We start from the raw sequence: 121,896 nt of genomic DNA, 5'->3' as shown, positions 1-121,896 counted from the left end.
CGTGCCAATCTAGACATGCTGTTGCGCAAGAAAGCTCCGATGGCCGTTTTTGGCTTTCTTGCGCAAAAAATTAAGGTGCCTGCCTATACTGGCCCTCTTGCGCAAGTATGTTTGTGCAAGAGGGCTTATCCCTGAGCGGGAATGGGAAAGTATTTGCGCAAGAAGCACTGATTTTATACATTACAAAGTCAGTGCTCTTGTGCAAATTCAAGCGGCCAGTGTAGACAGCTGGCAAGTCTAGACGCACCCATAAAGAAAGAAGAGCATCCCTATGAAAATACCTGCATGTGTTATCCGCAACCAAAGCTGCTTCCTTGCTCCCACTCTGACAAACTAGCAGCATACCCTTCTTCTATGCTGGTGATGTGCAACTTCCCCTGCTATTTGTTGTGAATGACTTTATATTACAATATTTTAATAAATAGTTTTTCTTGCACCTACACTCCTACTCTGGTTCATAAATATATTATGAAAGCCAGCTTTTAAATGACAAAATACTCAAAATTCTATATGCATGGAATGTAAAATTGTTGCAATGCAGAGAAAAAAGTTTTAGAATGAACAAATTCTTACAAGTGCTGATAGGAAATTTACTTTATGGAAGAAACATAGTACTGTGATGCAATTTCTCAACAGTATGAATCTCGGTTTTAAAAAAGAACAACCTGACACACATTTTAAAAGTACATTACTGCTTATGGGGCATAGTTTAAAAGGCAGGGTACTGCTTCATTTTTTGCATATATAAAGATCTAATTTATTTGCTAATAATTATTTAAACAAACACAAATTAAAAATGCAACAGAAAGCTTTTATCTCCCCTGAATTGTTAAAAGCAAATAGAGAAGTATTTCACACAAGCTTTCATAAACAAGCAAGATTACCATTGGCTTTTGCAAACCAGCAAACTAACGGCATAGCCTCAACATGACAAACAGTGTGGCTTACTACATGGCTCCGTCAATGGAGCCATGTAAATTAGTTTATTTGGCAGAGTCAAAGAAGCGAGGATTTAAATAATCCCTGCTTCATTAAAATAAACATGGCCGCCACGCTGTGCCAACGATCAGCTGATCCAACACAGCGCTGCAGTCTAGACGCAGATCTGTCGGCTGGGGAAGCCTTTGCCGACCGATCCTGTAAATCTTCTATATTAAATAATAAAAACAAATATTTAAAAAAGCACAACTAATTTTAGCAAGAACAAAAAATGACCACAAGGATTTAAATGTGATGTTTGGTATTTTCCCAGTAAAAGTCCAAAGCTTTTTTTTTTTTTTTAGTAAAGTTTTTAAAAAGCATTTTTATTGATTGTTGTCCTACAAGGTCACTGATGTCTAATTCCTGCAGACCTGTACCCAGTAAAAGGAGAAATGGAAACATTTATACAACATTAGAATGATGTGAAAAAATATAAAATATATTTAAAAACCTGAACAAAATTCAGTTACCCTGTTAAACATCTGGCTATTTACAGTAAAGTTTTTTAATTTGTTAAAAAATTAGCAGTATTTTTACCTATGTTAAATAAGACTTCATTCAATTTACAAAGATAACAGTATGCTCATTACTGTTTCATCAGTTGACTTATAAATTAATTCACCATGTGCCAAAAACTTCCAAGGCTGGGGATCCTCAAATTACTTTATACAAAACTGTTGCTCTTCTAATATATTTTTAAGTGTAATTGTTACATGGATACCTTATGAACATTACATTTATTTACAAACCTCTGACATATTAAAGTGTATATTACAGCATGCAGCCCCTCCAAAAATGGAGTGAAAATGTTACAAGCAGAAAGCCTTTCTATTATTAGTTTTTACCTCATTTTTTGTGCTAACATTTATTCAACCCTGCTGAATGAGCAGCTTTGTCTTAAAAGGATTAACATATTTATAATACATACAATGTGCAAACCATAATACATAGCTACAGAAAAGATGCATTGAAAATTATTGCCTGTTTTACAAGTGCATTTTGGTCAGACAACATTAAGAGGTTGTTTCTCCTGTGAAATTCCAAGGCAAAATTGGGCCAGTGATGCTTAAAGTGCAGTCATGACAGGCACTCTCTAAGACAGAGAACATGTTCAGCAGCCCTAATGGGAACTCCTATCATTCCCTTTCCCACCATCACGTGCCCTATGGAGTCTCCAATCAGGAGGTCAAATGACGATTTAGAATAACAAGACAAAGTCGACAAAACATTAGTCACTATTGGATAAATTCCGGCAATCCCTCCTCTCATTGACGAGTGTGCACTCAGAGTGGCTAGCCCATCCTGCTGCTGGGACTACGTTCTTTTTTTTTTTTTTATAACAACTATGCTAGATCAACAGGAACTAGCCTAAGTCCCCTTAAGCTGTGAATCACACCTCAGCTAGAAGAGAAGACATACTGTAACACTAATCTGTTCTGGGAATGGAGGCCGGAACTTTGAAAACCAAGCTTCCTTCCCCTCACTTTAGAAGTTCACTACATACTTTTTGCTTTGAAAAAACCCTCCCAGCTGAACACTGAAGCAACATTGGAAGGAAACAAAAATTTGAGTTGTTTGAATATCATCAACGAAAAAGACCGAAAGAAAACTGTTCTGGGTTCACCCCCTCCAATCCTTGGAGAACACATTAGCTTTGCTAGCTGAAACAGAGGTACTTTAATCATTGCTTTTATAAAAAAAAATGTGTGTGAAATGAGAAGCCATCACTGAGCGGGAGGAAGTCCAAGAAGCTAAGGTTTTAAAGGATTAACCCAATAGGAAATCTCATGTTATAAAAACCCTTCACTGAGGTTAGATACATAGAGAGATAGATACATAGATTCCAAGGAGAAAGAGAAGACCCAACTGAAGGATACTCTTATATTACAAAAGTAGAGAACTCTGCACTCTTAACTCAGTGGAGCCTCTTTTTTCTTGGTATCCATCTTCTCTGGAGTCTATTGAGGAAGGAGTACCTTATACAGTAGGTGCTCATGGGTTCCAATTTAGGATAGAGGAGGGGCTAGATAGCTCCTATTTATCCACACACATAACATCATCAGGTGTTAGGAACACAGAACTGCAACTTTCCCCTGAGGAGTGGGAAATTCCCAAATATTAGTTTGCTACTGCTGCTTGCTTGCAGGTCAACACGTTTGTGGGTGACTAGTGGTTGGCCTGTCCAGAGGAAGCTAAGGTGTCAAGGGTTTTTAAATTACCGAAAAAACAAAATGAGAGAGAGAGAGAAAGAGAGTATGTGTGTGCGTGTGTGTGAGTGAAAGTGGGGAGAGTGGGTAAAGACAAATGGAGGTGAAGCCACAGGTATGTGGAGCTGCTCTCCAGAGGCTACCGCACATTCCCAGGTAGGATTCAGTGCAGGGAAGACCTTAGCTCAGATCAGGATTCACTTAACTTTCTTACACTCTAAAACAAGAAAGAGGGGACTATCTAAAGATGTCACCTGCATTTTGTTGTGGGACCTTTAAGAGTCCATTTACCTTTCAGAGATGTTTAATTTAAAATATTCTAGATACACATAGTGAGATGCATTTCCCCCCCACAGACCCTTCCTCCCCTCATTAATTTTACAAATCTATGATTCACAGCTACCACACTACAGCTGTAGTGGGACAACAAGCATCAAATCAAGCCACTGTTGAGGGTCCTTAGTGCAAATTCTGCAGCAAATAAAACAGATCTCAGGGATTCTACACATTTGTTTCAAGTCCAAGCAAGCGTCCCATACGTTCCATGTTCTTGTCAATTGTAGTTTGACATGTGATTTCCTTGGCGCACTCCATTGGAAACCAACCTCTCATACCATCCCGCAATCGTTCACCTTCATACCAACCTGCAAGGAAGAATGGGGATGAAACAATAAATACATGTATAAGATACCGTGTGGCATGATTACGGTGACTCCTGTACATACAGCCTGTCATTGCATCTGTAAAATGGCTATATTTACAATGAGTAAATTATAAGGCACAGACAGGCTACATTATTTGGAAACATTGAGCATGCAATTAGGAATAGTAAAAATAAGATGGCACAGATACAGTATATTTGACAGGCTTATGCCTTCTTTGGATCCCAGAAAAGTAAACAAATTAGTCTGGGAGGGGTGTGAGAGACACAGACAGACAGACACTCTTTGTGGCAGTGAACAACTGGACTAAATGAAGGATTGCATTCTGCACGGCGCTGAGCATTCTCAAGTCCCACTGAAGCTCCTGGGAGTTGACTGCATTCAGTATCTTTGCAGGCTATGGCTTCAATGTTGTAATTAACATTTTTATTGTAGTAGCAACAACCAGGTTGGGCTCCTAAACATGACAAGCATTTCTGTAACAAATGACAGTCCCCACTTCATATGCTGGAACGTTATATCCCCGTAGAGAGCCACCCTCTACTGAAGCACAGCACAAGATGTAAATATCTTGCATTTGTGCAGTAGTCAGACAAACCAGCAAATATAGAGATCTTAACCCAGTTTCTTCATTATGGACTCATAGCTCATGGGAAAAAAATTACACCCACATTGTTACACCTGCAATTAATTATCTAGTCAAATCCTCTGAGTGGGATGGAATTTACTTGAATGCGGCCACAATGTCTGCATAAACAGAGGCCATCTTTCAAGAACCTGAGCCTAAATTTATGGTTCCGATGGTGTTTTTTTTAGGCTGACACCCCATTTCTTTGTGGAGTAGATAGTATATGGAAACCTGAATTCTCTATGGCTCTCTTTCCCAGCTTAACTAATCTATCTTGGTGGTAGCTAACTGCAAAAAGACTTACTCACCATCATTCACTTTTTGATAGACCAGAACCACATCAGCAATCTGAAGGGATAGTTCATCTGACTGCTTTGCAGTGTAAGTTCTGACAATCTCTACCTGTGTCAATGCTGAGAAAGAAATAGGATATACTGAATCACATGATGCGGTACAAGAAACTGAATATCCTTCTATTTAAAACATACAAAAAAGTCATTTTAACATCTCATTTTAGGATGTGCCAAAATAAAACAATCCAAGTAATCTCAGTCAGGCAGCACATTAACTTGCTGGTTTTCCACTTGGGGAGCTACTCACAAACAATTTGGGTCAGACATAAAATCAGCTAGCATTCTCAACCTAGCCACTCACAGGCTGGTACAACTGGTCAAACCTGTGTTAATGAATGCAAGTAAAATAACTCCTTGTACCACACCCTGAAAGAACTTCCTCAGGAAAAAACTGCATGCACAGAAGGTCAAGAAATAAGGGCTATGTTAAACCAAAAGGAATATCTCAAAGGAAAATCTGGATAATTTGTTTTTCAAAAGAAATATTTACTTTTACAGTCTGCATTTAATCAAGTTATCCACTGAGAGGCAGCTGATTTCTGTTTTCAAGTCAAGTCTTGGGAAAGTCTTCTTGTCTCTCACTTACTTGTTCTGTCTGCATTCTGTCTGTCATTGTTCTGTCCAAGGGCAGTAATCCAGCGAGCTCTTTCACTCCTGCAAACAAATAAATTCAGTTTTCAAGACACCTGATCACTAGTGCTAGAGATTATACCTTATTCAGGGCCTTAGATTTAAATCTTTCCTCTTTCTCACGGGAAGAAACCAGATAAAAAAAGGACTAAAAAAAAAAAAAGTTTAGTCAAAAACATGACATCTTTTCCTGTAAACACTTCATTATTCAAGTAAAATGAAACTTATTAAATGACCAATAACAGATTGTTTAGCAGAAGTGCCATTCTAATAAAGAAGCAGAATGGCACTCTATATATTTGGGAACAGTCTTAAGAAAGTTATCCAAACAGTGTGGGCTCTTGTGCAATTTTCATTATTTTAGTTATGTATCATTAAAGTAAGCTTTATCTTAGTATTTGTAACTAATGGCCTCAATGTTAATTACTAGTCTAACAACACAGGTCACAGAAATGGGTAGTAAGCAGACACAAATACTTCAGTTTTCCTGTACCTAGGACATGGCTGGATGTATATTTGGAAAGGAAAAGAAGTTCCTTACAAAAATCAAACGTGCTCTGACAGGGCCAAGTTCTGTCATTGGAGGTGCTCATTTGGGAAGTCAGAATATGCCATAAGCATCCCAGAGAAGAACTGTGCTACAAATTAATCATTTGAACTTAACCTTGGATAAGAAAGAACATAATTGATTTCAGCTAGAATATCTCAATATTTCTGAAGAGATGGGCAGAGAAATAATTATCAGTAGGACACATTCTAAGCATCACACAGTTCTCCTCAAAGAACAAATTGTTAACTGAACAATTTTTGAAGGGTGACAGGAGTGAGATGGGGCTAAAAGAGAGGTAATGGATAGGAGATGAAGAAAAATGGTAAGAGTATTTAAGAGATACCCAATCAACAGCTGACTCACAATAATGTAATCGAAATGGATTCGGGTTTTGACAAACTGAGATCTGAAATTGACACATTATGGCTTGATACAGTTCAACATGTGTGTGTTTCATCCCAGTTAAACTAATCCATTTGACTTGTTAAAAGGGTTCTCACATGCAGAGAAATGGCACCCATTTGCCTCAATGGGAGAGGGGGCACTTGATAGGGTTCACAGTGAAAGGCAAGTCCCAGCAACTAGCAAGAAACCCCTTGCTGAGGGACATCAGGTTGCTCCTCCCTGCCAGAGTCTCTCTCAATCATTGGCCAGCTAACTGGAGAGGGGTACTGATTGGCCAGCACTCCCCAGCTCCCAGGATTTATCTGGGGAGAGGGCAACGTGGAGCTTCTTTTGGCTTAGACCCAGCAGCCCACTTTGGACTAGGAGAGTATGGATGATGGCAGGTAGCACTGTGTTTCCATACTAAAGTTTAATAGACATTGCAAGCTGAGCCTCCCAGTTTATTCCATTCATGTATCTGTCCTCATTTCGCTGCTGTCTGCCTCAATGAATCTCAGTAGAAGGTGAGAGTGCTTTTAAAATCTAAAATCAAAATTACTTTTGAAAACAGTTACTTGTACATGAAAAAGATCAAAAGCTTTTACATCCCATGTTTTAAATGAACCAATACGTGCATGAAACTGGCAACGTGCTCAGACTAATACAAGCGTCAACTAATACAGTATTTTCAGAGTATCAAAAACCGTTTACACTGGAGCAAGAAAGCAAGAGAACTGAAAAACAGAAGAGTAAAGGCAGTTTGAATTGGTCACCAGAAAAGAGAATGTCACCTTGAAATCTCATCTTTTTTCCTTCCAGTCTTTTTAAATGCTGCTGCTAAAAACATCTTCTAACATTCTAAAATTCAGAGTAAAGATAGTGATGATGAAACATAATTCCTGGATGCGAACTTGGAGGTGTTTGGAACCTAAGCCTTACAGTTGGTTCCCCTTTCAATTGTTCTGCAAACATCTCCAAATTCTGGGGCTTAACAATTGCTAATACGAACCAGAGCCCCAAGATTCAGTTTTGATTTGGGACCCCATTCTGTCACTGCTTGCATTCTGGTGATGATGGTTTCCAGATCCCCATCTTGCTGCCTGTACCCCTCCCAAACTTCTCAATTGAGCACTACTTTGTGCTACTACAATCATGCCATATTCTAGGCATGGCTATTCTCTCCACATGTGCAAATTCCCCCTTTAGAACAACTTGTCCCACAAGGCCTTTCCATTATACCCTCCTAACAGGATGCTAGCTCGAATCAAGTGGCAGTTACACAGTAAAAATCTAACACTATTGTACTCCCCCTTATAAAGCACTAGAAGATTTACCGGGTGTTTCTCGGATCCATAAATAGTTGGGTTTTTTTTTGAAAGAAAATTAAAATGTACATGCTTAACTTAAATTGTTGCTCTGAGGTGGGGCTAAGGATGAGGGGTTCAGTATGCACATTGCCCCAGGGAGACAGGACTAGCTAAGGGCACCATTTCGGGAGAGCAGTCATGAGTACCAGAATGCGGCTTGCTTTTCTTCCAATTCCCCTGACTATCAGGGAGTGAGGGGAAAGTACTTGTATTTCGTGAATTACTCCTCTGACCTCTCCCCTCACCAGCTAGGAATCAGAGGCACAGAATTCAAGTACTTTTCCCTTGCTCCCTGATAGTTTGGGGCCAGGTGAGAAATGCCTCTCCATGGCCACTGTAGCTGCAATGGACCTTACTGTGGGAAGGGTGCATGTTCCCTGGCAGGGGCCAGTCCAGTTTGGTATGCCCCCTGTGCTCTCCAACCAGAGTGAGGAATGCAGCAAACTGTGCACTTTCCCCTCACTACCCTAATGAAGGGGAACAGCTAGCAATAGTCCCGTAGGAATCGGGGGAAGGGGAGACGCTTGAACCCCCCCAAAGAAGGTTGGGGGGTGGGAGGCTCAGAGCTAGAGATGTAAAATCCTGTTTAATTGGTTAATCGGTTAAACCTGATGGTTAACCAGTTAACCAATTAACTTGGACGTGGGCAGGGAGACCCATTCCAGCCCAGCCAACTGGAGCACTCTGCCCTGCCTGCTATATCTAGCCTGGAGTGCCCCTCCCCACTAGCCACAGACCTGACATGCTCCAGCCTTCATGGGTTAACTTTTCACACCCTTAGCTAGGTAGTCCCAGGTAAGGATGTGAATGTATAACCAGTTAACCAGTAATTCTCACCCTTAATGGGTTAACTGCTGGGGGCTGGAGCAGCTCCTGCTACAGCCCCACGGGGGAGATGGGCGCACCACACACAGGAGCTGCTCTGGCCGGGCTGAAGCAGCCCCTGTCTGAACTGAGCCCAGGCTCCCCACAAGCAGGGGCTGTTCCAACTGAGATGCCAGTGCACCTCCTGCCTGCAGCAGGGAGGCAGAGGGATGTGCTACAGCCCAGCAGCCCCCCTGCCCACCCTACCCTTTAATCAGTTAACCGATTAAACAATATGTTTAACCAGTTAGCCAATTAAATTGGATTTTACATCCCTGGTTCTGTAAAGGAGGGACACTTTCACCTGGCTCTCTTTTCTGTATAGTTTTATGAGAAGCAGTCCCATTCCAGGCACATCCCATTTTTCTGGCACAACCAAACCCTAATCTTGCTTCAAGTTATAGTAAGAGGAAGCTGTATACCAAATTTGGTGGTCCTAGTTCTTACCATTTAGGACAGACAAACACTGAGACACACACTCTTAAGTATACAATAGATTGGTTATACTATCTTTGGGGCATAGTGTTTAGATTATTTTACTTAAAGAAAGCATTGATTAAGAACACAGAATAGGAAAACAAAGAGGATTCATGGAATATGGAGTTGTACATAAATTGTCAGGATTCTTCAGCTTTGAAAGAGGATTCTTCAAGGACAACATGATTTACTTGAAGGTTATTACATCCTGATTATTAATTAATCCTGATGATTAGTGGTTGCCAGGCACACCAGAATAGGGGACAAAGGATAAGTTAAGAGAATTTAACCAAACATTAGATATTATATTAAATAGTATATTAATACTGTATATTACATTCAGCAAGTTAATGGGATGTTAGTAGGGTTAGTTGAAAATTTTCTGATGACACTATTTTTGATGAAAAATTGGATTTTTGCCTAAAAAAAATATTTAGTGAAAAATGTCAGTGGAAAACCGAACAATTTTGATTAGGAAATGCTGCCATTGTGCCTTGTAGGATTTATAGTTTCCGTACTTCGTATCCTCATTCTGCTCTATGGGCCAAATTCAATGTGAAACTCCAACTGTCATGGTGCACCATGACAATGGAAATCTCAGGAGGCACAAGAATGTCTCATCAAGAGAGGAATGAAGATTGATGTGGAGCCTGTCCCATAAGGAAGAAGAGTCTGAGGCAGGCATCTGAATTACAACTGCCATGAGGCACTCTAGCAGCATTTCAAATCAAGTTTTTGGTTTTCAGTTAAAGGTCTGGGGGCATGATTATTTATTTATTTATTTATTGCAAATAAGTAGAAATTTTCCATGGTTTCCTGTTCCCTACCACTCCACTTTTCCCACCAGCTCTTAAATGCACTTGTTGGCGGAAAAGATAATGTCATGGAACCTTCCTCCCCCCCCCCCCAATGTAGGCTTTAGGCCATTTTGCAGGGGAATATTTTTATTGTCCTCTGGAATACAGAAATAATTTTAACATTTTAAAAAGTGAATGCATCACAAATACTCCTTCCTTCTCTATATATGAATGGCTATCAGCTTGCTTGTTATCCTCCATAAACAAGTTAGTAAGTGCTGATTAAATACCAACAACTAAAACAAAAGTGAGAGAAAGATCACTAGCTGCAAGATGAGCACCTGGTCTAGGAATACCGAATCTTTGCTTCATCATTTGAAATTCTGTACTCTAGGCCTGGTTGTCCACTAACTTCTGTAGTCATTTACAGCTATGCAAAGGAGTGAAAAACTCTACCATTCTGATTTGGTAGCATTCTACACCCACTTTGCACTGGTGTGAAAAATAATACAAAGTATAGGACAGCAGGGGGAAAAGGCCTTCTCTATATGAGGCCCTGCATACACACTAGAGGTATGATTTACAATCAGTTTAGTTGGTTTGATGCAAAAAGCTTTGTGGACACTCTTAAATCAACTTAATTCTAGTGTATGTTGATACAAGTTAATTTAATTAGAAGTAAATTTATCCTAAACTTAAATATGCCACTAAATCTAATAAAAGTGTATGCAAAAGACTTTGAATGCATTTAATTTAAATTTGGTTTTTAAAAATGAAAAAATACTGTTTACAGAGTCATATTTTCCATTTTTATAACTGGGTTGTTGGTGTTTTTAATAAGCAAACAATTATCTTCCTGAGGCAGGTCAGAGATCTAACCAATAGTAATTGAGTGTGCTCTAAAAAGAAGCTAACCTTTACATTAATCTCTCAGTTCCCAGCATTGTATGCAGAAACAACAGAGCGTGCAATGGTCGGTGCACATGCCATCTAGACAAGAAAATGTTTCTAAATTTATTCCAACTATAAATTCAAAGGGTAAATATTTTGAACAAAGAGCAAAAGCTGAAATGCTTCTTCTCTGGAACTTTCAAATAAGCTGTAGAATCTGATTATTTCTATGTGGGAAGCCAGTGCGGCAAGCAGGTGAGCTAGGAAATAAAGACAAAAAAAGTGTTTCTTTTTTCTAATTCCAAGTGATATTTAATTTAAATAACTGTAGTTGGTGGCAGGTGCATTACAAACTATCCCAAGAAGAACATGCAAGAAATGAACTTTTCATACATAAAAAACACATTGAGATTTTCTGATGAATGGCACTTGATGGATATTGTTTTCCTTTTTTTGACCCAAGTGGCTGGTCACAGTTTGAGGCCCTGTGGATATTCCAGTTTGGAAGAGAAATTGGTGATAGTTAGCTATGCCTTTTATGCAGTTTTGTTTATTTGCAAAGTCCTATGTCTCTGAACACAGACAGAATCAAACAGCAGGGAACAGCTTCTATTGCTTACAGGACTACACACACACACAGCTTGGCTTTCTGCCAGGGCTTTGCTTTCAGGCACTCTCTGGCTATGTCTACACTCGTGGCTTCTTGAGCAAGAAATCTGCAAATGAGGCTATGCTGAGCCTCATTTGCATACCTAATGAGCCTCTATTTTTGCAGAAGAGGCTCTTGCATCAGAAGGAGCTGTCTACACTGTCCCTTCTTGCGCAAGAGAACCCCCCTTGTGCAATGCCGTTATTCCTGAAAATAATCAGCGTAATGGCATTGCACAAGAGGGTTTTTCTTGCGCAAGAAGAGGCAGCTCCTTCTGGCACAAGAGCCTCTTCTGCAAAAATGGCAGCTCATTAGCTATGCAAATGAGGCTCTGATATTTCACGCTTAGCCTCATTTGCATATTTCTCACACAAGAAGCCACAAGTGTAGACATAGCCTCTGTTTTCAGTAGTTCTGTCTCTTTGGCTTTACTACACAAAACAATACTCAGCAAAAGTACCTGGGCAGTTCACCCCCCTCACCTGGTGGTTTCTCCCAACTCCAATACTAGAGGTAGCCAAACTGTCGTTTGTGAGCCAAATGCAGCTTTTTTACAGTTAATGTGTAGTTTGAGGAGTCCCCTACAGCTGCCCTTTTCTCCACCTACCAGACTGTGGGGGGAGAGGGGAGGAGAGCTCAGGGCCACTGCTTTGCAGTGAGATGATGGGGTAGGGGCTTCTGCCCAGTGAGGGGAGGCTTAGGGTTCAATGGGTGTGGGGTTGAAGCCCTGAGACTCGGTGGGTGCCTCCCACAGGACCAAAGCCTCAAACCCCAGCAACTGTGCCTCAGCTCTCAAACTCCTCAGGACTGTCATATGTGGCTCAGAGGATCAGTACATTTGACCACCTATGTCTTATACAATATTTCATCTCTAAATTCCAAGGTTTTCCTATTGTGACCCAAAAGTTGTGGTGTCAGGAGGAGGATAATAGAGTGGCTGTGTTTGCCAGTTGATTTTCTAATCACATAGATTGCTAATGTGATATCAAGAGCCTCTCTTTAGGAAGTTTCTTGTGGCTCTCAGATCCATTCCTGCAATCTCATCATCTTTGTTCTAGTCAGGGCCGTGCCCAAGGGGATGTGGGACTTGTGGCCACCTCACCATGTCCCAGGCGTGGGGTTCAAGGCAACCTCCCGCACAGGCCCAAACTCTGCTCCACCCCCACCGCACCCCACCCCGGCCTCAAATCCTACCCCTGCTTCCCATGCCATGCCCCTTCCTGCCCCCTGCTCTGCCCCTTTCCTCTTCCCCGAGCCAGGGGATTACCAAGGGTCAGGTGCAGGGTAACATCAGGAGGTTGCCCCCCTTCCCCCCATTCACCACAGTGGTAGGAACAAAGTGGCCAGTCAGCCTGCTCTGCTCCACCATGCCACATTCCCAGCCCACTGTGCCTCGCTATTCCATGGGGACAGGAAGCAGAGCATCCTGGAGCTGTGGCGCTCTGCTTCCTGCTATCGCTGAGAAGCCATGTGCAGTGGGCTGGGAGGGCAGCGCAGCAGAGTGGTAATCTATGTAGGATATTAAGACTAAATAAACACTTTGCAGTAAGGTTTTCAGTAAGGCAGGTACATGGAACATGGCTATGGAGGCAGAATAGCTGATCGTTATGAATGTCTAGAGATGGTAATTCTCACAGGTAAGGCAAAAATTCCTTGAAGACCTTAATGCAAAAGGAGGGTGGGCGGGGGGACTGGATAATTTTGATCTCAAACTACTCAGAGCTAGCACATGAGATTGCAGTTCAGTAGCAAGGATTTTTAATAACATGACTAGATTTTTAATAACTAATGTCTAGAACACAGCTAATGTCCTACTTATAGTTAAGAAAGGGGGGAAGTGACCTGGACAATTACAGACTTGTGAGTCCGACCTCAATAGTATACAAGGGTTTAGAACAGTGATGGGCAACCTAGTGGGCCTCCAAGCTGGCCACAAGATTGTCCTAACCAAGATAGTCTCCTGGGACAAGATAACTGTGCTTAGGTGCCTAGAATTTGAGGGGTGTGCTGCCTGAACTATAGCAGTGCTATGATTGGATACAGAGGGAGCGCACAGCTCTCACAGTCAATGTTGTGTGAAATCAGCAGGCAAATCACTTCACGTGCCCTTGCTTAACGTGCTTTTCACTTTAGTAATACCAGTAGTAAAATAAAACTATGAGCATGGAAACCAGCAGAATCTGGCAACCCTGCGTTGTGAGCAATGATAAAGTGTCTTGTGGTCCACACATAGAACCCCGATAGGTTGTATGCACAAATTGTGAAGGAAAGAATAATTGAGTTCTTGGAGGTAAACAGTAAAGGGAATGTAATACAACATGACAAGGTACTGGAAAAATCCTGAAGCAAGTTGTTAAACAGTCAATTTGTAAGCACCTGGAGGACAATAGGCTTGTAAGGAAGAGTCAGCATGAATTTGTCAAGAACAAGTCATAACAAACCAACTTAATTTCCTTCTTTGGTAGGATTACTGACTTAGTGGATGGGGGAAGCAATAGATACCATATTTTTTGATTTTTAGTAAGGCTAGATGAAATTACTATAAGGTGGGTGCACAACTGATTGAAAGAACATACCCAAAGAGTAGTTATCAATGGTTTGCTGTCAGTTTGGGAGGGCATACCTGAAGGGCCTGGCTAAACCCAGTCCTGGGTTTTGTACTATTCAATACTTTCATTAATGGCTTGGATAATGGAGTGTGGAATATGCATATAAAATGTACAGATTACACCAAACTGGGAGGGATTACTACCACTTTGTAGAACAGGATTAGATTTCAAAGCGACCAACAAAAAGGAGAATTATTCTGAATTCTACAAGATTAAATTCAATAGAGAGAGAAGCACAAAGTATTTCACTAGGAAGGAAAAAAATCATATATACAATTACAAAGAGGGAATAACTGGCTGCTGAAAGGAATCTGGGGTTATAGTAGATCAAAAATTGAAAACAAGTCAACAGTCTATTGCCACTGTGAAAAAAGCCAATACAATGTTGGGATATATTAACAAAAGCATCATAAGAAAGACACAGGCAGTAACTGTCCAACTCTACTTGCTCCTGGTGAGGACTCAGCTGGAGTTCTCTGCTCAGTTCTGGACACCACATTTTAGAATACCCAAGACAGAACATCACAAATGATTTTTAAAAAATGGAGAACCTCACCTATGAGGAAATATTAAAAAAGGGAGGGAAAATCTGATGATAATCTTCAAATATGTTAAGTGTTTATAAAGAGGAAGATGATCAATTGTTCCCCATGTCCATGGAAGGCAGACCAAGCTCTAGCAAGAGAGATTCATTGGAGAAAACGTGTCTAACTATAAAGGGTGGTTAAGCTCTGGAATAGGCTGCCAAGGATAGTGATGGGATCCACCTCACTGGAGATTTTTAAAAATAGGCTGGGCAAACACCTGTCAGGTTCGGTGTAGGCTTCTTTGGTCCTGCCTCAGCTCAGTGGGCTGGATTCTGTGACTTCTCAAGGTCCTTTACAGCTTTACATTTCTACAGTTCTATGATGATGTAGGTATAAGAGACAGGCTAAGAAGGGATAATGCCATGTAATAGCCACTCCATAAGGCTCTAAAATGTGGCTGGTGCATTACACAAGCCAAAAGCTATCACTTCAAACTGCCACAAGTCTTGTCCTGCAGTGATAGAACTTTTCCCATCTTTTAGATTCGCTTCTACTTGTCAAGAGTCACTTCTAAGATCCAGGGTGAAAACCAGAATAAACCTGGAATAGCATCCAAGATATTATCTATTCATAACAATGAATAAGAATGGGTTAAAATGACTTCATTTAACTTTTTTTTATGGTTCACACAGTGTTTACTGCCACCATCCTATTTCTTCACCAGAGGTACAGGTGAGGGCCCAAGGCTGGCTGAAGGTTCAGGTATGTTTTTCTGACACATTTTCTCTAGGATCTGCCTATAATGCCTCTTCTCTTTTTGCTGATGGTAACAGGTGAGGTGGCTGTTCAGTGGGTTGTTTTCCCCAGTATCAATCTTGTCTTGGAGCAGTGCAGTACAATCTATATCTTTGTTGGAACAGAACAACTCCTCCTTATTCCTAACCATACACTTTTTTGGACTGTGCTGCTATTCCCCAGATAAGCGTACATCACTGCATAAGATTATAAGGCTGGCCGTACTGAGTCGGACCAAAAGTCCATCTAGCCCAACAGTCTGCCTTCCAACAGTGACCCATGCCAGATACCCTAGACTGAAAGAACAGAACAGGAATAGTTGGACTTCTGTGATCCCGACTTCCATAGTCCAACCTCATCTGTAGTCTGTCATCCCTGTGGGTGCTCCCAGGCTGGAAGACTCAAGGGGAAAGTCAGCCCCCCCCCACACAGCAATTTCTCCCCCACCCTCCCAGAGCTTCTAGAGCACTGCAAATTGCACATTTGTAGTGTTCAAGCTCAGGGAAAGAGACAGAGAAGCAGGGACAAGGGGAGGATGCTTTGTGGTAGAGGTAAGGTGGCTGCAGAACACCATGACTAGGGACTAGGAGCGCAGCCCTGCGACTGGTAGCAGAGGCTGGAAGAAAAGGCAGCAAGTTCCCATGGATGTATGCACAAACAACTTTCTCTCTGAATACAGAAGGAATCAAACAGCAGGTAATAGCTTCTTTTGCTCACATCACCAAGAGCATTCTTGCCAGCCTGTACCCCTGAATCAAAAGTCTCTTCCCAGATATCTTCTATAGTCTGCCTTCAGCTGTTTCTTGAGGCAGGCTGTCTATCTCACTCAGTCTTTTGTTTCTTCTGTCCTACCCATAAGAATGCTCAACCAAAAGTCCTGGGTAGGTTCACAAATATTTTATTTTAGGTGGGAGTTTACGCATATACTTATGTTAACTGAAAGGTACATTCACACACATCAATTTCAATGGGGCTTTACCTAAATCATAACAAGTTTTCATCTAGCAAATAATAATAATAATAATAATAATAAATATTCTTATTAACAACTGGCTGTTTTTGAGCTCACAATACAAGGTGGCATTTTTTTTCTTTTCTTCCATACTGAAGTATTTCTTTCTACTTGTTCCTCATCCGTGGCTGACAAAGCAATTGATTTTTCCTCACAGACCTAATGCAATGACCCAGAAAGAACAAGCTACAATTACACCAGCTAGCAACTATCTAGCAACTACCAGACATAAGCGAACTGGTTGAGCGTATTCTCAAATTAATAATGCATTACATTTAGGCCTTATCCATGCTACCAAGTTTTGTTGCCAAAAACCGCTTTTCATTGACAAAACAGTGAGAGCGTACACTCTGAAATGTGACTTTTGTCGTGAAAAATATCCAGTTACAGCAGCAAAAAACTTCCATCCCTACAAGAAGCATTTTTCTTTTCCCCTCCCTTTATTGTCAACAAAGGGCCAGTGAGTGTAGGCAATGCTATTTGTTTCGTGGACAGAACTGGCTTCCGCCAGTATCCCACAATGCCTGCCCTGATCAAGCTGCTCAATGTTTTGAGCTTTGCTCCTCTGCAGGTATGCGCCCCCCCTTCTCCTTTCAAAGCTCCAGAACTATCTGAAAGCTGAGTGAGCTGCTCAGTCTGGGGAACAAAGAGCAAATCGCTGGAAAGCTCCTGTTCTGCCCTGCACTAGGAACACAGAGGCAGGCAATCTGCTGCTGCAGGAAGTCAAGGGGAGAGAGAGACTGCTGTGCTTCTTTGACATTCCTCAGCATGAAGAGCTCACCGAGCTACTCAACGACACTCCCACCAACTGAGGATGCTTTTTTTTCCCCCAAACTGCATATAACAAAATAATTCTGTAATGGTCAAGAACACAAATTAATAAAATAGCAATGTATTACTCAAAACCCCCCAAACAACTAAAAATGCAAACACATTTTTGCCACAGAGCAGGTCATGCCAGAACAAGTTTGAATCTTCCTCTGATTATAGTAATGAGTAAAAATTTTAAAATGGATTAATAATGTAGATCTTTTTCTAGGGTTATTCTAAACTTTGAAAGCAAATCTAAGACAGAAAAACTTTCTGGACCCGGTTAGGCCTAGAGCACTGTAAGGTTAATGTTTTAATGTGTTCCCTCCCGTCTTTACTGTCCATTGAGAAAGATAAAAATCTTTTACTTTTGCGGAGGGCAGCTTGGATGCCAATGGCATCTGAGACATGATGGCCTCTCACAGGGATTTATACCGGAGAGAACAAGACATTACTTGTTGCTGTTGTCTAAAGCAGAACTCTGCCTGAAACAGAATAAGGGCCATTCCAATCCCAACAAAACATCACTGCTTCCTCACAGCTATGCAAAATTCTTTCAACAAAGTCACTACTGTTTAACAAAATGCTGTATTCCTCTTCTATATCTTCCAAGTGTTATGATAATCCTCTACAAATCAGCCAGAAAACAAAAATTACTTCCTATCCTTTTTTATTATGCCAAATCTGTTACAGTGATTTCCACAAATATCTCCTCCTGATTGTACAACAATCTATATCTAGACAGGGGCGGATACAGGGCAAGGTGAGAGGGGCAGCCGCCCCGGGCCCCGCGCTTCAAGAAGCCCTGTGCATGCACCATGGCGCCACCACGCATGTGCTGTGACAAAGGCGGGCCCTGTGAAATTGTGCTGCCCTGGGCCCTGCAAAATGATCATCTGCCCCGGTATCTAGACCTACTTTTATAAAACGTAGCTACTAAAATATTAACTAACTATTAATACTAATATTCTATTCTATATTCGTGTTATTTACAAACTTTGGGACTCATTTTGAAAGGGGGTTTTAATAGTGATCTTTATAAAACCAGCATTTTTCTTGCTTTTCTGCCCATTTTTTGGTTACTCGATTACCCAACATGCACAGGAAAATATAAGGCTCCACAAACAGGTGTAACTGCAATATTTGGGAAAGCAGTTAGGGAGAGTATGAAAATGTGGCCCATGACATTTAATTTGCCTTAGAAAAATCCTTCCTTAGAGATTTTAAAAATTCCTTCCTTAGAGATTTTAAAGCATTCATCAGTTATCTCAGACACTGGCGCTATTAATTAATTATGTTCCAACCTATTTGGAAAATAGTAATTTATATGCCAGGCCATTGGATGACTAGACATACATGCTTTCAAATAAATGTGTATTATTTGTCATTCTAGTTTACTGCATACACTTATTTTCTGGAACTATGCTAGGAATGATAGACACCACCACATCACACTTAATGCTGTCCTTCACCAGAGAAAATATCTGACAAATATTAAGCCATACAAGGCAGGAAATATCAAACCTGGGTAATCCTAAATCAGATGTTAAATCAGCAGACCAGGAATAAAATCCAGGCCCCTGGAGTCCCAGCCTTCTGCTCTCACACTTAAACCAATGATGTCAAATGGATGGGAATGAGAGTAGCTTGAAAAACAAACAGAAAGCAATGAAATTTAGCATTTACTCATGCTATAGGCACTTTTTAAAGAGACCAGGTAGGTGAGCTAACTACCTCACCACTATGTTTCTCTAATATCCCAGGACCAATGCTGCTACAATTCCACCGAGTCACTTTTGGTAATGCAATACCACGGCTCTTCCAATCCTTTCTATTAGAATACCTAAAACAATTCACCATGTTATTGAAAAAGGGTTTTTTCTTTGTTTAAAATTCAAAAATGTGCAATTCACGTGCTATAACTTTTTTTTGGAAATGGCCAAAATGACTTTAAACTTAGAGGGAAACCTCCCTCCCCACCCAATACCAAAACAAAAGAAACCCCTCCCAAATGGAGATTTTAACTTGCAGTCAAACTGGATTTTTAAGGCCATCCTTCAAGGAACGAGAGACTTCACAAAAGAAAATCACTTCATGCACAGGAGAGTGAAGGTGAAGTGACAAACGTAGAGTTCTGATTTGGTGGGATACACAGTGAACTATTCACTTTCCTCCTCATTCTCAGACACTTTTAGACCTAATTTTTCTGACCTAAATCCCTTCCCTACAGTGATTACTTGTTTTCCTTTTCTTTCATGATTGAAAGAGCTTTGGTTATCCAAATTATTACTGCATGAACTGTGAAAAGCCATGAACTGGCCTTGTGTAGACTTCACAACTGAAATATTAGCACACAAACTTTTTTTTTAAAAAAAGCTGCACACAATCAAGTTGTTAAAAAAAAAAAAAAAAACAGTACCACTGGCCTAATTCTTCAATTTAAAGAGATGGTAAAACCAATGAAGACTTTGTATTTTTATTAGAACACTCACTCTACCTTTTTTGCACAAGCTGGGCACTGGACAATGCTTATGATGCTTGCACGCAATAAGCCATAAGTAGTAGAACTAAGGATGGGGATACAGCCCTTACCCTGCAACACAAGTCTTGTGTGCATCTATATCTATATCCTGTATTTTGGAGAATACATGGCATAGGAACATGCATAATAATTTGGGTTCTACTGCCAATGTAAACAGTCAAATGTTTAATTGCTCTCCTTCCTTTGTCTACATCAAGGGAGGGCAATAAGTGGCCCACGGGCACTTTATTTACCTGCATGTCTACAAGCCCATCCACTGGACCGTGGATCACCATTCCCAGCCAATGGGAACTGTGGGAAGTGGTGGCCCGGTCAATGCTGCTTCACGCAACTCCCATTCACCAGGAACGGCGAGCCACAGTCAAAGGGAGCGGCAAGCGGCCATACCTATGGTCATGAAGTGCCAGCAGCCCACTAAAGGCTAACCCTGGTGCACTGCTTCTGCGTTATTGTTCACCTCTGGTAGAGCCAGTCCTGCAGGATATAGGCCAAATGGCTAATGACAAAAATCCTTGTAATTCTGATACCATTACAAAATCTATATCAAATCAAAATGATAAAAAAGAACATAAATGGAGAAAGCATAAATTGGGGATAGGAAGACTCAACGGTACATGCCACTTAGAAACACAGTACAAAGAGCAAGTAATCAGCACAGCAAAAGTTAATAGCCGTCACTTGCTCAGCCTCTTCTTAAAACACGTTAGTCCTATCAAGCTAATTATTCCTTTAAACGTAACTGTCAGTAGCCGCAAATTAGAATTCATAACTACTTCTCTTGGTGACTGCAATACAGTTCCCAAATTGGACTGATTATATTGCTTTTTTCTCAACTAGTGTGAGGACAGGTCTGTATGGGTTAATGACAATTAACAGGATTGTGTCTTTCCCTGCAGCCCCCCATCCCTGCGATTTTTGTTTGAAATTTCTCATTGACATAAGGAAATATGCCAATAAAAAGACAATTTACTTTCTGAAAGTTAAAGGAAAAATGTGTTAACATCATTTCAAGGATGCTTACTTGAATGGCTAATTACTGATTGCATTCACCATGCCTCCCTTTCTTGTGAGGGGAAACGTTCTATAAGGATTTTCAATTACTGCCAGGGGGAAAAAGGTACCTTTTCTTCCTAAACAAATTACTACATTAAATCTGAATAATTTCCTGGATGTAAGTCAAATATACTGATAATTTTTGAGACACACAAAGGTAAGTAAAGTAATATTTTTCTATTGGACCAACTTCTGTTGGTGAAAGAGACAAGGTGTCAAGCTGCATAGTAAGGATGTAAGCAAGTAGTTGAGTAGTCACCTACCTGATAAGCCTAGACTTGACTACACTTCTCTCCCCCACTGCTGCTTCTGTATCAGAGGCAGCAAGGGGGGGGAGAGGAGCAGCAGCTGATGCTGGGGGGCGGAGCTGGTTTAAAAGTCAGTTTCCCTTAGCATGTGTCTGCGGTGCCACCTGCCCCTTCCCTGTGCTGCTGCCTCTATTAGAGGCAGCACCGCAGGGAAGAGGGGGACAGGAGAGGCTGTCGTAAAGCAGACTCTGCCCAGGCTCGCTCTAGGCAGAGGCTGCTCTGGCAGCAGCCTCTGTCCCTGGGGGCTGCTGGACCCAGTGCAAGCGGGGACCGAGCAAGTCTTCCTTTATTAACTAATTATGTCGTTGATAAAAATTTTATTGACGACATGAATAGTGAATTACCTGCCTGTTAACATTCTTACTCCACAGAGCTCTTCTACAGCACTGTGTGTGAAGCCTGAAGACAAGTGTCTTTCACCAACAGAAACAGGTCCAATAAAAAAAGATTCCCTTAACCATTTTGTCTTTGTCATATCCTGGGACCAACACGGCAAACAACTAATAATTCTTAGCGTTCAAGAGACTTATCCCAATTTAAAAACTGACCAAATTCACTTGTCTACTTTGAAGAATATATTGTGTTGCAATTTCTATTGTCAATGTCAGCTGCAAGCATTTGTGTTTCATCTTGATGAATATATTCAAAAGGGTTGTTCAGGTGTGGTTTTTGGCTTGCATACTCCTCTTGGAGAGAATAGACCTATACTGCCCGACTTTAATGGGCTTTGGATAAGGCCTCTAAATTAGGCCCAGTTGTGCTCTGTACTGCAATACATACAGCTAATAACTGGTAGGAATTGTATTAACTGTAACTTTCCAAAATGCATGTAAAACTATATAAGTGCTTTTAATCAATTCAGTTATGTCACAACAACCACATTAACAAGATAAAGTTTAATAGTCATTTTACATTTAAGTATCAACTTTAATCTATGAGCATCCCAAACTGGTCTGAAAACATCACTATAGACACTATAGTTCAAATCACTTTGCCAACACAGTATGACAATGACACAGGCGAAACAAACAATTTGTGAAACAGCAATCACTTAACAGCAATTGTCAATAGAAGATAACACCAGGGGCGATATGTGGAAGGAGAAGGAGGAGGGGTATTGGCCTCGCTACACTTCTAGTCAATCCCTCAGGCTACGTCTACACTGGCAGCTTCTTGCACAAGAACAGCCGTTCTTGTGCAAAAACTTGCCTGCTGTCTACACTGCATGAGCGTTCTTGCACAAGTCAATTTACAGTATAGCGTTGTAAAACACGGCTTCTTCCAGAAGTGTTATCCCTTTCCCCATGAGGAATAAACCCTCTTGCGCAAGAGCTCTTCCACAAGAGGGTAGTGTAGACAGGCAGCATGAACTTCTTGCGCAAGAAGTCCCTATGGTTGAAATGGCCATTAGAGCTTTCTTGCACAAGAGAGCATCCACACTGCCATGAATGCTCTTGAGCTAAAGCACATCTCTTGCACAAAAGGACATGGCAGCGTAGACGCTCTCTTGTGGAAGAGTTCTTGCGCAAGAAGCCGCCAGTGTAGACGTAGCCTCAGAATCTCCTGGCAGGAAAAGCACTGTACAAAGACCTACATAAGCCCCTGAGTGATTCTTCTCCATGTTGTAAGTACAGTTGCTGCCAAACTGAGTTAGAGATCATCTTGGGAAATTGTTTTAGGCGCTGAGACATGACAACTGATGTGTTCCTGGAGTTACTGTGCACCTCAGCTTCCCATTTCACTCTTAAACCACCCAAGACAAACAGGATTTGTCTACGCTGGAATTGGAGCAAGCCTCCCAGTGAGGACAGACAGACTCATGCTAGCTCCAGTCCCAAATGCAACATTCACATGGCTATTGTTAGCATGGTACCTTGAATCCTGCTAATACCAGTTTGTCTGCCCCGACAAGGTCCCTCCCTGCTGCAGCGCACACACAACCATATTGCATCCCACTCATCCCTCCACCACAAGATGTACTGCCTAGCATATTTTTTTGCTGCTTGCAGAACACAAACCACAAGGTCATATTTAACTATTTAGTGGAAGCTCCTGACATGGGTATGAAATTATCGACACCGGAATGTTCCATTTCTGACCAAGATCTATTTCAGAACATACTAGTCTGACACGCAAATGAGCTTTGATTATGTCATTTTTTTCTCTTCTTCTAAATTTATTCCTGCTCTCGTACGGAACCAGAACCTGAAGTAACTTCTGCTAGAGATAGTATTGAGTAGTGGTTTTCTTAACAAGAGCTATGCCATTGTTTCAGTGACTGGAGTGTTGATAATCTCCATGGTACAGACATTCTGATTTTTTGCACAAAGATCCAATACAAATACCATGGCACTTCACAACAGATGCTCCAGGTTTCTCAGTACCCAGGATTCTACCTTGTTCATTCAATAGCCCTTGTCCCCCAAGCGCACAAGACCAATGAAGGGGAGAGAAAACCAAGTAAACACTGCATCACTGAAGGTGGTACATCCCTGCAGTGGTGGATTAACCACTGACCCAATGGGGCGCTTGCCCGGGGTCCTGGCCAATTGGGGTGCCCCTGCACTAGGAAAAAAAAAAAAAATACTAACCGTGTAACCAATTGAAATTCAATCAGTTACATGGTTAAATGCTCTGTTGGCTCCCAGCAGCTTAATCAATAAAGTTAATCAAGAAGCCAATGCTTCTTGGTTAACCTGTTAAACTCTTACATCCCTATCCCACACCATGACCTGCTTCCCTCACCCGCTCTCCTGTCAGGGAATGGGTTGGAACATGGGGGCTCGCCCTACTTCACCTGACATTTATGCCAGGACACGCCCTGCTCCACCCCTACTGCATTGGGCAGTAGGGATGTGAATGGTTAAGAGGTGACGTTTACTGGTCCCAGAAAACTGATGGGGGCTGGAGCAGCTCCCTGACCGCCACAGGCAGGGAGCTGCTCCTGCCCTGCAGGGTCCAGGGTGGACAGGGGTACTCCAGCCTGGCCGCAGCAGCCCCCATCTGTGGAAGGCCCAGCCTGGCAACAGGCAAGGGCACACCAGCTGGCCGGAGTAGCCCCTGTCCATGGTGGGGGAGCCATTCCAGTCCAGCCATGCCCACCCGCCCTTCTGCCACCCCTTTAGTCAGTTAACTAGTTAAACAATAAACCAATTAAACAGGATTTTACATCCCTACTAAGCAGGGGAGAGATGCATCTGCAGCTCATCTGCTCCCCAGGAGGAGTGCTGGGCAAGCCCCAATGCCCTGGCCCTATTTTCTCAGCAGGAGCAGGAAGGGTTGGGGGGACTGCAGGGAGAAGGGGTGGGAATGAGTAAGGATGTTAGATACTGGTTACTTTAGTAATCATGTAGCTGCAACAATTTTTAGCATTTATGAAGTTCCTAAAATGCTCTTCACCCAGGGAGCCCCCTGCCACCCAGTCCTGCTGCCTCTCCATGGAGCTGGTCTGTGAGGGGAGCTCCGTGGCAGCAGCTACTGTCCGTGGGGGGCCCAAGCACCCTGTGAACAGATACAGAGACACCCACGCAGGGTAGGGGGAGGCAGGCGGCTCCGCAGAACTGGTGCTCGGTGGGGAGCTGGCTTTTAAGTCAGATGTCCCAAGCAGTGGCTCCTGCCTGCCCCCCACACTGCTGCCTCTGTGGGAGGCAGCAAGGGTGGTGAGGCAGATTCACAGGAACCGGTATGTGCTGGGAGCCACCTTAAAAGCCACTGGGATCCACCTCACCTCCCTACCTTCAAATGATGCCAAGTCCAGGCCTAGAAAAGATGGAGTTGGCATCACGGGCACCAACACTGTGGGCACATCTAGTTTGGATTAACTGATAAACCCGGGTTTATCAGTTAACCATATAAACTACAGGCGACCCCTGACTTACAACCCCAGGCATTTATGACGGCCTTGCTCTGGCCCAGGCTCTACAAACCCATAATCCACCTCTGCATCCCTGGCTCTTAGGGCTAAATGTATTTTCTGAGCACTATGTAAAGTTTTAGTCTGGGTTGGAAAGCAGATAAATAATAGTATCACATATTTATTCTTCTCTTCAAAAATATCCAGGGGCTTTTTAAAAAGCTCTGAGTGAATTACTTCACAGGCCATAAACTCAGAACATCTCCTTGTTGAAACTCCTCCTCATGTGGGACATCAGAACACCTTATATGAACTACATGGGCTCAGTCTTGGCTTCAAGTCAGTACACTTCTAACATATTTCAATCAACACAACAAATGCAATCATATGCATTATTAAGGATGTTAAATACTTCATTTTGGTAACCACTGAATAAATATCCAAAAAGAGGAGTTTGTTTACATACACTGAGTGGAATGTAATCTAGTGTGTGCTGTAAAATGCAGGGATCTATAATTATTGAATAATTTAATGACAGACTTGTATTAGACAAAGGCTAATTCCAATTTTTTAAGAGACTCTCTCTACATAGTCCTGTTTTTTGTTTCTCTCTACAACAGTGAGCTAATGATAGCAGATTTAAACTATAGCAAAAATGAGTGGAAGTTTTTGACAACACAAACAAGATCTCTCCCACACAGGTATGGCTTTATGGAACTTATAAAGAAATTGTTTTAACATGTGATTCAACCAGATCTCACTATAAAAATTGATTCCTTTTACCTGGGTTTAGCAGCTTTCACTGTGCCTCTGAAGAATACCTTCTCCCTCCCCCAAGTCCAACACATAACTCACTCACATTAACTGTGATAAACAAACACCACTGTCACTGCCTAGAAGCTATATGGCAGTTTTCATTGACCTCAAAGTAGACATCTCGAAAAGTGTCTTACAGTGTGAAAAGGGTTATTGGCACTTCACAGACAGGAAACTGACACGAAGGCTACATTTAAACTAATGATATTTAAATCCTGGCTTCATTTGCTCTTTTGATACATCTAATTTACATCCCTCTGCCGACAGGGGGGAATGACCCAAAATCACATTACAAAGTCAGCAGCAGAACAAAGAATGAAACTCAAGGCTCATGACCCGAAGTCCTGGACTCTATCCTGTAGACCATGGTGCCTCTGTGAATTTATGACCACACTGAGGCTACGCCTACACTGCAGGTTTTTTGCGCAGGAACTGTTTCGCACAAGAGTTCTTGCGCAAGAGCGTGTCCACATCGCCATGTGCTTTTGTGCAAGAAACGTGCTTTTGCGCAAGAGGGTTCATGGCAGCATGAACACTCTCTTGTGCTGCTCTGATGGCCACTGTTGCCCGTCCACACTGCCTTCTTGTGCAAGAGCTCTTGTGCAAGAGGGCTCATTCCTTGTGTGGCGAGGAATAACTCTTGTGCAAGAAGCCCTCTTTTTTGACGCTTTACTGTAAATTTACTTGAGCAAGAATACGCATGCAGTGTAGACGCTCTACAAGTTTCTGCACAAGAACAATCATTCTTGTGCAAAAAGCCTGCAGTGTAGACATAGCTTATGGGTTTTGGAGAAGGCCTGAAAGATGTTTTTTTGGGTGGTCTCAAACTCAAACTTAACTCATATAATTTATAATAGGAGAATAAGTCACTGACCTCCTTTGCTGCAGGATAAATGGAACCCAGCTCCATCTGTATAGCTATGAACATTTAAACATCTTTCAAGGGACAAATCTTTAAATAAAGCAGGAATTTGACGGCTGCTGGGCCCTGCCCCATTAGCCAGAATAGGCAGTAATATCCATATTAACATAACTATTCAAAATATCCATCTCATATCTTTCCCTAAAGCATGGAGATCAATTTCCGCTAGTGATATATAATTTTATTTATGCTCTTTTACTGAAGGCACTAGCTTCCACATGTGTGTGACATTTGGCACTTTCCTTCTTCCTTTCCCCTCAACTCCCTTTATCCATCTCCATATTTGTTTTCCTTTTTTAATATCCATCTGCTTTTGAACAGGCCTGAAAACCTGTGACAAAACAGCATTCAAGAACATTCAGACTGTACCTAGATTTTACCGAATGGGCTTGTGTATATTTAATTCACAGCAGGCTCTGGTGCAACTCCACCCCATACTAGCCTGCTACGCACTTTTTGTGTGGACACCAACTTTAATTTTCTCCTACTGCGAAGTGACACTGAATCAAAGCCCATTAACAAATTGTTAGTGCATATCCAGAGAGCCCACATGCAGAGTTAATGCATGACAGATTAGTGCAGCGTAGCAATGTTAAATTTAGATTAATCAACTAGTTGATGGATTTTCCTGTCAGCTCTTAATACGTTTAAAAAGCAGAGGCGCATCTGGGACTAGGTGCGAGCCAGGAATCAGCTGATTCCTGGCCTGTGCTCGGTCCCTGCAACTCCTCTGCCTCCCCTGCAGAGACGGTGCTGGGAGGAACCAGCTTTTAAGCAAGCTTACCACCCCCTTTATGCCTCTAATAGAGGCAGCGGGGGGGGGGGGGGGGGGGGAGAGGGGAGCAACTAGTTGACTAGTCCCTCAACTATCAAATAAGCTTTTGCTTATCGGATAGTTGACTAGTCGCTTACATCCCTAGTACTGAGTATGCCACAAGCTGAGGTGTGAATAAACAATGTTCATGTAGAGAAGCCCTTAGATAGACGAAATATTTAACAGCTAACATTTGTATCATCAGAAAAGCTTTACTGCTAAGATATTTAAGTCTTTTTTTTTATTTGCTAAATTCACTGACACACAGGACAACTTGCTGCACAGTGTACATCAGCAACAGTATGAAGACTTTGAGTTATGTTAGTTTAAAATTAACTTTGCTGTTTGTGGCCAGAGAGTTTTGGCAAGAGCCACATGCAATTGTTGAACAATGAGTTTGACAAAGTAATCTCCTACACTTCATTGCTGGGCCGTCATCACTATAGGTAGAAGAATGCATAGCCCAGTGGTCCCCAACGCGGTGCCCGCGGGTGCTATGCGCCCGCCAGGGCATTTCTGCACGCCCACCGACAACCTAGGCCGGCCCCACCCCTGGCGCGCGGTGCACTGGAGGCGCCGGCCCCAGGCGCGCGACACGCACCGGCGCCTGGTGCGCGGCGCTCGGGTGGCCCCAGCCCTGAGGCACATGCGGGCACGCGGCGCCGGTGCCAGCCCCAGGCTCGGGTGGCGGCGCCGGCCCCTGGCCCACAGCACAAGGCGCTCGGGCGGCCCTGACCCCAGCCCTGGGGCACATGCCGGCGCCGGGTGCAAGGGCATCCCCGCCCCTGGCGTGCCCCAGGACACGTGGCCCCACCCCCGGGCGCCCGGCGCATGAGTGGCCCCGCCCCCCGGGCGCCCGGGAGCCTCTAAAGGTTGGGGACCACTGGCATAGCCTATGGTGTAAAGCATAGTGGTATTTTCTGTTTCAATAGGTATTTAACTGTTTCATGTTTCTGAAAGAATAAAGAGTGAGGTAGCGAAGTGTTTCATTTATCTAGAGGCAGACATAGAGCTATTATCTCTCATAAAGGTTTTCTCTTGATGTTCAAACCTTAGGCCTTGTCTTCACCATGCGGAAGATCGACGCTACCACAATCAATCTTCCAGAGTTTGATTTAGTGAGTTTAATGAAGACTCCCTAAATTGAACTCAGAGGGCGCCCCCGGCAATTGCTGGTACTCCTGCTCTTGCAAGGAATAAGGTCAGCCCACAGGAGTGTTTGCTCCTGTTGGCCTCCCACTGTGGGGACGGCACCAAGGTAAGCTGATTCCAGCTACATATTCTACATGGCTGGAGTTTCATACCTTAAGCCAGGGCTACTCAAACCGTGGCCTGTGGCCCATTTATTTGTGGCCCGCTGTGCAGTTTGGATTTACGTTGCGGCTTGGGTTGATTTGTGTTTTGGAGTTAAATTCCTGGACTGTTATTGCTCATTAAAAGTGCTGTCATATGGGTGGAAATTAATATCAACAGAACTGACTTAAATGGAGCCTGTGTGTTGTGTAGTCTTGCCTTAATCTTTGTATTCACGCTTGTCAATGTGAAAAGCTATTTGCGTATATGTCTATGCAACCACACTTAAGTTGTGGCCCTCAGCATGTGCTGTGAGGATCACCGGGGCCCCCAGGGCATGCAAAGTTGAGTAACCCTGCCTTACGCTAGGTCCAGTGTCGTAAGAGCAGGAGTTTAAAAAAAAATCACTTTGCCCTCAATTGCTCCTGAACAAATCTAATCAACAAGACCAGCTGGAGAAATGATAACTATTCAAAGACTGATAAGATCAGGACACTCAGGGTGGTGATACTGAGGAAGAGGTAGTAAAAATTAGTTTCAAGAGGACAAACTTACTGCATAAAATAGCTTGCATATAAAATAGCTACTATCACTTAGCCAGAATATATACTTGTTGGCAGCACCATTTAAAAGAACTTAAGGCTGCAGCAAGTGGGAAATTATCTGAGTAATGTTGATGTTGAAAGTTCAAGGAGTAGAAGAAAGAAAAACACTTTTCTGCTTTGAACTCTCATAAACTTTCTGTGACTGGTATTTACCTGAGCCTTCAATGACCATGCTGAAAGATTCTGCTTTGGTAAAGCCACCAGATACAATGACTTACATAAACAGGACCAGGCACACTCTATAATTCCTTGTTCACTGAATTTAACACCAAATTTGATATTTTGCCAAACTACTGCAGAATGCCACGTTCCGGTGATGGAATCTGCCCTTTGGATGCAGGCAAGCACCTGAGATTTTGTTCTCTCTGCCCTGCTGCTCTCTCCATAAGGTGACGTGCATAAGCACCCATAGAAGGAGATGGAAAGCAGGACACCAGCTCTTCTGGCTTGTCAGAACTGCTCTTGCCTTCTTCTAAGAGAGCGTGCTCTGGTAGGGGTCATGGGCTGAGCCACAGAACTGCGCGTGCAGAGCAGAGCTCCAATTCCACCAGAGATACAAAACATGTGACTGCGAGATCCAAGCACGGCTGCAGGAAGAGAGTGGCAACAGTCAGGGACTAGGGGTGTAAGCGAGTAGTGGACTATCCGATAAGCCTAAGCATATTGGACAGTAAAGTCAACTACTCGCTTCCTCCCTCCCTCTTGTTGTCTCGGTCCTCCGCAGCGAGAAAAGCCACTCCGCGTCTCCCTAGTCTGCTGGGGGAGCCCCCCAGCAGACTAGGGAGACATGGAGCAAAACCGCGGAGGACGCGGGCGGTGTGACCGCGGCGCGTCTCGGCGGTCCTGCCGCCCGCGTCTCCCTGGTCTGCGGGGGGGGGCGGGGGGCGCAGCTAGTGCGCCCCCCCCCCCCAGCAGACCAGGCTTTTCTCGCCGTGGAGGATGCGGGCGCGCCGCGGTCCCACCGCCCCTGTCCTCCGCGGTGAGAAAAGCCTGGTCTGCTGGGGGGGGGGGCGCAGCTAGTGCGTCCGCCCCCCCCAGCAGACCAGGCTTTTCTCACCACTGGTCAGTTTCAGCAGCGGCTGAATCAGGACACCTGGGGTAGAGCAGCTGGGGGGCTGCCGGGTTGGTCCTACAGCGCCGAGGTGCGGCGCTACTGGACCAACCCAGCAGCACCCCAGCTGCTCTGCTCCTGGTGTCGCCAAGTCAGCCGCTGCTGAAACTGACCAGTGGCTGACTACAGGAAGCCCGGGGCAGAGCAGCTCTGCCTCGGGCTTCCTGTAGTCAGCCGCTGATCAGTTTCAGCAGTGGCTGACTTGGGGACACTTGGGGTAGAGCAGCTGGGGTGCTCCTGGGTTGGTCCAGTAGCGCCGCACCTCGGCGCTGCGGGACCAACCCAGCAGCATCCCAGCTGCTCTGCCCCAAGCATCCCCAAGAGCAACTGGGGTGCTGCCGGGTTGGTCCCGCCGCGCCAAGGGTCGGCGCTACCAGACCAACCCAGCAGCACTCCAGCTGCTCTGCCCCAGGCGTGTCCGATTCAGCCGCTGCTGGTCAGTTTCAACAGCAGCTGAATCTGGACACCTGGGACAGAGCAGCTGGGGCGCTGCTGGGTTGGTCCCCGCAGCGCCACCCCGCAGGCAGCACCCCAGGTGCTCTACCCAGGTGTCCCCAAGTCAGCTGCTGCTGAAACTGATCAGCGGCTGATTCCAGGAAGCTCGGGGCAAAGCAGCTCTGCCTTGGGCTTCCTGTAGTGTAGCCAGACATGAACCCCATCTTGTTTCCCCCCCGCCCCCAGTGAGCAAGAGAAAGGCAGTCAGCCTTTGATGCCCTGGGAACGCAGGTGTGGTGCCTGTCCCTGACTCTACCATAAACAGAAACCAGACAGTAAATGGGCTAGCTGACGACTGGGAGGCCTCCCGTCACCCTGATGGCTAGTATCAGTAATTGACACACCTGCACTGTCTCAGGTGAAGAATCTTCGCCCATCACATACCAGAGGTGCCCATTGTCTGCATCTTCCCAGGTGTGAATTATGCTTTGCACCCCTCGTGGGAAACTTGGCGTTCAAAGCCACTTTTCCTAATTGGCCACTTGAGACCAGGAAGAAGCCCATGTGACCCAAGGGGTATAAAGAGGGGTTTAGTTGCCCACCCCATTTGAGCTCCAATCACCTACACCTGCTGGCAGGTATAGATTGTCTCCCGAGGTCCGTGGGACGCCCAACCTTGCCCTACTTCTTCCCAAGGGATTGAGAGAAAGACGCTGGCCACGCCAAGTCTGGAACACAGGGGTGAGAATTGTACCTGCAATGTGTTTCTTTATGTGTACACTTTAATTGTTACTCTGTTATAAGTTTAGTTATTTCATTATAGTTTTCTTAAGGCAAACTGCTTCATTTCTATTGTAAACTGCCTTTGGTAAGGTGATTTAGCTATAAACTTTGGGAATAAGTGGCGTGCCCTCATTCACTTATAAATATATATATATTGAACCAAGTTTCTTTTATTTTATTTTCTCTTTCTTTCTCCTATAATAAGCCAGTGAGTGTCAAGCTTCTGACTTGAACCTGTGCTGCTGTATCCGAACCGAACACAAACAAAAGAACTTCAGCCGGTCAAAGGGACAGGTATAGGGAGAGCTTGGGTGTTTTGGATTGTGTCACTCCCAGGTGGCAGATCCATTGGGGCACCTCTCAGCCTCCCCAGGCTGCCCGCTGCGAAGGGATTTCTGTATCCTAGCAGCTACAATCTGAGGTGTTATAAGCTCTCCCTATAAACTTATTGGGGTGCCCATCAACCTCCTCCAGGTTGCCCACTGCAAGGGACCCCGGTCTCAGCAGTTAAAGTCTCGGGTGTATAACACACACCACTCACTGCCCTGACCGTCGGCTGACATGTAGTCAGCCGCTGGTCAGTTTCAGCACCGGCTCAATCGGGGACACCTGGGGTACAATATGTACCAGTTCTGACTTACATACAAATTCAACTTGAGAACAAACCTACAGTCCCTATCTTGTACAAAACCCGGGGACTGCTTGTATTTTTAAAATCTTTGTATGAGTCAATATATGCAGCCTACTTCTACAGTAAGATGAACAGGTTATTATATTTGATCAGTATACTGCCTAGTAGAGCGTGTCTGGAATTGACCATTTCACCCCCAAAAACTGGGTTTTAGTTTCACCAGTCAGAGAGTAATAGCTGCATTCTACAACTGTCAGTAGTTCAGTAATTAGGGAACACACCTTGGATATGTGAAATGCAGATACAAGTACCTACTCTGCCTAATTCAGGCTGTTGGATATTAAAGGCAGGTCCCTTTAAAATCTCTCGAGTTTTCTCCCCCACAAGAAAATCTAGATGTAGAATGGGAAATTTTTTGAAATTTTTCACAAGAGGGGAAACAGCTTCTGGTGCAGTCTTACTGTCCAATGTAGCAAGTGTAATAGTTTACACTGTCATGAGAGTTCTCCATGTTCTGTTTTTGTTTTCTTACTTTGACCATGAAAGTTTAGGCCTATTATAAAGAGAACACTGCTGGTTTTTGGACTTCCTGACTAAATAAGAGAGTAGAATCTAAGAACTCTATGCTCCAGCACCACTACTACAAGAAAAATTCCACAGAAGAGAAGAGGAAAGGAGCATTGGGGAAGTTTCTAGTTATCGACTTACTGTGTCTCGGTCCCCAGTAGCATCTCCATCTTCTCTCCTGCGTGGTTGCTAAGAACAGTTAATCTGAAGAGATGACTTGTAGAGCTCTGCCGAGAGTACAGAATAGTCGAACTGTTCTTCACAGGTGAGGAATTCAGCTCCTCACTATCACATTGTTCAACCAACAGCTGGTCCCTCAAGGAATAATCTGTGACATTGTAACTCTCCTCACTGCAAAACAAAGAAAAAAACCTAACACTTCTGCTCAGAGTAAACAAATCTCCACTAAATGCATCCAAGAGCAAATTCATTAGTAACACCCATTTCAAGGCACCTGATTATTCTGACACTTTCAGCCCTTTGGCAACTTTTTTCCACCAAAATATTTACAAGAGCATCTGCTTGTCAAAGACACAAAAGAAATTAATCTTTGCACCTTAAGGCATTTCAGTCAGCAGCACAGTTTACATGGCTTTGACACTCCTGGGGTATTTATAAGCTGAATTTATCCCATAGCAAACAGAGAATAATGTCTTCTGGTTTATTTTTTTTTAACTCCCCAGTAATTGACACCCAAAAGCAATGCTGTTTTAGAATACACTCTACTAAAATGTTGCACACTTTGTTGCTTGTGTAGGCTGAGCATACTAGATATTCCAGTGGCTCTTTGCATCTCCCCATTTCCCCCCATACCCAAGCTCCCCACCCTACCATGTACTTCTATTTCAGGGAGTTCATACAACTCTCACCCCCATAACAGGGGCCATGTTCCACCCTGACTATTCCCCAAAGAATCTCTAACTCATCCCCCACCCTGAGCTTGAGTGCCACAAATTAGCTACAGTATTTGCAGTTCTCTGGAAGCTCTCAGAGGACAGGGTAAGAGTTGCTGAGCATAGGGCTCAGCTTTTCCTGCATGTGCTCCAGTTGGGAGCACCCAGGGAGATAGTGGACCAGAGACTGTGGAAGTCTGGACCACACAGATCATACCTGTATTCTGAATCACATTCCAGGATTATTTGGCATATAATAGCACTTTTCTATATGTGTGACTTCCAGCATTAATTTTGTGTAGGGTTACTGAAATGGGGCGGGGGGAAGAGGGAAAATATGCCATGAAGAAATACAATTTTTAAAAAATTGTTACCCAAGCACTAAGACTTTTACAAATTTATACTCCTTCTCCCTAAACAACTCAGTCATTCAACTTCCTAAATCAAACGTCCTCAACTACTCTAGTTAAGAATTATTCTTTGTTGTTATGTAAGACAATGCCTGGTCAGGTCATCCTGTTTCCTGTTACTAGACATTTCTGTGCGCTGACAACAAACATTTACTTCAATCCCTCCCAGACCCCAATCCATTAACATGTATCTATGATAACAGGTGCCAGAAACATAGAGTCTCTAAATATCTTCAGAAACATGCCTAAGCACTTCACACTGTGAATCCACGCTGGTTTCTATTACATTTGTTGTCTTAGCCAACTTATTCATTCATGCGCAATTAAATATAAAGAAATGGTAGAAAACACCTTTCCAGGAGAAGTCAATCTTAATTACATTTCCAGTTCTTAAATTGTTTACCTGTGCTCAACTATCAAAACATTATTTAAGGAACATTTGAAAGAATTTGCACCACTTACTTTAGTAATGGAATTGCTAAGGTAGGAGAAAAGGCAAACTGAAAAGCCTTTCCCTTCAACTGCATAGTGTGGATGTATTTCCCAGAATTGTCTTACATATGATTGTAAATTCACCAGCTGTTCATCGAGATGGGAACTTTTTAAAAGCAACCTAGCTTTACCAGTTTCAATAAACCTAGTCCATCTTGTAAATTCTGACAAGGCTCCCACTTCTGAAACCAGGCAGGGTTATTTTTCAGATTTATTGCCCCTTAAAGGCTTGTTGAAAGAGAGAGAAAAATTCCAAATCTGGTAATCTTCTGTACCACAGCACAGAAAAAAAGCCATCTCAATCAATATGTTTCTCAATTGCTTCTGATTGTGTAGTAAGAAATTCTCCTTTTAGTTCAAACCAATGGTTTTTACAGCTATGCTGGTATGGATGACTAATCCATGAATTAACCAGTCACCATTATCTGAACCAATTAAATAATAACCATCTAACAATGAGATATGAAGAGAAGACAATAATTCTAGGTTTCACAGTAACTGTTCTGTTTACTTTCAGAATGTTTGTTTTATTCAGCTCCCCTTAAACTAGTAACTCAGCGGAACCCCTTCCTCTCTCGTCAAAATCCACACTAAACCTGGTCAAATAATTGCTTTCACTTACAGTCTAGAGGTACAAAAGGAATTGCACAGCTCCACTGAGATTCAGTCTGTTCTATAGATCTTTTCTTATCGTCTACAGCAGAGAGATACCATTATCCACTTGGCACCCAATCAAACCAGAACGTATGGTATATACTACTTTACATTACACAACTAAAGTTTCTTTTCCCCTATTTTATTTTTTAAGTGACTTCTGCTCGGCAGATTAAAGGTTGAAGAAAGGAAGTTTAAAATTCACTTCAACTTCTGGAAAGCCACTGGTAATATGTCATTGACTAGCAGCTCTGCTTTCTTTCTGCTTCTTGAATTCAACCTATAAGCATCCAATTTAGACACGGACAAATGTCAAATTGCACAAAATCTCATTGCAAACTCAAATGTTTAAAATACCAATTCCTTGTCCAAACAAAGTCACGGTGAATTAAGTATGTGTTTTGTTATAAGAGTATGGCAATTATTTTAATATAATTCAAGAAAATACCTAATTGTCTTCTCGATAAGGTTCCTCTAAGCTAGAGGACAGCAAACTGCCACATCCAGCCATTTTAATATGACTCCCGAGTGCCCTCAAGGGAGCGAGGTCCGAGGTTTGCCCTGTTCCACATGGTTCCTAGAAACAGTGGGTTGTCCCCGCTTCCAGCCAGCTCCTACACGTAGGGGCAGCTAGAGGACTTGGTGTGCTGACCTGCCCCATGCACCATCCTCACAGCTTCCACGGTCTGGGAACCTGTGGGTGAGGGGCTAGTGCACAAAGACACTTGGCTGTGTCTGCATGGCAGCTGGCTGAACGGTGGGGCATGGCACTGCTTCCAGGAGCTGCACGGGGAGGTAAGTGTGCCTGGAGTCTGTACCTGAGCCCATGCCCTCAACCCTCTGCCCCAGCCCAGATCCCTCGTCCACCTTTTGAACCCTTTTGTCGCAGCCCAGAGCACCCTGCTGCAGCCCAAACTCCTCATTCCCAGCCCCACCCAACAGCCACACACACAGCTAAAGCCCTCACAGCCTGTTCTGCACTCCACCCCTCAAGCCCAGGCCAGAGCCCCCTCCACCTTCAAACCCTTCATCCCCAGCCTCACCTCAGAGCCCATATTCCCCACCCCCTCGCATTCCAATCCCTGCCCAAACCCAGAGCTCCTCCCGCATCTTGAACTTCTCATTCCTGGCCCTACCCCAGAGCCTGCACTCCCAACCTGGGCCCTCACCCCCCCCCCCAACCCTAACTACATAAGCATTCATGGCCCTCCATTCAATCTCCATACCCTGATGTGACCCCAGAGGCAAAACGTTTGCACACCTCAGCTCTAAGCAGCATCAGGACACCATGCCCTAAATCACACACCCACCACTGTACAAATCAAAGTAAGCAGTACTATATAGGAGAGGTAGGCAAGCCAACAAAGGCATAAGCCTGGTTCTGGCTTATCTCTGTGTCCATGGAATACTGAAAGCCAAAGAAATGCCAACCCAGTGAGTATGTTCCTGCAAGGACTCCATGTGTTTTCTTATAAACAATTGTTTTGGACAGACTCCATCAGTGAGCATGAGCTTTGACTTCTAGAAACACGTGAGAATTTCACTTGGAGCTACAGCACCTTCATGTGCTCCAACAAGGCAGAGCAATATTCTGAAGTACTTTAATTTGAAAATACGAATCTGGTAAGCATTTATCAACTAGAAACATTTGCTATTGGTACAAGCAATTGTTATTTGGTCTGTCTGTCTACTGTACAGGTAAAAATGTCACTGAAATTAGAATGTAAAATCCCATTTAGTTGGCTACAAATAGCAGCCAGGATATCACGGAACCTTATTTAGGAAGGAACATCAATTTTATAAGCCCTCCTGCTGTACCATTAATACTTTTCACTCCACCTGAAAACACTTATGTTTTCAAATGTTGGCAGGGAGCATGCAGCCTGCAGAGCAGTCAGCATATTATGAATAACATTGCTTCAGTCCCAATAAATTTCATATGAGTAGGGATGTGTCTTGATTCTAAGAAGAAAGATACAGAGAAATCTTTGGCTTCATCCTCAAATTTCTTGACGTTTATAAAGCACTGAATCCCACAGACCAGCTGCTTTGAGAGGTGGAAACCCAATTTTATGTTTTTTCCTTGTTTTTCTTACAGTGAACAGACACAGGTAACAAAAAACAATCCCACAGCTGATAAACATTGGGATTGTTATTTTTCCCTCCAGAGGAAAATGTCAGAGGCCAAACCAAAATGGAAAAACAATCAAAGGAGTTGCAGAGGAACTTGTTCTTGCTAAAACAAAGAACCAGTGACATGCTTCATATAGCACTTTATTTTTTTAAAATGCAGGGGTACTCACCTAACGTGCCCTAGAACACGCATGGGCAAAAGGGCCTCCACGGGCTGGATCCAGCTTGTGGAGGCCCTACGGCTCCCCCATGTCCAAGCCAATTAGGGCTTGGGGATAGAGGGAAGTACACGAAGGTTCCTCTGCTCTGCCAGAAGCACGTGGCACTTAGAAGCACCACATGCTCCTGGCGGGGTGGGAGGAGGCTTTGCATGCTCCCCTACCCCCAGGTGCTGATTGGCCTGGGGGTGGGGGAGCACAGGAAGTCTCTTCCCACTGCCAGGGGCATGGGTGCTTAGTGGGAAGGGGGGGGGGGGCAAAACGGCTCCCACATCCCCACACCAATCATGGTTTGTGGATGAGGAAGCCCGAAGCACCTGGCCCTACCTCTTCCTTTTGAGGTCCCACCCCTTCCGGTTTTGAAGTGGCCCACGGCAAAAAAATATTGCTCACCTCTGCTCTAGAAGTATAGCAAAGAATTCATTATTTTGTAAATTTTGTAAAGTTATGTGCAAAATAAAAAATTAATTGTGCCCTGCTTTTCTTTATAAAGAGGATCAGAAAAAGTTCTTTAAAGAAATCTTTCTGTATTTTTTACACTGTATTAGAATTTCAGCAGCTCTATAGGCTGTCTATATTAGGGTAATAGATACAGTAATAGAATCTGTTAGCCAATACATTTTAAAACACATCTTTTATCTTAGTCCAGGCATGCTCTATAGATAAGACCCCTGTGTGAACACAAAATTTGTATCCACAAAAATGAGCCACAGATATCTACATCTGCGGATGCAAATACCACAGGTATGAAGCAGACTTCTGCAGATTTGCATGGCTCTATCTATAGAACTGTGACTTGAATAGTTATAATTTTAAATGTGCTGAACAACATCTACAGTGGATGATAAAAATGGTTTTATAAATTATGGCAGGGCATCCAATTTACTTAAAAAAAAAAAGTCCTCACACCTTTTCCCTTCAAATGTTGTACACGTCTAGGCCTTCATGAGAACTAGTGAAATGGCAACCACTGAAGAGTCAAGAAAGCAAAGAGTAAAGATTTTTAGTCAACTTAACACTCTACAATTATGGGGAAAACACATAATTTCAATGATTTATTTATATTTTAAAATAAATTAAACATTTCTTCAGTATGTGCATCAAAATATGAGCCTGGGAGCTTAAGTTCACTACTCTAGCTAGACACTAAAAACCATGGATTGAACAGACACTGGATTTAGAACAGCAATCTGTAATCTACTAAACCCCTTTTTTTGTCCTGTCACTGCAGAGGTGATACACCGCTTCGAACGTTCCCTTCCAATATATGCTAACCACTTATGTTAACTAACCTGTTCCTTACTACATTTTGCTGTGACCCAGGAGTTCTTTTCTTAGACCTGAGGAAGAGCTCAGGGTATGTCTACACTACCGAGTTGTGTCTACAAAGTTTATGTTGACACCCAAAAGATGGCAAAACAAGAACTGACAGAGGGTGTTCACACTTGCTTCCCTGTGGACAGATCATATGCACATTTGAGACACCATCATCGACAGAGTGAGCAAGGCCCTAAAGGGGTGGGCAACCCGTTACAGATGAAGAGCCAAAATTGTGGTGGATACAGTACAAAGAGCCAAGGGAAAAAAAGCTTTTGAGTAAAAAAAAAAAAAGCAAGCAGCCTCCCTTCCCCTTTCCCTCCCCCCCAGCTGCTACCCTTTTAAGAGCAGAGCAGGCATTGCCCTTTTGAGGCAGCCACAGGATGCTGCAATTCCAGCTCTGTCTCTTTTAGACAGAAACATGTTGCCCCTGTCAGAGCCACGGGTGCGGGAGCCACAATTTTTTCTTTGAAGAGCCATAGTGCAGTAGGAAGATGGAGATTATCGCATCTTCAGATCCTCTCTGAGTTCTCCCTCAGTTCCTAAACTGCTGAGGATGGCATCATAAATAGCCTTCTGTGAGTTCTCCATGCTGAGAAATATCAGAGCAGCACAGCAATCTGTCCCCCTCCCCATGCAGTAGCAGTCTGCCTGCAGCCCTGTTCCTAGTGCAGGGCAGAACAGGAGCAGTCCAATGATTTTCTCTTTGTTCCCCAAACAGAGCAACACATGAAGCTGTCAAATACTTCACAGGGCTTTGAAAGGAGAGGCGTGCATGCCTGCAGGGCAGCAGAGATCAAAACACTGAGCACAGCCATCAGGGCAGGCCTTGTGGGATATTGGCGGAAGCCAGTTCTGCCAACAAAACAAATAGCAGTGTCTATTGTTGACAATGAAGGGGGTGGGGGGAGAGAGTCTCTCCTAGGTGTACACTTTTTTTGTCACCAAAACTGGGCATTTTTCCCAACCTAGTTAACATAACTAGGTATGTTAACTATCAGTTATTTTACTAGTCAAGTAGTTGATGGAATTTCCATCGATTACTTGACTACTCAATAGGTACTTCCTCATTCCTCCTTTGAAATGTAACAAGAGCACCCGCTGGGGCTCTTGTAACATTTCAAAGGAGGAACGTGGAACTCTGCGTGCAGCCCAGGGCCAGCAGGAAGTCCTGCTGCACACAGGCGTGACAACTTTGAGGTGTACTAGAGTCTCCTGCCGAGGGAGGGAGTGGGGGTGGGAGGTGGTCTTGTGTATTTCAAAGTGGAAGTGCAGCATGGGTCAGCAGAAGACTCAGGAGTCCCCCGCTGATCCCGGGCTCTGTGCTGCGCTGCCAATTTGAAATGCTGCACAGAGCCCAGGATCAGCTGTCCCTGGACTTCACGCAGCACTGCCACCTTGAAACGCAGCCTCGGCATTTCAAAGGGGCAGTGCTGCATAGCTGAGCCCAGGATCAGCTGTGCGGCACTGCCGCTTTGAAGTACCCCCCCTTTCTGCCCTTTGCAGCCTCTATCTAACAGAGGCAGCAAGGGAGGAAAGGTCGATTAGTTGACTAACTATCCAACAGCTTATCAGACAGTTGACTAGTCTACTAGTCTTCAACATCCTTAGTATGTATGCTGTTACTGATTTGTTGACAAAAGTCAGTTTTTGACAACAAAACTCTGTAGAGCAGACAAATCCTGAATGAGGCTAAGAAACTTCTCTCTCTCTCACCAATAGAAGCTGGTGCAATACAAGACATTATCTCACTTTCTTGGCCTCTCTAATATCCTGAGCCAACACAGATACAAATATGCTACATGAGTAGAAAATGTATAGTAAAAAAAATTCAAATCCTTCACTCTTTTCAATGGGTCTTTTTAAACCAACATAATAGAGGTACAAATGAATCTCTTATTTTAGTTCATTACCATTAATGAAAAGCTCCTGCAAGCTCCATACTGAAATTTTAGTATTTCATTACAAGAGTTGCTTCCTTTCGTTTGTGCTGAGATAGACATTTGCTTGTAGTTAGGAAACTGTTGTGTTGTGTTTTTTTTGGGGAGGGGGAGGGCATCTGGATCATAAACCCAGTTTTGCAAGCAACTATGAACAGGTAACATTCCAAAGTAGTATTTGACCTTTGGATGGTTTCCAATTTATGAAGTCCAGCTGCATTCCATTGTCAAGATTATCTCAGGAGTTGACACACCATGCAGCCATTAAACAGATAGAGTTTTGTGGTATTACAGAAAGTGAGCTGAAAATATTTAATAACTCTATAGCTTCACTAAAACAGAAGTCTCTTTGCAGTTTGAGAGAAATCTTTTAACAATCTTCAGTATACAATTTGGGGATCTTTTTTGAATTGGTGAATAAAGAACGCCTGCTTCAGCTCACTACTCCTTGAGTAGAAAGGGAGCAATACAGCAAGCCAGCTCAAATGCATCTACTCCATAATGAATGCTGTAATCCCTAACTAGACTTTCTTGGCCTCAGTATTGTGTGCGTCGGAGCTATCTGATCCAGGCAGGTTCAAGGGGGAGCTCTGTTCCATCCTGGAACAGAATGCTGCTCTGCAGTACACTTTCAGGCCTTCGTGAGAAGCTGTAGGGATGCTCCTGCAGACTGTTCATTTTCTGAGCTCTCTGACAGATTGAGAAAATGTAAATGATAGAAACACTGATAAATGGCAACATATGAATAGTGATCTAAACCTAGCAATTCTATAACAATGCCTCAGGTCAGGTTCAGAAGAGGTAAAGGTTATATAAGCAGTTGTAGCAAGGGGAGATGGAATGGTGCTGGAAGTTCAACCTGGGAACAACACACACAGTTCAGATTAAATGTGACCTAGCAAAAATATATAGATTGTACTTAGGTATGGTTATTTTAAAGCAGCACTAAGATGTCACATGTAATGCCTTTTATAAACAGATTTAGCCTGCCTGAAGTATTTATATGACACCACATGTAATATTTGGTTTCTGTAGAACTGAATTTTTCATTTAAGGCTAGGTCTACATAAGGGGATACGTTCGAATTAAGATACACAACTCCAGCTACATTAATTGCATAGCTGGAGTCCACATACCTTGATTTGAATTTTGGCACCATCCGCACGGTGGCAAGTCAATAGGAGAAATGAGAGCCTTACTGGAACAGTTAAATCAAATGCCAGAAGATAGACATTCGGAGCATCGATCCATGGGAAAGTATAAACATGACCTTAGAAATCTGCTTGCTCTCACAGTTGTGAAGAAAACCTTCAAAATGTGACCCAAGCACAGTTAACACAAGGCTACTTGCCTGATACAGCTTGAAAAATTACTCCAGAGAAGGGTATGAATTCCTCTGCCCTCTAAGAAGTTTACATGTGATGGGTCATTATTGGACTTGAATGTCAATGTCATTAGTAATCACGTTAGCGGACGGAACGGGGATGAGGATGAGTGTGGATCATAAGGGGCTAGAATTTGGTGCTTCTGCAAGAAGGAAAATGCAAAGGAAGAACAGAAGAAAAATAGGAAAGAAGGAGGAGAAATGTAGAAAACACAAGAAAAATTTTGGTGGTAATTTTTTTCATTGAGTAATGATGAATACAGCACTGAACACATAAGGATAATAACAACTGACCAGTTAGCTGCTACCCCAGGGACACTGTCTACCATTAAATCTTTGACACCAACAGGACAGTCACTGTGCACAGTGATCAGCACTAAAGCTATGTCCCAGTCCATCAACCATAAAAAGGGTATTTGAACACAGTTTTCCATCACACATTCAAGGGATAGAAACCATAACGGTTGTGTTAAGAAGGCCAGAAAACCTCACATAAAATATGCAGGTGTGCTTTTTACGCTGCAAATGCAGAGGTTATCTATGGCTTGGAAGACTCCACAGAAGGTGGAGAATGAACTCATTCAGGCAATCACAAGAAGCTGAATGCTAAGCAGTGGAGAAGGGATAGATTTTTTAGCCACTATTTAAAGCTCTGGATCAGAAAGTAAAAAAGGCCCTGGATTCAGGATACAACTGTCAGTCCCCCAAGCCAGGAGGGACGCAGGAGAGAAGGTGGACCTGAGGCCTCACATACTTTTGATTGAAGGAACAGCAAAGAGTGAAACAGGAAGAGCCACTGCAAGCATCTGCAAGCAGGTTTCCTCACTGACCTAGTGGATTTATCATTAGAAAACCATTTTGTGTCAATGCTCTCTGGCCCAGTGGAACCATGCTACAGGCAAAATGGGGGCCAGCAGGCCAGCTGCCCAAAAGTAAAGGTCTCACTGGGTGTCCCTGGGATCTGCTAGCTTCCGGAGCCAAAGCCCCAGACTGATCTGCAGCAGACTGCAGTGCCATAACCTCTCGGGGAAGAAGCATGCTGGAGTTGGGGATGTTAAATTTCAATTAAACAGTTAATCGAGTAGTTGATGGAAATTCCAACAGCTACTCAATTAGTCAATAAGGAGGGAGGAGGACGCTTGCTACCCCTGCTGCGGCTCTGCCTTTGAAATATAGCAGAGCTGCCTGCGGCTCTTGCTACATTTTTAAGGCAGAGGCACAGCAGGGAACTTGAAAAAGGGGAGGCAGAGGTGCAGCAGGGAACCCAGGACTGCTGCACCTCTGCCTTTGAAACGTAGCAAGAGCCTTGGGCAGCTTTTGCTACATTTCAAAAGCACAGGTGCAGCTTCTGGGACTGTGGGTAAGCTGGGACAGCTGATTCCCAGCTCGTGCCCTGCTGCCCTCTGCCTCCCCTTGTTGCTTACAACCCTAGCTGAAGCAACTCTGAATTTCCTGCTTCTTTGTGACACATGGAGAATTTAATGGGGCTCTAAATGATCCCCGAAAGCACATGTACTTATGCTTTAAACATCATGCTGCTATGCAGCCCAATCATGCATATGCATCTAAAATATTTCAGAGTTGCATGGGATTTGGCCATATGATGCCCATTAAAGCAAGGGGAATTGGGCTGTTAAATCCCATTCAACTATTTGAGAATGTAGAGGCAGGCTGTTAAGTCTTATTACACATGTAGGATGCACTCAAACTAAGAGGCTGTGGAGGAACGTGACTAGTAAAGCACTGTTGGAATGAAAGCATAAAATCCTATGCAGAACATGCCTGTAATGTACAGTTTCATGAGGTTTCTTGACCTTTAGTATCTTACAGCTAAATCTCATTGCACAAATGCTTTTCTGGAGTGCTTGTTCCCCTGTATCACACAAACACAGTCCTTTTAATGATGCTTCTGGTATGTAAAACATTTAGAACGTGAAATCTTTGCGTTAAGATTTGGAGACTTCAGTGGCTCAGCTAAAGGTTATGGGTCTATTACAGGAGAGGCAGGGTGAGGATCTGTGGTCTGCAATGTGCAGGAGGTCTGACTAGACAGATGATCACAACAGTCACTTTCAGCCTTAAGGTTGGAGTCTAATTGTAAGTACTGCTCTACATGCTGAACACTGATGTACCAGCACTGCTTATCAGTTATCTGTGAACGACTTAGACATATACCATCAATCCTGGCCTCAACACTCCTTGTGCTGAGCTCTACAAATATGGTTAATATGGTTAACCATAGCAAGCAAAAATAAGCTTTGGGATACAGAGCAAAAATTTCAAGCAGTTGAATTATTAGAACTTATAATTCAGGAGTGCAGGAGAGGATTTGCATAGCAGCAGTGAAAAATGCAGGAGAAACCCAACTGTGCAAATATAAATACATAACATCAAACCTGTTTATCACCTTCCAAATATCCCTGGTTACATCTTAAAAACTTGAGAAACTGTACTAACAGTGCTATTACAGTCATTACATAATTTAATGTTTGAACATGTGCAAAAGTCAGTTCAAGTTTAACATTGAAAAACTTAATGAAACAGATATTTCTTTGTACAACTAAGGGTACGTCTAGACTACATGCCTCTGTCGCCAGGGGCATGTAGATTAGGCTACCAGACATAGGAAAACGAAGCGGCGATTTAAATAATCGCCGCTTCATTTAAATTTACATGGCTGCTGCGCTGAGCCGACAAACAGCTGATCAGCTGTTTGTTGGCTCAGCGCGGCAGCCATGTAAATTTAAATGAAGCAGCGATTATTTAAATCGCTGCTTCGTTTTCCTATGTCTGGTAGCCTAATCTACATGCCTCTGTCGCCAGAGGCATGTAGTCTAGACGTACCCTAAGGGACAATAGATTGCATAAAATAATATAATTAGTAAATCTGTCTGCATTTGCAGGACATTTTGCGATCAGAATTTCTGTGGTAGGTTCACAGAACTCAATAATTTTCAATTTCATGTATTTATTTAGAAAGGCCTAGGTACAATGAACATATGAACCCCAAGATTAACATCAAATTTTATTTACCATCACTCATGGAACCACTGGGATATAACAGATTCCAACAGCTAGAGGATGTTATAAATCAACATCACCAGAATTTGGACAGAAAAAATTATTACAGGCAGTCCCCGGGTTACGTACAAGATAGGGACTATAGGTTTGTTCTTAAGTTGAATTTGTATGTAAATCGGAACTGGCTCCAGATTCAGCTGCTGCCACTGAAACTGAACAGGGGCTGACTACAGGAAGCTGGAGGCAGAGTTGCTCTGCCCCCAGCTTCCTGGAATCAGCCTGATCAGTTTCAACAGCTGCTGAATCTGGATCCTGGGACAGAACAGCTGAGGCGCTGCCCAGTAGGTTCCCACAGGACCAACCTGGCAGCACCCCAGCTGCTCTACCCGAGGTGTCCCGCAACAAAAGCCTGGTCTGCTGGGGGGGGGTGCACTAGCTGCGCCCCCTCTCCCCCCAGCAGACCAGGGAGACCCGAGCAAAGCCGCACAGGCGGAGGGACCCTGCTGCCCGTGCGGCTTTGCTCCTGTCTCCCTGGGGTGCTGGGGGGAGTCCCCCCCAGCAGACCAGGGAGACCAGAGCAAAGCCGCACAGGCGGAGGGACCCCGCTGCCCGTGCGGCTTTGCTCCGGTCTCCCTGGGGTGCTGGGGGAGAGTCCCCCCCAGCAGACCAGGGAGACCCAAGCAAAGCCGCACAGGCGGAGGGACTCCACCGCCCATGTGGCTTTGCTCCTTTGCCCCCGAGCAAAGCCGCACAGGCGGTGGGATGCCGCCTGTGCGGCTTTGCTCCTGTCTCCCATGTCTGCTGGGGGGGTCCAGCAAAGCCGCTGGACCCCCCCAGAAGACCAGGGACACCCGAGCAAAGCCGCCGCCTGGGCGGCTTTGCTCGTTTGCCCGGGAGCAAAGCCGCCCAGGCAGCGGGACCCCCAGGCGGCGGCTTTGCTCGGGTGTCCCTGGTCTGCTGGGGGGGTCCAGCGGCTTTGCTGGACCCCCCCCCCCCCCCAGCAGACCAGGGAGACCGGGAGAAGCTTTTCTCGCCCCGGAGGACACACCCGCCGCCCGTGAGCTCCGGGGCGCGAAAAGCCCCGTTCGTAAGTGTGGATCCGACATAAGTCAGATCCGCGTAAGTCGGGGACTGCCTGTACAAAAAAATTATCTTAGATGCTAGATAACCAAAATTATTGCACAGGAAACCAATAAACAAGGTAACAATACAGATAGTAGACTTGCTCATTGTTTTCAAACTCAGAAGTTTACTTAGCTACCAGCACAATAAAATATTAACTTTAGTCCCCTGAGAACAGGAAGAGACATGCTGTTTAAAGATCTGTGATACAAATCTGTGATGTGCTGCCAATGTTTCAAAAAGGGGCCCTCATAAAAATGTTCTCTGTAACTTGTGATAAACCTTATGTCCCACTAGTGTATATACTACAGAGAACAGGCTGGGGGAAAATCTATTCACTTGAATGTAACCAAGAGCTAAGGCAGCAAACAAATCATGTGGCACTTTGCTGGAAGTGTGCACATTTTGTTTCTGAAAAATGCATAAACAACTACAGGATCATAGTATAATGCTCAATTGTACTATTTAAAGAACAGACTCAAGATTTTAGAAATCTTTTTAAAAATACCTGATAGTTTCAGGGGGACAGCTGTGTTAATCTGTAAAAACAATGAGTAGTCCTGTGGTACCTTAAAGTAGAACAAAAATATATACAGAACCACGAGCTTTCGTGGGCAAAACCCACTTGTGGTGTATCTGATCAACCCAAGAGCAAAACATTTGCTCTTCAAAACAATTTTTGTTAACTACAGGAGCAAATAATCTCTGTCAAACAATACAACAGCATCTGCAGAGGGCACAAATTCCATCAAAGGCAGAAGTATGATCTCAACCTTCTCTTTGATTTGGTGGTAGTGGTGATCCCAGCAGCTTCCTCCAGGATACTGGTACAGACTCTCCATAAAAGAACAGTATGGAGAGAGATTCCTACTCTATATATTTATCTATCTTGCTAAAATGTATGCCTTTGAGTCACTATTATTGAACTGGATTATCATTTCTGATTGATCCCCAATCAATGAGATTCTGGGTGTGGCCTGATGGAGAAATTAAAATGCTTCTCTAATTCATTTCTTCTTTGAAGAAGCACAACATACCAAACTGGTATGACTACAACATTTTAGATGTTTCAGCAATACTTAAGGCTTTTTCAGTCAACGTTTCCATTTACATGAGATTTTGTTTTTGTGCTGCAAGCATATTATACACACTGATTCTTCTCATATCTTCCTCATTCACTCACACATAAAAATGGTTGTTAAAGGAATAATCTAAAAATGCCTTGGGAACAGTAAATTGTACTTAAGGTAAATACTAAACAACAAATTTAGCCTGAAGCCAGGAAGTTTACATTCTCATTTCCCCAAAGTGACTCATGCAACATTCACTGTAGCCTCTGTGATTCGAGGAATTAGACACAAATGCAGTTTTAGAGTGGTGAAGCTCTTACCTCTTCTTCTTTGTAATAATAAGGACATCATTGAAGAGGAAGAAGTACACTTGCTGTTTACAGGTCCTTTTAGAGAATAATCCAGTGTCTTCCACAAATGTAGTTAATTCACCCCTTTTTACTAACCACCGGGAAGAGGAGACCAGTGGAAATGGCTACAAATAAGAAAGCAATGTTTTAATCCTAAATCACAAGCATTTTATCAGAAAAAGGAGTATCAAGATCAGTTGGAAAAATGCATGAATAAACTCAAAATGTAGAAATATGAGTAGACTGAAACTCTCTAGTCTGGCACTCTGTTCTGGCAACATTTGTGGTCTGGTATGATTTGAGTTGGCCACACCTATGATAAATGGACCTGGCTAAATTTTCTGGCATCCGATAGTTGGTTTACAGCCAACAATCCTTGTTCTTAATGTTATGTGCTGTTCTTTAGCTCTAATTTACCCCTAAATGTCTTTTAAGAGCTCAGTAAGCAGTGTAAGTGTTGGTAATGCTGCTAAACAATATTGACTTCCCCTGGTTCAAGCAAATTCTCTGGTTCAGCACCTGTCAGGTCTAGACGGCATCAGATTAGAGCGGTTCAACCTGTATAGGTGTCAAATTAGGACTTCAAGATTCAAAATAATGACAATACAGGAGAGATTTGCTAATAGTGGATGCTTTAGAGGTATTCACTACCTTCTCACTGTATCTGGCAAAACCATTTGAAGAACAAACAGAAGGTGGAATTGAGCACACTCTGAAATGGAGCAAACAGAATATTTCTACTTAATGCAGAACTAAGTGAATGTCTTAAGAAGGGTAGAAATAAAATGGTGTTTGAATAGTCCCAGACCAGTCTCTCTTAGGGATGTGAACAACTAGTCGACTATCTGATAAACAAATGCTTATCGGATAGTCAACTGTCTAGTCAACTAGTTACTCCCCCACCTCCTTACTGCCTCTATCAGAAAGAGGGGGAGAGCAGGGGATACTTCAAAGTGGCTGTGCTGCATGGAGCCTGGGGTCTGGCCCCAGACCCCAGGCTCCATGCAGCGCTGCCACTTTGAAATGCCATGTGCACCCCGGGGCCAGCTGGGGTGTTACCAGACTGCATGCAGCATTTCAAAGTGGCAGCATTGCATGGAACCCGGGATCAGCTCGCGACTCCCCCACTGACCCTGGGTTCCGTGCAGCGCTGCCACTTTGAAATGCTGTGAGGAGCCTGATGCCAGGCTCCCCATGGCATTTCAATGCAGCAGTGCCACATAGAGCCTGGGGTCAGCTGGGGAGTCCCCAGCTGATCCCAGGCTCCACATGGTGCTTTTGCCTTTGAAGTGTGGAGGAGCCCTATGGAAAGGAAATTCCTGCAAATTCTGGGATGATGACACTAAGGTCCCATGTGGGGGTCTGGTCTTGAGGATAGTATGCAGACAGGCTTGGAGGAAAATGGATACTCCAAAATGTAACATGCCACTGTTGTTACAAGGTGGACATTGAAAGTTAAACACTAGGCTCAGAATGTAGTTGAGGTCTCTCAACCTCAGGGGCGCTCCTCAGTTTAAATTATGCTAAGTTGCCCATATGGAAAATCTCTTCCATTTAAAGTAGGATTGCCTAGTAATGGTTTCCTTCTCTGTATGAGAATTTCTTGGATCTGTAGAGAGTACCACTGTCTGTCTATAGCCAACATCCAAGCCATTAAGCACAATGACAGTGATTGTGGATTGGGATGCAATACCTGACCATGATTCTGAGATATGATGACTGAATAGGCTGGAAGATATATGGGAGACCAGCTGAATATTTCTAATAGGTCTCACAGACAGAAAGAAGAGCCTTGGCCATTGAGTAAACTTTTTTAGACAAACATTGTAGTTTGGTTAAAATTAAGTCTTGGACGCTGGAAAGCACATTTTTGTTTGCTACGTCTGTTTTTTTCTCTTTTTTTCTCTTGCTTAGTGTCATTTAAATCTATATTCTTTGCTAAAAACCATCTTAGTGCTGTTATACTGAAGAGCAAGTCCTCTGCTAAACTAATAGGTTGGCGTGTAAACCGTCTCTTCGGAGGCAGCAAACTTCAACATTTCTGGGAGTGACCAGTGAGGGGGACTGGTCCCTGGAAAGCGACATCTCTGGAGAAGTCAGGAACGGGCACCCACTTACTGCTGTCTGTAAGGCAACGTTCAGACTCATACTCTCTCGAGAAATCAGGTGATAAGGAAGGGAGCTGACTCAGAGTTTGAAGCTTCAACACAACTCTCTTCCTCAGGCAGTGAGGTAACACAGCAGCTTACAGTTCTGGGTGCCCTGAAGAGAGCGTATCACACAAGATAGTCACTGGTACCTGGAACGTACCACGTCAATAGGATTTACCTCCTGCTGTTGACACCATCTCCACAGCCTGATGGCTTCTTGGGAAAGAGGTGATAAATGAATGCTTCCTTGCTTGTTTCTAACAGTGCATGGAGGAGGTGCTGTTTGTGAAGGTCTCCCCTCAGGAGTTTCGCAGAACAGGAAGAAATGCTATGCAGACCAATTTTATGGCCCTAAGCACCAGGATGTTTAACTAATTTCGAGTCTCCTGGGACCAGGTTCCCTGTATCTGCAGATAGTTCAGGTGGGCTCCCCAAGCTGTCCCCTAGGTATCTGTGAAGAGTGTTACAGCAGCATGGGAGGTTTAGGTTGGACATGAGGAACAACTTCCTAACTGTCAGGGTGGTTAAACACTGGAATAAATTGCCTAGGGAGGTTGGGGAATCTCCATCTCTGGAGATACTTAAGAATAGGTTAGATAAATGTCTAGCAGGGATGGTCTAGAGACAGTACTGGGTCCTTGCCATGAGGGCAGGGGACTGGACTCGATAACCTCTCAAAGTCCCTTCCAGTCCTAGTATTCTATGATTGCCTTCTCCCTCTGCTTTCTCACTGGTCTATTCCCAGTGTCCAATTTTTCAGCTACTGAATTTCTCTACACCTGAATTTAAACCTTCTTTGATGTTGCTGAAACGCATTACCTGTCTTGTCACATTTGACTGATGAAGACAACTAACTTCTATTGTCTCTAAAGCATCCTTTTACATGCTCACAAAATGTTTCTTTGAGCACCTGTCAGCCATCTTAATCTTTTGTTATATATCTTATTTCTCTGGAGTTAAACTATTTTAGCTGTCCTTTCCTGAATTGTCTCCAATTTGTCAGTACTTGTTCTATAATATGTCCAAAACTGAATAAAATATTTCAGCTGTGGTCTCTCTGATACAATTATTAAATACAGCCATAGTTTTTGAATTAACAACTTTCATCTTCCATATTAAATCTATTACTGCATATGCCTTTTAATGGCAGTGAAGTAAAAAAATTGTTTACCAAGTGTCCTTCTTGCCTATGCTGTACAACTTAATAAAAGCAAATATAAAATACAGTAGATGTTGGACCAGACTCTTACTCTCCTCCTAGCTGCTTTCACTAGACAAACCAAATCACCACTGAGATTCCCCTGAAACACATAAAATACACATAGTCCTAAGGGGCCATTATAAGCCAGCACAAATTAGGTTGCTCTGACTTGTGCTCCTGCTGATTTGTTCCCTAACACCACCCAGAAAGAGGGCCAAGGAGGAGTGAAAGAAAATTTGGCTTAGAGCCACACACATCCCCTTCTACTCAGATGTGCTGAGCTCTTATCTAATATAGTCGAAGATTTAGATCATTATAATTTAATACTCTCCCTTACATTCAACCTATTAAAAGCTGACCAAGAGGGTAAAAGTGTAAAAATAAGGACTGGGAAAGGCTTAGAGAAAAGTTAAAGAAATCAATATGGGGTCGGCACTACTCATGCTAAGGACACATCAGGAAACTGAAAAATTATAACTTTTTTTTAAGTGTGGGGAAAACTAAACCTGAGATGAATTTCAAGGAGCAAATTTCACACACTTCTCTGATCTATACAGAAAAAGGCACAAGCAGATGTTTCATTAAGACTAGGTAACAGGATGGATGGTGGTGTCTGAGCATAGATATCAACTAAGACAAGGTCTTGAATATAGTTTGCACTATTCAGGCTTAAAAAGTGGTTAGTGACAAATATAAATATTGTGAAATCATTCACAATTTTTTATTAGCTTTAATTCCCAAAGATGTATTTATTTCTTCCACACTAATATGCATCCAAAAATTTTCCACCTATTCTTGCTCAATTTCATACATTTCTGCCCAATTAACAACACTTGCAACTTGTTCAATGATAACTTCCCTTTTAAGTGTCCACAATTTTCTATTGCCCATTAATTTAATTAATCTGTTTTCTACTATTTTTTCAAGTCATAAATATACTAAATATTGTTATGCACTCCTTTAACCTATATGACACCACTACTTTCCAAGCAGACAGTGAACCAAGCTCCAGTTGTTGACAGTGGACCAGAGTGTGAAATCAAGCTAATTTTAGAGCACTGCAATTTCATGTATTTAAATGGAGATTATTCCAATTTACATCCATGCAACAGAACAGAATTAAATACTGTTTGGTTTTCTAACCAAAGCTGTAACCATTTTACAGTAATTCTAAACAAACCATATTTCTCAATTTTTCCTATAACAACAACATATAATTCACTTTATTAGTAACCATCCCATTGTACTGTCACCTTGCTCAAACTCACATCTGCATTTGCAAAAATGAGCCACAGCTATCTGCATTCACATTTGCAGATGAGCACAGCTGCAGATATGGAGTTGCAGGGCTTTACTTATGAAAGGTAGTAGTTCAGCACTTGGACATGAAACTCATAAGAAACTCCCTAGCGCTGCAGAAAGTGTTGAGTTTCATCATTACAAAATCAAAGAATTAAGTTTCCAGTTTCATAGCAATATTTGACTTGAAATTTTAAATCAGTTTCAACCAGAAATTCAACCTACTCAATCAAAACTCATGAATCATGCGAATCACCATTCCTGAGGCAAACACCTCTTCTCGTCTTTCTCCATGAAATGACCAAAACTCCAACTGCTGTAGGAAGTTGGCCCATTTAAAGATAAGATCTCACCTACTTTCTCTTTTTGATATTCTGGAACTGACAGAGATTCAACTAAACAAATATGCCAACATGTTTTCATCTGTTTGCAGGGAAAAAGCCTCTCAATTCCCCAATACCCTACATTAAACCGGAAACTGAACAACACTGAATAAATATACTTCAATCTCAACTAAAAATTAAATCTTCAGTCTGGCGAACAGCTGAATAAGTACATAAAAAGGGCACTAAACTATTTGGAGATGCTTTGTTTATTCAAGCTTCACAAAACAAGTTAGACCCAATGAAACACAGTAACAACTTTAATAATGTTATATGCGGGCAAAGAGATTATTTTATGAAAATACATATAGTTTAAGATAAGAATTGCAGCCCCAGAATACTGATATATTTTAGACCTTAAAAGGGCTTAAAGCTTCCATTTGCTATCAACTCAACATCTCAAAAAAATTTCTATGCCAAATATGTTCAGCACATCTTTCCCTAACTGATTATAATCCAGAGAACACTTGTTTTGACTTTTAACAATAATTTTTTGTCAAAAATATGCAGTGTTGAATGCAGAATGTCATCATCTTCCCATATACTACAAAGAGGCTCAGTATAATAAAGTGTATTGAAATTATGCCAAGAAAAATCAGCCTTTTATAATCCAACTGGCAAACTCTCAAACCACAGATAAAGTCTAAATCACCAAGGAGTCATGTTTAAGATACACATAGTGGTACTCTAGGGGGAAAAAAGCTAAAGAATTAAAGTAGCTTTTATCCCCATTCAACTGGTGAGGGGGGAAATTACAGTATACATTTTAGGAGAGAGTACACTAGGGCTATGTCTACACTGCAGGCTTTTTGCACAAGAACAACTGTTCTTGCACAAAAATTTGCCAGGTGTCTACACTGCATGCATGTTCTTGCGCAAGTAAATTTACAGTACAGTGTCGGAAAACAGGGTTTCTTCTGGAAGAGTTATTCCTCTCCACATGAGGAATAAGCTCTCTTGCACAAGAGCTCTTCCACAAAAAGGCAGTGTAGACAGGCAACATGATTTTCTTGTGCAAGAAACCCTTATGGCTAAAATGGCCATCAGAAGCTTTCTTGCACAAGAGAGCGTCCACACTACCATGGATGCTCTTGCGCAAAAGCACACGGTAGTGTGGACGTGCTCTTGCACAAAACAGTTCTTGCATAAGAAGCCTACAGTGTAGATGTAGTCTAAGAGATTGAACTTTCTGCCTAAATCAAGAACTAATTATGGACATCTCTTGTGGTGAAAATAAAACCATTTCCAAGGGAATTTTGAAAGCCTTTTGGCTATAAAAACTAGAAATTACTCCCCTACTTGAAGGCTCAAGAATGACAAATCTAAAAAGCCGGTCACCCAGATCTTTTGAGAATTTTATCCCTAGGTTATTAGGAACTTTGTGATCACCTTAAATAATTGTATTTTGTTTTTGTTATTTAAATGAATATTCACACTCAATTTCTTTCTCTATTTTTAGTGAGCATGTGTCATTAAAACTGCTTGCAGACCCTTTGAAAAGCTTGTCTCCAGAGTCAGGAACTTTCCCTAGCTAAGATAAGGTTACAGATATCCTTTATAACATATAACCTTTTAAAACCATACACAAAATGGTACGTCTTGCCATTGCATTACTAAGAAGGGCTTCTTGGGAACTGATGTCATACCATGCGCATGATATTCCACTTATACATTTAAAACAGATTTTTGTATTTTTGAAGTACAAAGAAGAAATATATATATTGTTGATGCTTTGAAAATGCCGCCATAAACCTTTTAAATCACATTTGACACTTCTTGGACAGATCTCTGAGATAAAGGAAACAACACCACCTGTAACTTCATTTGTACTCAAAATAAAATATTTTAAAAATATCAGTATCATATTGCAACCTTTTTAACAGTGCTAAACTAATTAAAATGATTAAACACAATGTGTCAGACAAAATAGCTGTGAATGTAATAAAACAGTCTTTTTTTCTGCTAAATTATATGTATTTTACCACTGTTAAAAATGATTTACAGTGATATTTATGGAAAAACTTAAAAAACAACGAACTGTCTAGCAACACCTTAAAGACTAACAAAACACATGGGCTACATCTACATTGGCCCCTTCTCCGGAAGAGGCATGTTAATTTCCAACTTCAGAATAGGGAAATCCGCAGGGGATTTAAATATCTCCCGCGGGATTTAAATATCCCCCGCGGGATTTAAATAAACATGGCTGCCGCTTTTTCTCCGGCTTGGGGAAAAGCCGGAAAAAAGCGTCTAGACTGGCGCGATCCTCCGGAATAAAGCCCTTTTCCAGAGGATCTCTTATTCCTACTTTGAAGTAGGGTTAAAGCCCTTTTCCGGAGGATCTCTTATTCCTACTTCAAAGTAGGAATAAGAGATCCTCCGGAAAAGGGCTTTATTCCGGAGGATCGCGCCAGTCTAGACGCTTTTTTCCGGCTTTTCATTTTTAAATGAAATTGGAAATTAACATGCCTCTTCCAGAGAAGGGGCCAATGTAGACGTAGCCATGTAGATGGCATTATGAGCTTTCGTGGGTACAATCCAAAGTTTGTTAGTCTTTAAGGTGCTGCTACACCATTCGCTGTTTTTTAAGTTTTTCCAGTTACAGACTACCTCAGCTACCCCTCTGAAGCTAGTGACATTTATGTCTTTTAAAAATGCACTGTACATTCTATAGAGCATCTTAATTTACCAAAAATATCCAAGAGCTGACAAATCCGGGAGAGGGAGAGAGGCACAGAGAGAAACAGACCAATGAACACTTCTAGATATCATTTTTGGTTAAACACTTCCACAGAAATTCATGAGTTAAAGAGTTGAGGCGAAATCCTTGCTCTACTGATGTCAAAAGGAATTTTATCATTAACTTTAACAAGAGGCAGGATTTCACTGAGAGGATGAGAATCCTTCTCTCTGAGCACCATGGTTTTTATATGCAACTCAGGTGCATGGTGTTAATGGTGTGATTACTTCTTTTTTTAAAGCTTGTTGTGAGTAACTGAGATATAATTAGCAATAGTATCTGTTGCTCTTTGAGCATCCACAGCGTCGGCTATTCTCAGCATACAAATGTTTGACCTTTCAGCCAAGGACTATTCAGCATCATGGCTTCCATAGTCCCCAGCTAATTTGCTTCATTTACTCTGACAGTGACTCTGTTAGTCTTAAAACTTCAGGAAAGGCAAAACTTCTGCACACACTAAATGAGTTCATGAATGGAAATATCATCATACCTTGATTCTAAATTCCAGCTGGGAGTTAATTGTGTACATCATTTCTGTCCTTTCCATTTTTTGTGCCCCTTCGTTGCATAAACGGACCAACTAGAATAAAAAAGAAAAAAAAATGTCCCTGCTTTAATGCATTTAGATATTGCATTACTAGCTTTAAAACACACACACACACACACACACACACACACAAAAAACAGGGACACTTTTCTGTGAAAATGCATACCACTGAGGCAGCAAAAAAATAATCAAGAAATTGATATTTTTATAATAATCCACCAAGACAATTATTCCACATAGAGTTAAAGTAGTGGCATAAAGTACCTAACTCAAAAGGGTTGCAGATATTCAGCCCAAAATTTTAACAGGCACTCAGAGAACATAAATTCTAACTTTGCCAAGCAAACACCTTGTGCAGCTGTGACCTAATGGTATATATTGCCTTTACAACCGCAGACATGCAAATTGCTTATTGAAGGATAATATTAAGGCAAGGTAGGTACTCTTTTGGCAACCTAACGAAGGCAATATTTTAGAAAAATATTCAATCATAGTTTATGTGCCTTAGAATGGAATTTGAAAATTTGTTACATTCTTCAAGAGACCTAAAAAAAGGAAGATTAGACACCCAGATATGTTAAAATGGAGAAAAAAAAACTCTTTAACCCCCTTCCATTGGCTTTCCAAAAGTCAGTGTGCCCCTTCCTTCTTGTTTCTCACTTCCTGGAAGGGAAGAGATATGTCTGAGCAATAGCATACTATATTGAGTCACTTAGTTCCCAGATCCTTCTTCCACTACCACAGCAATTCAATGAAAAGCATAGCTAATGTACTGAATACTAACATCATGACCCCTGCTAATTCCTGCCAGTGCTGAGTGGTGGAGAGTAGGATGAAAATAGGAACACAACCAATTAAGTCTATCTGTGTAGCCTTCTCTAAGCTAACTTGCAGCACCAAAAGTCTAAAGGACTAAGGAGCTATCTAGCTTCTCTGATAGGGGGGGAAAGCTTATCTTTAGTTTTACTTTAATTGTTTTTGTGCATAGAGGAAGAAGAAAAGTTAACAAGTTGGGCTGTTATATTTTTAGTGCATTTTACATATTCTGTTGCACTCAACTAGGCAATGAATTCAGTGCAACAGATGAGTAATTTGAAGAAGATGAGGACAAAACCTTTATACACAAGGCTCTAAAGTGTCCTTCCCAGTGGGGAAAAAAAATTGTAAAACATTTTTCTGCAGGAGGAATTTTATTATACAGTTAGATACAGTGATAAGAGTCATTTTTGGGGATAGATAGTAGCATCCAGAGAAAGGGTACAGACAATATCAGACAGGCAAATTCTCCTCCCCCATCTGCTTTTCAGACAGACCACCACATGCAGTTCCCACAATAAAATTCAAGTGTGTTGGCAGCAGTATTGTATTACCGCAGCAGTTCAGAATTTTTCATGAGAAACAGAAAGAGAATGATTTAAAATGTAAAGCTGATCTGTCAGTGACTGTTCCTGAATAAAGCAATTTAGCATTTTCATCCTTCATTATGCTTCCGCTTTAAGAGAAAAATTGGCAATTTCCATGCATAAATAATTTAAATGAGACAGGAATGCAGGGCCTAAGGCAGTGTCTAGCCCTAACATGCAGGGAACCTGATTTCTAATAGGGGGATGTCCAATCCATCAAATTTAATGATATTCAACTGTGTACCGCAGGGCTTCAAATTCTAAGATCTCAGAGGCTAGTTTCTAACATTTCCATTTCAAACTTTTTCCTTATTTCAAAAAGATTTCTAGGCCAACAGTGATTTTACAGAGTTTCCATTGTGAAGCTGGAAGTTGCCACCGATGCTAAGTTCTGAAGCCTCATTATCAGCTTTAAAGGAAATATGTTGGAGGTTACTGCAGAATTAATGATGGGCAATATCTATGATTTATGAATTAATGGTTTGCTCCTCTATTGTTGTGTTTAATGAAGAAGCACTTGTTCCATGCTGGAAAGAGATTTTCAATATGGCTCTTATAGACGGGAATGGTTTAATTTTTAAGCTCTCCAGTGTTTTAAAATTCAAATAGATGACATTTTCTAGGCTGTCTCTGTTGTACCACTTTCTTTTTGGGAGGAGGGGGAGGCAATGATGGGGAATAGAACCAAGTTGTCCAATTTCATTATGAAATTCATGATCAGAGCAACTAACGAGGGAGGCAAATATATCAAATAAGTGGTTATTTTTTAAGAAAGCTAAAGCCCATTTGGAAAAATAAAAGTGAGCATGTTTCAGATTAGCATAGAGAACTGGCCACAGTACCCCACATAACTGAAGAAAAGAGTCAAAATGGAAGTAAGTCAGCTGTATAGAATTTGCTTTTTAGTAGCATACCTTGCTCACTTCTTTTAAGGCTCGTTTGCAGACCTCATATTTTGGTGATTCTTTTGGGGTTTTCTGACAGATGGTCTGAAATAAAAGTCAACCAATTCAGAGAACTGAAAACTAGATTGTTACACCTAAATCAGATGAATGCAGAACTACAATACAATTAATAGAATAAAACACAGAGGGGCACAGCCCTGCTCTGGTGGCAACATGGAAGCATATTTTCCTACTAACCAAAGCTCCTCTGTGAAAATGGGGTGCATACCCACGGATGTACTCTCCTGGGAGTGCAGCATACCAATATCAATGTATGGTTTTATGCAAAGGCATTAGGTAAGCCATGGACCTGCTTGGTCAGAGCATTGTGTTTTCCCAAAGGTGCAAGACAGAGCAGTGCTCGTGCTTCCTTTCAATTGCCTCTGACCTTCATGAAGACCATACAGCTTTTTCTGACAGCTGGCTAACCATGTGCAATAACAGCCCACTATGCCTGCTCCTTCTGTGGAACATCTTACCAATTGCTCTTAGTGCCAGACTTATGTGAAGAGTATGCAGCAGAAGAGGTTAGCAGTGGTATTAAAACAAAAAGCCAAGACAATCATGGACTCAAACAGAGACAGCACAAAATAACAAGGGTTTAATTTGGTGTCTGAATGAAATGACAATTTCACATGTTGTTCGAGTTTATTTGCATTAGTTGGTTATGTAAATAAAGTTTGACCAAAAGATATTGATAATAATGATGGAGGGCTCAATTATGTTTTTGGTAAAGTATCACAAATACTGTAAGACCTTTAATGTAAAAGCATTCTTCAGGTGAAATTATGTTTTTACAGTTGGAATGTAAAAAAACGCATACTTCCCATATTACGGTTTAAGTGAAGCAATGAAAACTCACTACAAAATTTTTTTTAAAGTTTAGAAAATTATCTCCTAGAAAAAAAGCCGACAGTTTCATAATTTTCCATTCTGTTTAGCTTGTTAGATGCTTTTATTTCTGTAGAAAAGGGGTATCCTGAATTTAAAGAGTTAGTTTGGAATTTTTTTTAAACAAAAGCAGGGATTTATTAACAGTAGAGCATGTTCCATATGCCATGATGTACAAACTAACTACTCTAGATATATAAAGTATATTAAACAATCACTGTCAAGTACTGAACACATCCCCACAGTTATTGCAAGAGTCATGATTATAGAAGAGACTAACCTACATAGATCTTGATCTGGGTACTATTAAAGCCAGAATTTGGGTGTGGGTTTTAATCCATACCATTGGCAGCAGCACAGATCACATTCAGTCCTGGCATCCAAACCAAATGAGACAGACCTCATGAGTACATATGTTGCCATCACATTTCCACATCCACTTCCTAGCATTCCCTCTCTCTATAGGCTCTCTGCGTCAATCACTGCAGCTCTCAGTTGGAAGGGAGCACCCACATACCCCTTTAGTGGCTGCCCCGTTGAGGGAACAGGAGCAATTACTAAAACCATAAGCTAAGGATCAGATTGTGACCCCCTTAATTTTCATAGTCTTAAAAACTATTCCTGTGAGAAAACGGGGGGGAAGGAGGGAAGAGGGAGAGGAGGTTGCACAGCCTGGTCCTAAAGGAGCAGTCCTTTAGTCCGCATGGCAGAAAGCCTATGTTCTGAAGAACCAGGTTCTAGGCTCAATTCTGTATGTGTGCAACTTGTACAGTGCTTGGGTCTTGATTTTTTACAGATGTCCAACTGCTGAACTTGAACTTCCAAATAATTCCTTGGTTACTGCAAATAAACCACAATTTCTTCTTTGCACATGACAGACCCATTTATTCAGCCATGACCTCCGTCTAAACAAGGTGAGGCTGAAACAGGCCAGTAATTAAAACAAAACAAAAAAGAAAGAAAGGTTCCTTAATTTCCAAGGACACAATATACACAGAAAAAATATATTTCTTTGTTCTCACATCCATCAGCAATGGAAGGCGTGTAACCCTCTGCATTGGAAGAATGAGGAAAGAGATCATAGGTAAATTCCGGCAATCTTCATGGGACTCAATCCGTGACAGAACTTCTTTGAAGGCTGGTTTTGTAGCTCTGAAGAAAAAGAAAAGGGTTTTTAAAAGATTTGCTTTAATTTAGAAATGTGAATTTCTCTTTTCACAATTTCATAGTTATATTTGGAAACATTATACATTATAACTGATATTGAGAGACATCAGTACATGCACTAAAAAAACAACAACAAACAATGCAATGAATACAAAGGGGAAATATAAAAGCATTGCAATAAAGAAACTAATGAAAGAGTTCTTATCAATGGGGACAATTTAGCACATGGCTGCAAACAGGACTGGACTCGACAGGAAAGCATATTTTCACCCTCAATTACATCAATGGAATTAAACATGTGCTTCAAAATATAAGCATATGTTGAAGTAATTTGCTGAACTGGAGCCTTAATGTTTTGCTTCAAGTAATCCTGATTCGCTATGGTTAAGGGGATGCTTTTAAAACATGCATTTTAAGCATTATTTCTTACAATAGTTTCTGGAGCGTTCGCTGTTGGTACACTTCATTAGTACAATATTTCACGTATGGGTCAAATGTTGATGCAGTATGCTTTTCAACAATATCACTAATGTCATCTATGACGATGTTGCTCTGATGCCTTGCTTCAAGTTCTTTAAAGAACCTGCAAATGTAGAGAAGCAATTGTCAATTTCACTAAACACAATTCATGATGATTTTTTCTCTTGCAGCATTTCAAACTTCATTAGATATGACACAGGATCATTTCACAAAGCTTTTAGCCACAGAAACAAACAAGGGGAAAACACAGGGATAATTTGAGAAACTTCAGGACTCTGTAGAGGAGGAAGAAATTAACTGACCTGAAACCCTCACCCTATAGGCTCAATTGTGCAGGTATTTCTTGCGCAATACACGCAAAGGAAATGTGGTATAACCTGTCAGATTTCAGCTTAAGCAATGCTGGCCAGAAACAGTTTCTATTTTTCAGAAAAAATCAAAACAGAAAGAGTACTACTAGTAGGGTTGCAATGGCACTTTTCAGCAGTACGTCTGAAAGGGAACTGAAACAACCTGAAATACACCACCTATTGATTCTATGAGTAGTGAATCTTTTCTTCTTGAAGTAACGTATGTGCAATAGCATAGCTGCAACAATAACTGGAAAACTTCACATCAACTTAAAGACAACTATAAACCTCAAATGAAAATTCAATTAAATTGCTGGCCGATGTGCCGAATTACCCAGTGAACAAGCAAAGTTCCCATTTTACTCCAACTAGAGCACATACTAAATGCTCTACACCATTCAGCTTACCATTAAAGTCAAACCCAGAAAGGAGATACTGAATACTAAAACTAAAGGCTGGCCTAAACTACATTACTAAGGGGTATGAAAAATTCACTCCAGAGACACAGTTAAATCAACTTAACCCCGGTATAGATACTGCTGGGTTGACAGTAGAATTCTTCCAAACTAGCCAACCCCTCTCAAGAGAGTGAATTTACTAGAAGGTTGGTGAAACCCCATCTATCACTGTAGCAAGTGTCTACACTACAGTACTGTGCCTATTGACAAAGCTGTTGAATGATATGGTTATAAAAACACATTCAAGTATTGTCTCCCAAGCAGTTTCTCTCTATTGATGGGGCAGTCTTTCCTGGCTATAATGACCCATCTCCACTTCTAAGAGGCATAATCTCCTTGGAAAGCCTCAACCCCTTCCCCTTTCGTTTCAAAGGACAAGATCATGTAAATTATCAGTGATCTGTATTATATTAAGTACTGTCCAATGATTTGTAGAAGAATGTGGTTGGGTGTTACTGACTTACTCAACGTGAACTGGTGGTTTGGAAAAAGAGTCTCTGGGGTCCCACAGCAAATCTATTGCAGAGATAAGGGAAGAATGCTGTCTTCATAATTCAACCCTCTAGTCCATTCTGCCTCATGCAATCAAAGCATTTACTCTTTGTTCATAAAAAGACTTTCACTCCAAATGCAAAAAGTGTTAAATCAATAACCTATAGAACACTGAAATGCTTAGAAGTTACTGTTGCTGCTGTAAGGACACTAAAACTCCTCTTCTCTCCAGCTCAATGGTAATTTAATAAGAAGGAATGCAATCAGAAACCCAACAACAACAGTAAGTTGGCCATTAAGAGTATACAGTGAAGTTGCTTTAACTATCATAAAAGGTTTGCCAAAGTTCAGGATTAAAAAAAAACCCAAGACTTTAAAGGAAGTAACTGTTTTGCACTTTATTTACATGCTGGTTGTTTAAACCATATTTTGTTTTGTCTGTCAATACGTGGATTCAATTTTCTCTTACCCTGGAATCCTCACAGAACATTTTGATAATTTTATCCACATTAGTTAATGATCTACAGTGACCAGAAATGGTGCAGAATGTTAAACTGAAACTTGCTTAGAATACAGCAATACAATAACAAATTTTAAATGAATCTGTGTATGAAGGCTACTGAAACAGCTGTAAATTCCACTGCATGTGGAAAGGCACTGATTTCCAAAGCCAACCTCGCAATCTGAAAGGATTTACAAAACCTTGCTTCCTATTTTCAATGTGCCACTGGTCCACATAACCTAATATATGTTGAAGACCAGAGCAATTTGAATGCCTATGACCAATGCTTTTTTATAGCTCGGTTACTTTCTTTCTTTTTGAACAACTTTTGTGGACTGAAAGCCTGATCCTGGCAAGGTACTGACTAGTCCCAGCTCCCAATCAATTCAGCCAGGTGTTTGATACTACTTAGCTCTTTGGATCATCAAGTCCCAGACCACAAAATACACAGCAGCCAAAACCGTCCAACAGCTACAGGAATCCAACACACATATCATTTATATTGTGCTAGCAGCTAGTGCGATAAAAGACACTGAAGAATCCTTTACGCTTTGGAATACTTTGATGTACAGCCAGTCTCTAGCCCATTACCACCATGAAACAAAACTTTCCAGTGAAGATCTTGGCCCCACATGGCTCTCATCCCGCCACCATCTCAGCAGAAATAGTTTTGCTTCATGAAGTTACATTTGCAACGTATTTGTTTTAAAAAATCCATAACATTTCCACCCTTTACACAGTGATATTTGTTAGATAGATGATCTTTAAAACACATAAAAGATATCCCTACTATGTTCAAATGTGTTCCTGATAATTGAATGCCTGGTTTTAGAGCAATAAAAAAAAAGTGTCAAGTATGTACACCTTTGAGGCTATAAGGATTTTGCCAGCCAACTTCTGAGAGCCTTTCCAGGAATGTTAATATCCAAATTCTTACAGAACATGCTAACTTAACTGCTGCTGATGTCATAAATTTGGGCACCTTCCATACATGTACTTGAGGGCTTGATGCCCTAGTCAGGCATGATGCCCTAGTCAGGCATGAGCTGGTTCATCTAGGAGTGTACACTTTGAGATAGCACAGAATCAGGGTTAGTTTCTATGGAAGACCCAAAAAGTAGCCCTCATGGTCCCATTGTTCAAACACCTGGGGATGACTTTAGTGGGACTACTCAGGAATAAGTACTAACCTTATTATTAAATGTGTAAATAAAGTGTATGGTTATGTAATTAAACATGTCATAATGCCTATACAATCTGTTCTGCCAGCCTTAACTCTCACATTTACTAATTTCTGAATATTTGACTTTCCAACCATAACATCCTTTTACTGTATATTTTGTGGATAGATAATACTACATAGGATTAAAAGCTGTTTTAATTTTACCACTTCCAGCTATTTTAGATTTTTACTGCAGTAACAAAACCCCCAAAACTAATACATGGCACAATACAGTAGTTAGCAACTTTTAAACTGTTTTTCTTATCCAAAAATATCTGATTTTCTTAAGTATTGCTTATAATCAATGTAAGTGGCAATAAAAGGAAGAGAAGAACAGTACTTTTAATCTAGAGATACAATGGTATTGGGCAGCAGGGGAAGAAATGCTAACAACTGTTTGTATCAAAATTTAATTCTAGTAAAAAAAACCCACACAATATGAATGGTCTGAACTGCATGGATGTTAGCACAGCAATAAAAGACTTCTTGTTTACAGGCAGTCCCCAGGGTTACGTACAAGATAGGGACTGTAGGTTTGTTCTTAAGTTGAATTTGTATGTAAGTCGGAACTTGCATCCAGATTCAGCCGCTGCTGAAACTGACCAGCGGCTGACTACAGGAAGCCCAAGGCAGAGTTGCTCTGCCCTGGGCTTCCTGGAATCAGCCGCTGATCAGTTTCAACAGGCTGAATCTGGACACCAGTTCTTACATACAGATTCAATTTAAGAACCCCAGGCGTCCCCAAGTCAGCTGCTGCTGAAACTGATCAGCGGCTGATTCCAGGAAGCCCGGGGCAGAGCAACTCTGCCTCGGGCTTCCTGTAGTCAGCGCTGGTCAGTTTCAGCAGCAGCTGACTTGGGGGCGCTTTGGGGGCGCCTGGGGCAGAGCAGAGAGCTCCTCGGCGCTACTGGACCAACCTAGCAGCACCCAGGCTGCTCTGCCCCAGGCGTCCTGATTCAGCCGCTGCTGAAACTGACCAGCAATGGCTGAATCAGGACGCCTGGGGCAGAGCAGCTGGGGTGCTGCCGGGTTGGTCCAGTAGCGCCCAGAGCGGCGATTCGGGACCAACCGGCAGCGCCCCAGCTGCTGTACCACAGGCGTCCGGAGCAAAGCCACGGAGCACGGGGGGCAGCGGGACAGCCCAGACGCGCCGCGGCTGTCCTGCTGCCCACGTGCTCCGCGGCTTTGCTCCCCATCTCCCTGGTCTGCTGGTCTCCAGCAGACCAGCAGACCAGGGAGACGGGGAGCAAAGCCTCGGAGGACGCCGGCAGCAGGACAGCCGCGGCGCGTCTGGGCTGTCCGCTGCCCGCATGCTCCGCGGCTTTGCTCCCCGTCTCCCTGGTCTGCTGGTCTCCAGCAGACCAGGGAGACGCGGAGCAAATCCCGTTCGTAACTGCGGATCAGACATAAGTCGGATCCGCGTAACTCGGGGACTGCCTGTACTTAGTGTAGGTTCATACAAGTCAGTCACAGAACTCTGTTTTGTCATCCACATAGCCAGAAATGCAGCTCAACACCTTTGCTCTGAAAATGATTTAGAGCACCATTTAAGGATAATATAGCAGATCAGAAACTCATGCAATAATTCAAAACTGTAGCACCATGACATTATTTCTTCTAAGATTAAGACAGGCCAGGTATTTTATTTCTTGTCTTGCAATTTTTAAAAAATGGCTTCTTTGTTAAATACAACAATGAGTTCTTGGCACCATCCCCATTTGACCTTTTCCAAAAGTTTCTAATATCAGAAAGAAGATATTCAAAATTAGTACTTGCATTTAATGAACAGAAATACACTTTAAAGACAAGGTTGCATAAAATTAAGAACGAATTAAACAGGGACTGAGAAGATACCAAATAGAAAAGGGTTACGTGGCCCAGGAAATTTGTCATTTGAAAATTTAATCTAAATGTTGCATCACTGCTTTATCATTTTCCGTTAGTATAATTTTCAACTGCAAAATAATTCTGAATTGAAAGACTGAGTATGCAGATATGGACAATGATACTTAAAACTACAAAATCCAATCCAAACAGACTTTTTACTTTGAGATTTGGGAACTTCCCTCCAGATTTTACATCAGAGTTAAGGGGAGGGGGATGGGAACCTAATCTGCTAACTAATATTACATACTAAAAACCAGCTGTTTTGGTGCCAATCATCTCGTACAGTACAGTCCCTTTCTCAAGGACATATATTATTACTCAAACTGTAAACCTGGGAGTTTTGGAACACAATTTGCCGAATCTGACTAGAAAGTTCCCTACGTTTGTTCCACATTCCTGGTCACAAAGTTAAAAGCTTCTGAGTTCTACATCGGTCGGGGAGTTTTGGGACCCACAACAGCCATGCTCACAAGGTGTCTGGTACAAACTTATGACAATCTTTACTGCAATAGGTATTAAAAAATACACACGGTAAAATGCTTAAGGTAATAATTACATAAATTGATTCAATCCGTCCAGATCGTAACATGAATATAATCTAAGTATATAATTGCTATTTCCTAAGGGCATGTCTACACAGCAGAGTGAAAGCCAAAATAAGCTACACAACTTGAGCTATATCAATTGTGTACCTTAAGTCAAAATAGCTTATTTCGGCTTTCGGTGCTGTCTACACAGCAGGAAGTCTGAGAGAGAGCACTCTTCCTCTGACCTCTCTTACTCCTTATACAATGATGGTTACAGGAGTCAGAGTAGAAAGTCCTCCAGCTCGACATGATCTTGACATTATGTCAAAATAACTACTTGTTGTGTGGACGCAGACTATGTTATTTCAGAATAACATCAGTTATTCTGAAATAATGCTGCAGTGTAGATCTAGCCTAATAGAATACCATACTCATGCCCTCCTGACTTTCTTGAGGAGTTAGAGGACCAGCCTATTCCGTTGGCACAACAGGGGTCTCAGTGAGAGATGAGAGATTATGTTAGCATAAGAAACTGAAGACTATCTGGCTATGTCTAGACGGGCATGATTTTCCGCAAATGCTTTTAATGGAAAAGTTTTCCGTTAAAAGCATTTACGGAAAAGAGCGTCTAGATTGGCACGGACTTTTTGCGGAAAAGCGTCCGTGCCAATCTAGACGTGGTTTTGCGCAAGAAAGCCCCGATTGCCATTTTCGCGATCGGGGCTTTTTTGCGCAAAACAATACCGCGTTGTCTACACTGGCTCTCTTGCGCAAAAGCATTTGCGCAAGAGGGCTTTTGCCCGAACGGGAGCAGCATAGCATTTCCGCAAGAACACTGACAATCTTACATGAGATCATCAGTGTTCTTGTGGAAATTCAAGCGGCCAGTGTAGACAGCTGGCAAGTTTTTCCTCAAAAGCAGCTGCTTTTGCGGAAAAACTTGCCAGTCTAGATGCAGCCTCTAAGTCTTCAGATTGTAAACTATCATTACAAGTACTAAGAAAATAAAGAAAGAATGAGAATGATGATCGCAAAATGTGCTTCGCACCACCAATCATGTGCGTGCGTTTATAGGCCTGCTTGACGTCACTTTGGATTCAATCATCAAAGCCAAAAACAAATTTCCATACCCTAAGATATTTGTGGTGCTCATGTTTTGACTGGAGAATAAAATTAAGGCATCCCTTTGCATATGCATGAGTTGTCACATTGTGTCCTTGTGAACATGGGGTTTTTGACTAACATTAAGAGAAATACCACAGTAAAAAGTAAGATGTTTGCCCCTTCAAGTCAGGTTATTTTTGGGGTGTACTGCTCTTAAACTCAGACAATTATGTCATAACACTTGTTCCCCGCGAGATTGGCATCAGATACCATGTACGATAATTCTATTTTTAGAACACAGAGTATCTGCTTTGTGGTTGATCCAGCACATTCTAATATATTTTATGTATGTAATATTTAACTATACTATCATATTTCAAATCATTATATTTATATATTCATACTATATCTTACTTCTAATTAATCTACCCTACTGCCAAAGCTGACTTCTTACAGGATAAGATTCTTGTAGGTTTTTGTATTATTGCCAGTATAGAATGAAAACAGTGAAAAGTTTATAGATGAATGTATCAGTTTGCAGCTAACAGGCAAGGTTAGAGTTATAGGCTACAAGCCCCACCTTTGATGAGGTGGTTGTGGAGAAATAACGCCATCACACTAAGAAGTTAGCAACACTATAGTTTCGTGCAGGTAATCAGTTAACATCACTAATTGATTCTGGTGTCAGTCTTATTGGACCCCCAAGGAACACTAGGTTTAACAGCTCTACTTTACTTTGGTGTTGAAGCCTCAACATGACATATAGGAAGCATTTCCTGGTGCACTGGCTCTTCCTGAATAATTGTAACGTTCATCTGCACCCACAACACAGGAAGTGCAGGTGCCCTTTTACTGCTGGCCATGTATTTTTGTAAGGCATTGATTTTACAGTACAGATAGCCTAGGATAGTAAACACAAGTTCTGTTGTGAGTCCATGAACAATAACCCATCCCGTTAGATCAGGTGCCTCCCAAGGGACATTTGTTTCTGGTTCATCCCCCTCCAATAACGGAGTAACAGCTTGTCGTGCCTCATCCATATCATTAGTAATTTGGATGAGGTGAGTGTCCTTCTGGGCCAATAGTTGTTTTAATTGTAACCCCAAAGGAGGGATATAGATCAAAAACATTGAGGTAGTCTGGATGTACATGGGCATGCATCCAGACAAGTGGATTGCTCCCTTTCATGCTTCTGGAAACATTTGGAGCAGTACAAATTAAGCAATTGTTCATCCTTAATCAAGTTGGGGACTCTTCTCAGTTTAAGGGAATGTACTGTTTCTGTAATGGTATCTATGACATACTCCCCATAAGCAGAACAAAATTTCCTTTCCTAATGCCAATCCTTTTCCTAATAATTGTTTCGGGCAATGAAGTGGTTAACTTTCCTTTGAGTCTTATTAAAGAGCTTAGCTAGGTCATGGAGATTGTAAACAGTAAAACCTTCTTCTTGTGAGAACTCCCTTACACCTTGTAACATCAGGTTCAAAATTTGGTTGGCTTCTTCTTATAACACATAATTTAGATGTTTTTTAATATTCCAGAGATCTACTCTGTTCCAAACTGAAATTCCCAAACCAAACAGTCCAGAGGAGGATCCCAAAACTCCAAGGGGATCCAGGCTACACTTCCATAAGGAATTCCATGTACAAGGGGCACTGAATCAGTTATGGACGAGATGTAATTATTGCATCCTCCCCCCTTTGAGTTCTCCCTTAAGGGTTTAACCTTTTCCAACCACAAGAGGGCAGCGATGTCACCCCTGTTAGCTGATACTTAAAGGTGACTCCTTCCCCTCTTGTACCTACAATGTGTTGAATTGGTTAATGGACAAAGCCAGGGAGAGGGTTTATACTGGTAATTTCTTGATGTCTGGTCTTTGACAGGTGATCGAACCATTACCCTGAAATAATCTGACGAATCACAATTATCTAGGTGCCGGAAAGCTACCCAAACTCCTATCCAATATCTGCCGGCCATGAATGCTGGCATATTGTGCACTGTCATGAATGTTCCAATGGTGCAGTTGGAAAATTTTGCCCACAGCTTAAAGATCATTATTAGCTTTCACTGGTTTGGGGTATATTCCCAAATCATGAGATCTTCATAATCTTTTTGGATCCCAACTTTAGTCTCCTCAATTCAATTCCAAACAAAAATTAATATTACCTCAAGACTAAGGTTAAACACAATCTGGGGTATAGGATTTGAATGACTATAAGCTACAAAGCTTTTCTGACAAAATAATTGAGATTGTGCAAGAGACCTTTGAACTTGCATGAACTGATCAGCTATTTACTGACCACACAGAATCAGAGTGACCAAAATCACTATCATCATCAGTGATAATCCTCAATGCTCATCTCTTTTCCTGGCAGTTCAGGGAAATGGAATAACTTTCATTTTAAAATAACTCCAAATGCCTCTATCAGATGAGAGCTTAGAAAATAAGAGCCTTTTTGCTCCATGCAGATATTAAAAATCTAGAATGGTATCATTCAATAATATAACTTTCCTCCTTACACTGCATGACAACGTGTTCCAGAGGGCTTGTGTTACTATCTTCTTCCCCAGAGACAGAAGCATGATGATAGATTAACAGATGACTTTACGATTCATCAAAGTGAAGGTGTGTGTAAATTAGATATTGGCTGAAATGGCCCAGTTTAGTCTTTAGTTTCGCTGGGAACTGAGTTACTCGGTTTTGGCAGTAGTCCATAATTGACTGAGCTTCTGGGACAGCTCCCCCTTCTGCCCCCCACACACACTCATTAGGCTCAAGGAAAGCTTTATACAGGCCTGGCCAAAACAAAGCAGAGCGGGAGCTGGCAGTGTTTATTTTCACCTCACAGATACCGAAAGTAGCTGCAGCAAATGTAGACTGGCATGCAGTGGGGCCCCTTTACAGCTCCCTAAAGTATAAAGACAGAAGCCATCTGCTCAGCTATGGAAGATGTGTCAGGGCTTTAGAGTCAAAGAACAGTTAAATTATTCCAGGCAGATAATACGCAGTTCCGGATAAGTGACAAATTTTAAAAGGTCAGAAATTAGTTTACAAAAAACATGGAATCTCCCTTGGTAAGTTGCAAGACTACTGACCAGTATTCCCTTGAAGAATTTCCAACCATGAGTGGAGTAAGTTTTGCTTTGGGCTCCAATATTGAGATCATGTGCGCTTGTTTGGATGTGTGCCAATGTGGCACCTGAGTTATAAACCTCTCCCTTTTCCCATCTGCTCCCCTGGTGCCTGCTGCACTGCCCCCCTCACCCCTGCCTCCTCCACTGCCCTAGCTCCTGCACTTCTCACTCTCCTCAATTCTCTTGGGACTTGCCCTCTTCCTCATCCTCTCTGACCCTTGCAACCTCCTTTCCTTTCCCCCTTGTGACCACCCCTCCTCTAGTACCCCTTCCAATACCCTCTTCAACACCTTCCTCTACCCAAGGGTGTGTCTAGACTACCGAGTTTTGTCGACAAAAGTGGACTTTTGTCGACAAAACTATACCAGCGTCTACACTACTGCTGAGTTCTGTCGACATAACGTCGACAGAATTCAGCAGTTTTGTCGACGCTGGTATACCTCATTTTACGAGGCATAACACCTTCTGTCGACAGAGTTCTGTCGACAGAAGGTGTTACTGCCTGTAGGGTTGCGTCCAGACTATGGGGTTCTGTCGACAAAGCAGCTTGCTTTGTCGACAGAACTCAATGTGTCTGGACGCTCTTTGTCGACGGAAGTTTTGTCAACCGTATCTGTCGACAAAACTTCCGTCGACAAAACGCGGTAGTCTAGACGTACCCCAAGTGCCCTGCCTCTCTCTTCTGGTGCCTATCCCTCCCCTCCATGTGTCTGCCCTTCTGCTTCACCTCCACAATCCCACTGACTCCTGCACCTCCCCTCACCCTCTGCACCCTCTTGGTACCTCCCCCTTCCCTCACTGCCCCTGCTTTCCCAACACCTGCCCCCCTGTCCTCTTCCTCCCTAATGCCCAATCCCTCTGCCCCAATGCACCCTCACACAACTTGCTCCATCCTCTGCCTTCCTCATGCCCACCCCACCTTTCTACCTGTCTCCTCCCATCACCCAATGCTCTCCTCTCCTCTTCCTTCCTTTTGCCTCCCCCAGCATCACCCTGTCCCCTCCTCCACCCCCACCAACACATTCCCATTCCCCCCCACACACACACACTCCTCCTGTTCTTTCCTCTCATTGTCTCTTCTTGGCCTCTTGGCAATTGTCTCTCCTCCACCCTGCCCCTTGATGCCTTCCTCTTTCTTCTCCTGCCTTGGTACAAGCACCTTCCTCTCCTCACCCTCATCTCCCCCTTAGTTATCCCTCTGCCATCCTGATACCTGCTCCTGCTGGGCGGGGCAGCATAGTGGGTGGCTGCCCTGGGTGCTTGGACTAAAGCTGAGACCACAGTGCTAATTTTAGTACTGAGCTCCAGGCTCCAGCCCTGGCAGCTGGGCCGCATGGTGGCTTCCCACCTGATCCTGGGACAAGGCAGCAACCTGCACCATGGCCCTTCCCCCTGGAGCAGCTGGGGCTATATGGCTCTCTTGAAGGGGTGGGCAGGACTGAAATTCTTGGTGCATGCCCATGCAGATGTTCACCTTACAGGGAACCTTGCTAGTGAACTTCAAAAAAAAAAAAAAAAATTACGACATACAGATACACTTTGTTAGATAAGAGAGGTTTCTAAAATATACTTGTTAACATCATTCTCTGTTGCTGAGTTCACTCATGTTATTAAAGGAATATGGTTTACAGAGAGAGGGACATGAAATACATATTTTAAACTCCCTACTACTTTTTAAAAAAGAAAGGTATGACAATAGGGATCTAAGCGAGTAGTTGAGTGGAGTACACAACTACTCACTTCCCCCCTCCGCTTTCTGCCTGTGTATGAGAGGCAGAAAGGAAGGAGGAAACAGGAGCTGGTGCTGGAGGGAGCCAGCTTAAAAGCTAGTTCCCCCAGCTCCATCTCCATGGGGCCAACTGCCCCTCATTGCCTCTATCAGAGGTAGAGGGGGCAGAGGAGGCTGCTGCAAAGGCTCAAGGCTCATCGCAGGCAGAGGCTGCTCTAGCAGCAGTCCCTGTCCGTGACCAGCCCCAGCTGCCATGAACAGGGGCTGCTGGACTCAGTGCAAGCCAGGATTGAGCAGTCGGAGCTCACACAGGGATTGATGCGCTTCTGCATTTTAAATGTAGTAAGAGACACCAGGCTCTTATTACATTTAAAATGCAGAAGCGCAGCAGTCCAGGGGTGAGCCTCCACTTCTCGAATAATCGATACAAATTGTATCAACTACACAATTGGCAAAATACCGGATCCTGAACATCCTTAATAGACAGCATGCATGATAGAGTTTCTCAGGATCATCACTTATTTGGGATAACCCCTGGCTTTTGTCACTTATCTCAAATTCAAGCTGGATAAACACCTTTATACCACCTCATCCCATCATGCAGGAATAATGAACACAAAGATAGAGAACCACAGAGACAGAATAAGCTGCAAATGGTTGTATCAAGTACTGTACACAGCTGAACTGTACCGTTTATCCAATTTAACATGTAAGTTGCTTGTGCAAAGGATGTCTTGCCCTATGCTTTCAGCATACCTTTGGTATTCAATAACGAACACATAGTAATACATTAAATACACTAATAATATGGGGGATATTGATGACACTGTTCCTTTGAAGCATATGTGACCAGTTCCGAAAGTTGCCATATTTAATTGAGGAGCTCATTTCTCAGTGAGTTTGTATGCTCTTTGTGCATAAGATAGTCAATCATACCATAGGGTATTCACTGATAACATGTCAGATTTTTAGTAGGCAGCAACATTATGTGACTAAATTGTGCCAAAGGAAATGAAGTTTGTTTCAAATATACTGAATATACTCAAAGGGCCTGCATAGTGGGGAAGAGAAACTGTCCAGGAGTAGACTTCACCAGTGTCAGAAAACTACACATAGGGTTCTGATGCATTGGCTTCCCTGGGGTTTTTATGTATTGATTATCTGGCTTCATAGGCTATGTCTACACAGCAGCGTTATTTCGGAGTAACTGATGTTATTACGAAATAACAGAGTGCATCAACACAGCAAGCCATTATTTCGAAACAACGTCAAGCTGGAGGATTTCTTACTCTGACTCCTGTAAACCTCATTTCACAAGGAGTAAGGGAAGTTAAAGGAAGAGTGTTCTTCCTTAGGCTTCCTACTGTGTAGACAGCTTAATGTGGCTTTTGGCGCTATTTCAACTTCAGGTATGCAACTGACACAGCTGAAGATGCATAGCTTAATTTGACTTTTGCTTGCTGTGTATACGTGCTCACAGTGTCTTATATGAAATACAGTTACACGTTCTCCTTTCTACACAGGAGGATGGATATAGAGGGTGAAAATGCCCCCAATAAGCAAGTCTTATCTGCCCACTAATTAATTTCTTTCTAGGTTCTTCAGACCATTCCTAAGTGGCAGGCAATAAGGGATTTTCCTTCCCAATCAAATGTCAACAGTTTTTCCCCAGGTCTTCTTTAGATATACATGCATCTCTATAATCAAGCTAACCTACTTCTTGTGAAGCCACTTTTTAAATAAAAGTGCTCATTTTACATATTCCATGCTCTATGATGCTTCCATGAAAACACAGCTAATACCTCTGTGGAGGGAATTTAAAAAAGTCGGCATAAACCTTTACTTGAGCCTCAAGTCAAAGCTGTTGAATCATAAATTTGACATTTGGATGTAATATAAAGAAGAAGAGCTTGTAGCTTTAATTCTGACCACATTAGCCCCCTGGCACTTAGAAACATGAATTCCCAAAGTACTAAGAACTAATGAAAAATATATTGGCTGCAAAATTTTCATCACCAGTGCCAAGTTTTTCAGAGCGCACTACCAACTCATTGTGCCTTTCAAGCTGGAAAAAAGGCATAAGATTTGTTTTTAAAAGCAATACTTAACTTTGCATGTTAATGTGAGAATAACATCCACTTTGTATTTGGGATTCATAAAGGCTTGCCAGAAAAACACAAGTGGTACTTATGATGTTTAATACCTTCATGCATTTTGTCACTATAGATGACCTGTTGTTTCCTCAACACAACAAAAATATAACATCTGCCCAAAACAGCTCAATCTTATGTAACATGAAAGATAAGCAGTTTCATCCAACGCAGCTATAGATATTTATTATAAAAAACTTGAAAGAAGCCTCTACCTTAAGTGATGTTCACATTTCATGGCTCTGTAACAAAGCATGCTGTATTACTGCACTTTGAATATGATTAGAAAAAGGAGGTGGCACATCATTCTAATGCTAGACAGAAGTTCATATCATCACAGATGCTGTGATGAACAGGAGAGGTACTACCCTTTTCTGGACACCCCAGCCATTCATTTAACTAAATTGCCTGTAAGGGTTAAACCCAGAGACAGCGAGTCCTTCAGAGTCTCCCAGAAGTGATGGCAGAGAACCAGGAGAGCCAATGGAAAAAAAAAAGTGTGAATTTTTTAATTGAAGCAGGATCCTCCTGCTGCAGTCTGTGTGTGATCAGAACAAGAGCTGGGAGAGACGAATAAAGCCAGTAACAAGGCATGGAGTTTCCAGCGATGTCCATACCTAGGAAAGACTAAACCTAGAAACAACAGATATGCAAGTAGAACAGGGAATGTTTAGTCAGCTACAATTAAGCTATTTTTGGGGTTTGTTGAACTCCTCTGTGCTGAGCCCATATACCCCTTTCCCATACTCCATAACTTTTAAACTGAATCCCAAAGAAGCAATTCTCTGTTTTTCATCTGCCTTTTTCAGTTACTCTGTAACACATAGCAACCAAATAAGCTTTACCAAGTAGCAATGTTAATGTATAATTGAATTGTAACTGCAAAACATTTTAATGGTTGCATGACTATTTGATAGTCCCCAGAGGCGGGATCAACAGCCAAGCCAATGTGCTCCTGACTCCACTCCCAGAGAGAACCCTGCCACCCCACACCACTGCTTCTCTATCAGAGGCAGCAGCATAGGGAGGCAGGTGGGAGCTGGTCCGCAAGGGAAGCAAGTTTTAAAACCAGCTTCCTGCGCAGACCAGCTCCCACCTACCACTCTATGCCACAGGGTGGCATCAACCCCTGTCTTCAGAGGTTCTGAGCTCTCTGCAGACAGACGCTGCTACCTGGCAGCAGCCTCTGTCCATGGAGAGCTTGAACAACCCCCCGCAGACAGGGGCTGTTGCTGCGGAGCAGCCTCTGTTCGTGGCTGCTTCATGGCAACCTCCCAGCTTACATCTTCCCCCTACCTCTGTAGAAGGCAGCAAGGGGGGCAGGCAGGGCCATGGAGCCAGCACGCACAGGGAGCCTGCCTGAAATCCGGCTCACCACGACTATTGGTTCCTCTGCCCTACCCCTCACCCTCCACACTTGCTGCCTCTCCATTCAAACAATGATCCGATGATCCCTGAGTCCTAGAAGGTAAGAGGTTCTGTGTGCATGTGCCTGAGATTAAAATGACTGTTTTAAAGAAAATACTGTTTGTTTTCATGCTCTCTTCAGAAGGAGGGTTAAAAAACTTTGGGATACCCCACAGGAAGAAATTCCCAAGTGCATCTTCCTGAGTTCTTAAAGGGATGGTGGCACCATACCACCCAAGGTCAAGGAAACTGTGACCTTTGGGAATTTTTAAGCAGAGCCTTAGTGGCAAGGTATTTTAAAGTCTCCACCTTCTGCACTCGAAGTAACAGAGTAGGGAACAGCCTTGATAGATGCTGTGCCACTTACTACTATATTTAAGTCTCTGTGCCTTCAAGCAAACCATTCCCTATTTGACGTACAAGAAATTTCCAAAACTCACATTTTGATCCTTTTTGGTATTAAAAGGTCCACTACCTTTCAGGCATCAGATCGTAAAACACATTTTTCTGATCCAATTGCTAAGAAACCATTTTCTTCTCCATTCTCACTAAAAAATTATAGGAAACATGCAACAGGTGTCTTTTCCTAGATGAAAGAGGGGTAAAAATACATGATATGTACCAAAACCATGCACACAGTTTCTTAGGCAGTATGCAAAATATTAAGCTTTTACATTGTTTATCTGGCATAGTCTATTATAGCTTGCATTGCATACATTTAATTTTCTTTAAGTTTTATGTAATTCAGCCTATATGAGGGTTCTCAGTCACTTAAAATATTAGCCTATCATCCTGAAAGTCACACAATAACTGCTAATTGGATCCTAAATTGAAAAGTGAAGAATGCTAGTTACAACCTTAAATTATTTTAGATTAAGAATATTTTCCAAAAGTTATAATTATCCATCTGTATTCAACCAAGCAGATCATAATCTAGATTTCAAAGTATAGCAGCCCTGCTGCTGACGTATCACTATCAAAATTACCAGAAGCACCAGTGGAGTGAGAACAAGCCCAGCTCTTGGCTATCAAGTAGTATAAAATAATAATCATAACAAAATCTACAAATATCTTCAAGCCCAAATAGCACTAATGAAGACAGCACCAGAAAAATACTACAGAAACTAAAACTTATCCAAAAGTTTATATTCCCTTTAATGCCTTACCCCAATATTTCCTTTACAATGTTTAAAAATTTTATATTAATTAAACTAATGGGGAAAAATAAATAGAAATTAAGGATTTTAGAAATTGTTTAATAATCATGTAACCACACAAATTTTAGTGCTTGCACGATTATTCAATGGTCCCCGGGGAAGGCAGCCACTGTTTCTGGTCCAACTCCTGGAGAGTCCCCTACTACCCTGCACTGTATCAGAGACAAAAGTGCAGGATGGCAGGAGTGAGCTCCCCACAGGCGGAGGCTGTTCTGGCATCCCACCTTCCCCACCCCCCTCTTCCCGCACAGCATGGAGGAGGGGGTATGGGCGAGGTGGCTCCGCAAGCCAGTGCTCTGATACAGAGGCAGCAGCCTCGGGGAGGGAGAGGGGAGAAGCTAGTGGCAGGACGAGACGTGTGGGTAGCTGGACCAAAAGCTGGCTTACTTCATGTACTGGGTCCCATCTGCCCCTCCACACCCTCTATGGTGTTTGTGGGCAGTCAACTTAAAAGCTGGTTCCCCACAGACATCAGCTCTCTTCTCCCACCCCCCATAGCATGTGAGGAGAGTGCATGTAATTATTTGGATTAAAAAATAAGCCCAGGCCAACATCCCCAATAGAAATCAGGAAGATACAGGGATGTAATTTTAACTCTTACAATTCTATAAAATCATTCACCTTCGAAAAGTACTTAAAATTATTGTGTTAAGCAAGAATCACAGCTCTTAGCACGACAATGGATAGAAGAGGCTGACGTAGAAGAGAAGCACATTTATAGCCCATTATAGCTACCACCCCAATCAAAATAATGGAGAGGAATTCACATTTTATTTGTACCCTGCCAGCTCCAAGAACCACAAAGCTGATGGCCCACAAGAGCTACAACTACTTTGGCAATTCTAACTGTGCAACAACAAAGAAAAATAAATAAAAGGAAATCTACGAACAAGCCACCTTTTCATCCTGCAGTCAAACAAATTAAATTACAATTAACAAAAAGCCTGTCACCTTAATTTTTATCAGTCCTATCTTAACAGTTAAGTCAATGATCTTCAATTATTTATAGTGTGCTGGGAAGAATCCAAAACAAATCAAAACATCCATGGCAACTCTGTCAATATATACTGTTCCAATGACATTCTTGAGATAGTGATGAAGTGTTCATAGCCTCCAGTTGAATGCAATGTATTCTAGAAACACAAACCATGATTCATTTACTCAATAGCCACTGATACCCCCTCCCCCCCCAAGACCACTGTGCGCCTTTGGAAACATACATTTTGAAGGTAAGTTATACAGACATCACACAACAAACAACTTCATTTCAAAGCCTTTCCCATACTCAACAATGTGAACTTTTTTTTGGTATAGTAGTTGCATGTTTCTACAGGTCTGAAAAATCATCTAAATACAAATGTATGGCAGAAATAAAGGCTGCTTAGATGTGAGACGCACAAAGTAGTGCTGTATTTTGTGAACATGCCGACAATAGGCAGGCACAATGAGGTATGTTCACATTGCACCAGGCCAAGAGAGTTAAATGAACATATCAAAAGATAAACTTAAAGGGAACAAGAGGAAAACAAAAGCACGGGATGTTTTCCTCTGTCTCGGACACAAAATACAATATAAATTTTCTGTAACTCCTGGAGTTCCAAAAACCTCGTGAGACACATCAGTGATTTTCCACATAACCAAGCTCAGCACTGAGAAATGCAAACACCCTTGCCACGTGCATGAGAAATAACCAAATGTTGCTATTTACAAAGAGGATTATTCCATCAAGAAAATCTGATCTACTCACAAGCATAAATTAACATCAGCTCAGTCCATGAGAGCCTGACTATACCAGTCCTGATCACAACCTACCAATACTGAGGACTCACAAAGAGCCCTTATGAAGCTGGCCACAGAAAAAAAAATTGGAATCTGTCACTTAAATCTCCTCCCCATGCTGCCATACTACTTTGAAAACCTAAGGGTTCCATGTGTATATTTCACTATGATCCTAAGGAAGTGGGCCAATGCACAACACAACCTTCTGAAGTGGTCTCTTCTCTCCCATAGATAATTTGTGCTGCTACAACAGGCTGACTGACTTTCCTGGGGTCAGGAAAAGGAAGGTTCAAAGTGCAAAAGCACAAATCATGTCATTATGGTGTTTTCAGAGTCCGTGTAGGGGTTACACAGAAGGCAGAGTAGCCACAGTAGCATTGCAATCAAAAGAAAGATCGGGGCAGGATTCAAAAAATGCTGTACAAGCAAAGCCAATAATACAGCTACCCTATTTTCTCAAAAGCTTCAAAATCACACCTACTCCTAAACTTCCCTATAACCTGACAGCTCTACAAAACATGCACATAGTATGTGAGGAGAATCTTGCCTTCTATGCAAAAAATGGTCATTTGTACTTTTCCAAAATCAGATTGTGATCCCTCAGCAGAACTCAACACCGCCTGCTCAAACATTTTTTGTGATTGTTAGCCAATCAACAAATGCACCTTCTTCATTTGTACAGCAGGGCCCTAAAATTTGGAAGCCAGAAATTTAGATTTAAAAAGCTAGTCTAGTTTCCCTACTAATTATTTCACAAAAATATGCAGAGAAATAAAATCCTCATTCTACATACTGTGCAAATTTGAACTGCATCAGATTCAATACATTGCTATCAGAATGAAGCACAGAAGAGCCAGCAAAAAAGCACTCAACTGAAAGAATATATATGTGTAAATAAAATCAGTAGTCTGACCTCCTTTAAGAAATACTGCACAAACTTATTACTGGATAAAGCTTTGCCAAACATAAACTCCTAGAATATTCATATATTCGAATGCTTCTCTAGCCTATTCAACCACCCTCCACCCCAAAGAAGCCTACTGTATTCAGAGTTTTCTATAGGCCTGAAAGGAAGATGAATCACACACTCCATGAAGCCCATTGGGAACTTTGCTACTGGCATTTTGTTTTACACAGGAGACGCTAGAGGCAGGGTGAAAACATTATGACAGAAGTCTCTCATCCATTTGCAAGGAATAAAATGTAATGTGGTAACCTGCATCTCTGGTTGTTAAAATTATATTAATCAATTAAATGAACAGTCGATGGAATTTGATTGACTATTTGATTAGTCAATAAGGGCACTTCTGTTTTGAAATATAGTAAGAGCCCACCCAGCTGTTCCTACATTCCAAAGGCAGAAGTGCTGCCAGGCGTTCCACCTTTGAAATGTACAAGAGTCCCAGCTGGGGCTCTAAGATTGAAACGCCACGTAGAGCCCAGGGCCAGCAGGCCCCAGGCTCCATGCGGTGCTTCTGCTTTGAAGTGCGCAAGATCCCCAGTGGGGACTCTTGTAACATTTCTAAGGTGGAACATTGACGCTGTGCAGCCCTGGAGCTGAAAGGAGCCAGTTTTAAAGACAGATTCTCCCAGCACTCCCTTCTTCCCCATCCCCCCTGCCTCTTTCTGATAGAGCCAGCAAGGGGGCGGGCGGAGGGAAGCGACTAGTCTGTCCATTATCCAATAAGCTAGTTGATTAAGTTGTTTACATCCCTAGCTCTGGTGTTTAGTTCAGATGGAGAACATTGTGTGCACCTTTTAAGTCATTTTCCAACTTTGTGGTAGGGCGGGGGAGTGACCTATACTTGATCACCAAGTGCCACAGTGTTCAAAGTGCAAAAGTCATCAGAAATAATTCCTACCACTAACTTTTGGCTGGAATATTTTCTGTTTTATAGCTCAGATAACTCAGAAATCTGAGTTTACAGCTGGCTCTCAACTTATTTGTTGATACATTACTACAAAGAAATTGAAGACTAACGCAACTGATTTTAGAGGGTTGGCAGGTAGCTATGTGTATGTGCATGTTTTCATTGAGGGAGCTGTTGAAAACAAAAAGATGACTGGTATTTACTGACATTTACAAAGATAAAAAGTTAAGTAATAAAGAATTAGGCAAGATAAGGACAATTAATTTACTTGGGAAAAGCAGAAGAAAACATGAACTGAGAGTAAGCCTTAAGAAACACAGTTGAACCTAGAGGCATAAGAAAAATGGTCCGCTTAGAAATCTTAGGCAACAGACCTCATGGAAGAAAGTATAGAATAAATCTACAATTATAGAAAGGAACTGTCCTATAGTGAAACTCTCCACATAAATACGTGGCATAGTGACTTACATGCCATCTGTGTTGCATTTCTATAGGGAAGACAAAGTGATAGAACAGAATTCTCCAGGGTCATAAATCTTTCAGAAAGGGGCACGAATGGAGGGAATTCATTTGTCAGAATTCTCTTGATAGAAGAATAACAGCACACAAAGAATAATGACAAAGCAGGAGTGACGAAGCTTCTATAGATCTGTTGCTAGGTATTCAGATAAATTTCACTCATGCTCCGTTTTAGGTTTGTCACATAATGGAAGTCAATTTATCTGAATGAGGAAAGAACCAGAGGTAAAATACACCGAGAGATTTTAACAGCAGCTAGATTAATCTAAGAAAAACTGCATAAAAAAAAGAAAGACATTCAACAATCTTTACCTTGGCATACACGCCAGCCAGATGGCTAGGCCTCAGTAATCAGATACTTAACGACTCCATCTCACACATTTCTGAGTTTTGAAGATTACATGTGTGTTAACTTTCATATTTCTTGACCTTAGGTTGTGTAACTATTCTTTCCTCAGAACCTTTTTCTATGGCATATACATATAACGTCTTTTACACTATAAATTTGCTACTGAGTTTAAAAGAGAAAAGGCGTGTTGACTAACATTTGAAAAAGCAGAATATACAAATGATATTACGTAATAATAAGGAAAGATGTAATAAAGGCCTTTCATAGGAAACATCTATCAAAACTGTATCAACAAATGTTTTCTCTAGCCACTTGTCTATCTTCTAAATGTTTCTAAAGAGCACCAATTGCCTCAAGTTTACATTAACCCATCTATCATTGCCCTAAATGCCATTTTAAAATATCATTCTTAGAAAGTGAAAGTATATTTTGTGCTAAATGGTTGACAGATTCTTGGAGAACTGACCTTTTCTACCCAATGTGTTGAGATTCAAGTTCTTTATTTGACTAGCAAAACTGAGTAATTCTCAGGCTATACAAACTTTTACATCAGAGTAAATTAGCCTATTATGTCTCCATTAGCTTCTCTCCCAATATAATTCATCTCTCACTGTGGCTCATGTGAATAACTATATAGTCAGAGATATACACAGAACCACAAGTATTTTGGAAGCAATCTTGCAAAAATACTTTATAGCTCAAGAGGACTCTATATAATCGTACCCTGCATAAATAAGTCAAATCAACCATTCTGTTTTGCGGAGAGAAATGTCAATAAGTTTCTAAATGCAGAGAGAGACTTTGCGGTCTGTTTTCTACCCATTACAAAGAGAACTTTGTACAATTAGGAATGGCTTTGTCATTTATTAAATGCTTATCTTGACATTTCTGGGAGGCTTTTCCACTGAACATTTTCAGTGTCAAGATACTGGATATCTATGCAATCTATACCAGATACTCCAGTCAAACTTCATTAAAGGTAGCATTTTTTCATGTGTTTGTTTTTCAAGAGCTACCTTCCTGTATAAAAAGCCAACAAATATCAGATATTACCGTAATATACAATTTGAGGCTGTGTTTTTAAAAACAAAAGGAAATCTGGTTAGAATATACCAGATGAAATAAGACAGATAAAGATACAACATAACTGGGAAATGTTTTTAGACCACCTTTAAAGCTTTTGAAAAAGAGGTCAAACAGTTCTCATGTACTGAAATAAAGGTTTTGGCTGCAAAATCCTTTTCCGTGGACTTGTTTACATGGACAAAGCTACAAAAAGCCCACAATTCAAAGCACCTTGCTCATTATGTATTTACAGAATACCATAATTTGGGAAATAAAATATGCTTTAAATTCTAAGAAAGAAATCATGAATCTTTCAGACAAGTATAAATAAATTATAATTTTAGGCCAGTTTAATATTTTCCATTGTTTCCCTCCCCCTTTCCACCTCAGTTATTTTGAAGACTATTATTTAAAGGTGTTAGAAAAATTCCTTTAAAAATTTAGTTTTCCTTTTTTTATTTTAAAATTCTCATCTAAAAATGGTTTGAGTGAATTTAGAGATTAGAAAAGCTGTCATATTAAAAACATCAGAAAAATTTTAGGAGATTGGTTGTTTTTGTATCCCTGTGCACACTTGGTCTGATATGCCAGTATGCTGTGCCCTACAGGAATGATTCATAAGAGAAGGAAAGTTTCTAGGCTAACTAAATCTTTGCTATGTTTTAAGATAACAAAAAAAAGTGCCAGTTAATGGTCTATTGCAAGAGTGTTTTTGTAACATCAACCTGTCTGTTAAGAACTGGACAAAAATAACCAACTCATCATTTTACCAAAATGTCAGACAGTATTGTCTTATCAGAATTGACAACCTGAGGCCATGCAGAGCAGTAACCTAGAGACGAAAGATTCTATTGTCAGCCATAAACGATAGGGCATTTTTTCATTTGCAATTCCCTAACCAATAGAACTATTAATTCTTGGCTAACTCCTGGGCTTATCGGTTAATCTTGTTGACTACAAGTACTCCTCCCTCCACAATTGCTGCCTCTCTCTCAGAGGCAGCAAAGTGGGGGAGCTGCCTTTGATTGAGAGGCAGCAGCATGGAGGGTGAGGGGGACAGGCAGGAGCCGATATGCGCAATGTAGCCAGCTTTAAAGCAGGCTCCCTGCGTATGCTGGTGGTTTATACGGAGCTATCCCCACTGGCACCACAGACTAGGGATGTGACAAATAAGCAAATGCTTATTGGATAGTCGGCACAACAGTCGACCAGTCACTCCGGCCCCCCCCTTGCTGGCTCTATAAGATAAGTATTAGAGGGTACTTCGAAGCGGCAGCGTGCAGTTCGGGGCCAGCTGACCCTAGGGTTATTGTTACACTTCAGGGCGGAGGTGCCTTATCAGCTATTCAACTACCATGGATCCGCTTGCTCCCCCTTGATGCCTCCTACAGGAGGACCCTGATGATACAAGCTTAACAGTCCCAAGCTGCACATTAAGAATATACAGAAAATGAAATAAAAAAAACATGGGGCTGCATCACTAAAGGAGTTGCTCTCTAAGATTTTTTTTTTTTTTTTTTTTAATCTCAGACAGGTAAAATCCAATCTATAGAAGTTAGGATGATGGTCACAAAACATCATTCCTCTTTCTTGAAAGCAAAGGGCTCAATCTTCAAATGTGACACTCTGCACATATTGAGAGAGATATCACAGATAGTATTATTTCACTCTCTCATCTCCACCTGATATTGGTCCAATCAGAGGTCCTTTTCATTGGTTTCTGCCAGTTCGAAAGGGGCCATTATTTCAGGCAAAGATTGCTGGATTAGCACAAAGGAGGCTGGATCTGTTCCACTGTTTCTCTTTCAATTAAAGCAGGCAGCACCCAGAATTGATAGTTTGATTAACAAAGCTTATTTAATCCAATGTAAAAGTTGTCTGAATCCTGAAAACATGTGGAAACAGGCTTCTGGATGTTTGAAATCTGTTTATTTGGTTACCCATCTAATGCTTGTTTCCACTGATGGTTTCATTCTGGACAGCATCCCAAATATTTAATATATTGAATACAAAATAGAACTGACAAGATGTGAAAAAGGCACTCTGATAGAAATTCTGCATTTTGTTTAGAAGAGCCTATTTGATATCATAGCTATAGGTACAGAAGGAAAGAACAATTGTATTAAATTTCAAGTTGTATAATAAAATTAATACCTGTAGCATACTGGTTTTAAAGTCATACATACTCTCAAACTAAGTAAACAATGCAAAAAAGAAAAATGTATTGTTTAATGGGAAAAAAAAAGATAGATATGCGTCCTTTTCAAACTATAAGCAAAATTAACATGAAAGTCAGCACCTATTTAGTTCACACAAAAGAATCACTGAAATGCTTTTCTGCTGTTTTGGTCTGACATTTACATCCATATTATTTCTTATTTAATATTTTTAAATATTAAACATTTTATCTCCTCTTTAAAAAAAAAACAGGAATGTTTATTTAGTGCCTCAAAATACTCAAGATTAACCCTTTTTGGCATTACCCCAAAATGTTTTCTATTAAGTTTCAATGCATTATTTAGTAGCTTATTTTTTCTCTTGACACAAGTATTTTTAAAAGCTACACTGTAATAATAAGGCAACAATAAATCTGTTCCTGATAACTGGTAGAGTTAAGGTATGTCACAATACCTATTATGGAATCCATCTTTTCAAATATATTTTGTTGTTTTTAAACAATGAACAACTTCATTTACTTGTCAATCATTTTAAAAAGTAATTGAAATACCACAATGTTATGCTTTTGTAATTGTATTTTACTTATCCTGAACTGCTGAAAAATGTCACTAAAATGTCATGGGGCCATCTAACATCTGAATGTATTAGACTTTGTAAAGCAGAAAATATCAGCCTTTTGTACTTGTTATTTGAAACCATTTGTTTTGTTTCTTTCTATTATCTTAAAACCAAATAAAGATGCTTCCTAATAGTGTCATGAAATATAATGTACATAGTAATTTATTTCTGCTGGCAATCACCACTCTCAGAATTTCATGCAAATAAAAAAGCGTTTTGTCTCTTACAATGCACTTACTTTTTGCTCGCTTCACAAACATCAGCAATATTGGAGAAAAGATGATGTTTTTCTGTATTGGTCATTGTTAAACACAGTTCTTTAGAATTTTTAAACATCCGGATCAGAATCTCTAAGCTCAGTAAGTATGAATGTTCAGAAGATATTACTTCAAATATAGCCTGCATGGTAGAGGGAAAAAAAACAAAAACTTACAATCAATTTTTTTTCCTTTTGGAAGAGTTATGGATATAAATTACAACAGAAGAACTTATCCAGATTAAGTTTGCCAATACAAATTTAACAGTCGCCTCAAAATTTACTTTTATATGTAATATGGAGTGCTGCAAAAAAAGCGAAGATGCAGCCTTTTAAAATATGTCTAATAGACAAAGGCTATGTTTATACTGCAATTAAACATCAAGGGCTGGCTCATGACAGCTGACTCACGCTGCAGGGCTGTAAAATTACAGTGTTGATATGAATCAAGCCCATACACCTATACCACAATTTTACAGCCTCACGTGTGAGTGTTTAACTGCAGTGTAGACATATCCAAAGGACATTAAGCCAAGTGTTAAAATGCAAACCAGCTGTGATCTTTCCAGTTTTGCAGACATCAGCAAGTTTCAAAAGATTTGCCCACTACAATACTCTGGGAAGAGAACTTAAACATAGCCAGGCCACTGTATGTTAGTTACTATAAGAGTAATGTCTTTTCAAATTCTCTCTCTCTATAAAAAAGTTTTTCCTGTCAGGCAACAGAATGTCATCACGCTCTCAGGCCACAAAAGCAGCCAGAGAGAGGGGGGCATGAGAGCATAGTGAGCATGGGGCGCAACCTGCTAGTATTCTTCTATTATGGAGTCTTGATTATGGGAACCCTCAAAACCTTTGGATCAAAGATTCACCTACTTGACAGAACTAGCAGAGTACAGCACTTAGCTGAGGAGCAAAGGTTAGACCTCTGGCATGTTTATAAAGCCTCCCACACAAAAACTTTTGTGACTGTTCCTCTTTTTCCTTCAGACAGACAAATGTAAACAACATACCTCTGGCCTTTCCTCCCAACACTTTTGTCAGCTGACTGGCATAAATGGCAAACTTTAGGTGATACAGTGATCTTTGAATTACAGAATTTTGGTCAACTAGGGTTTTATTGTTTCAGATGTAAATACACATATCTAGTTTTTTATAATATCTTCCTCTGCCCTACTATTAGTTTTTCATCTTTAAAAAAATCTCTCAGAGATTCCTGGAGCTCACCGTGTGACTGACTGGCTAATCAACACAGAATGCTGACACTTCTAACAGCACCACATGGAATGACCAATATGTAAATTAATTTCAGTAAATTATTTGTAATTAAGTTCCCTAAGCATCTTCAAACCTGAAGGAAATATACTTCAGAAGCTGACTGAAAAGTCACACAGAGGTTGACAAACATGCTGAACACATGAAAGTACCGATCAGCATCTCACCTACAGCAGACTCTTCCACAGATCATTTTAATGAACAACCTTCAGTGCTTTTGGGTGGCCATGATTATTCCCTTCAGATCCCAGATTTTTCTTAGAAATTCTTCGGATGCTTTTAAAATCTCTTTGAAGGCATAGAACTGGGATTTTAAAAGTGGCAAAAGTAACAGGGTACTAGACAGTTTAAAAATCCCAGCCTTAAGTCAAATCCACAAAAAATGCATTCCTTCTGGGACAGGGTGGGACAGGTCTCTTTTTGAGGAAACTCCATGGTCACTGCCCAGAACAGGAGCAGCAAAGGTGGCTATAAAGGTGCCTAGAGAGGCTATACAGAAGGAGCCAATTGCTGCTTCACTCCAGTGGGTTAAGATAAAAGGAGCCCAAGGTCAGGTCTTAACTGGGAGCTCCTCTCCGGCTGCAGGAGCATGATGAAGCTGCATTTGCTTAAATTGGGAAAGAGAACTTTAACCCTGAGGTGTCGGGTGAAGATAAAAGGGCTTTGGGAAGAGGCCTAGAGAAGTAGCAACAAATAATTGAAGGGAACAGTATGTGGCTGTTCTTTATAGAATGCTGGGCTGGGACCTGGAGTTCCTAGTGGGTGGGTCTGGGTTCCACTGGCCATTGACAAAAGCAGCATAAAGCTTGAGAAAGAGACCAGGTGCATTTAGAAGCCAGAGTGAAGGGCTGGATTTAAAGGGCCCAGGGCCAGAGCTGAAGATCCTGATGATGGTGAGTGGACAATTTTTGTTGGACTCTTTGCTATCCCAGAAGGGATTTGTTTTGACTGTTACCCAGCTGGAGGGCAAAGCCACTGAATCAAGCAAGGCTGACAACCTTCAGAGAGTGTCAAGAGCAGGAAAGGCCTATAGCATTGCATGCAGCAATAGGAAGCATTCAAGGTGCAAGTGCCTCATTACATCTTTCTAAAGTCTTTGCTGTGCAAAGACAAGAAGCCAAGACCCAAGGAAAACTGTAGGGGCACCAGAGACATCAGAAAATTGCATATGCAGCATGTCCTCTCCACATGGCTAGCCGCTCTCGGTTCCCTCCAGAAGATACCTGTACAGTATCAGAAGATACCAGCAGTTTACAAACAAAAAGGGATGTGGCCAGGAAGATCTCAGGAGACATAGAAGAGCTGCGTTAGAGACCATGCTTCTTGTAAAAGTACATTTCTAAGCACAGGTTGTACCTCCTTAACCAGGTCTCTCTGGTCTGGCAACATTTGTGCTCCAGCAGGGCATGAGATTTCTCGTACCACAAAGCCCAGGGATAGGGAGGTCTGGCCAGAGAGCTGGAACATGGCGGAGGGTGGGGTAGGCGGTGACTCACCTAGGAGACCCGTGGGGGGTGTGTGCATGTGAGACCGCGGAGGGGTAGGTGGCGCAGTGGAGGGTTCCTCTCCCTCTGGCTGGGACATAGCAGGGGGCAGCAACGGATGCGGTACTCTGGCCCCAGCTGCAGCCCTGGAGCCCCAGCCCCAGCTGCGGAACTCGGGGTCTGGCAGCAGCTGTGGACTTTGGGGTCCGGCTGTGGGTGCTAGGGAGCTCTCCAGCCTGGGGAGCCTAGGCCAGGCAGGCAGCAGCAGAGCTGGGCAGGAACCCTTGCCGGGGCAGCAAGACAACACGGACCATGTTGGGAGGGATCTCCCCTGGTCCAGCAAACCCCCTCGTTTGGGACCAATCAGATCCCGAGGGTGCTGGACGAGAAAGGTCCATCCTGGACAAAGAGATGTGTAAAGTCAATGATGCTTGAAACAACATTATATCCCAGCCTGATTCAGCCCCTACTCCCAGAGTTTTACAGAACAGAGACAGACACAAACCAACCTAAGACAGCAAAGCTATCTGGTCACTATATTCATATTGTGACAGGGGAGAGGGCCCAAACAGCATTCTGGCCATTTTCTTTTGCCCACACCACATTTCTAACTTCACTCTGGTTACATTGTGTTTCCCCAGCTGCACTCACCAGGAAAGGATCTGCTTAGCGAGAGCTGCAGAATTCCATGACTAATTTGGTCTGATCTGTGCATTTCTGTACATAGACGGAAACACACGAGCCAATCCTTCACTGTATTATTAAGGCGCTTCTTTTTCTCTGATTTTTATGAGCGTTCTCATTGATTTCTTCCAGTTTAAGAACTGCCAGGCTAGGCTAGCGTGTCCCAAAGTCAGAACTAAAGCCAATTTGCAAAGTGTAAACGGGTTTGGATGAGACATCTCTCCCACTTTATACCCAAAACACTTAGCATGACAGACAGAACAATCAAGCTAATTCTGGGCTCACCTATATAGTAATAACAGTAAACATAAATGGAGAAAGAAAGAGTGAAATCATATTCACTAATTATTGCTTTGCAGTTAACTCAAGAGCATTTCTATGAAACAGTATGAAATGTAGTTAAACTTGATTTTTGTGTGTACTGTTGCAAAAGTACAGGAATTCATGATTAAAACTAGGGATGTGAATGATTAACTGGTGGGGACTGGAGCAGCCCCTGTCCAGCCACAGTTAGAGCACCCTCCTCCCCCAGACTAAAGCTGCCTCCCTCTGCCCTCCCTTCCCCGTTTAAGCTGTTAACCAGTTAAACATTATGTTTAATTGGTTAACTGAGTAAATGGGATCACTAATTAAACTTGATGATAGTTTAAGTGAAAGTATTAAATACTCTTGTTTAGACTACCCTCATGACATAATTATTTCTTTTAGCCGCAATAAGCTCAAAAATTTAGCATATTCTCTTCAAATCATAGTTTTAGATGGTGCCTCAAGGTTTGAAATCTTGTTTCTCTTAAACCCCACCAAACAGTAGTAAACAAATACATTTCCCCAAAGTTTCCATAATGGTGTTTTACCAACGTTTATCTAATAAATATGCTTTTAACAAAATATTTACACAATAAAAATGGTGTACAAATATCAACTGCAGAAATAGCCACGTCACAGATCACTTCTTTTCCCTTCCTGGAGAATATGCCTCTACTGAAACACTTGCACTAAAAAAAAACACCACAAAAACCTGAGGCTTGCGAGACATCTTTTGGCTAAGGCTTGCTCCCTCTGAGGAAGCATACGCACATCTGACTTCTGGGAAGCTGGAGTCATGGCTCTTTAGGAATTCAAGGGCCTGAAAGAAGGCACCTTTCCCAGCCCAAAAGTGATAACATGCAAGATGATGCAACACAAGTGTCCACTAAAGTGACAACAGGCAGAAGAAAAACCCCACACTTGTCAGTGATGTGTCCTGTCTCTTGGGCTTCTCTTCACCCATAAATAATGAAATACATCTGAGAACAGACAAGAAATCCAAGAGGATGGGGGAGTTGCAGAAAAGGAGACAGTTAAAAATCTTGTGTAGACAAGCTAAAGATAATGGCCTCTGTTCTCTGCTATAGGGCAGAAGGGATATTGCACAATGCACTAGCTTCAGCTCTCATTCCGGAGCTGGTTCCATGCCCCACCTAGGGCAGAGAGGCAGACTGCCCATCACCGCTAAGGAGCCATCTACCAGCTATAGTTCACTGGAGTATTACTTGCCTCACCCACACAGAGTCATCCAGCTACCCAAGCTGGAGATTCTCACATGCTAGAGCAGTGGTTTTCAAAGTACAGGTTGAGACTAGGGTTGCCAGGTGTCCAGTTTTGAACCGAACAGGCCAATATTTGAGCTTTCTGTTTGGGAAACAAATTGAGAACATATAAAATGTCCCATATTTCCTAAATAAGATGTAATGTAGATTGTGATGTAATGTCAAGTGTGTCCCATATTTTTGTTGAAACCATCTGGCAACCCTAGTTGAGACCTAGTATTGGGTCACAGAACGTCAGGTACTAGATCACCTTGCTGTAGGGTAACCAGATGGCCAGCAAGGGTGCTACGGCAGGCCTTCCACTTATCCTGGCGAATGGGAGCTGGGAGGTGGTGCCCTTAGGCAAGAGCAGCACACAACACCACTTGCGCACCTCTGCCTGGGATCCAGACCTCCTACTGGCTACTTCCAGGGTTCAGCACGGCTCACAATGCCAGGACAGGCATGGAGCCTGCCTTAGCATTCCCCGCCCCCATTGTGCTTCTGATCAGGGGCTGCCAGAAGTTACCTGTGCCTCAGTTCCCCCTCTCCCCCCCCGGTATTCCAAACCTCTCATCCCCAGTTCCACCTTGGAGCTTGCACTCTAGTCAAAAGACATAACTATGTTGGGTTGTGGGCATCAACAATTTTCTTCAAAAGAATCACAAGAAAAACATTTGAAAAACACTGTGCTAGAGAGATCCTGTAGGTTTTACTGTCCCTCAGCACTGACAAAGGACTCACAGTGAGGGAGAAAATAGGGCAGAAAATATTAGAACAGGATGTACTAAAGTTGCCCCCCTGATGGACAGGTACATATAAGATGTGCATAAAACACGAAATCAGGTATGCTAAGTATTACTAAATCATCAATTAAAATTACTTAATGAGTACCTCTTGTCTCTTTCTTTCCTCCTGACTGATTGTCTGAGACAGTCCATTCTTTTTCACCTAAAAGACAAATTTTAGTATTTAATATCCTTATGGAAAACGGTCTCTTTTACAATATACAGTATTCAGATAAATCAAGAGCCAAGGTTTGTGCCAATAATTAAGTGACCTCACTTCCATCCTAGTTGCTAGTAGAATTCTGACCACTTCACAAAGCCAGCATTTAGTTTTATACAAAGACAAGATTATAACACATCATCATCAACTTTTGGTCTTAGCTATAAATCAAAGCATTATCAGGGTTTTATCTTATAAATTCATTATACCAAATGCACAAAGCTACTGCAGCAAAGATACAGTCCAATTGCTGTCATGTTGTACAGTACAGTACCCTAACCAGTGCTTGCAGATTTTGCACACAAGTATTTGAGCATTAGCCCCTTTATTTTTGCAAGTTAAGTAATTTACTTTACACACACAACATACCTGGGTGCAATTTTTGAGGCCTACTTCAAAATTTGTCCCTAAATCTTTTTCTCTCACCCCAGACCCTTATTAGACTGTTCATTACCAGTTAACTACCAGTCCAATATAAAGTTAAATTATCATCTGCAGGTTCTTCTTTCTCTACGGCTGTGTCCAGACTCCATGCCTCCGTCGACGGAGGCATGTAGATTAGCCAGCTCGGAAGAGGGAAATGAAGCCGCGATTAAAATAATCGCGGCTTCATTTAAATTTAAATGGCTGCCCCGATCTGCCGATCAGCTGTTTGTCGGCAGATCGGGAGAGTCTGGACGCGATGCCCCGACAAAGAAGCCTTTCTTCATCGACACAGGTAAACCTGGTTTCACGAGGCTTACCTGTGTCGATGAAGAAAGGCTTCTTTGTCGGGGCATCGCGTCCAGACTCTCCCGATCTGCCGACAAACAGCTGATCGGCAGATCGGGGCAGCCATTTAAATTTAAATGAAGCCGCGATTATTTTAATCGCGGCTTCATTTCCCTCTTCCGAGCTGGCTAATCTACATGCCTCCGTCGACGGAGGCATGGAGTCTGGACACAGCCTACCACCCTCTCTAAACTGTGTCTAGAAAAGACTTAGGGGGTGAAATGAAATATAAGGTGCAGAAAGTCAGGAAGGGATGTGAAATACTATTGATAAGGTTGCCAGGTGTCCGGTTTTGAACCGGACAGTCCAGTATTTGAGCTTTCTGTTCGGGAAACAAATTGAGAAAATATAAATGTCCAGTATTTTCTAAATAAGATGTAATGTAGATTGCAATGTAATGTCAAGTGTGTCCGGTATTTTTGCTGAAGCCATCTGGCAACCCTAAGGTCCACTGAACTGGGATGATAACACATAAAAACAGTAATGTGCTTTTGTGCTACACATATGCAATTGGGGTTTGTTATTTGTAAAGAGATAATGCATATCTGTATATGCAAACTAGGACATTTCATATCTGCAGTTTGTGTGCAAATGTACAGGACTTAGCATGAAAACACCTCTGAAAAAAATCCAAGGAACATCATTTTAGAGGTCTGAATACAAACTAAGAATCCTGACCTTAGGCAGAAAAGTTTGAAAACTTTGGCCTATAGTAAGTACAGGGAACCTTTTTGGGGTCACAAAAATCAGTTGGGGGCCACACTCAAGTGAGAAGCAAAACAAACCCTCACTGACATGGTTACTGATTGAAGAGAAAGACACTCCCCACTTTCCCCTCACCAGAGTCGAGGGAGGCCCAAGCTAGTAGATTTTGTGCGCTCCAGCCCCACAGAGGGGCTAGAGCACCAGCACAGGCTCCCTGATGCTGGGGCGGGGGAACCCTAAGCCTTGGGGGCCATATCTAGGCAAACTGGGGGCCACAGAATCCCCAACTGTGGTCTACAGGAACATCTGGTTCCTCCCCTTCCCCTAAGTAAAACATTTCAATAGCCCCTTTTAACCAAAAAAAAAAATCCAATTAAAATTTAAAAAATTAACCTTCCATATTATTAAGGTAGCACAATCTCATCAATCATACAACTATGAGCTAAATGTTGAGAACCTTTGGAAGGGATTGAAAAAACAGGACATTATGTGAGAATGCAGAATGTTGTTTACTTGGGGGACTTTAATCACCCTGACATCTCTTAGGAAACTAATACAGCAGTGCAAAGGCAATCCAGGAAGTTTTTTGAGAATGTTGGGGATAACTTCTTGTCAGAAGTGCTGAAGGATCCAGCCAGTGACCGTGTGCAGCTTGACCTTCTGCTCATAAACAGGGAGGAACTAATAGGGGAAGTAGAGGTGGGTGACAACCTGGGAAGCAGTGATCATGAGATGGTAGATTTCAGGATCTTGACCAAAGGAAGAGAAGAGAGTAGTAAAATACACTTGGACTTCAAAAAAGCAGATTTTGACTCCCTGAGACCCCAGATTGGTAGAAACCCCTGGGATGCTAACATGAAGAGGAAAGGAGTCCAGGACAGCTGGCAGTATTTTAAAGAAGCCTTATTGAAGGCACAGAAAGAAACCATCCCAACGCGTAGCAAGAGAGGCAAACATGGTAGGAGACCGGATTGGCTTACAGGGGAAATCCTTGATGAACTTAAGCACAAAAAGGAAGCTTACAAAAAGTGGAAACTTGGACAAATGACCAGGGAGGGGTTTAAATATATAGCTCGAGAATGCCGGGGGGTTATCAGGAAGGCGAAAGCGCAAATGGAATTGTGACTGGCTAAGGATGTGAAGGATAACCAGAAAGGTTTCTACAGGCATGTTAACAAGAAGAAGGTGATCAGAGAGGGTGTGCGGCCCCTACTGGATGAAGGAGGTAACCTAGTGACAGATGATGTGGGGAAAGCTGAAGTACTCAATGCTTTCTTTGCCTCTGTATTCACGGACAAGGTGGGCTCCCGGACTAATGCGCTAAGTGATACAAGATGGGATGAAGATGGACAGCCATTGGTGGGTAAAGAACAGGTTAGGAACTATTTAGAAAAGCTAAACGTACACAAATCAATGGGTCCGAACTTAATGCATCCGAGGGTACTGAGGGAGTTGGCAAATGTCATTGAGGAGACTTTGGCCATTATCTTTGAAAAGTCGTGGAGATCGGGAGAAATCTCGGATGATTGGAAAAACACAAATGTAGTGCCCATCTTCAAAAAAGGGAAGAAGGACGATCCAGGGAACTATAGGCCAGTCAGTCTTACCTCGGTTCCTGGAAAAATCATGGAAGGGATCCTTAAGGAATCCATTTTGAGGCACTTGGAAGAAAGGAAAGTGATTAGGAATAGTCAGCATGGATTCACAAAGGGAAAGTCGTGCCTAACCAATCTGATTAGCTTCTATGATGAGGTAATTGGCTCTGTGGACGTGGGAAAGTCAGTGGATGTGATATACCTTGACTTTAGCAAGGCTTTTGATATGGTCTCCCACAATATTCTTGCCAGCAAGTTAAGGGAATGTGGATTGGATAAATGGACGGTAAGATGGATAGAAAGATGGCTAGAAGGCCGGGCCCAGCGGGTAGTGATCAACGGCTCAATGTCAGGATGGCGGTCGGTTTCCAGCAGAGTGCCCCAAGGTTCAGTTTTATTCAATATCTTTGTTAATGACCTGGATAAGCCTCAGCAAGTTTGCGGATGACATTAAGCTAGGGGGAGAGGTAGATACGCTTGAGGGCAGAGATAGGGTACAGAGAGACTTAGACAAACTGGAGGATTGGGCCACAAGAAATCTGATGAGATTCAACAAGGACAAAGTGCAGAGTCCTGCACTTGGGATGGAAGAATCCCAAGCATTGTTACAAGCTGGGGACCAACCACTTAAGTAGTAGTTCTGCAGAAAAGGACCTGGGGATTACAGTGGATGAGAAGCTGGATACAAGTCAACAGTGTGCCCTTGTAGCCAAGAAGGCTAATGGCATATTAGGTTGCATTAAGAGGAGCATTGCCAGCAGATCCAGAGCTGTCATTATTCCCCTTTATTCGGCTCTGATGAGGCCATCTGGAGTACTGTGTCCAGTTCTGGGCCCCCCACTACAAAAAGGATGTGGACGCATTGGAGAGGGTCCAGTGGAGGGCAACTAAAATGATTAGGGGGCTGGAGTATATGACTTATGAGGAGAGGTTGAGGGATTTGGGTCTGTTTAGTCTGCAGAAGTGAAGAGTGAGGGGGGATTTGATAGCAGCCTTTAACTTCCTGAAGGGAGCTTCAAAAGAGGATGGAGAGAGGCTGTTCTCAGTAGTGACAGATGGTAGAACAAGGAGCAATGGTCTCAAGTTATGGTGGGAGAGGTCCAGGTTGGATATTAGGAAAAACTATTTCACTAGGAGGGTGGTGAAGCACTGGAATGGGTTACCTAGGGAAGTAGTGGAGTCTCCATCCCTAGAGGTGTTTAAGTCTCGGCCTGACAAAGGATTAGTCCTCCCTAGAGCAGGGGGCTGGACTTGATGACCCTCTGAAGTCTCTTCCAGCTCTATGGTTCTATGATTATCTAAGCATTAAAATAATGTAATAAATAATTCCTTTCTATTAGTAATCTGACTTCAGTTTGGCTAAATTAATAAATCATTTTTCCCCAGTTCTCAAAACGCAAGAAATATCTAAACAGAAAGAGAAATATACACACCCACAGTGTTTGCCTACTATGAGCCTGAGTTAATATGCACCTAAATGGTTCTCCTTATTTCTTCTATTTCTTCCTGTGATAATGGATCAGAGTATTTACTGCACCATGGAGGCAGGCTATGGAATTTCACAAGCACCATGGACTTACTGCCAATAACTACGTTCAGCCAGTGAGTCAACTTTTTCTCATATGTACATACACTGGCCATAAAGTGCAGAGAGTGAACTTGGTCCTAAGAGATCCTTGATTCAAATTATCTTAAAAAAAGAAAAAAAAAAGAAGACGATGACGACGGACCAGGGGAAAAAGAGGACTAATCAAATTGATTCAAAATATTGAGAAATAACGAATACAATTTCAAAGAGGTAAAGATAATGAACTCAATTTAGAAAATAAAACAGAAAATTCATCTTTTCAGTTCTTCAATTAAAGTGCAAATTTAAAATGGGAATTAAAACCCTTAAGAGTGGATTAGGTGAGACTGGACTGAACGTCCCAGTTAGTTTCAGTCACTGTTTTGGCACATACTCCTTGCCTGTGCCTGCAAATTACTTCACCTCTCTCAGAGGCCGTGTCTACACTACACCCCTCTTTTGGCAAAGGGATGTAAATGAAACACTTCAAAAGTGCAAAGGAAGCGGGGATTTAAATATCCCACGCTTCATTTGCATAATCAAATCATGGTGCTGTTTTGAACAAGCGCCATGTTGAAAGTGAAACCGCAGTTTAGACATGGTGTTTTTGACAACGGGGAGATTTTTCGAATGATCTTGTACTACAAGATCTTTCCAAAAATCACCCCATTGTTGAAAAACCGCGTCTAAACTGTGGCTTCACTTTCGACATGGCGCTTGTTCAAAACAGCGCCATGATGTGATTATGCAAATGAAGCGCAGGATATTTAAATCCCCGCTTCATTTGCGCTTTCAAAGTGCTTCATTTACATCCCTCTGCCAACAGAGGGGTACAGTGTAAACATAGGCTGAATCTCAGTTCCTCTGTCTGTCCCATGGGCATTATAATACTCTTCCTTCCAAAGGCTGAGTGCCAGTTGATGAATTTGTAGCTAAATGCTTCTCTGGGCCAGGATCCATTTGCAGAAATGAGGCAACTCAGGCAAGAATGAAGGGTCAGATTTGGGGGATCATTTATCTATCCTGCATGCTTCTATTTCAGGGAGTGGAAGAAGTTAGTAGTGCCCCCAAACTCTGCTACATATGGACAAGACTTTACCATCATCTTCCGAATAAAGACAGAGACTACAGCAGGCTGGATTGTGGAAAAAGGGGAAAGCAACTTTTTGTAGGAGGAGTATGGTGACAATGATATGTGGCATATGGGGGACAGATGCAATTCTGAGGGGGGGGGGGAAGGGAAAACCAGGTCTGACCACATGCCCAAATTTTGTTAGGGTTCATTATAACTGCAACTGGGAGCAGGGGATCAGATATTGGGAGAGAACGACAAGGAACAGGCAAGAATTAGGTGTAGAAATAGCATGGAGTAAGGTTGAAGAGGAAAGGGTTATTTCAATGCTCTGAAATGTAAATTCCTACAAACTCTAGACTTCAGCCTGTAACCTTCTTCCATAAACTGTACTGACCCCCAATTCCAGCACGTAGATAATGGATGAGTTCAACTGGGACCACCTCTTTTCCTGCTAGGCGTGCTCCCATTCAGCCCTCTGCAACCCTGGCTGAGTCCTGGGATAGGCAAGGAAGGTCAGTTAACCAGGTGCACTGCAAACACTTCCCATAGTTTCACAAACCTCCACACAGAAACCATCTGCCTCTTAGTGTTTGTAAGTGTCTATGAAGATAGAAGTGTTCTGTAAATATTTGTTATTATAAAGGGTTGTAACTGAATGTTTCTCTCTGGAGATCAGCTGTGACCAGAAAAGAGCCCTATGTCTTTCTAGTAAAATGGAGTATGTACACTTTTTATTTTAATTAGCAACCACAAAGTTACTAAAACTAACTGCTAGGAAATGGCGTACCGTTTTTTTATGCTGTTGAATATTTGCTATAAATATGCAGAGACTAGAAGTACCTATGAACGTGTTAATGAGATCTCTATAATTGCTGTTAATACAAGTGACTAAGTTCCCAATGAGGATGCTAGAGCAACTGCTGCATTAATTTTCAAAAAAAAAAAAAAAAAGTAGTTTCATGTTATAATTATTTTGCTAACTATGGGCAAGTGCATACAAAGCTACAGGCAGTCCCCGGGTTACGTACAAGATAGGGACTGTAGGTTTGTTCTTAAGTTGAATTTGTATGTAAGTCGGAACTGGTACATATTGTAGGGGAAACTCTAGCCAAACATTTCTCCAGAGCTCAGTTTTATTCTCCCACACCTCACTTCCCTCAGTCCTTTATTCTCAAGCTGAGGTGTCTGCTGAGAAAAGCCGCTCCGCGTCTCCCTGGTCTGCTGGGGGGGGGGGGGGGGGGGCGCTAGCTTTGTGTCTCCCTGGTCTGATAGGGGGAAAAGCAGATAGTGCGGGGTTGCCTCACCCCGTTTGTAAGTAGGGATCCGATGCAAGTCGGATCCATGTAACCCGGGGACTGCCTGTACTTTTCTCACATCTCCACTCATGAGTCTACTCTCTAGAGTACACAGTCACTGTCCTTTCAATCATTTTTCCTCATGTCCCTGGTCATTCTTGTTGCCCTTCTCTGAAGCTCTGATTCTGCGATATCTCTTTCCACAAAATGTAGTGCGTATGGGTAGAAGAGGAGAGTGGCTAATAGTAAAAGGGCTGTAACCTTAGGTAAAATAGGTAAGTGATCAAATAATCAGAAAAATATTGGGAAGTAAAGAAGCGAGAAACAAGCCTTCTTATCACATTGATGAGCTGTAATTTTCTTTATTATCTGTATAACAACAGCACCTACAACAGAGACTGTCCAAAAGGATCATGGAAGACAGTCCTATCTACAAAGAACTCAAAATCTAAGATGAAAAATAACAAATGAAGATGGGTGGGGGACGGGGAGGAGGGAATAGTGGAAGAGATAAAATCCAAGCTCTTTCTTGAACTGACCTTCTACTTCATTGTTAGTTAGATAACATCTTATAGCCATCATGGAAGAAGCAGATCTTGAAAAGGAATCTGAACAAGATGACAGATTTAAATGCCATGACATTTCAAAGCTTTAAAACGTTCTTCAAAACTCAATGTAACTTCCACACGCATATGTGCAGCAGGTAGTTGGGAATACTAAATTGATTACTTACAACCAGATCTTCCTGGATGGTGTAACTCCTAAAAAGCCAACTCACTACCTTCACATTTGTTCTACTGAAAAGGCTGACCACAACCCTAGCCTGCACAGCTGGTTTAACCAAGCTCTACATGTTTAAAAAGTTGTATTTTCAAAAATGCCAGATTCATTATATTCATCTTTTTATATGTTGATAGCTCAGATAAGTATTCAACCCCACTTTTTTTTCCTGCCCTCATTTCATGTTGTGAAATTTACTAGTATGACATGATTTACTGGACAATCACTGTAACATCACAAAATCACTTTGTCACAGAAGCAAAAATGTAAGGTCTCTAAGACTCTGAGTCACATTTCACAGGAGCTCTGTTTGATTTTCAAAACCCTCTCTCTCTTGGTCAGTACTCTCCCCTCCCACTTACGAAATCAAGTAAAAAAAAGTAAGCAAAGATCCTGGTACAAAGTCTGCTGCGTTGGGGTGAACACGTTATGTAAGGTGATCATTAATAACTACAAATGTGGGGCTAAGGCAGCTTTAATTTAAATTGAACATTTTTATGCCAGGACTGGTGACAGTTTAAATTACCAATAAATGTTCAAAAGCAGAGTTATTTTGTAATTGGCCGCAATATTTTTAAGAAGTCTTGTTCATCAGAACATTGGCTAGGGGCTTGATTATCACATTAGCACCATACGTGTAATAAAGAAATAGGTGAACTCCTCCCAGTAGTCTCCTTGTTATTTACACAATGCAAAGATAAAACCCTAAAACATGCAGACATTTGTATTTTATTGCTTAACATTTGTTTGTTGCAGGAGCTACAACAGCAACTAAAATTACTTTACATTCGCAGTTAGCTAAAAAATGTGGAACAGTGTTGCTGGAGTTTTCTTTAGGGGGCAAAAAAAGAAAACTTTTATTGCACTGACTGTATTTTAAATTGGTCCATAAAAATAGATTTCATTAACTGGCAATGTATCAGTGGAATAAGCCAGCTGAACTGCTAAGTACTTAAACAATGTGCTTTTATATATGTTTAGCTGTCCATAGTACAAAACAAATGAAGACTTTAACCCATTATAAATAAGGCACATAAAGGTAAAACAACTCCTATTATAGTAACTGGGTTTGCAAAGGTGCCAACATCAGTAAGACCGCTCTTATGAAATTTACAACCTAAGTAGGATTTTATTAAATCATAACAACATAATGATTTAGGTTGTGAACAGCCAGCAGTACAAGCTGTCAAAGCACACAACCTGACCTGTGAACATGTGGCCTCTTTATTTTATAACTACGTGAATCCTTTTTTATTCCTTTTGCAGAAAAGATGTTCTACAATAGCTTCAGAATGTAGTGAACAAAAAAAAAAAAAAGTGTGCCCACTCCACTGGCATCCAAAAAACACAAAAAGCAGCATTCAAAGGATTAAATTTGCGGTAAAATTGTGGAACTTCTAACTTTTCCGTATTCTGACCAGACATACAAGCTTGGTAACTTTGGGATTTTCCACTTAGCATTATTGTTGCTCACTCTCCCCGACCCTCACTCACTTTTCACTGGGCTGGAGTAGGGGGATTGGATACAGGATGGGGTGAGTGCTCTGGCTGATGATGCAAGCTCTGAAGTAGGGCCAAACAAATGTAGAAGGGGGCTCCAGTCTGGGGCCCAAGGGATTTGGAGTGGGGCAAATGGGTCACAGTGTGGAAGAAGGTAGGGGCTCTGGGATGAGGCTGGAGATGAGTGGTTTAAAGTGCAGGAGGGGGTCTGGCATTAGGCAGGGGGTGGGACTGGGGATGAGGAATTTGGGGTGTAGGAGGACTTTAGGGCTAGGACATGGGGAAGGGGTGCAGGCTTACCTCACACAGCTCCTGGTCAACATCACAATGGGACTAAGGCAGGCTCCCTGCCTGTTCTGGCTCCATGCCTCTGAAGCAGTCTGCAGGTCTGGCTTCTAAGAGGTAGCAGCACAGATGTGGGGGCAGGCAGCACCGCAGAGCGGTGCTGGGGGGGGGGGGCAGGGAACTGGTTTTTAAGTCAGCTCCCCCCCCCAGCACTAGCTCCTGCTTCCCCCACCCTTGCTGCCTCTGATACAGAGGCAGCGTGGGAGGGAGGGAAGGAAACGCATGTAGTTGAGATTAACTGATAAGCCTCCACATAGACATCCCTACTCTTAGACGCTTTTATTTATAATGGTGTATTTCAATGTAATTTAAACCTATTATTAAATTAGGGGATATTGAATTGTGGGAAACTGACTAACTGAAGTCAATGCATTTTTCATCGACTATTCGATAGGGCATCTCCACCTCTGAAGTGCAAAAACAGCCCTATGGGAACTCTCCAGCTGATCCCGGGCTCCGTGCAATGCTGCTGCTTTGAAATGCTGCCACGAGAGCTTGACACCGAGTTCCCGTGGTGGTGTTTCAAAAAGGCAGCATGCAGGGAGCCCAGGGTCTGGCCCCAGGCTCCACGTGGCATTGCCACTTTGAAGTACCCCCTTCTCCACCCTCCCATTCGCCCTGCTGCCTGATAGAGGCAGTAAAGGGGGCAGAGAGAGCAACTAGTCGACAAGCTTGTCAACTATCTGATAAGCATGGGTATGTCTACACTACAGCACTAATTCGAACTGAATTAGTTAATTCGAATTAGCTTAGTTCGAATTAGCGCATCTAGACTTAAAAACTAGTTCGAATTAGCGTTTTGCTAATTCAAACTAGCATGTCCACACTGAGTGGACCCTGAACCGAGGTTAAGGATGGCCGGAAGCAATGCCGGCAGGGCATCAGATTAGGACTTAGAGCGTGGAGCTGCTGTCTCAGAATAGCCGAGGGCTGTGCTTAAAGGGACCCGACCCCCACCCCGGACAGACAGTTCTCAGGGGTTCCCCGCTTGCAAAGCAGTCCTGGCTTGGAGTGCCCTGAATGCCCACACTCGGCACATCACAGCACTCAGCCATCAGCCTGGCTGCACTTGCCGCAGGCTGCCATCCGGAGGGGGGGGGTCCAATCAAGGGGCTTCAGGAGAGCTTCCACCCCGAGGAGCCCACAGAGCCAGCCCAGTCCTCCCCATCGGGGGCTCGTACCCCATTCCTCCCGCACCTCCTTCCACTTACCCCTCCCTAGCCCCCTTTCCTGATGTACAAAATAAAGGACATGTGTGTTCAAAAATAGAAACTCTCTTTATTGAACAAAACTCAGGGAGACTGGGAAAAGGAGATGGGAGAGGGGAAGAGAGAGGGTGGGAGAGGGGAGGGCAACTAAATGATCAGGGGTTTGGAACAGGTCCCATATGAAGAGAGGCTAAAGAGACTGGGACTTTTCAGCTTAGAAAAGAGGAGACTGAGGGGGGATATGATAGAGGTCTATAAAAGCATGAGTGGTGTGGAGAGGGTGCATAAAGAAAAGTTCTTCATTCGTTCCCATTATAGAAGGACTAAAGGACACCAAATGAAATGAATGGGTAGCAGGCTTCAAACTAACAACAGAAAGTTCTTCTTCATAAAGCAAATAGTCAACCTGTGGAACTCCTTGCTGCAGGAGATTGTGAAGGCTAGAACTATAACAGAGTTTAAAGAGAAGTGAGATCAAGTCATGGAGGTTGGGTCCATGGAGTGGTATTAGCCAGGGGGTAGAAATGGTGTCCCTGGCCTCTGTTTGTGGAAGGCTGGAGATGGATGGCACGAGACAAATGGCTTGGTCATTGTCTTCGGTCCATCCCCTCCAGGGTACCTAGTGTTGGCCACTGTTGACAAACAGGCTACTGGGCTAGATGGACCTTTGGTCTGACCCAGTACGACCATTCTAAGCTCACTGGACCACCCTGATTTTCATGCACACCTGCTCCTGGGTGGCCAGGCTGACAGCTATCCTGCCATAGATGGCCACTTTCCTGTGCCTAGTGCGGAGGTCGTGGATGAGGTACACGATGTCTGCACTAGACCAGGCGGGCGCTTGCCTCTTGCGGACCTGGGCAGGCTCCCGGGAGCCGCCAGCCTGGTCCCGGGAAGAGGTGGAGGGCTGGGTGGCGGCGGGTGGCTGGCTCGAGCCGTGCCAAGTGCAGGGTCTGCTGGCTGGGTGCTAGCAGGCTTGCACCTGGCACGGGCACCGTAGCCAGCCCGTGCCCCTTTAAGGGCTCCGGGGCTGGGAGGGGGGCAGAAGACTTTCCCTGGTCGTGCCCAGAGTGGCCACCAGGGAAAGCTGGGGAGGGCTAGCCTCCCACTAGTTCGAATTAAGTGGCTACACAGCCCTTAATTCGAACTACTTAATTCGAACTAGGCGTTAGTCCTCGTAGAATGAGGTTTACCTAGTTCGAATTAAGCGTGCCGCTAGTTCGAATTAAGTTTGAACTAGCATTTCGCGTGTGTAGCGCCTATCAAAGTTAATTCGAACTAACATCTGTTAGTTCGAATTAACTTTGTAGTGTAGACATACCCTATTTGCTTATCGGATAGTCAACTTGTCCTTCATATCCCTATAATGAATATGCTAGCATTTCTTTCAGACCAAATTTATATCAGTTTAAAAGCGTCCACATAGCCTTTTGCACCATCTACATGTTTTGTTAATCTTTAAAGTGCTACTAGACTATTTGTAGTTTAAGTTTTTCCTGTTAGAGACTAACACATCTACTCCTCTGATTTTAAAATAACTTTAGTTATACAAGCAAAGTTGCACCAGTTTATAATCCTCTTGCTATGCCCAGAAATCAACCACGTGTGGATAGAGAGAAGATCAAGGAGACTACCCCTTTTCTGTATACATTTGGAGTTATGCCTGAGGGGAATCCAAGAAACCACCTGCCAAACAAAGTTAAAATGATACTGGCTACTTCCGCCACTTTAGAGCAGCAAAAACACAGATTCTTCTTACATAAATTACATATCTTTACCAATAATCAGCAACATCTTAAGGAATTTGTTTAACAGTGAAGAGATTTCCTGTAGCCAATTAACCTTATTTATACAAGAAAGAAAACAGACGCCTCCACCAATAAAATGAGCCTTTCCTTTTGCTAGTATAAGAAATGCCATAAAATAATGTTCCTTTTGTTTTTGATAGTCACAGCACAAGATGAAACTCTTCGATACTCCTTCATGGAATTTCTAGCTATTCTTACAAAAGCATGTTCATTAGTTTGGAAAGAAGAAGACAGAGGGGACATGATAGCATTTTTCAGGTATCTAAAAGGGTGTCACAAGGAGGAGGGAGAAAACTTGTTCTCCTTGGCCTCTGAGGATAGGACAAGAAGCAATGGGCTTAAACTGCACCAAGGGAGGTTTAGGTAGGACATTAGGAAAACATTCCTGTCAGGGTGGTTAAACACTGCAATAAGTTGCTTAGGGAGGTTGTGGAATCTCTATCTCTGGAGATATTTAAAAGCAGGTTAGACAGACATCTATCAGGGATGGTCTAGATGGTACTGGGTCCTGCCATGAGAGCAGGGGACTGGACTCGCTGACCTCTCGAGGTCTCTTGCAGTTCTAGTGTTCTATGATATGCTTATCAACATACTTAGATTACAGGCTGTTTGGGGCAGAGGTCATCTTTTTGTGCTGTGTTTATACAGTGCCTAATACAATGTCATCCTGGTCCATAACTAGGACTGATAAGTATTCTCACAATTCAAACAGCAAATAACTTTTTGCTCTCCATCTTCCATGCCTCCAAAAATCAATCATCAATATATACTTTAATAAAAGGTAAACATTTCTGAAGACAGCATACAAACAAAACAGAAGGCACAAAACTATTAGATGCAGGGCAGAGACTAGTCTGGCAATCTCACAAAACATGAGAATGTGAAACTATTCCTATGGGTGGTGGTTAAAATTCCCAAGTTTACAATCTACCTGTGTTCCTTTCATAGCTCATTATTAATCATGAACTCTTTGGTCACCATTTTAATTCCCCAAATATATACTGTATGTAGAAGCAAAGAAATGCAGCAATATAAATAATATTTAGCAGAAAATCAGCACATTACAGATGATACACACACATCCAAATACAGCCCCTTGGGGCAGAGAAGGGGGTTGTACATGTGTACATTTTGTCTGTAAATGGGTGATAGGAAAGGAATCACGTGAGGATTATCTATTCTGTTCACTCCCTTTGGGGCATCTAGCATTGACCACTGTCGGCAGACAGGATACTGGGCTGGATGGACCTTTGGTCTGACTGAGCATGGCCATTCTTATGGCCGAGGAAAGGGCAATATTGATTAAAGCAGTGATCGGCAACCTAGGCTAGTGAGTGGGCCACATGAGTGGTCATCCATCATCTCAGTGGGCTGCAAGATTGTCATAACCAAGACAGTCTCCCAAGGTGCTTATTTAGTTGGGACTGGTCCTACTTTTAGCAGGGGGGTGGACTTAGATGATCTTCTGAGATCTCTTGCAACACTAGGATTCTATGATGGGGTAGAATTGTTAAAAGTATGGCTATGGCCTCTTCAAATTTTGGAAGTCAGGAGATATATGTCCACACAAAGCACAAGAGCTCTCAGGCTAAATAAAGTGAGCTCCTCTACTCAATGATGTCACTTTCTAGGACAGTGAGCCTCAAGGGTAGTAAACCTCCAGCCCTTCAGGAGTGTTCTCATGAAAAGCAATGGTTGTGAAAAAAGAATAAAAAAATTCAGTCATGGTTTATGGTCCTGATCTAAAGATTGTCCACAGTCCTCCTTCTACACACAGAATAAAAGTGCAAACACACAAACTCAGATTAATCTAAAGAGAAAGCCATGTCCCTGCCACTAAATTGAGTATTTTGAATGCAATGCTTCGGACTAAGGTATACTGCGCCAGTGTAAATTCTGTCTATTATGGGCAGGGTGTTACAATGGCATAGCTATAGCAGTGCTAAAAACCCGGTGTGCAGAAGGCCTGAGTAGTAATCATCATGCCCTATAGGAAGTGAGCACAAGATCAGGCCCTTAAGATTTTAAGTGTTCAAATTTTATCTGGATCATGGGCATTCAGCACATTAGTGTACTTGTGTTTCTTTAATTATGTAAGTTTGACAGTCATCTGTAAGAACGTACAACTGAATTGCAATCCACTATCCTTTGTTTGACAGCAAATACATTTTTAAATAGTCTTTATTTTGATTGCAATGTTGGTGTTGCTATGTTGGTCTCAAGAATATTTAGAGAGGTGAAGCAATATCTTTTATCCAACCAACATCAGTTGGTGAAATAGACAAGCTTCTGAGACTACACTGAGCTCTTCTTCCCTTTCACCAACATAAGTTGGTCCAGTAAAAAACATTACTTCGCCCATCTTACAAATGTATTTAGACTGACAATATACAAAAAACATCCAAAGTTAATCTTGAGCAATCATTTTCATTGGTGGCTAATGACTGTCTTGGATAAGCATGGGCCAGCATTTTTAGTAGAATGAGGCTGAAATTGCTAAATCTTCATCTTATACTCACTTTCACATCTCATCCACTTTATTTAATTTTGCCTAATTTTGTTGTTTAGATACTTCTCTTACTATGTCACAGACACTGGCTTTTGTCTTTTTCGGTGAACAGTTCTTTCCAATAGACCTTACTAAATTATCTTGAAGAGCAAAGGGATTTGTGTAGGTAAGATCTAAGCAGAGTTAGTAGTTCAGATTTGGGCCCATATCTACAACACTTGAGTATAGGTTGGGCCTCCCTGGTTCAACACCCTGACAGGTCTCAAACGAGGGAATTTGCTGGACCAGGGAAGGTCAGTTCTGGTCCCCCTGCTCAGCTCTGCTGCCAGTTGCCAGGCCCCCGGACTGGCCACCGCACCTCAGCCAGGCTACCACTGACCCCGCTGTGGCTGCTGTCCCCGGCCAGACTCTCAGCCATGCTGCCACTAGCCCCACTGCAGCTGCTATCCCTGGCTGGGCTGCTACCCCCAACAGGTGTCCAGCCCTGGCCTGGCTGCTGCCAGCCCCACTAAGGCTGTTTATCCCTGCCTGGCCAGACTCCTGATCCCAGGGCCACCACCTTGGCATTCTGCTAGCCCCAGCTGGACTTCCAGCCCCAGCCAGGCTGCAGCAGGTCCTACTGGGGCTGTCACCCCTGGCCAGACTTCTAACCTGGCACCACTGCCCTGGAAGGGCAGCCAGCACCAGCCAGCTTCTGAGTCCCAACCACGCTGCCACTGACTGCACTGCGGCTGTCATCCCTGCCCAGTCGGACTCCTGGCCCCGGCACTATCATCCCCGCAGGAGTCCCAGGCGCAAGTCCTCTTTTGTCCTACTCCTGGACATCAGGGCTCTCTGGCCAAGGAATATCCATGGCCCTTCTGGACCACAGTTGTTGCCGGACCAGAGAGTCCCAGTTTTTAGTGGTTGAACCTGTAAATTGTTTGTGGGCATTTTTCACTATATTTGAGAAAGGGCTGAAAGTCAAACTTCAAACAGAAAATGCCACTGACAGATAAAATTCTTGCTCATATACACAATCTTGCATACTGTATTTTTACTGGCAATGTAGCCGTTCAATACTCACCGCTGACAGCTGGCTCCACGTTGATCTCAGGGGCTTATACTGAATAACTATCCTTTCATCCAATTTTTGTTCTTTGGACTCAGATTCTTCATCAGAATCTATGTCCAGAGCCTTTTCTTTGTAGTTCTGATACAATACCGCATTTTCTATCATGTAAAAAAAAGTACCATTAAATGCTGGAAAGCCATGCTTATTTGTGAAAGTTATTTATTTTCAAAAAGTTATAAGTAGCATTTAAACAATGAAATAAAGCAAACTGTAGATGCTACTCACAGATAGCATAAACAAAGACAAAGATAGTGTGTTATTTACAATGGGCAGTGCACAGTAACAATGGATCATTGTACCACCATTAATTCAGTCAGTAGGCATCTTTAAAAACAGATGTGTCCTTTGTTAAAGAAACGCAGAGAACAGCTTTATTCTCCCCAAATTTGTTGTGCAATGTGTCATAATTATCTCATTTAAAAAAAAATATCAGTACAGTAAGGTCACTAAAAACGATTATCACATGCACACATAGTAAAAGGTATAACAAACCTAATGCCCGAGGCAATTTTTACACTATAAAGGCTTTAAAAAAAATCATCTTCATGTTTCATTGGGGAAGGTGGAAAAATAAATCCAAATTTTTACTTCAGAATTTTAAAACCAGCACTGATCGAGACAGAACCTGTGGGGCATATCCAAGTGCCTTCTTCCAAGACTTGCTAAATATGGGGCCTGCACACTTCCATATGTACTCAAGATTATTTTCTCAGTGCTTCAATGTTACAAATGTAACAAAAGCACGTGGGGAAGAAGCTTAAACATGGAGACTAGCTTTTTCTAGTGCTCCTGCTCTTTTCCCAAATACAGGCAGTCCCCGGGTTACATGGATCCGACTTACATCGGATCCCTACTTACAAACGGTGTGAGGCAACTAGCTGCTTCCCCCCAGCAGACCAGGGAGATGTGAAGCTAGCGCCGCCCTCCCCCCCCCCCAGCAGACCAGGGAGACGCGGAGCGGTTTATCTCAGCAGACACCTCAGCGTGAGAATAAAGGACTGAGGGAAGTGAGGTGTGGGAGAATAAAACTGAGCTCTGGAGAAATGTTTAGCTAGAGTTTCCCCTACAATATGTACCAGTTCCAACTTACATACAAATTCAACTTAAGAACAAACCTACAGTCCCTATCTTGTACATAATCCGGGGACTGCCTGTACAGTAAACTTCCAATAATCCGGCACCTTTAGGACCCAGGGGGTGCCAGATTATCAGATATGCCGGAGTACCGGAAGGGGGGCTGTGAGGGGTCTGGGGTGGGGTTGGCGGAGAACTGCGCAGCGTAAGTGAGAACTGCGCAGCGTGGGTGAAACTGACCTTTCAGCTGACTTGGGGAAGCCGACGGCAGAGCAGCTGGGATGCTGCCAGGTTGGTCCCGCAGCGCTGCTCAGGTGAGGGGTGGCGCTGCGGGACCAACTCGGCAGCACCCGAGCTGCTCTGCCCCCGGCTTCCCCAAGTCAGCCACCGCTAAAACTGACCAGCAGCGGACTTGGGGAAGCTGGGGGCAGAGCAGCTCCAACTGTCCAGCTGGGCGGAGCACTTCCGGGTTCCAGGTGGTGCTGGACTATCGGGCGTGCCGGACCACAGGATGCCGGACAATTGGAGTTTTACTGTATATTAAGCATAAGCACATGGGGAAAGAGGGAACTCAAAATACAGGAACAAAGCTAAGAATAAAAAAACATTTCATAGGAGAAAGGCTGATATAATACTTGAAAGATGGGACAGGTGTTTTGGACAATACTATTTAATCTGGGGGACTTGTGCATCACTGTGCAATGCAGAATTTTGCAGAAATTAATTCACCACTGTGCACAGAATTGTTTTTCTCTCAGAGAAATGGGCTGCAGTGCTGCTGGGTGCCCCTGTGCCCAGAAAAACCAAGCTCAAATACAGAAGACACTGCCTGAGAGAGGAGGAATACAGCTACAGTTCCCAGCACACCCGGAGGGAAGGAGAGGGTAGCACGCAGGAAACTCCATGCAAGCCTAGGACAGAGCATCAGGGTCTGGGAGAGAAGAAGGGTGAGTGCCTGGGCTTGGGAAGACCACACTAGGCTTTTGAAGGGAAGAGGACAGGTTTCTGAGCAAGGAGGGGCCTGCAAGGGGGGGGGCTGCCCCCCACTATTTGACCTCTGAGGGGGCAGGGGGAAGGGAACAGAGAAACAGGAAGTGGGTTGTCATAGGGGTTTCTTTAAGTCTCTGCTCTTCTCTCTGAAAGAATTTGTGCCTGTTATTACAGACATATTTGCTGACATATTTGGAAATACATTACAAAATATATTTTAAACTGGGGTGATTATGTAGTGTTATTTTGACAAATACAATTTGCAGAATTTGGCCAAATTTTAAAATATTGTGCACAGACTGTTTTATTTTTTGACACAGAAGCTCCTGGGAGTATTTATTTGTAGGGAGGAAAGTGAAAGAGATTGAGCTCCTTAGCTAGTTCTTAAGAAGCTGTTAAATTCTTATGTCAAACTGTTTGATCAGATTTGCTTTAGTTGCTATGTCCATCAATACTGTACTTCTGCTGAAGGGCTGCACATAAAGGCTAGAGATTATAAGGCGTGTACATACAACACAGAATAATCAACACATAATATAACTGCATATGGTGTGGTGTAATAGTGGATCTCTGCCAAAAAAAACTCTAAAACCTTGCCCAAAGAGCTTACAATCCACAGGACTGCAGCAAGATCACAGAGTGGGGCAGGCTCATTATAGCCAGCAGGCCCCAACGAACGTGAGAGAGTGTTATAAACTTTTCAGTTATGGAACCTTGAAATGCAGTAACTGAACCCTGAGTGCCATTATACAGAGTAAAGAGTAAGACGTAATCAATGGAGGCAAAAGGAGCAGTCAGCAGAGAACCTTGGACATAGAATCAGGAGAGACTAAGGAAGTTTTGCAGGAGATGAGGGTAGTGTTATTTGTGGCCATGGGAAACTAAGAAAAGAAAGAGACAAAGCAGTGGTAAAGGAAGATGATCATAGCAACCAGGTTTTGAAAGGCCTGGGAAGAGAGATGAAAGATTGGCATGCAAAGAGTGCACCAATTACCATAATCAGGAAAGATAACACAAGTATGGATTGTTTCTTTTACAACCAAAGAGGAGGGGACCCAGGCAATTCATCAAAAATCAGGGTGAGAGGAGCAGAAATGGGTGGAGACAAAGATGACATTTAGACTTTACAAGCTTATGGGTCAGAATGGAAACATGAGAAAGAAAGGATTATGTTAGACTGCAGGGATAATTTTAATAAGCATTGATGAGAGCTGGTTTGTATCTAAGCTCCAGAGAATGGTACCTTTCCCCCTTGATTCGGCAATCTGATCTACATAGGTCAATCCTGACACTCACATAGACCCCAATGAAGACAAAAAGCTATGTAAGTAGTTTGACCACTGACATTAGTTTGCAGGAATTGGACTTATTTTATGAAAATCCCACAGTGTTTTTAAAGGAGCTGAATAATAGATATTTTATTTGTATATATTTGTACACCAGCCTCTCTCTATTCACAATTCAACAAACTGAATTTAACAGCAGTTGTATTTTTCTAAGTATTTCCAGCTGAAAACTGAAATCTAAAATCTCGAATTAGGTAATATACATTTCTATGTCAAAGCACTGTAGAATTTTATTTAAAAATATTCTCTTGAAGTGAGCTTCTCTTGACATTTATTTGGCCATTTGAAAGCTTGGATTCCTTTCCCTCCCCTCCCCCAAATGCATTCAAATAATAATAATTAAAAAAAACAGTCTCTACAAAAACCAGTGCTTACCTTCCCCATCAAACGTCCCTTGTCCTTTCAGTGTTTTCTTCTAGGATTTTTTTAAAGGAAAAAAAAAATAACACCACAAGTTCATTGACAACACAGATTATGCGTAAGTATTTTCTAAGGCACTGAGTGAATTATTCCTTAGTTTATAAACTTTTGACTGTTAGCAAATTATACACACAACCACTGTTTTACTAAACATGGGACATTACGGTTGCTATGGAATTTCTTCTAATTGTTTAGTCATTCATCACGCTGCATTTTTTCTACAGACTGCATAAAAGCCATGAAAATTATTTCATACTATAACTTTACAAGAATTCAATAAACCTTTTTTCAATGACTCTAGACTACCCTATACATTTACATTCTTTGCAAACTACAAAAAAATCATAAAGCACCATATCAGCTAATGTTTTAGATCATAAAAATCCTCAAACAAAATTAGTAAACTACATTTTACATGTTAATGTGCTAGTAATCTAACTGATCCAAAAAACCCCAAAACCCACCACTAGCAACAACAAAAAGTCATCTTTGTATAAAGACAGAGGGCAATATAATGCCATCCTATTTTAAGCAGAGCTCTTCAGCACTTTTGCTGGGGGAGGTCTGCAGGAAAAAACTAATGGAGTGATATGACCCACAATCTGACTTACTGAAACTGCTTGTGTATGTCATTTCTGTGAAACTACCCAACTCCTTCCCCTAAATTTTTAGTTTGCCTGGGAACTGTCATGCACTTGATAATTATTCTACTAGTTACAGCTATTATGCCTTGCCTGGAGTGCTTTACAACACAATTCCAAGTAACCCTGCAGAGCTTTTTTAAATCCATCAATTTATTAAAAGCATTCAGCGCTTGAACAGTAGAAAGCAAATGAAATACAAAAAGATGACAGCGATAAAATATTTTATGGCTTGAAAAGCGTGTTTACAATTTTTTAAAAAGGCTTTGTTGCATCATTATAATATGAATAATTTAGCCAGAGAAAATCTAACAACACTATTGTTCAATAAATATTAAACTTGAGGACTGAAATAAGACATTCTGTTTTTAAGGGAACATCCAAGGCTGTTTCAAGATACTTGAAAAGTATATTTTGAAAAGGACTGTCAGTTTAAAAAGCTCACTTGTACCTGAGATTTTTTTTTATAAACATACTGTTTCAATTATAGTAACCTTACATATTATCTGAAAGAGATGGCAGGGAGGTAGTTGGACTACTTTTTTTTTTTTTTTACTTTTATATTTACTTTGTTTTAGGCAACACTTTGTGAAGTTGGTTTCATTGTATCCCCTATTCAAACACATACGGGGTGTGATTTGCATTCATACTTAGAAATGTTTAACAAAAACTAAATTGTCAGGAGGATTCACTGACAAATGTGCAATATGAAGTTACCTTTAACATGTTATTTAAAAGTACTGTTTTCATTAAAGCAAAATTGAAGAAATTGTAAGTGATCATTAATACTTATCAAACACCACAAAGAAGTTTCTAATAGTAAATAAAGAACTCAGAAACATAAAAGCATTAATGGAAAATACTTGAACTGCAATTTACTAACCTTTAAAGTAGCCAGCACCAATAAAAAGAAAGTAAGTTTCATCTACCAATTTACTCACCTTCATTCTTCCCAAACTAGAAAATTTTTCCTTGTCCTCCATCACAGCTTTGAGTATTGGCTGGGACATTCTATTTTTTTTCTTAAAATCTGTAGAACTGTCAAAGTCAATGCCACTCACTACTGCTCTTCGATAGGAAGTAGACCGCAATCCTCTTCGCAATGCCCGTGGACTGCCTGGGTCACCTTCTGCCTCTTCATCACCATCAGTTATCAAAGGCACATTAAGCATCTCCAACATGCTACGGACCTTGAGGACCCTTTTGTTCTGCTCCACATTTTGATTGCCTGTTTTGTTTGTCAGTTTTACCTCAGAAGCCAAACTCCTAGGAATGATCTGTTGTTTCCCCACTTTAAGGGCAGCAGGACTGTTTGTACTCAGAACTATTGACTGTTTTTCTGAGAGCTGGTTCTGATTGGATGTCAGTCTGTGGAGAGTTAAATGGGGCTGTGAGGGAGCTGTCAGGGAAACCAATGAGGGACTCATCAATGCCTTCTCTGGGTTTTTAGAAAACTGGTCAGAGTGTAACGGCAAAACAGCCATTGTGTTGTTATTCGGCAAAGGCATATTTCCAGGAAAGGACTCAGGAGTTGACAGAAAAGCAATCTGTTTATGATCTGGGATAAGTGCGGACTGACTAGAAATCGGCACTGAATTAAGCAATGTGTCATCCACTGAGGTTACTGTATCACCACCTGTAAAGCACACTAAGTTATCTGAACACAACTGCAGAGCCTGAGACAACCGATTTGAAGAAAGTTGGGGGGTTAATGCTTTATACTCCGGAGACCCTATTTTTCCATTTGGCACAAATTCCATATTGGATTGACAGGAGGAGGGGCTCCTAGGGATTAATCTGTGGTCTGGAGGAGTAACTATCCTTTCAGCAGGCTGAGTCACAGTGAATGTTTCCCTCTCTTCCACAGGGAAATCTGTGATGAGGACCCCATTAGGGCTCTGGTAAGACTGGGGTCTAGGTTTGCTCTTAATATGTAGCTCGGGGGTGGACCTCCTTCTCCACCGTGGCGTTATGTTGTTATTAGACAAATCCACTTCACTCTCCCCGTCCATAGCAAGTCCCTTAGGCTCACCAGCAGCACAAACAGGGAGCAGCAAATCCAGCCAAGGCTCAGTCCCCGCACGCTCTCCTTTTGCTAGGAAGAAACCAGCAGTGAGCACAACCAGGGCATTCCGCGCGCGCCCTCCCCCTCCGCACAGCAGTCCCAATGGGCTACAGATGGAAAGTCCTTGGGCGGGCCACACACACACACGCCGCGGCGGGACAAGTTTTCAGAGCAGCTGGGAGAAGACCAAAGGTCTCGCAGCAGCAGCAGCTAAAGCTCCACCTCCCCCCCGCCCCGCAGGAGAACTTTAGAGCCGACCCCGGCTGGTGCAAACCCGCCCCACCTGCTGGGAGCCCCACGGCCGGGAGAGGGGGCTGCCCCGAACAAGCCCCCCCGGGCGAACTTTGCAATCCCCGCGCCTGCCCGGCAAGCCCAGCCCCCGGCACGGCCGCGGGTCACTCACCGCATCTCCGCCAGCGGCTGTACGAGGAACGCGCCTCTCGCCTGGGGGAGGGAGTGACCGATCAGATCCCACCTGCCGCTCGCAGCCGCCTCTGCCAGGGACTGGGGCGCACAAGCAGCGCGCAGCCCCCACCGCGCCCCGGTCAGCGGGATCCCCACCCACCCACGCAGCCTTCAACCTGGGCCGGCCCCGCCCCGCCCGCCGGGAGCCAGGCACCTCCCCTGCAGCCCGGAGCCGGCCGGAGCCAGGCCGCCTCCTTGCGGGCACCCGGAGAAGCCACCGCGCTCCCTTCCCCAACTCCCCTGGCGCTTGGGGTAGCGAGCGAACGATTCCCCCGGGCGGGTGGCTGCGGGCCCCGGGCCCCTCCGCTTGGGTCCCCCTGGCTCTACCGCCTCATCTGAACGCCTTCTGCCCGCGGGGGCTGGGTGGGACCAGGCCGCCCCGCAGCCGGGCTGTGTTCCTACCCCAGGCCTCTCGGGGAAGTTTGGAGCCAGAGGAGAGGGCCGGTCACCAGCGCTGCTGCTTGTAGTTAAAAGTGAGTTTGTAGCGAGGCAGCCCTCGGACCCAGCGGAGACAACCCGATAGTCCCAGGGCAGCGGGAGTTAGGGCCACGCTGTTCCGTAGGCACCAAGCAGAGAGAAGACAATAGGCCCCTGGACGCCCGTGGGAGCTGTACTCACAGTGCAGCTGCAATGGGCCCCGACTGCTCTGCCCTAGCCACTTAGGCTGGTAGAACAACATTGCTCAGGCGTGTGAAAAACCCACACCCCGCGCAACAATGATACTGACCTTCGGCCTGGTGTAGACACTGCTATGCCAACAGTAGGGCTCCTCCCAGCAACACAGCTACTGCCTCTCCAGACGTGGGTTCATTACACCAGCCAGAGCAGTAGCCTCTTCCTGGAAGTGCTACAGCAACCTCAGTGCAGCTTCAGTATTTACATGTAGACCAGCCCTAAGTCTAGACAGGAATAGGGGCCCCAGAACCCCACTCACCTTTCAGAAGGTTTCTGAGCTTTGATTGCACAATGTTAGGTTGAGCCCTGAAACCAAACAACATTCATTTCAGGTGGACTTTGGGGGAATTCATTTAAACCTGGAAAAATAAGAGATTGTGCACCAAGATCTTGTTCCTGCTTCGGGAGTACTCTCATTGTGCCTCCACCCCAGTACTCTTTGAATTCACTGCTGCGGTCCATAAAGTTAATGGTTTGTATACATGCTTGCTGACTTAAGCACTAAATCTGAAAGAGAAAGTCACATCATGGAAGAACCGCTTCCCACTTTAGATCATCCTCAGTAGAGCTGAAAGTTGTACATGTGAACCAAGGGATGTTTTCAGTAGCCCTTTTACAACCCCATCAGACATTTTCCCCTCATTAAATGTAATATTAATTCAACCAAAAGTTGATAAGTGAAGTGATAGTGACAAAAAGTTACTAACTAATGGTTCTTCAGCAGTCTGAATAAGATGAGTTTTGAGGCCTAAGCCAGGTTACCAATATATAAGTTCCCCCACCTTAGCTCTGTAGTGCCTGAACATTCCAAGAGGCGATGGATTGAGTGTATATTGTCAATGAAATACCATCTCACACTGAAAGGCAATTCCTCTCTTGTTCAGAGAGGAGACAAAGTAAGGGTCACTGCCATTCAGTAAACTAAATTGCTGGACAGCGGTACTGTCTCAAGTGGTGTCCTCCTGTTTATATTCCATGGGGGTGGCCACTAGGCAAAACTGAAGTTGGCCAAAGATTTGCATAAACAAACACTTTCTTCTAGCAAACCCGCTCTTTCTCCTAGAGAGGGAATCCAAGTTGGCTAGCTCAGATTCTTCTGCTACATGCCAAAGGTTAGAACAAATCTGGGAAAAGGATAGAATGTTTTAGTAAGAAAATAAATACACAGGAATTCTACTGGCAGTTAATTCTTATGAATGACACAAGCTTGAAAAATTGTGGTTATAATGATTTTGCAACTTTTATATGGCTGTGGTACATAATGTACCTTCAAGGGAAATAAAAACAGAATATGTTTTTGTTTTTAAGGGGGAATGAACGCTCCTGCTTCACACATGTTCTTCATTGATTGTAAAGCCAGGTCTACACTAGACATGGAAGTTCAGTTTAAGGGAGTGGTTCCCAACCTTTTTGATACCAGCAAACCCATTCACAATCTTTTGATGGACTGTCAACATTTTATTTGCAGATTTGTACAATCATTATGCAAATAATGAATATGCAAATAAAATGTTGCCTGTCAACCAAAAGCCCTGGCCCCCAGAGCTCCCCAGTGCTAACCCCTAGAGCCCTCCATCACTACCCCAACGCCAGCCACTGACCCCAAAGTCTCCTGCACCCAACCCCCCAGTACCAGTCTCTGACCCTCAGAGCTCCCAGTGCCAGCCCTATACCCTTTAGAGCCTGCTACCACCAGACCCTCAGGGTACGTCTAGTCTACATGGCTCCGTCGACGGAGCCATGTAAAATAGTTTACTCGGCATAGTCAATGAAGCGGGGATTTAAATAATCCCTGCTTCATTAATATAAAAATGGCCGCCGTGCTGTGCCGTCGATCATCTGATCCGGCACAGCGCAGCAGTCTAGACATGGCGTGGTTGACAAGGGAAACCTTTGTCGACCCCTCCGGTATGCCTCGTGAAATGAGGTTTAATGGAGCAGTCGAAAAAGGCTTCCCTTGTCGACTGCGCTGCGCCTAGACTGTCGCGCTGTGCCGGATCAGCTGATCGACGGCACAGCGCAGTGGCCGTTTTTATATTAATGTAGCAGGGATTATTTAAATCCCCGCTTTATTGACTATGCCGAGTAAACTATTTTACATGGCTCCGTCGACGGAGCCATGCAGTCTAGACGTACCCTCAGTGCCAGCCTCCTATTTTCAGAGCCCCACTGCATCCAACTCCTCCAGCATCCCCCCATGCCTGCCCCTAGTCCGCAATATTAGCCCCATTCCCAGAGCCCCCCAGTGCCAACCCTGTCTCTATAGTCCCCCCACTACTAGCCCCCCTCCATCTCTTAGAGCCCCCCACCCTCAGAGCCTCCCTGGCTTAAGGTACACAATTTTGTGTAGCTGGAATTGGTTTACCTTAAACTAAGCTTGGTGCTGTCCTCACTGCAAGAGGCCAACAGGAGCAAATGCTGCCATCAGCTTCCCTTACTCCTCTAGTGCGTGAGGGGTACAGGTGTTGGCCAGAACTGCTCTCAGCATTTGATCTATGGGTCTATACTAGACTCTCTAAATCTAATGCCAGAATGTTGATCTCCAACATGGCAGGGAAAGACGTGCCCTAAAAGACTCCTCTCCTTTGTGCCACAATACCATGATTCAAGTGCTCCTATAATGCAGACTTAAACACAAGAACATTGAAAGTTGCACCTGTGGTGAATCTCTCTCTCTTATTTTAGAATTGACAATTGTGCCCTTATTCTCTAGGGTCTACACCATTTGTTCAGCTCATGGGATCAGAACATCCCCATGGATGGATGCTCTCTTATGGCTGGACTGGCTTTTTTGCAATCCAGTTTGAGTAATATTCTCAAGGCAGGGAAATAAGCTCTAGCCCTTTTCCAGATGCAGTTTACTACCACTCAGGCTATGTCTAGACTACACTGATCTATTGGAAAACTGCAATTTGCGTACCCTTTTCTGATATTTTTTTCAGAAGAGGCTACACTGGGCCAAATTTTGGAAAAGCCTCCTCTTTCAGAAGAGTCCTTCTTCCTTGTGGAAGGAGGAAGACAGGGCTTCCAAAAGAGCACGCCTGCTCTTCCTCAGAAAAAAGCAGAAGAGCAAATGGGTTCCCTGGACGCGGTGGAGTTTTTCCGGGATACCTCAGGTATCCCAGAAAAACCCCATAGTGTAGACGTAGCCTCAGTGAGCTTAGCTATGCTGGGTCAGTTCAGAAGTTGCAGGGTGTTCCCTGTGCAAAGAATGATTCTGAAGCAGGTTAAGCTAGACAAGTGGAGCTTTATTAATCCCTTTGGCCTGTTTTCTCCATGCAACAGAGTGGCTTCCAGCTTAACTTTCTGGACTTTACAGTATTTCTGGAGAAGGGCTGGGACAAGTACCCTATGCCCTGGGCCCTACCACTACTCCACTCTCTCCTGGCTCTACCCCACCCAACCTCTTCCCCTGACCCCTAAGCAGTGGTGGGGCAAGCAAGGCAATGTGACCCCAGCTCACTTAGCTCTCCTGGCCACATTGCTCTGCTTCCTGTGGGTGAGTACAGGGCAGTCCCGCCCCTCTCCCAAGTGATGCGGCCGGAGATGCACAGCGAGCTGGGGCCATTGCTTCGTTTGCCCTGCCATTGCTGGTGCATGCAAGGGGTGAATCCTAGACCCCTTTTCCCCTCTAGTTTCTCTGCCAACTGGTGATCGGCTCCTTGCCCCTCCCACCATGGCGTTTGGAGAATATGACCCCCTCACCTATGGTCTCCTTAGATGTATGGAAATTTCCATCCTGAACTTCTGAGTCTGGGGAGATACCAAGTCAGATCTGAACTTCATAGCTCCACTTCTGCCTCAGTATAATAGATCTCAACTGAAATACTAGAGCAGAAATCTCTTGAATAGTGAGGAAGTATGAATCCAGACCTTCACTATTTGGTTCAGGACCCTCTCCAGACTGGAGCTTCATTTTCAAAAACAAAAACCCCAACACAACTGCAACATGTGAGCTTGATTTTGCTACATATTTTAACTTAAAAACAATAATACAAGAAAAGCTTTGATATAGAGGCTTGAGCCTACAGCCAATCTAGTCTACAACATGCAATAGTAATACAATATAGCAAATGCTTTGCAAAGTGGAGATCTGCCACCTAGCAACCATTTGGAAGTGTTTTTTTCAGCAGCCTGAGACAAACTACACAGAGATTTTAAAGAAGAAAGCATGAGGGCTGGGGGGGGCCTGCAAGTCTACTCTATGCATCAGTGACACAGAGAATTGTTGAATGAGTGATTAGGACTTCATTCTCAGGGGAAAAACATGCAGATTAGAGAGCTATTTAACTCGGACTCTGTTGGTGACAGGGATAAGGGAAGTTCATTTGGGGAAAAATGAGTTTACATTATAAAAGGAAGGATCTTGTTTGGTAGAGGCTTTGGGCCCTGCAGATGTCATTTCTGTGTAAGGATGATCATGTTTGTTCTGAGACGGAAATTTACTTGATGCAAAATTATTATTGGAGATTTGGTTACTTGGGGCATGTCTACAGTGCACACTTCTTTCGGAATAAGCTATTCCGGACGGTATCTTCTGGAACAGCGTATTTCGAAATAGTGCATCTACACACAGAAATGAAGCAAAATAGCGATTTGCTATTTTGAAATAGAGCATTCGCACTGATTGAAGGCTCTCTCTCATTTAAAGCAACCTGGAACCAGTTCAGGCACTGTATTAGGTAAGCAGTTGCTTCCTGGATCTGCTGCTTGAGGCTGAGACATGCTATGGAGCCAGAGCTGCCTCTGGGCATGTGATGGCCCCTGACTAACATGCTGCAGTTTCTGCAGGCTGCCCTCCAGGCCCTGCAGGAACATGACCTCACGCTGCTTGAGGAGACCCTCAGAATGTGTGTGGGAGTGCAGCTCTTTCAGCCGCATCTCACTGTGGAGCACCGCTTCTGGGGGCTGGACACCAGTTCTGACTGGTGGGACTGGTTTGTCATGGAGCGGTCGGATGACCAGCAGTGGCTCCAGAACTTCCACATGAAGAAGGAGACATTCCTGGAGCTGCATAACTGGCTCGCCCCTGCCCTCACACGATGGGACACAGATGCGACCCGCCATCCCCCTGAAAAAGAGGGTCACCACCAAGCTATGGAAACTCACCACGCCGGACAGTTACCGATCCATCGGGAACCAGTTCGGTGTGGGGAAGTCAACCATCGGAGCCCTCATCATGCAGATATGGCGCTCTCGGACTGAAGTCCCCCGGGGGAGGTACTGGAAAGGGGAACCCTAGGGAAAGGGGGGGTTGGGTTAGGTTAGGTGGGGTGGAGGTGGCAGGGGGAAGCCCCATCCCGAGGTGGTTCTTCAGTCCCGCCCTCACACTGACCTTCAGGGGGAGGTAGGCTTAATAGGGGGTGGCTCCTGGGTTGTTTATGGGTGGGAGGGCTCAGGGACCTCCTAAGGCTCTGCCCCCCACCCCTTTGATTCTCTGTTTTGTTTGTCTCTTCCTGCAGGTGGTGAGAACCATCAACACCATCCTGCTGCACAGGGTCATCCACCTGGGCGACATGGAGAAGAGCCAAGCACATCTACAAAGAAAGATAAAGCCTAAACACATGAAATATACTCTATAAGGAAGCCAAGAAACATACAAATAAAAATGAAACAAAAAAGTATACCTCTCAACAGTAAGACAGAACTCCACACAATCATATGAAAAAACATATGCTTCTCTCTCTCAAGAACAAGGATAGAGGGAAATGCCATAGCCATAAGTGCGGGAAAACACAATAAATTAACTTCAAAGATTTTAATCTCTACTAACTGCAGAATACAAGGGAAAACACACATCCCCAAATTAAATTAAAATAGGACCAGGTAGTTATCAGTTATTTTTTCATAGCAGATGAATGTGCATGTTAATAGTAGATAGCCAGGATTTCTTTTGAATGATCATTAGAAAGTTTATTTTGTATACAGTTAATTTGTGTCACCATCAAATCTAACTTATCGTGCTACATTGTTAAG

At 42.7% G+C, this 121,896-nt stretch overlaps 1 protein-coding gene across 1 annotated transcript; it reads right to left on the bottom strand.

Moving 5' to 3' along the window:
* Window positions 1-582: 582 nt before the first annotated feature.
* Window positions 583-115,371, bottom strand: ARHGEF26 (Rho guanine nucleotide exchange factor 26). The gene is made up of 15 exons (XM_075937745.1): window positions 115,184-115,371; window positions 113,657-114,810; window positions 112,030-112,069; window positions 108,197-108,342; window positions 91,859-91,915; window positions 85,936-86,096; window positions 61,086-61,238; window positions 60,511-60,640; window positions 58,568-58,642; window positions 56,194-56,283; window positions 47,901-48,055; window positions 33,068-33,277; window positions 5,418-5,485; window positions 4,787-4,891; window positions 583-3,832 (listed from the first exon to the last, which is right to left on the bottom strand). The coding sequence occupies exons 2-15, from the start codon at window positions 114,725-114,727 to the stop codon at window positions 3,690-3,692; spliced, it is 2,604 nt and encodes an 867-aa protein (XP_075793860.1). The 5' UTR covers window positions 114,728-114,810; window positions 115,184-115,371; the 3' UTR covers window positions 583-3,689.
* Between the last annotated feature and the right edge of the window lie 6,525 nt (window positions 115,372-121,896).

Source organism: Pelodiscus sinensis, chromosome 10 (assembly GCF_049634645.1).
Source record: "Pelodiscus sinensis isolate JC-2024 chromosome 10, ASM4963464v1, whole genome shotgun sequence".
Lineage (NCBI taxonomy): Eukaryota > Metazoa > Chordata > Testudines > Trionychidae > Pelodiscus > Pelodiscus sinensis.
This window is presented reverse-complemented; position numbering and strand designations above follow the sequence as displayed.

Bases quoted from the DNA above. Each gene is read 5' to 3' on its own strand.
- ARHGEF26 (XM_075937745.1), bottom strand. From the start codon at position 114,727: ATGGACGGGGAGAGTGAAGTGGATTTGTCTAATAACAACATAACGCCA. The intron at 61,239-85,935 runs GTAAGTGCATTG...CTACATTTGCAG, and splicing joins GTTTGTGAAGCGAGCAAAAA to GTTCTTTAAAGAACTTGAAG. The intron at 5,486-33,067 runs GTAAGTCGATAA...ATTTGTTTGCAG, and splicing joins CTACTGGGGACCGAGACACA to GAGTGAAAGAGCTCGCTGGA.